Source organism: Zophobas morio, unplaced genomic scaffold (genome assembly GCF_036711695.1).
Source record: "Zophobas morio isolate AGI-343-1 ecotype UQ-CSIRO unplaced genomic scaffold, CSIRO_AGI_Zmor_V1 ptg000148l, whole genome shotgun sequence".
NCBI classification, from domain to species: Eukaryota; Metazoa; Arthropoda; class Insecta; order Coleoptera; family Tenebrionidae; genus Zophobas; species Zophobas morio.
In genome coordinates this window covers 100593-209544 of record NW_026972252.1, presented here as the reverse complement: position 1 = coordinate 209544, position 108952 = coordinate 100593, and the positions used below count along the sequence as shown (strand labels likewise).

The following is a 108952-nucleotide window of genomic DNA, read 5'->3' as shown; positions in this document are numbered from 1 at the left end:
GGGTTGGGGCACGAGTGCCCGCCAGTGTACGCACTTTAGAGAGCTACGTTGACTATCCCCGAAGGACTGGGAAGGCGGAAAATATCGCTCCAGGGCACACATTATTTAGTTTAGTGTGGCGGGAACCACCAAAGACCACTACCGGGAGACACAGTCTTCACCACAGGACCCGAGGCCGCCTGGAAAAACTGAATAGCACCACCGCCAGCCAGGCTTCCCAGTTATGAGCTCCTCGCCTAGAAAGGAGGAGCGTTTAAGTGTAAATGTTTATTAAAACAAGTTAGCTTTATATGCACACAAAAGTAAATTATGTTAGGCTAACAGTAGCAAAGAGCATAAAGTTGTTTGGAGCTCTTAGTTGATAGAAATAATCAGTCAAATCCGTGCTGAGCATCCTTTTCTTTGCGACAACAAGTATGCGACTGAGAACTTATTAAAAAAAAGCATCTTAGTTGAAATACTTATACTTTGTAAACACGTTCCCTAAAGCCAATTTAGCCCTTAGCTTAAGCATGTAAACCGTAATACGAGGCAGGGGGCCGTAGAATAGTACCCATGTTATCGGCATGTTTTAGTTTAAAAAAATCTCGACATATTAGGTAGGATTAATTGTATAACATTGTAGTTGCAGTGCACTGTAATTAACTTCCTTGGCTGCCTTTCCATATATTTTAATTAATACCCATGATTCATTTTAAAAAAAAACTTTAAGAAATATTTAAAGTTGGCAGCACTTCAAGTACACAAATACAAACTTCTACCGTTGCTAATTGGTATGGCGTACTTGTGCGACGATATTTCTAATATTTTTCATAGACGCATTCAAACTGTCGCTAGGTATAGAAAAGTTTTCAAATAAAAAAATTTACAAAACTAAAACTTGTTGCACGCAGTTATAAGACGGCCTGCCTCGCACACTTTCCCTTGTGTTAAGTACTCGGGCTCAGACCTTCCGTGGTAAAATTGTTAGGTCAACGCGATTATTATGCATCAATTAGTAATACGGTTTACTGATTAGAAGACTCTTGCAAGAGCCTTAATAAAAAATAAATACCTGCTTTTATAAATCTTTTATTGAGACCAGAATGGGTGGCCATCTTTCTGTTGACAACTTATCTGCAGAAGAAACCGAAGAGCTTTGCCAGTTAACAGGATGTCAGCTTTCTTCTCCTATTTATCTAAAATATAATAATACTTTATATATATATAACTTAAGTTTCTTCTGAGCAAATTAGGAACTTATACACCCGTTTTAAGCACTTAGATAGAGACAATTCAGGAACTATAAGCTCTGAAGAATTTATTAGTGTCCCTGAGTTGGCCATGAATCCTTTGGTTCTTACTTAAATTTTGCAACTTTATTAACTATATTTATAGTACTACATTACTGCTTACTATCAAAGATAATTTGCGTTCTTCGGGGTTTCATATACTAACTTAATAATAACAATAGTTATGTTAATTGTTAATATTGTTTTATATTTTAGATTACCAGGATAATTGCTTTGTTTGACGAAAATTTTACAGACCATATTAATTTTCGCGATTTCTGTTTTACTCTTTCCGTGTTTCGTCCTAGCGGGAATCGAGAAGCTAAGCTACGAGCTGCCTTTCAAATTTACGATCTGGACAATGATGGGTTTATAGGTAGAGAAGAGGTATTTTCCCCCCTTAATACTAACTATACATGATCACGCTCTTCTTTTCAAGCTTTATGAAGTAGTAAAGTTAATGACTGGCAGTTATATAGACGACAAGCAGTTGTGGAAAATAGTTGATAAAACGATTGAAGAGGTATCACAAAGTTACTCTAATATATATAATTTATAGGCTCATTCATCACAATCTCATTCATCACAATCTGTGTTGATACTCTTTTTCATTTTTTTATTTATTATAAATAATGAACTAACTTTTGCTTTAGGCAGATACTATCGACCGGGATGGGAAAATCTCACTGGAAGAGTTTAGTTTGGTTTGAATGTAGAAAAATATTATATTCTTATATACGACTAACTTTGTCTTCTGAGTAGGTTTTAAAGAATACTGACTTACACAAGCGATTATCAGTGAACTTTTAAGTTGTTGAAGTTTATGTTTTGTTTTATTAATAATTTTTTAATTGAAGGGTTAGTTAAAAAGAGACCTTCTTTTACGCGTATATTATATTGCTTTATAAAGTTGTAGATATTTTTTTATGGCCTACAAAAATATTCGCACTTTTTGTTGTAGTATTACTTGTACAAGCTCAAGTGCAAATAAATACTTTATTTTTATAAAGAATACTCATTTTTTTAATTTCGGTAAATTTCTCTAAACCTATACTCCGCCAGAGTCTACAAGCACTCTACGAACTTACTAGAGTCATAAGGGCCGTGAAGATATCGTTATTTCATGCTCTAGTGTTGTAGCTAAAGCTTATAAGTCGTCGCTTGTTAGATACTAAATATATAAAGCGAGTGAAAAGTTTAGTACTTATTGTCTATTAAAGTATGACAATCGTATATATTATTTACTGCTAAACATAATACTTGTATTTCTAGTAATAAATAATTGCAATTAAGTGAACTAAATGCTCTTACCATCTTGGTTTATTGTGTTATAGAGAAAAGTGGTCATTAGTTGGATTTTAAATAAATTTGTAATACTGAACTAGGGGGCACTACATTTTTTCTATCGGATTATGTTATTCAAAAGCAAAACTGGGAATAAGATCACTTTATTCTTTTGGAAAAGAATGATTCAGTACGCCTGAATCATAGCACACAAGTTGTGCTATATTTTATAGAATATTTTAAAAGCGGAGCCAAAATTAACAGCAATTATTGCCCGGACGAACAAAAAAAAGATGCATCCATAGTTAGATTTCATTAACTCGTTATGAGCACAAGATTGACATTTATTATTACAGCGAAACCTCGCTGAATATAATAGTTAAAATGTTAAAAAACATAACTTGCCTATTTTTTCGCTATTAAAAATTGTTATTGCGTAACGAAGATCGTAGCTGAAAAAATTTAAATCATAAAACTTCGATTTATTTATTATATCTTTTTTATTATAAATCTATTCCACCATGTAGAAATAGTATATTTAGTAACCAGGAGAAAGACATTAGAAATATGAATATACATAGTTTGAAATTTTTTAACTGAAAATCCTCTGACATAATAGAAAGATACCACAACAAAAACAGAATAAAATTAACAAGGGTAAAAAATTCAAACAGCTATAAAGTAACGTGCACAATAATTAACAGTAAGAGGCTTAAACTAGCGGGTACACCAACTATTATGTCTCCTGGCTAACTTTATTAAGTGGGAGATGCATATCTCCCCTTACTGTTGCTTGTTTATGGGTTTCCGTAGTAGGCTTCTTATTACCCATCCCTTTCTACAGAAAACTTTATGTATAACTTGATGGCATTCTTTTGCAAGGAGTTGGGGACCCGTTAACTATAATGGAAATGACGTTGCATATAGCCAAAGCCTTAACCCAGAAGTTATAAAGCAGGTACTTTGTTAAGAAATGAAAAAAAAAGGAAAGAAAGATTTTTTGTATTTAGCGAAAAATCAAAGATTGTTTAAGAGAAAGATATATTTTACAAAGCTCAACTTATCACTTCAAATTTATTTATAATTCTCAAGTTTAACCGCTCTACGCCGCACCCTCATTCTGTAAAGTTAGTTGATTACAACTGTTTAAGTGAAGCAGGTTTATTTTAATATAAATATCCTGTTTGCTCATATTGTATGAGGGCATCTAGATGCTAACAAAATTCCGGAAGTCGAAGTTTAGTTGGACACAAAAAAATTCAAATCTCCCGTGGATGAGGTTTCTAGATAAATGCATTATTAAAAGAAATTAATTAAAGCTTACATTAATCAAATTTCTCCATACTCAGGCGAAAAGCCTTTATCATGACGCTACTAGAATGCGTAGAGGTTTAGTAGAACTTAGGAGGCTTGAATAACAGTGTAAAGTTGAATAGGTATCTAAAACAAGGGTTAAAACTTATTCAGGAGTATTTTAGTTCTTTAAAAAGATATTATTTGGGTTCATTTTGAAGTTTAGTAAGATTATATGTTTTAGCACGGAAGACCGACTTATGCTAAGCAAAGTTAAGTTTTTTGGATTGTTCAACTCGTCTAAAAAGCTAAAAAACCTGTTGCAGACAAAATGTCTGCTACGAGAGCTAAATTACATTTTTGATTATAACCTTCCTAAAGGAAACCAAATACTTATTAGAAAGTACGTAAAAGTACTTTTGCGGTACTTTTGAACAAGTATTTATGAAAAAAGTAAGGCTAAAGGAAATGAAGAGGTTACTTTCGGACTAGCCAGCCGAAATGGGGATGTATGGCTACACGTGGCGGAAACTTCTGATCGTTTATACAATTTACTTTATAGGAAGCAAATATTCAAATCTTCTCTAGTAAGTAAGAGTTTTTACTTTTTGTTAATAGACTTTGCCGCATTGCTTTTACTAACTACTCCTAATCTCTTTTATTACTCAGTGCAGAGAGCACGTGCTAGTTAAGCCGGGAGTCGCCGAGGGCAAAGCCCTCCACAAGGAAATCCCTCCAAGGAGCCCTCAATCTGGCCGACTACTGCAGTCATGGAAATGCTCAAAGTAAAGTTCCGGTGATGGTAACCCTCCCTAAGCAGCTCATGAAACTCCCAAAAGGCTCGCCGGAGGCCGTCTCGGTTATGAAGCGGCAGAGCACGCTCCTCGACTGCTCTGCAAACGCCCTTCTGGCAGACACACAACAACAATAATAATAAATCTGTTACATAGTAGCTTTTATTAATTAAAGTTTCTTATGCATAGGCTCCCACAACGCCGTATAGCTTAGCCTTGATGGTTCCCTCCAGCAAAACTTGTGTGTGCTCGTAAAACTTTTGCCTGCTCAAGCCCCTGATAGATGAGCAATTCGCCGCCAAAAACTTTTCGGGGAGTAAGATATGTGAGCCGCAGAAAACTACCAAGAGGATTAGATAATATACGCATACGTCCTCCCTCTAACAGTTTTCGCAAGAAGATTCTTTGCTTTGTAGGACACCTGGAATAAAACTGGTTTGCACAAGATTATTTTTTTACGGTAGGTTTACTTCTGCGTAATTGGGCAGCGTTGATATAACCATCTGCAACTTTATTATTACAAACCATTTGACTTGATTTGGAAAGATAAAGAAGTTAACGCCAAAAGTCATTAACCCGACTTCGTTGAGACTGTCACAAGCGAACTCATTAAAACGTCTGGCAGAGGAATGTACACAGGATTTCGTTCCTGTACACAAGCGAGGACATTAGGCAACAAATCACGTGGCTGAATGCAAGAAGGGCACGATTATAGGCAGTCAAATTTTAGCTGCTTTAGAGCATAAACTGTGGCTTTCGCTGTTCCACCAGCGCCTACAGCAAGCGCCGTATTTATGGTGCTTGGCAGCTTCAGTGTGCTTTTTTTAGCGGCGCGTTTCAGACAACGAACGATTCCCAGCCAGTCTTAGTGGATAATATGACGCTAAAGTGCACAAAAGAAGAAAACGCCCTCAAATACCAGCGTTGTCTCCAATAAGATGTCCACTTTCCGCCCTAATACTCGTGTTAATAACACCAATCTCTAGCGCTTCGGGTGTCAGTTTGTCCACAATTTGTACAGCTTTTTCCTTTAAGGGGATGGTGATGTAGCAACCCCAAACGGTAGTCGGCTTGTGCTTAAGCTCTTCAGCAATCGCCTTAAATATTGTGGATGGAGGAGACCAGGAGAAACCTCTATTAGACAAGCACACTTGGGTATTGTCCGTTTCGTGGATGGTGTACGAACGCGGCAGCATTAAAAAGAAATGGCTGGGCACATCGCTCCTAATCCTTAATATTAATACCACTCAACTCCTCAAAGATGGAGTCGTATATCAGAGGCGAGAGAGACGAAGCTAGCTGGTTTGACCGGAGAGACAGTACTCCTTATTTGCAAATTGTGTGATCAATGGCGAGTGTGTTGATGAAAAATAATCCACAAACGAAACCTGCTGAGCAGCCCAATAGAGGGGCAAATCGTGATCTGCTTGACCATTAGTTAACCCGGAAAGTTCGGAAACCTGGACATAAAGAAAACACCGCTTATACGATGGCCCCTATTCTATACACAACCACGTGGCAAATCATGGGGCTGCGGTTGGATGGCGGGGTTCATAAGGATGTTGAGGACGCGCGAAAGGGGCGCCCTTTCGCCGGCAGCAATTGAGATAACGGGTACGCTTTAATGACAGAACGTTGCAAGTTGGCGCAGCCAAAAAACTTTGGTTAACCACTGAATTGAAGAAAAGAGAAGAGTAGATTGTAAAAAGGTAACATCTTCCATGTTCTCTGCTGAACAACCTCTTTGAAGACATCCACTTACCACTGCCCATGATATAAACAGAATTTAGTGGCGCGCTCCCACTAAATGTCTCGCTGACTTCTAGTGAAAAATGTAAATCAATGAAAACAACCCCTTAGACGAAAAGCACGTCTCTTCTCGCATGATTAGATTGCATTATAGACGAGGACTTCTCTTCCGTGATTATTCGGACATTGGAGGCGTCAGAGTGCGTAACCTCCATATCAATGTATTCGTAGTCGAGCCCAGCAGAAGAAGTGCGAGCTGCTCTTCTTCGCATCCAAAAAATATATCGCCTATACAACTGAACGACGAATAGAAAACCAACGAACGAAAATCGTGACCTTGAGTGCGCACCGTGAAAATGATGAGGATTCCATAGTCACGCTGAATTCGAGCTACTTGCTGGTAAATAAAGTTTTCCTTAAAAAACGAGAGAACAGTCACTCAGGCGTGCAAAACAATCAGCGTCTTGTTTATAAACTACCCGCCGGTCCACTTTTTATTTCCCGGCATTGTGCTTAAGGTACCCCCTATGGCTGTGCGGACGGTGCATTATAATAAGTAAAAGTTCTTTAAATACTGTGGGGTCCTCCAGTAGATCACACGCAGCCCCATATAATCGGCTCCCACGCAAATTTCTGTAAGTTTTTCCTTGAAACACTCGGGTTTGGAAAAGAACAGAACACAAAGAAGCTGTGAAGTTATATTTACGGAAAAAAGGACAGGAGAATAACGAAAGCTTTATCTTGCAGGTGAAGGTTTAGGCGGCTTCAAGTTATCATTAGCGATGCGGCGGCAATATGAACACGAACTCGCCTCTTGCTTCGTCCCACTCTTCTTCTCCTCGGCAAATGGGAAAGAAAAACGTGCGGTAGTTCGAGTACCATTCTGACCAATCAAAGAATAACAAAGGCTAGACCTGGTGCTAAAACGAGCAGTCTACTCTTCTTCTTGGCATAGACGACGCGCAAGTCTTCCTCCAAATTCGGTCGCTTGCCATCCACATCTAACGCATAAGCAAAGTTGCGTTTTAGAGAGTCCTTTAAAGACTTTTTGGGTTTTCGAGTGGAAAAGGGGACTACGAAGTTTGATTTAGTCGAAGCAAGTTTTAGTGCACTGCCACGTGGTTACACTTATAATTTTGAAACGATACAGGATAAAGTTTTAGTGGCGAGAAGTCGATTAGATGGCATTAAATGATAGCAAAACTTGATGGTGAGACCTGAAGAAGTTGCGAGGCCCTCTCCATCCCGCTGAAGCTCGATGACAAAGTTGTGCGCCTTCAGCAACGACCGCGCGCTCTCTGTGACATAATGTGCCCAAAAGGTACACGCTTCCAGAATCAACATATACACGGCAAAAGCGCACTGCTTTCCACAAGCCCTTCTTCAGCAACTATCACATGGTCGTATTGGCAGCCCTGATCGGAAGTTATAATTTTAACCCAATGAAGCTCCAAGCTCCGGAAGGGGGGAAACCACGCCTAACCCTCATGGCTGCCTGGTCGATCTTCTCTTCTATGACAGAGTCCAAGTCGGCCAGTGAAAAGCCAAAATCTTTCGCAAGCGTTGAACCGAGTTGGTTCTTCCCAGCGCCTCGGATGCCAATAAGGAAAAGGGAAAGACCGCTTCTGGCCTTGAAAAATATAATACGTGTTAACCCTATTCTTAAGCGCGTGTAAAGCTTACTCGTAGACAAGTAGCAAGTAGCAAGTCGAAAGGCGGAGACCGCTAGACCGACATTTAAAAATGTCTGTAAGGCATGTTATTTGCACGCCGTACAGCCCTTGCCGGTAGAATATGACAACACCTGCAAATGGTTTCAGAATTCCGGTGAGGTCTTGCCTACGCATGCTTTGCCGTTGAGGATCACGCCCTCCACCAAGCAGCCCAAAACGGCAAAACTAATGCAAGCAAATCTTAGAATATGAAGCGTGGCAGTTGACCACGCAATCTATTACAGTCATTTATCCTCGAGAGTAAAGAAACGACGATAATAAACCCTTTAATTCTTCGTGGTTTCTGCCTGTAATTTCAAGACCATCCGGAAGTTCTTACGCGTGAACGCCAAGCTAGATTGTGTGTGGTTGGCCAGAGTGCGAAAAGGGAACTGCGGAGAGTGCACCATTCGAAGTTCTTCTGGCATGATGGCGATTCTGTTGTTCTTCTTGACTCTTTAGATATTCCACCAATAGAATAACTATGGCTCTGTTAACCTGAGTGGTTATGCTGTGCAACGCAGAGGCCCTTTTAGCAACAGCGCAAAGAACGGCCGCAGTCATAAAAAGGGCCTCTGAGAGTACATGGCGGGACAGGAGTGGACCCTATAAAAAGAAAAGACAGAGAAAACCTGACGGTTGTACTTCGATCCGTTTGTCCTACTCTACAGCCCATTAACTGGAGGAGATAACCAAACGCGGTATCTTAGCCGCTCGACTTAAAAAACACACGAGTTGTGCCGCACTAACGGCTACCTCTTTTGTAAATTTTTCCGGCAGAGATCGGAGACAGTAACCCAGTCGCACGAAGTAACCGCAATGGTCATGTGTTATGTCGCCGAGGGCGTATCTCCCGTAGAAGATGCGGTATAGGAAGAAGGGGACCAGAGAAGAGCAAAGAGCTAATAACCTTCCACTATAAAGACGGGCAGGTTCAAGTAAGGTCACTAGAAAACACATTGCTGGAGAGCATAGTCTTCACTACGCAGTTAAAACCGTGCATCACTTGGAGAGTCAAATCGATGTAGGACTGCGAAACACGCTGAGGAGCATAGAGCAGTTCAAACATAAGAGCTGGTTGGAGCCGCATTAATAACCTTCGAAGAGGAAAACAAGAAAGCAAAAGAGAAGAAAAACTGGCTACTGAAGTCGGAACGGATTTCAACGGTAACTAAAAGCCAAAAGTGAGAGGACTAATTTGATGCAGAAAAAAGCATAAAATACCGCCTTTGAATCCGACCTCGCAATACAGTTATATAGGCAGTGCGCCGAATTGTTCGATGTATTCCATTCTGGCGCCTGTGCTCTGCAGGGCATCCGCTAAAGACCCAGTGGGCCTTCATATCAAGCAGCCATCGGGTTTGCCGAAGCGTTGCAGGACGTCTACTAAAGTACCTTTCTTTCATGTGGGAGCGCCCCGTTCTGATGACTTCGCACTCGTCTTCGATCAACGTGGCCAATAAGGCTATAAAGCGTGCGGGGTCCCCGAGCTTCTCACAGAAATATCTCGTGAATCGCTGAGGTGTTTGGAGCTGATGAAAACGGAAAAGAAGAAGGTACAGGATTTAGGAGGGCTCATCTGCCCGTTAACGCCATGCACAGCCATGGAGCAGTCATCTGCTTAAGCTCTAGTGATCCTCACGTCCAGGGCTTGCAGTGCTTGTTGCATGACCTCTAAACAGAAGTTTAAGCCTTACAACCAACACGACCAATATATGCAAGACCTGCGTGTCGTCGTCATGGAGTAAGCCCTTCACTGTGCAGGGACAGTTTCGGAGGACAGCCAGGCAAAGAGCCTGGTTCGTGATGAACTTGGAGCTAGGCACCGCAACAGTCCCGTGGATGGTTAAAGTAGGGAATGGCACTACTTAATAATGCGTAAGTAAACTGAAGTGAAAGTAAGAAAAAGGCAGCAAGTTCTGTGAGACAATAATATAACTTTGAGCCTTCTTGAGAATACGGAACCTTCTTTAGGCTTCCCCTCCACAAGACTAGACAATGCCACCTCAATGAGGGTACCGTCTACCACGTGCAGGAAAGGCGATGCAACATCGCCGATACTTTTGATGATAATCAGCCGCAGGTCAGTAGTTGTGTTTTTCTTATCGATTCTCTAGTACCGCATGATGTCAGCGCCATTCACGCTCGTCGGTATTGCAGTCTTCATTGCAAAAGGTAAAGAAGCCTTAAAGGAACGTGCAAAATTCAGTTCACTCACCCTCAAACCACACAAACTTAAGCACAAGGACAGGCGGTTCACGGTTTCTTGACAGCAATAGCGAAGGGGCCGTGGATTTTCAGCTTCTTTGAACACTCCTGGAGTGGATGAGTTTTTCAGGCGATGTAGCCAGTGGCCACAATCTTACCATTAGCCACCGCCTCTCCCCGAAGTAGGCGAATGGGCGCGAGGGTTTCAAGAGCGTGCCCCACACTGTGCCGCCTGTCTTTTATGTCCTCAGTAACAATCTATAGTCAAAAAATGTGAGATTCATGGAGAGGCTGCGGTTCTAGAAGAGCATTGCCGCCTTTCTTTTTTTGCTCGACGTTACAATGTGCAGAAGAACTTTCGTATCACGTTGAAAAACCTGCTTCGCGTGAGATTCCAAGTAGGCAAATTCTTTGGAGTCAAGCACAACCGCCAGTTTGATGGTATTGACATCAGCTTAAAAGAACTTTAAGAAAAAGATGATGCATGGTTACCTCACTCATACCGTTAGAGATATGTCTTTTAGATAAACTATTTAAACATAAAAGATCAACATAAACGTGAGTTGGCTGGTGTAATGCACTAACTAGATTTTTCCCGTAAGGCGTGTCGATCCCCGTTTTACCTCATTCGGAAATCCCACAATACCGAAGGGATACCCTGCTAACAGTCTAAAGGGCACTGCCATTGGAAGAATCAACCATAGCTAGAGCGTGGTTGGAACCTGAACCTTAACGAATGCCCCGCACGTACGTCGCGGCTACAAAGCCGATGAGATCGCCTATCACTCCCCCACCAAACGCTATCAGGATAGCATCCTTTAGGCAGCCTATAAGGTAAGTATAAGGATCTTAATCAAGAACAAAAAAATTAAAGAATTCAAGTCACAAAATTATATTTAAAGTAACCTTCCTTAGCTAGCCAGTCTTCTCTATCTGCCTTTGAACTCTTGCTCTTACTTTCCTCCTGTTAGAAACAGGAAAGCTTAAAAAATAAAAGATAAAACTACTTCTTATAATAAATTTACCCCCTTTTCTACTACTTTAAGTAAAAGACGAGGATTAAAACTTTTAATACTTGTTCTAACTCTTGTAACTATAATAATTCAACGTTTCCATCAGTTAACAGGGTATAAAATGAAGCAGAAAGTTGCTTATTAAAATCTTCAACTATAGCCAAAGTTATCCCCTATAAATATAAATATTCCTTCCAAATTATTAAGTAATAAAATATATTACAAGAAAAAAAAACTGCAGTTAATTTTGAGATAAATAATTTTTTAGCTAAATTTAATATAACGTAATGGAAACATACCAAGCCCACAAAATGTTTTTCTCCCCAAAGATTGTAATTTTATCAATTTCACTAGCCTCTAACAGTAAACTAAGTCCTGTCTTCTACGAGATTCAATATTGGCTTGTATATACAAAATGAAATAAAGCTAAAGCATCACCATTTGATAAATTCTTATCAGTCACGCAGTTTTAAAGTCCAAACATAACAGGCCATTGGGTGGAATGCTCGAGTGGAATTCGCGGATCTGCCAGGTTAGTATCGTAGAGAAAATGATTATATTTTTAATATATTGTGATAAAAGAAACTGTATTGACAGGTTACTTGGAAATAACTATTTAGTTCAGCTATTTGCTAGTAGAGAAGCATGGTAGTCGCGTTTTGACAAAGTTAGCATGATGGTTTTTTAAAGTGTAATTTTAACATGGTAAAAGCAAAAAGTTCTATCGAATCTTTCGTTTTTCCACATCAATTTCGAGTTAATGGGCGTTTATTAACTATAACCTAGAGATCAGTAAGTTCGGAGAGCTGCCAGCAAAGGTTCTTAGCTTGCGTACGTTTCACTTCATCCGATTCCCTTAAAATAAAAACGGAGCTATGCTTAAAGATGTATACGCACATTCTCTATGAAGAATTTAGCTTCAGTAACTTTGTGGCTTGCCTTCGAGACAGTACTCGATAAAGTACCAACTCCTCTGCCTTATACCACCTCCCTGTAACCTTTAACTAGAGTATATCAGAACATACTAGGGCGAGCTCACATATGCGACCATGAAAAGCGAAAAAAGAGATTTGCATAGGTTAGAAACCCAATATACGAAGCTCTTAACCGCTTGGCTACAACGGCAACATTCATTCCGTATGTGAATTTACGTATATAACCTGTGAGGGTCTTTCCACATGCTGCCAATACGACGATTTGCATGCAGTTGAAGTCACTAACACCACTGCGCCAACATCTCCAGTGCCGACTGCTAGTAACCTTTTAAGAGTTACTATCATCCCAACAAAGGAAACAAAGAATCGCCCCACACCTTGGCGAAATAACTTACGACTACTGTAAAGTTATTTTGTCAATATATTAGTTTTAAAAACTTCGTAGTCAGTACTCTTTCGCGGTGGCGCTATGAAGTGTGCGTTCACACTACAATAACATACACGTTTGCTGCCTGCGAGTTGAAACAACCAGAAGAAATTTGACTGGACACCGTTTTATACGCACTTCCACACTTTCTACTTTACTTTACATCTAACAGACCAAGTGTGTAAATCATACCAAGATTGAGAGTTGGCGCCCGAGCTCAGGTAAAGAGCACTGACGCAAACTCAAGGCCGTGGGTTCGGTTCCTAACTGACACAACTCTCTCTCGATCTTTGACGGGGTTTGTACTAAATCTCGCCCGCATCTAAATAAATTAGCTTTAAATTTGTAGAGGGCCACTCTTAAGGAAATAGTTTCTGTATTTTTTAGAATGCTGGCCGGGGATAGCTGTGCCTTCAGTATATAATGTTTTTACTTTAGGTAGTAAAACAAGGAAAACACATTCCAAAATAGTAATATAATGGAATAAATAAAAATTCTAATTTTTTTTTTAAATTAAAATATGTATACATATATTTCGTACGTGAAGCATTGCAGCCTTTCTTTAAAACTACAACGGGTCTCAGTAAATAGTTTGAAGATAAAAACTTTTTTTTTAACAGTAGAATAAAACGCAGCTGGTAGTTGATGTGTACCTGTGATTGTTTAAGATTATTATTAAAAAACTAGTTATTTAAGGGACAACATTATTTTTCTATACCGAATTTCAATTCGGCTAAAAACAAAATGGGTGAATATTTTATTATTAAACTACGGCCTATACTCACGGCAAAAAGAAAATTTACTTAAGTTATTGATCTCCTAACTATTAACTTTAAATTATTTTTATCGTTCCTAACTTTTGACAGTAAAAGGATAAAAAATCGTACTGTGTAAGCTCTGCTAAATAGAACGATTGTCTCTCAATTCTTTATAAAAACTTAAAAACACAAATTTGTAAGACTAAATAAGGGCAATAAACATCGCTTGCAGTCTCTTATAGATGCTCTATCACTTTTTAGAAAAACGTAAAGTATGTACCAAAAACTTCGTAGACAGCATTTTATTTATTTGTTAATAAACGAGCTGAATTGCAGGCGATGCGAGATATAAACAAGCGTGTCTTTCCCCCGCAAGGTAAATTAAACTTATATTATTCGGAACTATTAGTACTATACGAAGCCTAAAATCGCTGACTCCCTGTATGTTTTCAGTGCGGTTAATCCCCAAAAACTTGAGGGTTGTACTAAATCAAAATAAGTTTCTAACAGTAACTAAAAAAAATTTCCTTCCAAAGTATCTACAAACAAACGATTTGAAAAGATATAAAAAAGGACTAATTCGTATGAGGTATACTGTTATTTGTTAGAAAGATATATAGCAAACTTTAACCAAAAACACAACTACCATTTAACGCGTCCTAAAATTAATGAATATCTAAAAGTTAAAGCAGTGACGAAAATGGAAATAAAAAGATAAAATCAAAAATTGAGATAATTTATTTTTATTGAAACCTCAAAGAGACCTAAAAGGGCAGCTGAAGTACTATTTAAACGAGAAAAGAAAGAGCCACAACCACTTTCATTTACTTTGCACTGTTTTCTAGTGCGCCAGTTTCCTCCTTTTTATTAGTATTCTTCTCTTCTTCTGCCTGAACGCTTCGAGAGTATTTTACACGACTCTTTTCGTGGGATCTATCCTTGGAAGTACTGTGCCTACGTTTCCTTTCTCTCTTTGAATCCTTCTCTCTTTCTCTTTCTCTTTTCTTCTTCGACTTTTCACTACTCCGCGTTCGCTCCCGCTCTCTGCGCCTCTCTTTGTCCCTCCCTCTCTCGTTTTTTTTGGATTTTCTATCTCGACTACGCGTTCTGCTTCTTTTTCTTATACTGTGGCGATCCCTGTCTTTTTCCTTGTCACGAGATCTTCGCCGACTTCGACTTCGACTTCGTGAAATATTTCTTTTAGGTATTTCTTTTTCTTTTGGTTCAGCTACAAATAACGCTGAAATTAATAATGAAGGAAAAAAACTCTACAACATAAACCTCCAAAGATTTTCGAGAACTGCGCATCTAAAGCTTGTATGCCCTTTAAAGCTTGTTGAATCTCTCTTCGTTCAACAGCCTTGGACTTTGCTGGTTTCACAATGGGGTGATTCGAAGGGCACACCCTAAGAAGAGATTATAAAAATGCTATAACAATAAGTTTTAGTCATTTTGATTAAAAACTTTATTGGGCGGTCCTTAAAAATCGCGCCGTTCTTTTGAAGTGCGATATCGGCGGCTGCTTGCGTTTCAAATTCAATGAAAGCAAATCGTGTAGGCTGAGAATCGTCTCCTGCCATGCGAAGGTACGTAACAGTGCCGCAGACCTCGAAAAACTTCAACACCTCTTCGGCTCTAGTCTGCACGAGAATAATAAAGTTTATTATGTAACAAAAGCCCTTAAAAAAAAACCTTCGAATCGAGATTACCAACATATCGAGTCCTCATTATCTCCTCCAACTTGGAATGGTCCAGCACGGAAGATTCCTGCAAAAAAGGGATATAAAAGAAGAAACAATAGCCATTTTAAATAGGTTCTCCAAATTATAGAAAAAGAACCTCATGCTTTTGATAAGTAGAGTAAAAAAAAAGGAACAAAAAGAAATCTCTTACGTGATGGAATTAAAATATTACTAAGAAAGATCATGAAAAGATTCGTCATCTCAGAAATTCTTATTGTGTGACTAAAATATTAATAATACCGACGAACATCAGTAAAAATATTTTTAATCGGAAATGAATACAGCAAGACGCCACTCTTGAGGACAACAGTCCAGAGTTAAAACAATATAGGTAGTTACGGCTAAAGAAAGAACCGAAACAGAGGCGGGAGACAAGATGGTAGGTAAGGCCACAGGTCTGCTTATAGGAGAAATAAGGGGAAAAGGCGTATTCGCTGTTTGTAAAATAATTATTCAATGTAAAAACTTAAAAAAAAAATTATATTATGATAAAATGTTATATACTGCTATAACCAATAATTGGAACAGTACTAGAGGCGGTTTTGGGAACGGCAGCGACAATGGCAGCTACGCTGGGGTCTGTCATTAAAGGCGCTTTAGAAGGTTCCCCAGGAAAGCAGTTTACGGGAGTAACAAATATATTTCTGTCAACCCTAAAAATAAAGTTAAGTCTGTATAGAGGTAGGTAACCTGACGAATAAACAAAGAAAGGCTTCAAAAAGAGAATAAGATAACAAACCAGTAGTTATTAGTAAGATGTAAAGCTAAAGCTGCATCGGCCGGTTCATAAAATTCTATAAATACAACACTGGGGGCTGGCGCTACGGCGGCCCTAGCATAAACGCTTATAATCTATAGTACTCCCACTATAAAAAATAAATGAATACTCCGTTAATTTCTGTATAATTCTTTTTATCTCTCCAATAAAGGAAAAAAAAGTCTTTACCTCTTCAATACTACACTGAGGGGTAACATTAGAAACCTAAGTATAAAAATTAGAAGAGTTTAAGGTAAATAGTGAATCGACTTACTTGAATAATGCAGGAAACCTCCAAACTTGCTACTGAAATAGACAAGTCCTCTTTTTTTACATTTTCTGTATCTATACAGGAGCTCATTAAAGCAAAAAAGCAGCGCCTTGCTTTTGTAAAAAGCAACTTAGCATAGCAAAAGCACGAGAGAGTGGTAAACACAACGCGTGATTGTGCAGATTAGCAAAATTAAACGACCACCGCCTCCTTCTTACCTTTTTAGCAAAGCTATATGGCAAGTTTGTTTCGATAGTGACTCCCCACTGGCTGTTTTTTCATATTTTGTAATTCTAACCAGACCTCCCTTTTATTAGAGATCCCCGATGCGTTCATTTAGAAAAGCAGAAAGTCTAGTTTTTTTTTTTTACTAAAGATTTATTTTTTTAGCATTCTTCTTTACAATTTCACTTAAAGTAAAATGTCCCGGCCGTTAACGGCATCTCAAAAACGTTTTTTTATGCAGCTGCAACGGGAAGTACACAACTTAAAGAGCGTACTTTCTATCTTTTATTTTAGTTGATATATTAAGATTAATATAAACGGTGATTTTATATTGTATTAACCTGTTATGTTTACTTATTAAAGGGTTTATTAAAAATTTCACAACAAATAGAACTTGGTGGAAAAACCTTCGAGCAGCTTGAATTAAGGTTTTATCTAAAAACTTTATATTAGAATTTATTTATTAAAAGTTAGTTTTTTTAAGGCTCAGAGCAGGTGAGAACTCTAGAGAAATATTTACTAAACGCGAGTTATTAAGAGAAGAAAATAAAAGGCTAAATGCACAAAAAATGGAATTTGAAAAGAAATTAGCTTTTATTAACAAGCAATATGTTTATTATCAGCAACAAATTCAGCAAGCGCAAGCGCAAGCTCAATTTCAACAACAAAAAATGTTGCAGAAGCAACAACAGATGCTTCAACTTCAGATGCATAAACAAGTCGCTTCCGAGCAGCACCAACTGCAGCTACTCTTGCAGCAAGAACAACTGCAACAGCGACAGAAAATGTATCAACAACAACAGCAGCAGCAGCAACAAATTTTATATCCTTCACAAGTACAGCAACTCACTAAAGGTCAGCTGGTCCCTCAACTTGCTTCGCCAACGCCCTCCACCACTGTACCAGCGTCGCCCTCTTTTTCCTTTCCAGCGGCGGCTACTTTACAGTTTCAAGCGCCCAACGTCCAGAATGAATCATTTATAAACACCAGTGAGTTATTAGGTGGTCAAGCACATCTTTCGTCGTCTTTTCATCTTTTACAGCCCAATATTCTTTCTCCGTTCCTTTCCAATTTCTCAGCAGCGACCTCCCCTTCTTTCTCTGAGGGTAAACCTGCCGCCAACGTTTTAGGACATCTTGATTTTGGTGGTAACGTAAACTTAGATGAACTAGAGAACGCTTTGTTAAACAACAATTTAGGAGAAATTAGACCTGTAGATCTGAAAAATACAGTGGATAATAATGTTGCTACAAACAAAAACATTACCGCTGTATCCACCACTTCTAGTAGTGACATAGTTATTACCAACTTTGCTGCACATGATAATATTAGTAGTAGCAATTCCAGCAATAATGTTAATTTAAGCAAAAGCGGTATTTTAAATATGAGTTTTCTAAGCAATCCCACCTCTCAAAACCTTAATGTGAAGCAATCTCCCGCTGAAGCTAGCAATCTCAACGAATTTAAGAGCTCGGATGTAAGAACGACAAATATTAAAAAAGGTACTATAAGTACTATGGATAAACAAGACAATATTCAATATAACAGTAAACAAGTCCATAAAACTCATAAGCATAACAATAACAGTCACAGTAACAGTACTAAAAGTCAGCTTCGCTCCGAGGTAGACACTACCCCTCTAAACAAGACGCAGTCGAAACTTCCCGAGAGAAAGAGAAAACAAACTTTCCAGTCCCAAACGGATTCAAAGAGGTTGTCAATTGGGACAAGTACTACTGGTAACTTTCATGATACTAATAGTACTAAATTCACCTAGAGAGCCAAGCATTATAAGCAATGCCAGCCCAGACAGCACTACTTTTGCTGGAAGTTCTAAGCTTGGCACTGAAAGTTCTAAACCTTCGGAGAGTAGTAACTTTTTAGGCACCGATCCCGTAACTACCAGTGGATTTTTGCATAATATGACAGGAATTGTCCATGGTTCTCCTACTTTCTTGTTTTTTCTTTATAGAGAATTAACGTCCATTTATTAGGAAGTGAACAAAAAAGCGGGACTGCCAACACCTCTTTCATGTCGGGCGTGCAAACTTGCTTCACTGAGCTTTCTCCTCTTGAAGAAAGTCCTCAACCACCAACGGCAACACTGCCTTCTACAAGTTTGTCTGGGATTTCGACACCACAAACAACTCAGGACAGCTTATCAACCCAAAGTAGATCAGAGAATTACACCACCGCTAATTTGCATGCTTCCTCCAAAGATAACGATAATAAAGGGTCTCATAATGCTTTTAAAAGATCCACTACACCGGTTCTTTTTCCGAGAAGCAGAGGACGCCCGGGGAATCTGATTGTATTACCTTTTGCCTCGTTATTAAATTTACACAGTCATATATAATATAGAACAAAGATAGCTTCTCTAAGCTGAAGATGAAAAAGGAGAAATCTTTATTATCTCCTGCAGCGCCGGTGTCTTCCAACATTGTTGCACCAGTTATTACTCCTTCAACTAATTTAGAGCCCATGAGGAGTATATACACGAGTTCTAATTTCGAAACTTTGGTATGTATGTTACTCTTCGCTGTAAATCAGAAATAAGCGTTAGGAATCTTGCCACTATTGAATTTTTTGGTTTTAGCATAGCAATTTCTTATTAGGAATCAAAATCATTTTTGTATTTATTTGCACGCGGTGTTTATTATTGTTAATTGAATAATTGTTAGACGCCCCGCCCTTTAATCGTTCCGGAAATCAAACAACCGAAATCTTCCTACTTGCATTCTCTAAATTTTTCTGATAATACAGTAAAACAAAAAGAACAGCTTTTGTTGGATAAGAAATTGCTAAATGACTTAATATTGCAAATTGATCCTCGCCTAAAATTAGACGAGGACATTGAAGACGTTCTACTCTATATAATTATAATTTAACTTAACGCCTATAAATAATTGTTAGCTGCTTTTGGAATTTGCGGAGGAGTTTGTCAGCGATGCCGTCCGTTTTTCCTGTCAGTTGTCTAAACATCGGAATTCTCAGGCATTGGAAGCCAAAGACATTCAACTTTATTTGGGTGCATTTAGTCTATGTACTTTAATAGTTTTGGGAAGGTGTATTTAGTTTATCACTAGAGCGCCAGTGGAACATGAGCATTCCTGGCTTTGCGGAGTTTAGAAGCACAGACGTTTCGAAAAAAACGGACGCTCACGTGGAACGCGTAGCACTTATACAAAAGTCGCTTTCTTTGCACAATACGGAAGTTTAATTTCGCAAGTAAATAAACGAACTGGCACTGCTTTTTTAGAGTGGACAGTGGATTAAAAAAAAAAAAAGGAAAGTCGTGATAGATTGGTGCTCAACACCGTCACTTTTATTAATAGTTCTACTGCAAGGGGGGGTTGTGGGTCTCAGATTGGTGTATTTCTGCCAACGGGTACAGGCAGAAGTTGTAGGGCGCTATATTTTTGCATTCATCAGTTCTTTGTAATGGATTTTTTTTCATGATGCGGACCGAATTGCTTAAACGTGGCTATTCTTATTAGCGGTGCGTATGTTGCGGGTCCCCTCCACATAGAGCTGGACATCTTTGAGTTCTAAAGTTTTGGACTGCCTATGGCTTGCGAGTGCGCAGGAGCACCGAGTCAACTCTTCTATGAGATAGTCGGTGTAATCCAGTAGCATCTACTTGAAAAAATAAAAAAATTAAATTTACTTAAAATTTCCCATATTTGTTTTTACTTAAGTTACTTCAGTAACTTCCTCGTCTATCTTTCCCTCTGGTTTGATCCGTTTCACTAACTTGTGCAGTCCTTTTGAATCTGAAGGGTTTATATCTTGCTTTTCTTGCACAATTTTTTTTAGCATGGCACTATTGCGAGCCTACATATTAAAAGGTTTATTATATAAAGGAAAACTATATAACGTTATTAAAAGCTTTTTTGATCCAAATAAAACCAGCAGTAAGCCTCAACTGCAAGCCTTACAGAGCGCGGTTTTATAGTAGCTTATATTATTAAGTTTGCGCAGGTCATCATAAACGAGCTGACATATACGAAACTATTGGGCGGATATATGGTTTCACTGCTGCTCTAGTAACTTGCCTTTACTTAAATTTATATTTTTCTATTAGACTAACAAGCGTTCTATAGCAAAGGACATTGCCCTCATAAAAATTAGTACTTTATACAAAAGATCTCGCAAAGCTATTAATTAAAGCTTACTTAAAATAAATTGTATAAGTCAAAAACCTTTTGCACGTTTGCTAGATCCCTCCTTTCGGAATCACTTAATAAAATGCCTCTAGACGTACTCTAGGGTGGCCATTTAAATTATGGGGACATTAAAATATAAAAAACATAGTGTAAATACCGAGAAAAAAAGAAATGATAGCTGAAGATATTGAAGTTATAATATTTACTTTAAAAGTTAAACATACCAAAAGAGAAGCCAATGATTTTTCTTTAAAAGAATCTGCCTCAAAAAAAAAAAATTCTTTTACATTAAAATATTAATATTAATAGAGGTAGTATTTATTTCAACCCAACTCACTTCCATTATTTTCCTGTTCATCTGCTGTATAAGCTTCTTTATTTAAAGAAAGTTCTCTTGAAGCGCAATCTATAAGAGATTTTAAGATTTTCGACCAAAAAAAGATTTAAAATTTCATACGCATTTAGCCTAATAAAAGGTAAAATCCATATTTGTTACCTTGGCCTGCAACAAATAAGTTGCTAAAAGAGAGACGCTCTGGAAGGGATGGGTACCTATGAGAGATAATTATACTAACAATATCCTTTTTTCAAAATAAATAAGTGTTTTCTTTGATTAAATAGTAAAAAATGGATTATAAAAAACCAAACTCTGAATCGCTAAGTAAATTTTTGATATTTTCTGCATATGAACTATTACAAACTTTTGAGATGGAGCGGGCATCTTTTTGCGGACATTCAAGCTTATATAAACAGACACGAACATTTTATTGAGAAAAATATATAACAAACTTATTTATTTTAGTTAAAAAAAGTTATACCATAATTTAGATAATAAACCTACCTCCTTGAAATCGGTAGCTAAACTAAGAATTTTAGAATGCCCCGTTATGGTTTCTTTTGAGAACTCTTTTTCTAACGGTAAATAAGAGGTTTCAGGAGGTTCGTCTACTGTGGGACGTCTGCAGAAGCCATATAACAAAGCGGAATCACAATCCTGTGAACGGAAAGAAAGCTTTTTGTGCTTGGAACGGTTTGGTAATTGCGTAAATGAAATGAAAGGTGTCTTTTCCTTTGCACAACCAATTGTTCGTTGTTTATTGTTTCGTTTTAATAACAAATTACTCAATTGAATAGCTTGTATATGTTCATTGTTTCGAAAAATTGCATTTTGATCAAGACTTTCTAAAAGCAAAGGATCCTTAATTTCTTCTTTTATACCATTTATACATACGCCTTGCCCACTTTTTAAAGAAGTTCGGTCGACAGGGAGTTGAGGAGGTATCCCCCCTTGAAGATATAAAACATGGTTAGATTGAAATTCTTCTGTTAAGGGCTTACAAAAAGCATGTAACTCGTTTATATTTAATAATTTGGGGGAAATGAGCTTAGATGGAGGATCTTTCAATTTTATAAAATTCTTGAATAAGTGAAATTGTTCTTGCTTAGATTGTAGAAGTGGTACTCTTTTTAAATTTTTTTTTTTAGAAATACTCTTCTCATTTTGACGTGTTCTATAATTTTTTAACCCATCGAGCATGGTAGTATTTAAAAGGTTTTCATGTGTAAAACAGTCGTTATATAAAGTTTTCGGAATTACCTCACAATTTGCGTTAAAGCGTTGGCAACACGGATTAGATGTAAAAAATTGCGCTGGGTTAGTAAACTGAGAAGGCACATTTTTTAGTACGTTTTTGTATTGTAAAGCAGAGTTTAAAGGTAATATAGATAAGCCCGAGTTGATTTCTGTCCTAAATTTTAAAAAGTTATCTTCAGAAATGTGTGAGTCAGGATTTTTTAATCTGAAAGACCTTTTAATACTAGAGATCTTTCGGGTAATTCTGCAGTCTTCAGTTGCTTCAGTTGGAAGGGTAAATGGGTTCATGTGCAGAAAATCCGCCCAGAGAATCGTTTGTAGTTAATTGTCATCAAAGTTAATCGTGACCCGGCGCACCTATAGATCATGTACCAACACTAGCAGATAACACTGTCCAATTAATGGTTCGACCCACCAGCTATGCGGATCAAGTCAAAAGGCACCCGACGCTAGTACAAACATCCAGTCTAGCCTCAAGTTCGTTATTTAGGAAAACTTTTGAATTAATTGCATAATTGCATCAATGGTTCTGAAACAGAACTCCTGTCACTCATTAGCTAGTTCTTGCGCTCATGGCTTTTGGTAGCACATACTCACCAAGATAAAGGTAGTGTACTAACCAACGTAACATATCTCGCCGATGTCTCAATAAAGGCTCCATATATCTCCTTGATTACCTCTAAGAAGAGATAACTTCTATAGACAGCGCTAGTATTCAGCGCGTAAGCGCTCCAGGTTTAAAGCTCTAGGTTGATTAGCCTGGTCGCTTCAACCACCGAAACGCAACAAAAGTCGATCTTATTGCTACAAGTTTCTAGCTACTGGGCACGAAGGAGTCAGTCCAAGGCATGCTGATAGCCATAATTTATGCTACAAGGTAGAGGGAAGATAGCATCTGTTCAAAGACTTAAGCCACCGCCGTCTTTTTACCAGTTTTAAGAGCTATTGTTTCCAACCATGCGTTACGCCACCAAAAACTTTCCGAAGTAATACCAAACTCTGACCTAGAGCTTCACTCAGGAAGGTACCATAACCACGATTCTTTGATTTTGACTGTATTACCTAAGTCCAATTATCAACGAGGATACTAGTTATATCTCGTTTTATCGTTAAAACTATCAAGACAGAGGGCATACAATAACATTAGCCAGTACATCGCCGAATAGTAGAGGGTGGCATGACCCAATCGCAGATGAGCTGCCTTTAGATAATATTTCACCTTTGGATGAGTGCCTATTTACTACACTAGATCGAAATCAGCATGTAGCCGCCTGGAATAACAGCGACGGCAGACATCTTTTTGTGCGCTTTACGGTAGTGACGTAGGGACAAAAAGCTATCCTCGCATCCCTAAAGAATCTACAGTGCTGGACGAAAGTTGCTAGATATAACTAACAGTCAGAGTCAAACCAATTGTTTGACTAATTCTTCCCACTACGAAGTCCACCTGCATCCGTTGACATTAAAATGTTTTTTTAAAGGATCGCCGACGCGAACCTCGCCGTGATCAAAGCCCAATAAAGGTTGCTTACAAGCCCTTTGCGCAAAGGTCAAGATACAAAGATAGAAGTAGCGCACAAGGACAAGCGCAAACAAAGAAACAGAAGGTTCCCACCTCTTATACGATGCTTTAAAGTTCTTAATTGTTCAAAATGACCCCTTTATAGAGTCGAATAATGTTTCTACCCAGTAATAATTATTTATCAGGGTCATTAACCAATAATCAAAAGCATAGCAAATTTTGATAAAGCTAAAGGCCCTAGAATTAAGGTAGATTTATAAAACGGATGTAAACCATTAAAATTAGTATCTTTCCATAGTACTATGCTATAGTAGGATCCTTTAGTAGCCAGGTACATTTAGTTCGAAAGCACAAATTCGTTATTCTTTGAGAAAGCTGTAAATACTTGGATAGAGATAGTTTTACTTTGAAAAGAGTAGATCTTGAGTATGGTGCCTTCTTGAATTATGTTTATTGTTATCTCCCCGATTCAGATTTCTAAGTTAGCATTTTATTACGAAAGTTGTCATATTATTAGTATTATCGGATACCAAAAGTGAAGATAGACATTCGGTTTGAGCATATATCGCTAGAAATCAATCACAACGAACTCTACAAGTACACAGTCAGAACTTAGCTAAAATGTGTCAAAAATGGTCAAAAATTAGCTGAATGATCAAAACTGGACTATAATTGACCGAAAATGATTTAAAAAAGACCCAAAAGGAGTCATAAAAGACACAAAGTCAGTCAAAATAGCCTTAATTTAGTAAAGTCTAACAACTTACATATCACAAAAATAAGATATGCAATATAGCCTGGCACTAGTGTAAATATACATAACAGAACTGGTTTACTTGTTTTCATTTTATTATTACTTACTTTCGACTAGTGTGTCAACCCCTCTAAATAGAATAAGTTGTTGGTCAGGTTTGAACATTCTTTTTTAAGTTATGAGATAGATCTTGATAGTACTAAAGCCTACTTTTTTATATTCAGCTAGAGCCATAGGAAGACAAGAATGTTATTTTTATTTTTATTTTTATCGTGTTTATTTTTACTATGTTCAATAAGCTACCTGATTATGAAGTTCTATCGTAGTACTACTATTTACAGAGGATTGAGTTAGCATTCAACTGAACACCGCGTAAAAGAATTAAACTTACTAGTCAAATCTAATATTTTTTTTGTATAAACCTTCTATAGAAATCTACGCCCGTTGCACCCTCTAAGGAGAAGGACGCATTATTTGGTCCCACCTTTTTAACACCAAAACATTTTAGTACGCATCCAACACCACTCACAGTGCTCTAATTGACTGAAATAGCGTAGCACTAAAGAACATAAAGTGCAACTCAGTTAGAACTCAAATTTAGTAGAAAGAGTTAAATACCTGAGCTAGAGGGCCGATCTTGTTTTATTGTATAAGGAGTTTTATATTTCATTGCTGTCAAAGTGTCTTCAAGCTTCCAAGGCCTAGATTGTCTCTATTTAAGTATTATGACAAATAAGCATAATGGTAAAATTTTTAATGTAAAAGCAAGGTAGCAGTCTACATCAAGAGCAATTTCTTCGAACCAATAAGGTATAAAGTCAGCTACCTTATTAAACTATAAACCATTTAGCAAATACTTGCTTCTTGCCAGTGATTTCGAGTACAAGGTTTTAGAGATAACTACAAAATTATTATAACAGTGCATAGTAATAATAAGCTACCATAGTTAAAATAGGCAGCACTGTAGTAGTTTTCAACAGGAACGAGCGAACAGATCGCCATCGAGTTCATAACAACAGGTCAAGCTAACCTCTCTATTCCTATTATAATGTTCTACTTTGGTAGAACAAAAATAACTAAATAGCACTCTAGAAATGATAGCCAACTAGTTCGCACTCCAAAGTAGAATGAAAAAGAAGAAAAGTATTTAGACTTTACTACAAAAATCCATGGCATGTGTAACTCTAGTCCACTTTAAAAACCTAGCGCCTATATATTTCGAGATAAATATTTTGATTTATTTTAACTTGCAATATGTGGTTAAACTTAAAGTTTTTGCTGTATTTCAAATTTAAACAGGTTTTGTCCTTTGCATAAAATAATTTAAACCCATTACTAATAGTTTTAAACCGTCAAAAACTTAAGTTCTCAAAAAAACCTGTATTAATATAAAAAAGCTTAAAAGTGTGTGGCAAAATAATTTATAACAATATTTCTAATTAGAATAGCGCAGCCGCATGAAAAACTAAAGTTGTCTCCTGTATTTATAAAGCGTCTTTCTATCGACGTTTAAAAGTAAAACGTGGTATATGCCCTTAGTGAAGATATTAAGTATTAGGTGTTTATAATAAAAAACTTCAATAAATGTGTGAAAATTCTCGATTTTATATTTTTCTCAAAGTTTAGGCTGGTAATAAACCCTTATAATTACCGTACACCGACCAAGTTCTAGTAAAACTGACTAGTATTAAAGGAAAGATAACGGTGGTCTTCGTTAAATACATCTAGTAATTTGGTAAACCATTTACTAAAACTAAGCCAATTAAGTTAATCCACCTAGTTTAAAAAGATTGTCAATTGATTAAAAAAGTTCGAATCCAGTGTGATTTTTTCATTGAACTATTGGCCTTGCCTTAAACATTATATAGAAGAGAAAAAAAAAAAGCTTTTTTTTAATTAAATTGTTTGTACTATACTCGAGTAATGAAACCGTCGGGTGAGTGGGTTGTTGTAAGTATTTTTATATAAGTTTCGAACATTCAATATTTTGTTTAAACATTATATTACTGACTCGTAATAATGCAAGTGAAAAGTTTATGTTTATCTATCCATAAAAGTGAACGTATAACCATAAGCCATACCCGTAATAAAATATAACTAAACGGTTTTTAATCCTCACATTTTCTTTGTTGTGCCTTGCGAGGTGTCTACCAACCGTCCAAAGGTAGATTCAACAAGGTGGCTAAACCACCTACTGTACTCTTTTTATAAGATAGTTTTGCATCAAATTAAAATATATGCTTTAAAAGACTCGAAAATACCTTCACTAGAGAAATAAAGAATTAAACGAATTGATTAAGTGAGCACTAAAAGAACGCTTGAGAAAAGAATGCTGTGTTAGGGAAGGACTGGAAATTATGGGATTCATCGCAATACTTTGCAAAGTGGATTACATAAAGAACTAAACTTTATCAGAAAGAAAGAAATGTAACTCAGACCTTGATGTAGAAATGGAATAAATCGAAACAAGAATATTCCAAAACAAATATTCGGTTAAGCAAGTATTTTCGAAACATGAGCAAGCAGAACTCGCGGAGGCCCCGCTAGTGGGACAGTTTTAACCGAATGTCACACTTGTTTGTAAGCGAGAAATTACAACGTTAATCATGTTGTTTTACATAGTAACTAGTTCCACCTTAGATAAAGTCTATAATTCATGATATGTGAAAATAAACAAAAAAAATTTGATTTATAACATTTATAGATAAAAAAGGTTAATTTTGATTATATATACAATACAAGTATTAAACTTATTGTCCCCTACAGGTCATGAAAATGCCAAGTTATATTTAAATTACAGAATAAATAAAAGCTAATTGCTGGAGTCCCCTAAGACCCTTTCTTTTTTCTACTTTCTTCCCCTCTGCCTTTATAATATTCCCACTTCTACTAATGACTTTACTGCTCAATACGCGGACGACAAGTCAATATACTGCAGCCTAAAATCAGTTTCTTTAGCGAGAAAGCACCTTTAACTGTTTGTTAAAATTTTAAAGTGTTTGAAAATTGGCAAGTTACAATTATTGCTGCAAAAGTAAAGCTCTTCTTTTGTCAAGAAAAAGAGTAAAAAGACCCCTTAACCATCATATTAAGTCACAAACGGAAATCCCCCCCCACCATCCCCCAGAAGCCTCAGACGCTATATTTGATACTACACTTAATAGACATCCCCACATCACCTATGTTGCTAATAAAGCGAAGGTTTAAGAAATGCCTTTACCCCCTTTAATATACAAAAAGTCTAGTTAGACGGATGCTCCCTTGCGCGTCAACTGCGTGGGCCGTCTACAAAACTCACAAACAATTTTCTTCGTATGCTAGCCGGGGATGTCTTGTTTCGTCCGCAACTTAACTTACACGGGTGTTGTAAAATTAAGTCTCAAAAAAGTCCTGTCCAAGCAGCAAACAGAATTTTAAAGATACATCGGTAACCATTCTTGGAGACTTCAAACTCTAATAAATTGCTAGGATGCAATTTTTAGGTTAGAAGACTGAAAAGTAATTAATTAATGCCATTTGATCTAAAAAATGTATGATTATTAAACAAGCGGGCCATATACATGTACATCTACACAATAAAGATTTATGGGATTTTCTACTATTTCGCGCCTCTCTGCTTTGTAGATGAACATTTTAGTCTGAAGGGCTTAGTAATTGATTAAATCTCAATCCAAAACAACAACCAAACAATATAAACTCAATTAGTGATCTAAAGGGTTACTAATAGCATGAAGTATAATTTATCAAAACAGATGGTTTTTTAAATTTCAGTACCCATCTTAATAACTTCTATAAAGCTGTAAGCTCACGATAATTACTACACCTAATGCAAACGGTCCAAAAGTTTTCTCTTGGTAACCCATAATTTTAATAGCAATATTATTACAATACTATGTAGTTAAACTAATAAAACAAATATGCTAATAATTAATAATAACTACAGGGAAATTTACAATTTATATTACAAAATAATAAGCGAATAGTTACTCTTAAATCCATCTGAAATTTATAATGCAACATGTTAGGGTTTTTAAACCTTTACTGACCGGTATCTAAACCTTTAAACCCTTTAAAAATTTATTGTAAACAAGTGTATATATATATATAGAGAGAGAGAGAGAGAGAGAAATGTACAGATTAGACTATAACAAAAAAGGCACAAAATAAATTAACACGGCTGCCCATTTTTTTTTGTAAACCTTCATTATATACTAACAACTAAGCAATGAAATATTCAATAGCAATCATAAAAATGCCTAAAAATGGTAATTTTCGTTAAAACATGGACTGGGATCTTTTCCTCAACACAATTATGTGGACTAGTAACCCAACCACTTGCGGGTGGGATATGAATAAGCAGTCCATCAAAATTTGTATGAATGTTTATAAAAAAAGTATATTAAAGCAAGGATTAATTAATTAATAAGTTTCTGTCTGTATTTATGCCTTTACAAAAGGTCGAAATGTGCATCCAAATATGTAAAGTAAATTTAATTGAACCAGATTAGATTTTACGTTGTTTATTTTGTATCCTATTGATAAGGTAGGTCAAATTAAATTTTTGTTTTTAATTATCTCTTTCTTCTGTTTTTATTAGTTGTTCCTCAGGTTTCTGATTGGATTAATCACGGATAATTTTTCCTGTGAAAAAATTGAGGGTTAGTGTTTGTGTTTTTGCTTTGTTTTCTGTGATTTGTTTGTTGTATTTGTACTTTTGTATTTTATGGTTGTGTACTTTATACTTAATGTGTTATAAAGTATGTTTTTGTAATCTATGTTTATCTTTGTCCATTTGTGTTTTGTGTTTATCATATTTTTTGCTTTTGTATCTTGTGATTATTATGTCTTAGGTGTTGTGTTACAGACTTAGATTCCTTTGGTCTCCACTGTGACGTGTCATTTCATAAAATAAAACAGTCAATGACTACAACTCTTAATTTTGCTTTCTTTTAGTAGCTCTTTCAAGATATTAGTACCAGGCTCTAGCTTTTCTGTTCTTAAGTATAAATATAATTATTACTTGAATTTTTACATTAACATTTTTTTAATTTTAGGCTTTATTTTTTTGACTATTTTTTTTTAATACAGTACATTATATCTATTGTCCATTTTACTAAAGCATTGTCTTATGTTATAGACTGATTTTAAAAATATTATATTATAAGCCTTGAAACTTTCCCTTAGGCAGTTGAAAACCTTTAATATATATTCTTAGCAAAGTTAAGTATATACTTGAAAAAATAATTAATACAGGAACTTAGTAACATATAGGCCTATTTAGTGGGAAAAAAAGTCCAATTACAACTTGCGATGAACATCCTTTTTCTCACTTAAAAGAAATAACTGGCCCTGCACCAACGAGTTTGTTAAAAGCGGACGTGCATTGAACAATATTACACTAGGAATTTCCAGCCTTTAATTTCAAGTAAGTCTAAAATATTTAAAGTGAATAAACTTTTATTTTAACTCACCCTTTTAAAAAAATTAATTTCTAGTATTTAGAGGAACCATTACTACGAATTATACACAAAAATTCAACTATAAACTTTTAGTACCAGCAGTTTTTCCATATTCATAAGAATATAGATCATACTGTAACTTAACATTTTACAATAAGGGACAGATTTAATATTATTACAACTTTTTAAAAATACTCACACTTCATTAAGAACAAAACTTTTGTAATGAATAGAAAACACAAACACTAAGATAAATACTGTTAACATCATCTGAATAAATGGTTTATATTTAATTAGTTTATGGAAACGCTATTTGTAACTCTTGGTTTAATAAACTGTTAAAAAAACGTAACCAAAGTGGGCATGCCAGAGTATTATATATGGAAAAGTCTTGCTATTAAGAAAAAAAGTAAAGAAATGCCAGTAAATACTTGTAATATAAAATTTACAATGCAGCTTTTTCTCAGACAGGAGTATCTATGACACTTACATCCGTACAATAAGACGCGAATTTGTAATTCCACGGGAACGTTACAAACAAGGGAACAGTTATATAGGCCTTAAATACATTATTCTTAGTATAAATCCATTAAAGCTATCTTCTTAGGGTATAGGAACCAACTTCATAATGAAGAAACAAAAAATTAGCAAAGTGTGTCCAAACTATGTTTGGACAACCTCCTATGGGTTAATACTTTTCAGTTCTAATGGGAGACATTCAGCAATAAAAAACACCTTTCACCACAATTTCCCAATAACGCAATTCAATTTTCCAGTAGAAGATGCTTGTTATATTTAGTAAATAATGGCCAGCTGTTTTTATGCAGTTTGGTCTACCCTATAGCTAATGAAATGAATCTATAAAAGATGGGGCTTTCACCTTTGAAGGCCAATAACCAAACGACTTCAAATAAGATTGATGGATTAGCTACTCGAATATTTAATTGCAAGCCTCTGAGTTGCAAAGTTGTTTATTAAAATTATACATGTAAATTAAAATTTTAGAACAGAGCTTGAGAGAATGTGCCAATCGTCAAATCAGAGAACTCGATGAGTGGTGAACGCAATACTTCCTAGCTAACAAAGTAATAGATTTAGAAATACAATATTTAACGAGAAACTTTTTTTTACCCACAAATGGAAATATCTCACTTATTTAATAAGACGTAGATTGTAGGTTCCTGTGCTACTGCTTACAGTTCATCATTCGTTAAACTTTGAGGTAACATACATAAAAACTGAAAAAAAAAACATACGAAATTATTCATAAAAATACAGAGTGCTAATGCAGATAAAGGGAAAAAAAAAACGAGGTAGTTTATACTACCATTAAGTTGGTCAGTAAATAAGAACAAGTTAGATTCTGAAGGGTAAAGTAATAAAATATGCCGATCTAACCTAGAAAGGGCAGCAATGGTTTGCCAGTCTTTGGGGAAAATTATAAACCAACAAAGATTTGCCATAAAATAAGCAAGGTTAAATTTCACGCATATAATGGTGAAGAAAAATCATAAATTTAAAACGGGAAGTAGAAAATGGGCGCCATACAGTTATAGAGAAGTTAAAACAATAAAAAAAACACATGAGAATTGCAAAAGAGGCTTGGTTTTAACAATGAAGTAAAAAGTTGGACATTAAAATTGAATTTCAAAAGTAAAGAAGGTAATACAAGTAGAAAATTAATCTTTAACTATATGTGAAATCTGGCTTCCCCTGAGCTACCAAATTAATTATCTTCAAATGAATGGAACGTCCGCGCTCTGATAATAATGCCACTTTCTTAAAGTCTAGTCATTAAATCCACTGAGGACGAAAACACTCTTAGAAATTACCTCGGTTCTTACATACAATAAAACTAAAGTATTTCCGATAAATAGCAAGAAATGAGAGCTACTAGAGAGTACTTAATACCTTATTATAATCATTATAATGTTTAAAGGTCATTCTAAAAGAAGTCTCGTCTATGATAAAATCAAATCTGTGACCGGGAAAACGCGTATGAAGGCCACTGGAAAGTACGAAAACAAGCTTCAAATTGCCAGGTTTACTAAAAAAGTCATTTAAAGTTAGTTTTACCCATCCTTAATAACATAAATAATTAGCCGATAAAATTGAGCGTTACAACCTCACTTTTGCACACTAACAAAATCTAAACCGAAAAACGAGTTAAACTTAAATAAATAGATGCAAACTAAAAACAATATGCCCCGTGCTCTATGTATAGTCTTTCTTCAACTATTTTCAAGAACTAAGTCAATCATTTTGAATTTTTCAGCCAACGGAATTGTGCGAAGTTTAACAAAATTTAGTAATCTGTGTTTCCTTTTTTTGTTAATATACAGGAGGGAGTGTTTATGCTTCTGTTTTGTTATCACATAGTTGTTAAAATGCTTTTTAAACAAAAAATAAAAAAACCCATATATTTAAACACCAATTACAGAAGCTGCAACAGCTTTTACTCATAATATAGCACTGGATGTTGCCATGTACATATTAAAAGATTCTGCTAAAATGTTCAATAGATATTATTTATTTATGCCATTTGAAAAGTATGGCCTACCAGCAATGTTTCTTGCCGAAATGACTTTGACGGCAAAATTCACACAGTTATGGAGATGTCAAGCTTAAACCTTGTTTATAGTAAATTCGGTGTTTTCTAACTCGACCGAGCGCCAGAAATACCAGTCTTTTAAATATATGTATATATTTACACAACCCCCCTTCTTATTTTCGTGTCATGACTTAAAATATTATTAAATAATTTCGTACCTTTTAAATAGATGTTTATTTTTGGCTTGTATTTATTTCACAGGCATGGAGTTTCGAGAACTATAAATAGATATATATAAAAGGGGAGTCAAAGGACCAAAAGAAGACTGGCAATTTGTTTAACAAATTTTAACTCCCCGAGAGCCTTGCCACTTCAAATTTAGAGCGGGTAAATATAGTATTAAAAAAAAACCGACCAACGTGTGTTAGCTCGCTTCCAATTTGCAAAACCCTCGGTCGAGTAACCCTCACATGGCATACATCTGGTACAGTTTAAGATGTACTCCTGCTGGAGTCTCCAACACCCAGCAAAAAAGAAATAAGATTTTTTTATTAAATTTAAGCGTAATTGGTAATAATGAATAAAAATGAATGAACTTAATGATTTCATGTGAAAAGTAGAAGAGTTTGTGACCTTTATAGTCTAAAGATGGTTTCCTCTCTTCTCAAGAGCAACAATCATATTTTGGCTTGATGGAAATTCTAACATTCTGGTTTGATTGCGTATTCGGATTGTTAACACATTCCATGATTTCATTATGTGAAAGACACAAGAGATTGTGTTTGCTCTCGTCTATTGAGATCTGCTTAACTTTGTTTTAAGGTGTGTATGCATAACTTAGCTCGTTTAATTTGTTTAAAAGTAGAAGTACCCGAAAAAGGCATAGATTTTTAGCATGCAAATAAGTGGAGGGCCTATTAAAAACCTCGACTTCCCACAAGAACACGTAATATATTAGCTCACGTGACATTAGGATTAAATTTTTGAAATTGCTCCTCTCTATCTTTTTGGTGGTAACGGGCGAGATGGTTCAGATTTCTCTATATTTTGTTGCTTATTTGTGGTGTTTGTTTTACTTATGAATTACTTTAATGTCTAGGCGGACCTTTTAAAGCCTAAGAAGAAAACTTTAAAACGCTTTACTTATCGTGGCGTTGAGATAGAAAAATTACTGGATATGAACATGAAAGAATTTTCTCGTCTTGCCACGGCTCGCATTCGACGTCGCATTAAACGAGGAGGCCTAAGAAAACGCCGTCAAGCTCGCTTACTTGAACGCCTTAGAAAAGCAAAGAAGCTGGTTACCGAAGCGGATCCGAAACCTCCGATTGTGAAAACGCACTTACGCAACATGGTTATTATTCCTGAAATGATTGGATCCATCTGTGGTGTTTATAATGGAAAGACCTTTAATCAAGTAGAAATTAAAGTAAGTTAAATATACTTATTATTACTTTAATTTGTTGTCTATTGGAAAGATCTATTTTTTTGAATTTCTTTTTTGCAGCCTGAAATGGTGGGAATGTACTTGGGTGAGTTTTCTATTACTTATAAGCCCGTTAACCATCAAAAGAAAGGTTTAGGTTCAACCAAGGCTCGTTTTATTCCGATGAAATAATTCTTTATTATGTTTTATAACTTTTGTAAATAATAAAATTATTGAAGAGTTGTTTTATGTATTAATTCTTTTTCTGCTTCGTTACGCTGTTAAAATAATTATCTATTAAATTTTTTTATATTTTTGTTTTCTCTCTTTGGATTATAAAGTTGCTGTGGCTTTAGTAGCGTATTAATGATATTATTAGCTGCTGGATACGTTATTTTTTTTACATTTTTTACTTTTACAATAGTCCTGAGTCCATTTTGATTTTTTCGGGATCGCTTTTTTGCCAGCTACACAACTACTTGTGTTGTTATACTTAATTTATTCTTATTTTGATACATTTGCACAAAGGAACAAGAAAGAAGCGCAGCAGTTTAGTACAACTAATACCTAGAAGTCGCAAAGTCGACTTAATATGCCGTTTAGAAGATCTTTTTACTATTTGTTACCACTTTTATTGTAGGCAGGAGGAGTAGAACTTCCTTATAATTACTATGAGATACGGAGTCTGCGCAATCAACGAATTTACGTTCAGTAAAGTTCACTTTTTAGGAGGTCTTTTGGAGTCAAGCGGGTTATGTTATATAAATTAAAAGAAATTACGTATTACCGCCAAAGTTTCAAAAAGTTCATATTTTAAATTTTTTTATTATTAAATAATTTTAAGGTCACTCAGTCCCTTTTTAGGTAGAGCTTTATAAATTTTTTCAGCCGGGCGCGTTGTTATATTTAAAAGTTCAGTAGGTTTGTGTTGGAAAAGGGATCCTAAATAAGTAGCATTTAAGTTGACTATTAGCAATGAAATTAAAGTCGAGTATCACAAACCTACTCTTTCGAGTGAGGGCGCAATCCGCCGACTTTGTAGAGTTATTCATATAACCTCAATTTTTTTATAAGCCCTTGCGGTTACAGGTATCTAACCACCCAAACATAGCAACAAACCGCTCATAATGATATGCTGGGCTAGAAAGATGTACGCTTTCTTTTACATTAAAGGAATAATTCTTAGAATTTTTTAGCTCAGAGTTTTTTGTGTATACACTGGGTTTATTAGATTGCACTATTGTTTTATTAGATATCGCTGAGCATTTGGGCATAAAAAGTTGCTTTACTACACTTGGTTTGTAAAGATTGCCAAGAAATTTTATTACACTTAAACTGTTTATTTTAGGCGTCTCTCCGTTTTCTATCTAGATCAACCATAACTTGGGATTTTGATAGGTTTGGTTTTCTAATTTTTATTGAATAATCAGTTTTCGGTATTCTGATTTAGCTTTAAGAGTAATTTCTTAAGTATTCACTCCCCAGTCTACAAGGATTTTTATAATTTTTTGTACTTAATTCTCCCATAATACTGCCGTCAAACTTTTAATTTGGTTTCCTATTAACTTTTCTGATGCGTTTAACCAGATTTTTAGGGTTATTACTACCAAAAAAGTGTGTGCTATTATTATTGCTATTCCTAATACCAGTACTTCTTTAATCACTATTAATATTATTGTTACTAGTAATTAACTAACCCTATCACTGCTATTATTATTATTTTTACCGCTGTTATTAGATTAGTTGCTATTAGTTCTATATTTGACGACAAAGTTAGTTTCTAACTTATTAAATATCTCGTAGTCGTCCTTTGCGTATTCTTGACAAGATGGTAAACATGCTATAAGGGTATGCTCCAACTCTTCAAGTCTTAACCTTTTATCAGCGTAGTCAGATCTAGGTGTAGTAATCTTTAGTTAGTTTGCTCAATCATTAAAGCGGATCCATTATAAAGTAAATTAATTTGACTTTTATTTTCCAATGAAGTTTTATTTCTTACACCATTACCTTGTATATCGTTTTCTTCGATATCTAAATTTCTTTTTGTCTTTTTTTATTGAAAGAACTTTATGAACAGAAACTTTTCGTGACCTAGAATTTTCTTTTTTATTTTTGCTAAAATTAGTAGTTAAAAAATGATACTGCTTTTACAATTTTTTTTTAAGTAAAGGATGGAGCATAACAACACCACGAATTAAAGAGCAATTTACGGGCATCGCACAAGACTGTCACTTGCTTGTGTTATAGTTAAAATTGTGTAAAGGGGTAACAAGTTGTGTAGCAGATTTTATGATATGAGTAACTCCGAAGGGCCCCCTTTCTGGGTGGGGGGAGCTCACAGTCGGGGATGCCTGGCTGGCAGCAACACTGGCCGGTGCCCCCCGGAGGCCTCGGTTTTGGGCCTAAGGCCGCCTCTCCCGGTGGTGCAGTTTTCCACCGCATTAGGCCTGGTGGGCCCTCGTGCCCTAACCCCTGCAAAAAGGGGGATTCAGATTTAAGCGACTTGAGGTCTGAAGAAGGCCGATTGTAGTACGCCAGTGATAAAGAAAAAGAAAAATACGAGTGACTTCTAGTAGTCGACCTTCTAATTTACTTAATGGTAGCTTAAATTTATTAAAAAGACCTGTTATATTATGATTTCAGTTTAATTTTTGTTTAAAGGTAACCAGCTGAGTCTGTTTGGCCGAGGTTACAGTAATTTACACTAATTAAAGTTAATAGTCGTTGATTAACTTAACCATAACTACCATTCAGGTTAAATGAAAAAAAAAATTTACTAAAGAGATATTGCTTACAATAGAACGCATTTACCCGTCTAAATACACTTATTATTTTTTAGTAAAGTAGAGCTTTTAAATTGTTGTGAACAAAATTTGTAAAGTTAAACTTTAGTGGTAATGTATTGGCTGTTTAAATCTGAAGAGAAAGAGTTCAGTGTCGAGGATTTCTTCAAAGAGCCTGACTTAACTACAGAATGGGACGGAATTAGAAATTACCAAGCGAGAAATTACTTAAAAAAGGATGTGAGGAAAGGTTATAAGTTAACAGCTTTTATATAACATATATAACCTATATCACAATTTTTATTTCAACTTTATGTATTTATAAAATTATTGCTGTTAATGTTAACAGTATTTTTTAAATTCTTTTGTTCTAAAAATATTAAAAATTAAACTATTTTTTAGGCGACCTTGGCTTTTTTTATCATAGTAACTGTAGAATGCCTGCTATTGTTGGTATCGTTGAAGTTGTTGCAGCAGCCTATCCCGATCATTCACAGTTTAAACCTGATAGCCGTTATTATGATCCAAAAAGTTTAGCAAGTTATTTGTTTAAGCTAGTTAAGTAGTTAATAAAAACTGTTTTAGGCAATCGAGCAAATCCTCGTTGGTTCTCCATAAAAATCAAACTTTTAAAAAAGCTAAATAAAGCAATTCCACTAGCAACTTTGAAAAGTTATTCTAACGCTGAACTAAAAAATATGGCTCTTTTTAAAAGGCACACCATATTGATTACCTATTAACCATTAGATTTTTTATATAAAACTGTATAAAGTGCTAGGCTTTCTGTTCAACCCGTTGCTCCTGCCGAGTGGGAATTTATAAGAACGCTGTTTGAAGAAAGTAAATAAAATAAAAAATTGCTGAGTAAGTAAGAAGTTATATTTAATAGAGGTGTAGAGTTTTCCGGTGCTCTATATCTTTTACTTTAATGTTAAACGAAATTCATAGCCAGTAAAGCTACGCTTATGTTATCTATCGTAATCTAAGTTTTTCATTTATAACTTCGGGCAATGCCAGGACAGTTCTTAGCAAAGTGTTTCTCTGAACCGCAATTGTAGCACACAGGAACCTCCTGTTTGCGTTTATCCATCTATAAAACAATATTAGTCTACTGCTATTCTTATTGAATAATAAAATCTAACGTCTCTTCTATGTGTGTAACTCTTCGACTTTCTAAACTGCTCGAACAAGTCGTCGTCAGGCTCTTTCGCCTTAACAACGCCGATCCCTAAAAATAAAAACACAAAGCGGCTCTGCTGTGCAGTGGCTACTAGAGTAAAGAAAGTGTATTGAACCAGAAAACTTGTTTGCTTTGTTTCTCACTTCCGCCGAGGGAACAGGCTCCGCCCTGCCAGTGCCTTTAGCGCCGATGCCTTTGCCTACGCCCGACCACCCCATCTTCTGCAGCATCTGGAATCCAACATTGCTACCATCCAACGGCTTCTCGGGGCATCTTTTGACGCATGATTATACTTACATAAAATAAAAAAACCGTCAAAAAAAAACCTCTCAATATCGGGGTGACTCAACCCCGGAAATTCTGGGTCTAGAGAACCTTCCCTAGAAAGGCTACGCCTGCGCCTCGGAGAGCGCGAATAAGATCTCGATCTCGATCTAAGCGAATCTTTCGATAATCGTTGCGCGGAAGAAGGGAAATGAAAAAGGCTACCTGGAAGAGAGCGACTGAGATCGAGAACGAGAACTCTGAAGAGTTAAGATAAAGGAGATTTATAGGATGCAAAAAGAAAACTTACTAGCCTGAAAATATAAATAAAAAAGGAACTCACCGAATATGAAGCGGAACGAGATCGCGAACGCGAATGAGAGCGGGAGTAACTTCGGGAGGGCGACTGTGAATAGGTACGAGAGGACGACCGGGAGCGGGATCGCGAGCTCGGTGCAATAAAGTAGGTCAACTGCCAAGTATATAGTAATAGCCGGTATACCTCGAGTAAGAGCGGGAGCGGGAGCGGGAGCGTCTACTCTGGCGGGCGCGCGGTCTAGTGATTTGGCTGGCTGATATACTATTTTACGGCTCAGAATATAAAAACTCGGAAGCACCTTAGCCAGGCGGTGGTATCCAATGAAGCGTTGTGCTTCTCTAGAGTGTGGGGCACCCAGCCCTCGTGGTTTCTCCCTACAAGGAAGCACTCGGAGCTTACGACTTTAGTGCCTAGACGAGCCCAAGGTGGCAACCTTCCATCTGGTCCAGCGACTCCAGAAAACGGCTCACCGTGTCGTACAAACGCTGAGGAATCCGGTAGAGATCTGCAAAGTCGCCGCTCAAGTAGCTGGGGAGAATTGGGGCGTACTTGTCGGCCCTCAACTATTAATGCAACCGCCGCTGTGCTCAGTAACGACAAACAACGAGGGGTGGCAATGAACTTTTACCGTCAGGAGGCAGTCAAACATCGACGCCGCAGACAACTCGTAATATGGAATTCTACTTCTTGTCATCTTCGTAATATATCAATGGAAAGTCAATAGAGCAAAACGAGGTTAAAAAACGGAACGCACAACGCTCTCCGGTAAGGCGGCAATGAACTGGTCTGCAATAAGTTCGAATTTAGTAAAAGGGCCGTATGCAATCACAAACCATCGTACTTTCATTGGGTTCCTTTTCAATAAGTTTTTTTAAATTGCTCAACGTTTCACTGTTAAATAGATTTTCTTTTCCCCAACTTTCTATTAGCTTGACAATCGGAAAGCACATATTATTATAAAGGAGAGCAGATAAACATTCTGGTCTATTCATGCTACGCTTTCCAGCTAAAGATTATAATAACAGTTGCACACCTGCATCAGACACTGAAAAAGGGGAAGCGGATAAGACTCTCGAACGGAGACGAATATAGAGGCTAAAGAGTCTAAAAGAGAATTGATTAAATTTGTTCTGTGGTTTTCAACGCTAAAAAAACAGAAGTCAATAAATGAGAGCATTATCGGATTATGAAATCAACCCTGCCCTCAAAATGGCTTCTATAACAAAAGTAAAGCTTATAACTTTGGTGAAACTTTCATTATTCGCACAACACTTTGCAACAAGGTGGCAAAAATGGTTGCCAAGTTCCACTGTCTACGAGTTGGTATGAAGAGTATCTCTGATCAAGAAATGATGATAAGCAAACTACAAACTCTTAAGTAGTTATCTCCGCAATTTTCAAGGGCCCAATCGGTGCACTGCTCGATTTTATGTTTGTTCTCTTCAAAAGACACGTTATCGACCATCGTCTCCAAGACGAGGTCGAGGAGATGGAAGTCCATTGGCGGGGGATGTTGCTCTTGCGGTGGGCGCTGCCACGGGGGGAGGGGGCCTGCAGATTCAAATAAGAGTTATTTTTAAGCGTTACGCTTTATCAGGTCATGCCGGCTTCAAAACCTGGCCAAGGATTAGCTGGTTGATTCTGAGGCTGCCAGGGAGGAGGTTGGGGGTTCCACGGCGGAATGGCAGGTGGTTGCCACGCTGGTCCTGAGAAAAGGTTAAATCATGAAGGCTGAACACGATAAGTCAGAGGTATATATACTATTATGTAAGGGCAACGGCTGCTCCCACTGAGGAGGCGGCCGATCCCACGGGACTTGTTGCTGCGGGGGATACTGAAGCGATTCCCAAGGTTGACCGTTGTCAGGGGGAGGCGGAGGAGGCGGAGGCGAGTCCCCCTCCCTACACTTTTCTTTTTCAGCCGACTCCCAAGGCGGTGGATGAAAAGAATCTGGAGCGGCTCGCTCAAGCGGCATGGACGGCGCGTTCAAAGACTGAGAGGGCCAAGGTTGTGGAGAACTGCTTAGTGGGCCAGAGGGCTGGTAGGGAAAGCGAGGCCCCGAGATACAGAGCGGTTGCTGAGCTGGAAAGACCCACGGCGGAGCCCACGGCTGGGAAGCTACCGGGTACTGCTGGCGGAACTCCGGTGCCGCATTCATACCTTTAAAAATAACTTAAAAATTAATAAAATAATTAAAGCCAATATACCCAGATTGGCTGCTTCTATCCCAATGCAGTGGTAGTAGTAATCTTTATACTCAAATAGTTGTATAAGTTAAATATAGGCGACAGATTACCGCAATAAAGGTGAAAAAATTATTAAAATACAATAACTTAGTATAAATAAAAGCTAAATGTAAGGTTTAATACGCTACAGTGAGGCAGGAAAACTTCTTAAAACTCAATAACTGTTTAAAAGGTTTCGAGGTAAATAAGTAATTACTTCGCCCGTAAATAAAAAAGAAAATTTGGGATTATTTTTCTGTTTTTCACGCGTGAGGTTTTCAAAGCTATAACCGTTCTTAGCGACAAACTTAGCAAGCCCTGAAATCACTTTCTCCGTTTCTTAAAAGGTTCCATATTAAAATAAAAGCATAACAAATAATTTAAGGTCTACTAGTAACCTTCCGGAGGAACTTTTATGTTAGGTGGGAAGAAAGAAGCACAAGTTTGCTAAATAAGGGCTAATATAAAAAACTAAGTTTAAAAAAATTTATAATAATTCACCTTGTTAGTTATTTCGAGTGTCATTATCAGTAAAAAACTGTATCTTCGACAATCATTTAATTGGAACGTTAAAAGGTTATTAATCTTTTAAACAAACAAAATTTATTGTCACCTTGCAAAAAGGTAATTATTTACAAAATAAGATATTCTTTATATTATGCCCACAACTACAAAGTTATTTAGCTAAGTTTACTTCAAAGAGAAACTGCCGAGGAAAGGCAAAAAGCCTTTCAAGACAGTCAAGTGGTTGGTGGAAAACTAAACAGGGATATCATGCGTTAGAGTTTCCCTAGTAAACTTCCTCGTAGGGGATCTTTATCTTTAAATATATTTTGCTATTAAGCGTAGTTAAAACTGACTCACCTCGGGTATACGATGAAATGTCCTGTTGATAGAACTATTCTTGTTATAGATTTGACACCAACTGCAGCAAATTTGAGCTCGGAAGTTACACCGGGTACTTTAATATGTTCGTAACAGTCCTAGAAAATGTTTAATTTTAATAATATACCCACTTAGTTATAAAATTTAAGTTTTAAGTTGATTCTAGTAGGGTGCAATAATCAATAAATATTATCTACCCTCTCTATATAATTTTTAAATTTTATTTTTACTTAGTGTTGGCCAGTTAACCTACCTACTAAATACTTCGATTTCAAGATTTTAATATCTTTTCAGTGGTTTGAACTCTACTAAAAAAATAAATAAACCAGTATTGGCCCACAATAAATTTCTCGGCCCCAGTTTTTCATTTCAGAAAAGCCTTTCTACCTTTATTATAGAAGCAGTTATAGAATATGCAAGGATAGTTCTTGATCTTTTTGCTACTAAGGATACTAAAGTTTTTATTTAATGCTGTGTGTTTGTCTTTTTTTTTTATTTGTGGACTTCAGGTTCGGGTGCTGGCAGTTGGTGAATTTGGTTATTGTTATTTGAATGGTTGGGAAGATGAACAGCAGGATATTAAGCCAGTATGCCTTCCAGTAAAATAAACTTGTGTTGAATTTATTTAACTTTTTGTTTAAATTTACCATATTAAATATAAATTATTTATTATTATTGTTACTGTCGTAAGATTATAGACACACTTTCGTGCTTAAACCCCCCAAAAACCTACCAGAATTCTGACTTAATCGCATTTGGGGATAGCAGTGAATTTATCTCAAATGATTTGGACGAACTTCGGAATGAGGTTATACTTAATTTATATCTAATTCTAATTCTATTAGAAATTCTTTTTTTTTACCTTTTTTTTTATGTCAGTAGCACTTGTACTAAAAATACTTATAATAAAATAAAGTTTGTAATATATATAATCTTAACTGTTTTATAAAATTCGTCTTCTTCGAAATAATGGCTTAACTTGCAAAAAAAAACCAAAAAAAAAAGTAAAAATATAATAAACATTATATTACTTATTAAAAAAAAAGCCTCCTTCAATTTATTTAAAACGGAATTTGAACAAAACTTTAAACAACAAAAGGATAACAAAAGGATTTTTGAAAGCTATATTTTTATTATAAAAAAGCATATACATAAATTTTTTTATTAATTTTATATTAAATATGCTTGTGACTCGTGTTTTTAGTTTAAATCATACAAGAACGAATAATAATAGTATCAATAATCTTCTTTTTATGTTATTAATTTTGCATACTTTTTTTTAAAATTTGTAACGTTTTTTTAGTTTAAAAATTAGCTACTTTTCCCTTTATTAAGGATTCAGACTTCCGTATTAGAATTGTTTACTTTATTTCTCGGACGCTTACATTTTTGGAAAGCCTCAACTCTTCAAAACATTATCAGTTACCCAATTATGCACCTTAACTTAACTTTTATTCAATTTTAATTTTTTTTAAAAAAATTACGTATTTCTTAATAAGTTTGCTTTAAAGGAAATACGGACTCTTTTGAAACTAAAATATACAAATTTTAATAACTAACTATTTGCAGAGTTGGTAGCGTGGATTTACGATCTTCCTTTATCAAGCGGTTACTGCGCACTTCTAATAAAATGTTTGACGCCATTTTATTATTTTTAATAAATTTACAATCAAAATCATCACTATATCTTTGTAACTCTCTAACTCGTTCAGAAATTTTAGCCATTAAATTCACAAAATTATTTAATTTAATATATGTATTTTTATTAAATTTCTTGATCAAAGCAGGGCTAATAATTTTCGCCATCTCGAACTTTGTGTGGTTAATGTCTTGCCTGATAAAGGACTTTTCCCTTCCAGCGAAAAGTACAACGAGGCTGCTCCTTTTAAAGATGTTTTGTTTATATATATTCTCCTCTTTACTTTTTTCATACACGCCCTTTTTGTGTTATGAATTACTTGTCTCTTGTTAAGTTCTTTACGAACTTTAATTTTTTTTGTAATCCTATACAAAAAGATAACCGAATGCTTCTCGACGTGTTCGTATACATTCTTCTGCCACGTGTTGCTCCACTCTGTTACTCGGTTTCTTGCATCTTTGCGTGCACAAATAAAAAAGAAATGTACTAATTATTTTCTTCCTAGTTTAGTGCAGCTTCATTACTCGTTAAAAAGGTTGAAAATCGCTGGGATTCCCATGAAGGTTAATTTTTTTTTAAAGGTAGGTTCCTGAGTAATACAGAATATTTTATTCAGAGTACTTCTTTGGAGCATTGCGTTTCGTTGTACGACGTTGTTATCTTGCTCCAAGCTGATGCTCTCGATTGCTTTTTTCGCGGTGGCTATTGACTATTGGCCCTCTGAATTTGATTTTTATTTGCTCATTTTTTCGTGTTTGGCAGAACCACTCGTGCATTGGTCCGAAGAGGAATGTCTAATGACGGACAAGACTGTCTTTTGGCCGGACAAACGCTCGTCCAAACTTCACGGAGGTATGTAGATCTTTACTCCCTCTTTCCCACGTGGAGCGCTGGTTCACCTACAGGCTGCTAGACGCGCTGTGCGTGCGCCAAGTGCGACGGGCCACTTCGCTTAAAGTGACATCGGGGCCCTCCTCTTGCATGCTCAAGCACATATTTTTCGGTTAGAAAAGACTGCGCTTTGTTTTTTTTTCTAATTTTTGTCGCAGGTAGACTAGTTGTATTGCACTCTGAAGATCGCATCCCCGCATTCGTTTTCAAAGCAGCTGAGGGTCGCTATTTCTTATATATACACACCCATATATACAACTTTGCCGGTAGGTGTGCTTTACTTGCACGAGTTGTACAGCCCAGAATTTCTGCATGCTTTTCCCGGGTTGGCACTTGGCGCTGAGCTCGAGGGCTGTCCATCTGTTGACTATATTGAGGCGAGCGCCCTCTCTTTCTTATTTGCGTTGATAAACTTTCTGGTGAGTAGGATTTTTTGGATATCATGAGAAGCTGTGACTTAACAAGCATTTTGGAATTGGACGGCGACCGGTGCGCGATTTGGCTTTGCCTCTTATTTTCATACTCATTTTGATATATTTGTCAAATTAGGAAAGGAGAAATTAATTTGCAATTTGTAAGAGAAAGTCTTTATTTAAAAACACTTTTTTATTCACTACAAAGTAAGACCCGCGCTCTATTCGACCCTTCTTTGGTAAACATTCACTTTTAATTATTACAATTTCTTATTTAATACTATTAGCCCAAAGTCACTTCTTATGTCAAGAATCCTCTCTTGGAAATTTTGTCAAAAAAAAAACTTTCACTCTCCAACGTCAACACTGCAATACAGGCACCCTTAATTATTTATAATATATTTAACAACTTGAATTCAGCCTTTTTAGATTTTTTTAAGCGTGCTTGAAATACGCGAAGAAAGTCGTTGGGAGCTGTTGGCGGAAATTCCAGAATCCCTACGAACATCAAAGCATGCTGAACTCTTGCAGGATCTTTGGGACTTGTGTAACCTGTTTGGCTCAGTAAGTAGAGGACATCAGCTGGTATGGCTGTCTGTTTACTGTTAATTTTCTAACTTTCTTAATTTCTTAATTTCTTAATTTGCTACTTAAACAGGCGTTATATATCTGATGCTTATCTTAAGTTTACTTTTTATATCTTTTCCACAGATCGAATTGACCTATAAAAACATTTTCACCAGCTTTAAAGCTTCCCATGCCGACCAAAAAGGTTTTCACCCGGAGTTCTTTGTTTAGCAACTTTTTTCCCAAGCTCTTCCTGCAGAAAAAGTATATATCGATGATCAGTATCTCCTCGGCGAACTTGAGCGTTTAAGGCGGTTGCCAGTAGACGCCCAGTTATACTCTACCGCTTTGCTTGTTAATTATCTTTCAGAACTTTCATTCTGCGATGCAGGATGGGCGTGTTGTCCAAGCCGAGTAAAGGCCAAAAGGACTTTTCTGGTAAGAAGGACGTACCCCGAAGTGCGCTGGATAAGTGGACTCGTGACGCCGAAAAAATCATTTACGCCAGACTTGTAGGAAGGGAGTTTGAGGGTGGATCCTCAAGCGGTTATGTTCTTTACCAGGTGAGGCAGCGTATCCAATTTCTAGCGTTTGACTACGGCGCAGTTAAAAGTTTAATAGGGTTTGGGACAGGAAACTTCTTAGTTCCGGCAAGTAATTGGAGAATTTCGATTCAAAACCGCGATTACTACCACTATTTAAAACAGAATAAAGACTTTTCCTATTGTTTTTATACAGTCGCTGCTTATTAGTAACATAGCAATGGGGCAGTCTCCTCGCCTACTTTGGAAAAAATTTTGCTCGAGTACGATCTTATCATGAGCAAAGTTAATTTAGTTGTTTCGTTAAGGTTAAGTTTAGTAGACGTTCTTAAGTTAAATTGTTTTATACTGCGTGGTTATAAACAATGCAAAGTTACTAATAAAGTTTGTATTATATGTGAAGTCTTTAGAAAACTTCAAAGTTCTAAAGTTAGGTAAGAACTTTGTATTAAAACTTTAATATTTTGGTGGAACGTTACAAGTAATGCACACTCGTGGGCAAACGTAGTGAGATTACAATATACCACAATTAAGTATTTTATTAAATGTTACCGAAACCTTAACCACAAAAACACTTGCACTGGGGCAACGAAGGATACGCTTTAATAAGTTTGCCAATATAAGTAGGTGTTAATAAAAAATAAGTGTACTAAAAAAAACAAAATTTTCCAAGCTTAAAAATAGCGAGTTTAGCATAAATATAACGAGTCAGTATTAGAGGAAGAATAAAACAACGATAGTGCAAAGGAGCTTTACCAAAAAAAAGATTGAAAAACAAATAAATGTGATTTATTAAAAAAGGTTGGGATGTCATAACTATATAACTATTTTAAAAAGAAATAGTGTACGTCAAAGCTAAAAATTAACGTATTTTAAACGACTGATTAACCAAACGAAAGTGCTCAGACTGTCATAACAGTATTCCAAAATGCAGTAGAAGCGCAGAAGTTACCTGCACACTTCGCAGGCATCGAAAGTTAGCTGGTAGAGGCACCAAAAGCTCTCGCTTCTGTTGACCTATGGACTTTCGACATCTAAAACATTGGTTCCTTAAAGCTAGTTTGGATGCAGACATTTAAAAAATGAATCATCTTTTTGAATTGAGGGGCCAGATGGTCTTCCATGTCCATTAAAACACTGTCTCAGTATATATGACGAGACCCCCTGTCTTTGCAGCTGTGCTGGGCTTGAACCTGTTTGTCTAACTTTACTAAACTTGAGTTAGTAAGGTTCTTTCTACACTTTTAGGTAACCCGCTCTTTATTTTAGCTTTTTTTACAATTTTTATTTATTCACAACCTAAATTCATTTGATACTGCTCTTTATAAATTTTTTGTAGTCGTGATGTCTGTGGTAGCGCTCTCACATAAAAGAAGTTATGACTCTTTTTTTGATGGTTTATCTAGCTCTCCTACTGTAAGTAGTTGTCGCATTCAAAAGAGATGCAGACTTGCAGTTTCCCCACAAAAAATTCTCTGCAATGACACCAGAAGGCATTTAAGTGCACTTGACGATCAGCAACTAACACGCACCTTTAGCCGTTTTCCTCGATATAGTACTTTTTTTTTCGTGTTTATGTGTATGGTTAAATATTATTATCTTTAATTTATTTATTTTAAAAGTGTTGTGTGATATTATGTTTCTTGAGTTAGGTTTTAAAAATCTTTTTCATTCGTAGGCTAAAGGCTTAATTAGGTTAATTTTAAATAGGTCTTGACGATTATGAAGCTTCCCCCAATAAAGAAAAAATTAGGGAAAATGAAGAAAGCGACCAGTTATCGAATTTGACTAGTCGCGAAAATAGCAGTGAAGCTAATTTTACGAATTGTAATGGCACTCTTGTAGACAATAAAAGTGGTATCAAATCCCGAGTGAACGAAACTTCCTTATTTAGCCAGAGTGGCAAGGTCCATCCTTGCAGTTCTTTAAACACAAACTTCAAAACGGCGCCATTTATTCGCCGAGCAAGCCTTAAAGACGACCCACAACTTCTGTTTACCCTCGACCAAGTTAAGAGTATTATAACAAAAGCGCTAGAAGAGAAAGAAAAAAGCTTAAGAGAAGAATATGAGCTTCGTCTTCAGGAACTACTTATGGAACAGTACCAGGCTTTCGTCCGTCATACTGAAGAATTGATTCATCAAAAGTTATCGAAGAGCACCTTTGACTGTACTTCCTTATTTCTTGCTCTTTTCTTTATACATTAGAGATACACGTCCTTGAAGGCTTTCTCTGTTATAACAGTGATGGTTCATCTATTTTTGTTATATAAGAGCTGTACATATAGTTTTAATACCTTCAAGTTTGCTTAAGTTTTTAAACTTATGTATATTGTAGATATGTGCTGATGTTACCTTTCAGGACAATGACAAGTGCTTTGACAAATATATAATAAATAGCTGCACCCTTTTTGTTGTATTTTTTGGAGACTTTTTTTTTTCGTGACTTACAACTTATTTTTATATTTTTTTTTTGGAATTCCCCAGTCCTAAACGTGCATGAGATATTGCCTTTCATTTTTTACTTTTAAGGCAGATGTAACTCGCTTTATAGTAGTCGGCCGGCTATATTAGTCATATATGCATATCGTTTGTTTTTGTAACACTCACAGGGTATGTAGACAAGAATGAAACTTATCATGGTCTTTACTTATCGTAACTCTGCAATAGTAATAAATTTTCTTAAAAGCAATTAAGTCGCTTATAGTTCCTTGGTTGTTGTAGTTATTATATGAATGAAGTTGCAAAGACTGAGACTAGGAGGCTCATACAACGCGAAAGTTAGGCTTTTCCTGTTTAATCTGTTGGTATATATGCGTTAACCTTAACTACCTATTATAATTTATTTTGGTTGTCTCTGCTAGTAATATAAAAAAAATAAAAAATACGATAGCAAAATTACTTTCTACTTATTAGGACTATTCTTTATTTAGCTTGCACGAAAAGTAAGTATTATATTTGATGATAGATACAGTAATTGGGAGCTATTAGTACTAAGAAAGGGTCCGTCTAGTTTTATTAGAATTTAACATTGAAGTGGGTTTAACGCAAAGTACTGTATTAAACACGGAACGTGTACTATATTGGAAATATATTCATTTATATTAAATTCACGTTAAGGGACGCCTTTAACCCCTTCGCAGCCCCTAAAACCATATTTTTGCTAAAAAAAACAATTTCCAGATAAAAAGTTATTTTAAACAGGCTATTGCCTTAAAAGATGCTTAGTTGGCTTTAAATATCTGTAATACATATACTATATAATAACTGCAATTTTAAGGTAACAAGGACAACCGTTTTTAACTTATAAAAAAAGGAAATGGTTGTTTCCACCAACAAAAGTGCAGTGTAAAACAGCCGAGTGGTAATTGCATTAGACTACCTTGTGGCGTCTCACTCCCCTTGTCATGTTAACTTCGATTTTATTGCTTTAAAAAGGTTAACTCTACTTTAGTATGTAACAATTTTAAGATATATATAAATAGAATTGTAATTAAAAACATCAAAAATTGACTTGTCCTTTTTTCTTTCATAGCTCAGTAGAATTTTTGTAAAGATATTATACGCTCTTCAGCGTTAATTCTTTTCAAACAACTGAATTTAAGGGCCTCCGATCAAACAAATCTTCCGAAGATTATCTACTTTAAATACTATGTAATTATATACTATTAGATAGTTACATAAATCTCTTATTCTTTTAAAACAAGTCTTTCAGTTTCTCCTTAATTTTATAAATTTTCTGGTCCACGCATCCACTGCGGGCGTACAACACAAGTCGCGAGGTCTAAGGGTAAATTATTATTTAATAAGCCCCGGGAAACCTCATTCGCACTTGAGTATGGACGCACCCCCCTCGAAGGTAAAATCGTGGGTTTACAAAGAAAGCGCTCCACCTCTGGGCCACCCAGTGTAGCTAATTTTTTTTGTTACTAACCCTGCAGTACGTGTTCCCTTAAAAATAGGCTTTTTCATATCATTTTTGCCCATCAGTTTGAAGGCTATCTCTGGCTTAAAAAAAACAACTGGCCTTAATTAATGCCCAAGTTTCTATTTTACTAACTTTTTCTTTGTTAATTTCTAATTAAATAATAGTAAGAATTAATGTTGCTTTTTTTAGTTTTCCAAACTTTTTTGTTTAATTTTGCTGTAGACTTATCTTAAGAGCGTTAACAGTGATTTTATTTCATCGTTTTAATGGAATAGGTACTATTGTGATTACTGCGACGCAGTTTTACAGCATGATTCGGAGTCTGGCAGAAGGACCCATAATCAAGGTAGAAAGCACAAAGAAAATGTAAGGCAGTGGTACACTAACTGGGTAATGGAGAATCCTGAGGAAGCTATGAGTATCTTAATTTTTATTTTTATATCCTCGTGCTGTTTTATTCTTTTCGACTACTAGAGTACGGAGCTATGCCTCATCTTTTTCCTGGGATAATGCCCACCCCTCTCCCGGGTTTACCTGGACTTCCGATACCAGGCTTGATGCCCGGCCCTCTTCCTGGTCTCTTGCCCGGTCCTATGCCCGTTCCCTTCCTCGGACCGCCCGGTTTTCCGCTCCCGTCTGGCCCATTCCCTGGAGTTGCTGGAGGCCCTCCACCTCCCTTTAATCCAATGGGGCCTCCGGGACGACCTCCTATAAATGGTCCTCCGGGCAGCCCGTTCCCTCCTGTGAGTGCAAGTACTTTGGGGGGGTTGATCTCTTCCACTCCCGCAGGCAATAACCCTATTGACCAGCAAGGCAACTTGTATTCAGCGCCTTCTGGGCTTATTGGCCCCGGTGGTATTTATTAATTAAGACTTTTTCTTCGTTTAGTTTGCTTTTTCCTTCTTGTGCAGGCCCCACTCAGGCCGATGCGTCTCAAGCCCCACCTGGTATGGAACAAAATCAATTTAGAATTGGACAGGGACCACCGCGGGCACCGCCTCCGGGCGTGCGTCCACCTTCTAGCTTGAACTTGGAAGCCTCCGGGATGCAGGGCTCTTCCGGACTGCCCCATCCTCTCGGTACTCCACATCTTTGAGGACACGGTTTTACCCATTATGAGTTATTATGCTTTACAAAAGGGCAGCCCATTTTTGTGCCAAACTCTAATTTTGGCCCCGGTGCTCCGGGATACCAGCCTTAAATAACTTTTTAATATGTATTTGGCTTTTAATTCGTAGTCTTTGTTAAGTTAATCCATTTCCTTTTATGCTTCGGACCAGTTGCTTCAACGTTCGTAATTTATCTTACTGAGAATTATATAGTAATGGCAATATTTTCAGCCTAACGGCCAAGTCTTTGCTACAAGTTATTGTGTAGAATTTTTAAAAATTTCCACGGAAAATAATATTATTTTAAAATACTTTTTATACTTGTTCCAGTTTTTTTAATTATTGATTACCTTAATTTACTTGCTACCTTTTGATTTTATTTAAATTAAAAAAATACTTATAGCGGGTGTCGCTTTCGGAAACATTTTTCTTGTCGGTCTTTAACTTTATGACTCCGTTTTCCACTCTCTGTATAGTTCTCTCTGTATCTCCCCTCCTCGGTATAGCAATTATTTTGCCAGATTTATACAGCAGCACTAAAGTAAGCGTTGGTAAGTAACTAAGATGACTAGTCTTTAGGTTTTTTATAACTCAGTCCAAACCTATACCTTATTATTTTTTTTCTTTTAATGTGGAAGCCCACAGCACTCTAGTTCGAGATTTCATTGCAGGCTCGGCTAAGGAAGCTCTTCCTTTAAGCTTTAACTGCTTACTACTTTTTTTTACACAAGATATCAATTATTGTACCGGCCAATTTCTTGTACCGGAAAAACAATAAAACTTATTAAAAGAAATAATATTGGAGAGCACTGGTCGTTAGTGACGTATTTTAACGCTCGAAAGAGGAAGCACTTCTTTGGCAACTGCAGTGTTAACTACTGTGTTTATTTGTTACTTGTCATAGCTTCGTTGGTTGTGGGTATTTTTATATTAAGTTTAAGTGTAACTTTCAAAAAGAAAAAAAATAAGGCGTGGCATGTTACTAAATGTTTTTTGATCTTACACGTTAATATTGTACATATTAAATGAGAGTTTAAAACAATGACCAAATTACTAAAAAAAATAGTCGCTATTTAGTTAGCACACCCGTTATATTCTGTTTAATAACCTTAAACATTTCGGAATCTTTCTTGAACTTACGCTTGTAAAAATTTCGTTAGTCAAAGAAAGGTACACCACACCCCACGTCTGTAAAAGTTAAAAACAGGGGCTTTTCCATTACGTCCACTGGAAAAATTTGCATTAACACACGAAGCGCCTTTAACTTGAAGACAAAACAAATTTTGCGCTTTTTAAGTGGAAACTCGGAACTTCATCTTGATAAAACTTACTAGAGTTGTTTTTCTCGCCGTTAAAAAGCCATTGACCGTGTATGGCCCGAAGGTCTTCTATTTAAACTACGCCACTAGCACTCCGTTAGCTTTCTACAACATACTCTTGTCGTTTCTTACGTGGACGCGCCTTTCGAGCGAGAATGGGCACTCCACTGCTCATCGCACTGTATATGCGAGATCTTCCGATCCCTGCGAATTTTCATACTTGCATAGCACTCTACGCCGATGACACCGCAGTCTATGCACCTTCAAAGTAGCCCTCATTATTGCGAAAGCTACTCGAAAACCCTTGCTGGCAGGTGCTGGCAAGGGAGGTAACCATGAATCTATAAAAAGGAATTTTCAATTCGAAAAGATGCTCTGCGTTACTTTCGCTTGTAATTTACGAAATTTTTAAGATTTTACGGAGCTCCCAGGCCGAATACTTAGGCATCGTCATTGGTAGGCGACTAGCGTTAACACAGAATTCGTTGCGACCAAGGTTAAAGCAGTAATTAACGCACTTGGCCCGCTGCTCTGCGCGAAAAACGCAATAAACTGCTCCTCTATAAAGAGTGTGTGCGTCCTAAAAATGTCTTTGCCTCTGTTCCGTTGCTTAGACCTGAAAAACTATCGACGGTTCACTCCTGCAACTAATGACCAGCGTACATTATTTCATGCGCAATGCTAAATTGCACCCCGACCTGTCTGGGACGACTTTTTAATACGCAAATATTTCTTTTCTTAGGTACTTACATACGAACCCTGGGCAAACGCATGCTATCGACGGCTTCGCGAAGCGCTTTAAGCGCACACTTGTTTGTAAACTCTACCCATAATAAATCTGTATATATAATATGCTGAGAAAGCTTACACATAATAAATACGAACTAAGCAAAGTAATCTAAGTTACTAGCAAAACTAAGCAATCTGCGCTCGTTTTTATTAGGCATTGCACATGTTGATAATAAAAATTAAGGTTCAGTTCCATACGTCACTCTTACTCCTAGTGCAGTGTGATATAATTGAAGTTTAAGTAATACCTTTTTTCCAAGCATCACTGAAATATGAAGTTATTAAACCTGTGTTACTAGTGTGTAATAAGTCCTTGGCTAAGAATATACAGCTTAATTGTACTATGAAGAACTCTTTTACAGAACGAAATTCGTATAACAGATATTGAGTTCCCAAGACACCGGCATCCGACACTGAAGAATTAAGAAGTGACAAACTTGCGCACTGATAGGTCTGGTAGGAAACCGCACTGTTGGAGAAGGTTTTGACTATGGATGCCAAGACTAGATTTTCACGATATTCTTTATCCTAAAACTGCCATTAAAAACTGGTTAAAAGCTGTTCAGGCCAAAGCAATCGGGCGGGTTGTTTATATTAAGCGTCGTAAGATGCTAAACGGTAGTTAATACGTACATTATATATTGAATTCCTGAACTGTTAACGAATTGGAATTCTTTAAGTAAAAACCTACAACTCGCAAAAGGGTTAAAAAATTTATAGGAAGGGCTCCTGATATTGGTATCTCATCAACGACAAAGTTTTTTATTAAAGGCTACACAGGAGCTTTTCCTCGCAGACGACGAGGATAAATTTTGTCTTTTATCTATGGTATCTACGGAAGTTTCGTTTAGGATGCACACTCAAAAAGGGCAGACCGCCTTACAAACAATCAGCTCGGTATAGCGGACACTGTTAAGTAAAATATATTATTATAATATTAAGACTATAACTATTTAGTTAGAGAATTATCCTTTCACGTTTTATATAACCCTTATATTCGAAACCCTCTTATTACAATAGTACAACAGCAAATAGGATCCTTAAATTAATTAATTAATACTTAGGTTAAAGTTATGAGAATTTTCTCAACTTCTTATTGCGAAACTTCTAAATAAAGTTGGAGAATTTTTTATCTTTTATAATTTATCTTTATAAAAAAGAATAATGGAAATTTTTAATACGACAGATATTTGTTTTTATTGCCAATGCAGTTCAAAAGCGCATTATTACAGTAAGGAGGGAAGTACAAAAGATGTTTGTTGTTTATTGCAACTTCTAAGAGTAGTAATTATAAAAGAAGCCCCGTTAAAAAAATATCCAGCCACCGAAGTTTATTAATATAGTTCTTTCAATAGGATTTCTTTAAGTCTCGTTCGTTGTAGTCTCCTCATCTTCGTCGTATTCAAAGGGCTGCGGCGGTTCGGGTTCGTCTTTTTCATCCTCTTGTTTTTCTTAGAAAACCGATTTCATTAAATACGTTTTTTAAGAAAAATGGTAACTACCAAATTGAGGAGCAGAAAACTCGACGAATTCGGCGGGCGCATCCGGAGTGGTGTCCTCCAACAAAACGATGCCGCCGAGCTCCCGGATTGGTCGGTACCTCGAGTCGGGGGGGAGCACAACATACTTCAACTGCTCTGGGGCCACTGCCGCCGGATTGGAAAGTAATTCGTATGTTAACTCCGCCGGCGCTTCCTTCTCTGTCGCCTTCTCCCCTTTGCTTTCCTTGAAAAGGAGATAATATATATTAAAGTGGGGAAAGCAGGAGAAAACAAAAGACCTTCGGTTCCTCCATCTCGGAAAGCGCCTCCTTTTCAGTTTCCAATTCTTTACTATCCACGTGCATCTTGTGCTCCTCGACGTCGGAGGGCGGGGCCTCCTTGTCGAGATCTCTTCGCTCGCGCTTCTTTAAAAATCTCTCCGTGAAGGAAAGTATAGCGCTCGAGAAGCGGGAACGCGGGGCCTCATGGGGTTTCTGAATGGCAGAGGGATAGGCAAACCAGGCCGGCTTGCAGTTCGACTTGAACTCTAAAGCCGGCATCTTTTATAGAGATTGTGAGTGAAAAACGCCCCTTAACAGCATGCAAGATATCCCCCTTACCTTGAGCTCTTTATTCAAGCCAATAAGCGCGGTCGAAGTGAAGGCCAGCGAAAGAAAGTTTGCCAAGGGGAACCAATACCAAAACTGCTGGAAAAGAAGTAGACCAACGGCGGTTTTCATGGAGGTGTGGCCCGTCCGAGACTCCAACGAGATCGTAACGTTCCGGCCACCTAATAAAAGCATTAAAATACGTGTACAGCTCATAAACAATAGGAATCCACCGGCATCGATGATGCCTTGGCCGAGGATTCCGCCCATTTTGGCAAGAGGGCCTTCGTGCTTGTCGTTTATCACTTTTTCAAAAAGTCTAAATGACAACAAGCAGAAGTCAGCGGGGCAAAGCTAGAAGGTTACAAGTTACTTTCTAATAACGCCAGCCTTTTTAACACGAGCCTCTGATTGCCGTATAAGAACGATTCCCAGAGCAATTAGGGCCCCTTTTAGATACCAGATACAAAAATATATTTCTCGTGCGCTTTTACGACCCTAGCTAATAGCAAGGGACCTTGTCTAACAAACTCCACTGCGTCACTAGTCATGGGTTCAAGTAAAGTAACGGCTTCTCGCAGACCCGTCCCAGCGCAGGACACCCCTAAGGCCATGGCGGCTCCTGGTAAAAGGATTTTTTAGTAGATACACTGTGAACTGGTTGCTTCATACCGTATCGCACGTGAGGGTTGTAGCTCTCCGCTAATAAGGAAACGAGGGAAGGGCATTGCTCGGGAGTTCGGAATAATAAGAAGCCCAAAGAAGAGACAGCTGTGCGACGAACGTCATCGCTAACATCGCTAACAGCATAATGAAGAAGCCTCAGGATGGCCTTCTTGTTTCCCGTTCCCACGTAAGACATTGCAATGGTGTGCATCCCTTCGACGCAGAGATCACAACTAAAGCATATAAGAACGGAGGGCCAAAAGTACCGCTCATGCGTATGACAGAGTCCTTGTCCTTGCAGAGTTCAGAGATAAGAGGATCCGCCTCTTCTTCTCGTCCATACATCAGAAAAGCAATGCCAAGCGCGATCCCTGTTGGTGGGAAAATAAAAAATAATAACGATAAGATGATAGAATTTAGCACGACCTCTGATAATTTTTTCATGTTGCGTCACTCGTGCATATTGAAGCATTTGGTCGACGCACTCGGCCTCTGCTGTTCCTAAAAGAACCAAGCCCATCCCAATGGCCGCTGCTTCGCCAGCGATGGCGCTATCGGTCTAGTACAATATTGTTTACTACCTAACAGTAAGCATGACAACAGCGTGCCTGTAGTATTCTGTAGAGTTCAGCGTATACTTCCTTGTCGCTGGTGGCAATCATGGCGGCGCCCACGCCCAGGCTGGCACCGTGTAAAACCTCGACCACCGACGACTCCTTCAAGTACTCCAACAAGTCGCTAATGCGAGGGAGTGTCAGCAAGAAGCTCTACAAAAAAAGGGCAGAAAGAAGGACACCCGCGAACATCATCGCCGTGGTTGGCGTGGATAAGACCATAGGCAAACAGCGAGCCGCCTTCGGTATAGATGCTCGAGGTATTGCCACGGGGCAAATAAGAAGATAATATATTTCGGGAATTTCTGATTTGCCCTCGGTGGATGACTCCTAATTGACCAATAGAAATTTTGTTTCACAAACTTATTAGACAAGTGACCGAGCGTGGCAGTAGCGCTAAACTTTGCCCAATTCTGAGCGCGCCCGAGCCACTCCAGATTCTCTTGTAGAAACTTGTGGTCGGTCGTTCCCGCTTGCATGTAAGCGTGCGCGAGGACGATTGCATTGTGGCAGACGGCGCTTATACCGCAGGACTGCTGCAAGAAGAGCAGTGGCGAAGTTTCAAGAAGACTCAAGCAAGTGATAAATAAGAGTACTTTATAGTTATACAAAATGAGCAAGTCCGTCTTATTGTTCCGAAAAAGAAATTCTCGATGAATATTTATGGTAACTTTACCAGACAAAATAGAAAGCGCTCTATCCAAATTTTCTTTAAAAGTCTGAAATGCAATAATAATTACAACAAATAAAAGGTAACGTTGTTGAGGACGTCAAAAAAATAAACTACAGCGTTTTCTTGGGGCTCTTTTTGCAATGAAACCGATAACGCGCTGATGAAATGCTGCGAAGCGCTTTCGTAGATGTCCAGGCACAGCTGGAAGGCAAGAAGAAGACTCTTCTGTACAAAATTTATTATTGTTGCAACCTCTACTTGGTTACTAAAGTATTATATATGCACAACTACAAAACTTTTATAGTTCAACGTGTAAAAAATATATAACTTCGTCGGCTATAAGCAACCGGCCAATCATGGAGGCTGTTTGAAGTGTATCGTCCAAATGAATTAAGCAGTGACAAATATTCACGTAGTCCGGATGCTCCAAGCTCATAAATAATTTTACGAGAATCTCCAAAACCTACAATAAAAATAAGGAGCTGTAATTAGAAAAAACTCAACAAAATTAACAGCCCCCATTAGTTAAACGAGAATTTTATACGTCATGTGTGAGCGCTTAGGTTAAAGTAGCGACTAACTAAAATTAGTAAAATCTAGTGAGAAAGAACCGATTGAGTTCAAAAACTTTATACGTAAACCATTGGAATTATAATATTAATCTTAATAGAAACTAATGCAGGTAACTAATCTTAAAAATTACAACGAAAAGTAAAATAAACGTGAGAAATTACTTAAGAGGGTGAACTATTAATAAATAAATAATACAAGATTAACTCGGCGTAATAAAAACAAAAAGTTAATAACTGCTCATTAAATAACTCTAACGGTGTTCTTTATACCAAAAATTTAGTTTATGTAAAGAATAATAAATTAAACTTAAATAAAACTAACTGTATTTCTGAAGTTTCTGCTCTGTATGAAATTCATGCAGACGAATAGTGAATATTTGAGCAACTCATGCTGATTTCTCGAGGAAACGATAGCGCGCTCAAATATGTCTGTTCGTCTACTTTCCAAGGCGATCCCAATTACCTGGTTACACGAAAGAAAAAGTGTTAAAAAGTCGCAAGCATTAACCAAAAAAAATTAACTCACGGATTACTACTTACTAACTTAGAAAATTTAAAATAACAAAACTTTAAATATTATATATAATATTAGTGACAGAAAAAAATAATAAAATTTCTTTAAAAAAACATCAACATAAATTATTTTATAAAATATACTATATAGTAAAAGACCAACGAAACAACTTTTTAAAATACCCTTGCAATTATAAAAAAACTATGTTTTCGTTAAATAGTAATATTATTAAAAAAATCGAATTTAGAAATAACTGGTAGTATAGTTGAAAAATTACGTGTCTAAACTGTCCATTATTTAAACTTTTTTCAAATATGAGATCCACGATTTGCTCTAATCTGGAATTAACAGTGAACTCTAAATCTTGGGGTGGTTCGCAGCGAAGGATAACATATTGCTGTATAGCTTTAGCTAAATATAATAAGTAAATATAAAATTAAGAAGATTTCTATTATTAATGTTTACATATCATTGTCCCGGTATATTGAGAATCTTCGTTGACGTTGAAAGTTTCGCCAGAGAGTAAAACATATTTTAGAGAATCCTTATAATTTCCCAAGTGATAGTAGATTTTAGACACGAGTAAAGCGGCTAACCGACGTTCACTAAATGAAGAATCTTCGCATAGAGGTTTTCTAAATGGAAAAAAGCTTTAAAATCCCTTTGTAAAATAACTTTCAATAAATAAAAAAAAAAAGGAGGGGGGAGAACGCACATCTTTTCCAAGTAATCCGCAATTTCAGCCCAGTTATCTTCCACCAAAAGGTCAAGCTTTTGTAAGGCGTAGTTTTTAAGGTATACATCTCTTTCATCCAAGAGTGAAAGAACACAACCTATTTATATTTTTAAAAAAATAAGTCAATTATATTACTTAATAAAAATTTTTTAGTCCAGCAGGTAAGGTGAAAGCTAGATAAACAGTAACATTAAACGATTAGCAGTAAAATGAAAGGAAAGCGCTTTGTAAGTAATAAAAACCTGCTGATAAAACTTGAACCGACATCTTCTGGGAGCGTACCGGAAGATGGTGTAACGTGAAGGCCCTCCAAAATGTAAATCTGTGTAAAAACACCGTTCCCTCTCCCTCGAGGGGGCGAGGGAGTTGAAACTATACTACATTCCTCCGTAAAAACCAGTTTAGAGATGCTCAAAAGCTATAATACGTTTAACATTTGGTCTAATGCAAGTAATCTGGATTAATCCGAAGTTTCTGACAGAAAACTAGTACCAGGAAGAGCCGATTACAAATAAAGTTAAATAAGTATTCGCAATTTTTATGTGATATAGGCTTAAAAATATACTTTTTTGCTGTTTAGTTAACTTAGAAGATTATATTTTAACTATATAAATATATAAAAAATTTAAGTTAATTTTTTTGATAAGATGAAATATATTTTTTTTATTTACTCCAAAAATTTGTAATTCAAAAAAGAGGTGCAATTTATATTTTTCTCTTCGAAATCTTATAGTACATTTACAAAAAAAGAAGCTATTTAAATTTTAAAGAGGACAGATTTTTTTTGATTAAAGTGAGTAGTTAATATCTTAAAGGCCGACAACTGTCAATCTCCTTTCTTTTTAAATACAGCATAAAATCAAATTTTGAATTTGAAATAGAGCATACACGGCCTGTTTGGTAAAGCTCTTTATAAGAAAGTGAAGGGTTGAGAAATATTACAAGTTTCAACTCTTTGGGTATATCGGAGATTATTATTTATTTGCATCTAGTAATCGTTTTGACATACTTCAATCGTTTCACTTAGAGTTTAAATCGATTTGTCTGTATTCCCGAATTGCAGGGAGGGTTAAGGAGGGCGGCCGCCTTCACACAATTAACCCTAGGGTACTAAATATACGCGTAACCCCAGGTATTTTTTAGGATTCACGATTTAATTCGGTATTACTCCCAAGGTTATGTTCTACAAGGGCTATCTGTCAGTCTTCTTTAACGCTCATTGCAGTTAGCCATATGTTGCTGTTAGGATGACGGGTAAATAAAATAAGGTTTTCTGTAATAAATAAAATTAATATTGTTTATGTTTTTGAAGTTAAAATGGAAAAAATAATTCACAATTAATAATCCTCGACCTTGCAAACGCATAAGGAAGTCATTGAGGCCAACAGACCCTGACTAAGGATAAGTTTGTGATTTTATGCCTTTTTTTTACTTTTGACGTCTTTTTGTATAATTTAGGTTTTACGAGATTGGTTGGAAGAAGAGAAAAATAATGACTACATTTTTGAAATAATTACCTTGTGCGAGCCCGTACCCTTTATATGATAAGCGCTGAACTTTACGTTGTAAAAGAAGCTCCTTCTAAGGCTTTAAATTGCACAACTTTACAACATAGTTTCGGTCTATTCATGGCACTACCAAAAATATAGTTATAAATAGCTGGTTATCTCTATCTCATAAACCGGAACATTTAAAAAACTAAAAGCTTAAGATTATTGGAACCTTAAAAAAAAATTAAAAGGGAAAAGCCTTTTTCCTAATATTGGTTCGCCATTTTTTCATTTCAGTTTAGCTTTGATCACAACAGAACTGCTTTTTTTTTACCCTAAAAAAGTCCAAGTCAGTAATATTACTTTTTACAATTCGTTTTTAATAAAAGTACTGGCGAAATTCGATTTATTAAATTTCTATAACTCTACTTCAAGATGGAGTTGTTACTTCTGACTGGATGCTACATATTCTCTTTACCGCAAAACTCGTAGACGGCCATTTAGGTTTACTTATGGCATACTTGACCAAGCAGGTGTCAAAAAAATTAAGAGGATGGCACAGAAAAATATCTTTTTGAGTTTTGACTGCATTTAGCAAAACCTCAAATGGATAGAAGTTATAAAACCACTAACAAAGGAGATAAATCTGTAATTTAAAAAATTTAGTACAAGAGCCCAGAAAAGGATACAATATACCCCGGCGGAAAATACCCAATCACATAAAACTAAAAAAGCAACAAGCTATGCTTTATATAAACTATCTTCAGATCGAAAAACAAGGCTGCTGTATTAAGTATTCAGCACCTGTGTGCAATGAGCACAGATACCGTATTTGCCAAAAAAACAGCATCTAAAGTGTGTGTTGTTTTTGACGAAGTTTACTAAAGAAGATTGCAGAAAAATTGCATATTATCAGCGTAACTTGCAACCCCACTAAGTGTAAAGGAATAGGCCGTTTGCTTTGGTGGTCCGAGGTTAAAGATCTGTAGCGCATGAAGACAGCAATGTTAACTACTAAGCGCCCATTATTTATTATACTTTTCTTTTTTTCTCCCGAATATATATAATTATAAAAGCTGGTAGTGTTATAAAGCCGTTACAGAATTGCTTTCTATAAAACATCAGATAATGTTTAGGTCGTTATATTTAGGAAATGTGCATGGAGGTATTCAATGTATTAGTTATTAAATAGTTAGGCTGTTCTTCATATTAACTAAAACGTTAAACGGCCGTTGTTTAAGGTATGCAAAAGTAGTTCGGTCTCACATCTATGGTGCAATTGAGTTTTCGCAAAAACCAAGATGCGTCAGTGAACATTCTAAAGGGGCATTTTAAATGTGTAAACGCACAAAGCCGAGCAGGGGGCAAATGCTACAGATGCGTAATTCATACAAAACTTAATAATAACTTTTATACATAAGGAACCTATTTTTAGAGTTCAAGTGATTTCAATTGGTATAAGGGAAGATAAAGCAAAAGTTGAATTTTTAGATACTTAATTTGAAGTTCCTAATAAATTCCAGGGGTCGTCAAGGTATTTAATCTATTGTACTAGGGAATGGGAGTTCACAAGAGCGTTAAAGGTTTAATTATTTTCTTTATTATCTAAGGATGAGCATAGCCGGGCGTTTGATGTTGTTTTCCACGCAGAAAACCAGATTTCAAGTAAAGATAGGTCTGCACTTATTTAGTGGTCAATGCTAGTTATTTTTTATTAGAAGATATGAGCAGAGCCGTCAGCGTCTAGATTAGAGAGGCTATTGGAAAAAAAGTGAGTGTATCCTATGTATATAAATTAAATAATAAAGGTGAAAATAGAGTACTCCGAGGGAGAGCTTATAGGATTTTGGGGGTGCACAAGTTTCTCCTGTACGTACAATGATCTATTATCAAATAAATACAAACGCGGGTAAGATTTTCGGTAACTTGCGGTTAATCAGTTTATAATAAAGTTTTTCTTGTTAGACTCTACCAAAGTTTTACCTATATCTAATAAAAACTTTATTATTGATCTTATGTAATTAAAGGCCTCTATTTATCCACAATACTTAATGTATTCTGTGTTTTAAAACCATTTTGATATGAGGGAACTGCAATTACGGATTTTTGTAAACCTGAGTGTATTATAGCTTCAGTAATTTTGGCAACACAGAAAAGTAAACTACTTAGTCGATAATCTTTGGCATAACCTCTAGTATCATTACTTTTTGAGTAAGAATAACTTCTGACTGATTCCATCATGTGGAATAGTAACCCTGGTAGATAAAAGAATAAATTAGCCTAAAAGGTACACCATGGTTGCTGCTATAAAAAGGTTTTTAAGCATGAGATATAACATCGGAGCTTGTACTTTTAAATATTCATTTTATAATTACAGTTTGAAATAACATCCTTTCTATTAGTAAATACATATGGAGGAAGGTAGTGCATCTTCACAAAAGTTAGATAATATTTGATAATGTACGTAGTATTTTTTTGTAGAGGTCATGCACTAAGAGGATAAAAAACTTTGTGAGAATAGTGGCTTTTTGTTAGGGATTAATGACTTATTTCTAATTATTAATAATAGGTATAATAATACCCCTTGGTCCCTAGCCCATATTCCAAAGGTTGTTATAAAAAGCATTCAGACCACGCTAATCGTAGAAAGCTACCTTATTTCTTGGAGCTCCTCTATTTATATATTTCTTTTAATCATCTACGTTTACTAAAGAGTTCTTTGAGTGAGAGGGAATAATACCTTCGACGTTAATAACAATTTTTAAGTAGTAAATGAATTTACTATGCCAATTTCGGTGTTTTAAAAAAAAGCAGAGACATCAATTTAGAGGAACAAGAAGGTGATGGGAAAGGACGGTAAATTATTAACTACTGTTTTTGTAGGCATTTAATTGGTTACCTTTAGACCCCTCTCTGTGTTTTTGTTATTATACATGCCGTATTTAGACTCGTTTAGTAATTGGAGAGTATGTATAAATTGTTATTAAGGGTATTTCCAGGTGGGGTCTTCTGACTTTAAGTTTAGTTTTTAAGTAAATTTTATGGGATCCAACCGTTAAGTTTTAAAAAGATTATTACAGTTTATCACTTTTCTATTGCTGCCCGGCTACAAAGTAAAAGGGGATCTTTTAACCAAAAAAAAAATTAATAAAGTAATTAGATGAAGAAGAAGAACAGATGTGGAAGTTTTTAGTAAAATAACCTGAGTGCTCGAAATACATCTAATAATATAGATATTCCATCTTCTCTTTTACAATGCAATTTACAAATATCTTCTGCGTATGGGTGGCATCCAATGCGTTTTAGGAATGCGCATCATTAATAAGCTTGACCTCGAGTTGTACGAGAACAAAGTAATTGTAAAGGTTGTTTTGAGGGAGTACTAAATTTGATGAGCGAATCTAAAGTCGCAGTAGCTTGTTTTGCCCCGTCTGCAGTGCTGTCACTGTGGAAGGTGCATCGAAGGGTTCCGCAGAAGAAGCGTAGACCAACACACTTTCTGTGCATAGTAGCGGTAGAGCGTTGCGTTACGGCCTTGATTGACTTTGGCCATTTTTATTTGTTGGACACCCACTTTAAAGGGGGTAATAAAATTATAAAATAACCCCTTAACTTCTCAAATGATTGTCATTTTCATACCTCACTATTTAATTATAATTTTAGTAATCAACTTTTCTGATGAATGGCGGACTTGAACCGGAGAGCATTGTACTCTTCTATCTGTTGGATATGCTACCACCCAAAAGGTGGTACCTACCTTGTTGGGGTTAACTCTAAGGAAGCACGTGTTTTTCGGTTAGGCGCGCCAACGTTTAATCCCTAAGCTTATTATGATATTGTTGTAAAACGTTTTGTGGCAAGGAAACATTTTAAGCTAGAGTATATCTCTAGGTAATCAGCACATGTGACATGATTGCAAGGTTTTCAGCCGTTGGTACCCTAAACCTGCGCTTTCTTAGGTTAAAAAAGGTGTTACCAATTTTTACTTATAGGCACCTTTGGTTTAAGAAGGACCTTAAACGAGATAATAAAGGAAATTTAATATTGTTAAGGTAGACAATTTCTCTGGTAAGCTATTATGCCAAATTTGATTAAATGCTTTTTTTCACTGTTAAAAAATAGAGCGCGCTCATTACTATAGGTTACCTTTGGAAGTGGGCTTTACAAATCTTGGAACTCTCAAATTTGAAATAAAAAAACAATTAAGTTTACATCAGAAAGTTTTTATTGCCTCTCGAGTATTAGCATCTCAGCAATCTTTTCGAAGCAAAAAATAAGTGAAATAAGGCGGAAATTCTAATGATTAGATGGAGGTTCAATATAAAAAAAATAGAGAATACTGTCAATTAAAATCTCTAAATAGTGAAGTGCTAATTTGCAAGTGTTCCCTTTGCTTTCTATAATTTTATATATATATTTTTTAAGATCATAACGATAACGTCAATTTTACAGTTTACAGTACATATGTAACTTTTGATTTTAACTGTACCAATAAAACGCAAAAGGCAGGCGACTACAACGTGGTCTTTATTAAAAATTACACTTACATCGAAATAATAATAACTACAGAGAAATAATAATTAGAAAATAAACCTATCAAATATTTAAAATATTTTTCAAAAAACGCATTCTTAAACAGTTTGACAGGTTTTGGAACAAATATTATTGTGTACAATTATGGTATGGTAAATTATTTCCTGACATTCTCTTCTAAACAGAACCAAATTAAACATTATTATAATCTTAAATTAATATAAACAAAAATACATAAACGGAGATGCATTTTTCAACCTTGTGCAAAAGTGAATAAATGGCTTGATTGCCCATAATAAAACAACTCCTGTCCTTTATTTCCTCGCCTCCTCCGGTGTTAGTGTTATTAATCTTGACTTATAGACTATCCTAAAGCAGTGCACGATAACTCTTATAAACTCCTTGGTCCTAAATTATCGGATTCCGCGATATACTTTACAGAGATAACATCTACTTATTAACGCTTATTTAAAAGTTTTTCTGTCAAAAGTGGCCAAATTAAAAAAGACAAACTCGATTGTTCAATTAAACCGTGCTATACAACACATTAAGTACAAAATTTTTTGAACCATTCATATTTTTACTAGTCCTGTATAAAAGGCCATTAAGGATATATAATACTATTTTTTTGAAATAAAAATTACAGGTTTGCGCTCGCTTTCAGTGTTACATTAATTACCAAATATTAAGAAAACTAAAGTCCTTAGCTGCTAACCTGAACAAATTTCACAAGTATGTTTTACAGTAAGCTTCTATTTTTATAGTTGTGGGCTCTACGTGACACCTTTGTGGTCAAACTTATATTATTTTGGCACAAACTTTAATGAGAAAAGATTTTAGTACTGGAGCTTCTGCCTTGCTCCCCCAATAATTTTATTGGTCTAAGTATTATTGCAATAAAATTTTTTATTAACACTTAATTTTAATTTGCAAAAATAAATCGTTTTTATAAAAAATTTTGGTGACATATTTACTTCAGAAGCTTTCATATGGGAAGAGGATTTAAGATGAGAATAATATTTTCTATGAATAGTTGTGTTATACAGGACTTCTGTTTTATCCTTTTAATTTTTTTTTATTATTTTCTTTTTGTACCAATTTTGTGGGTAAAATAATTAAATTGAAACCCCTACGTAGTTCAACGTTTCAACTCTTTACACTTTTAAAAAATCTTACCTTTGTAAGTCCTTAAGTTATGTTCTGTTATTTTCATCACTTTAAACAGTGGACTGTAGTACATTATTTGGTGTTTTTTACAACGAGCAACGCATATTACGGACGCTCCTTTTTATAATTTTGTCATATAGCTATAATATAAGTTCGAGTTAAAATTATTTGGTATTCTAATTCCTTTTATTTTGAAGTTTAAGTTTACATAATACTTTAGCATACTGTGCTAGGAAACACTTAACATTTTCTCGCTCTGCAGGTTTAACTAGACTCAATACGCATCTGTTTGGTTTAAGGCAAGTACTGATACATAAATATTTCTTTGTTTTTAAATTTAAGGACATGACTTATAGGGCAATATTCTGTCCTGGAAAAAAAAAATTATTTTTATTTGAGGCCTGTTTTTATATTTGCTATCCAATTTTCTTAAATATAATATTGTTTTATCTGTTAACAACTGTATGGTTTCTGAAAATATTTTTAGACGAGCGACCAAACTTTCCATTTGTTTTATGACTGCTTCTTGCAGCAATTTTCTTTTGTACTGAATGTTATTAAAATCGAGCTCTACTTTTTGTTGGCATAATTTTTTCTTTAAAATAATGTTATCGATTTTTTTTATAGTTTTCGCGCCATTACGGTTTTTTGCTTAATATAAAGAATGCCCCGTCCACATTTTTAGGCTCATTTTGGCTTTCATATTTAGACCGTTTTCACTTTCTTCTACGTCTAATGGATTTCATACCTGAATTTCCTTCGGACGTCGACAAAACGTTAGGTTCCTCTTCACTTTTTAAGAAGTTGCCTGGGCCATATTAATAGCACTAAATATAACGTTTACAGAAAGTATTTTTAACATTGATCCCAGAAAGTCTAGGTATTAGTTAAAGCTTTACCCTTTGAAGCAATGCTAATAGTTAACCTTTGTTTTAGGGACTTACATTTGGGGCACAGTGTTTCCTTTATCCACGAGTTTCTTTATTTTCTACTATATTATAGTTACCTCTCTGACTATGTATAGAAGACCTAATAACTCTTGCATTCCCCCTTCAAACTGGCAGCATTGCGAGTCAAGAAAATTAAGATCCTTGGATGAAATCCGTACGTTTAGCCTTTTCTCTTTGTTTTTATGACTTTGAAAAATCTCTTTCCTCTCAAACTTAATTAGCCAAAAATTATCGTTACATTTTCGAATTTGCTTATTTTAATAAAGTTCAAAGCCAGTGCTTGGATGAGGTATTTTAAAAGCTTAGTGTAAACTTTTCTTTCCTACATATTCCAACATAACCAAATTATAAAAAGGTTTTTTTTTCCGAAGTAAACTTTGTCTTGTCGGCTCCTACTGGTTGACTTATCTAATTAAAACGAGGATCACTGCAATTATCTTAACTTTTTGAAAATATATAATTTTTTATACGCAAAAGGGTCTGGCAAAACTGTGGTGTTTGAATTAGCAATCGTACGAGAACTATTATCCTTGAACGACCTCTCTTCTGAAGCTTTTATGGTTTAAATATTTTTATTATTTCTTGTATATTTTTAGCAGAGCAGCTCGCTTTACAGGTCTATGTTTCGCCATTGAAGGCATTATGCTCGCAAAAGCTTTTAGAATGGGCTAAAAAGTTTGCTAGGTTGGGTATAAGATGCGCTGCGATAACAGGTTCAACTCTTACCTACACCCATTCGTGGATACAAATATAATGTTCTTCAAAATTAAAATTAAAGGGGATACGCTTGATGAAGACTTGGAAAAGGTACTTAAATGTATGTATGTGGTGACTTTTAACCTTTTTTCAAGAGTATAGTATGGTCTTATAAATTATATAGCCTATCAACCCCTATTTTATTTATCTTTTCGGTCTTTTTCACTAATAAAGGTAGAAACTTCTAATATTATCCTTACGACTCCTGAGAAGTGGGACAGCGTAACTCGGCGTTGGGTATCGTTGTAACTTTTCTTTTATAAATAAGTGGTTTGACTTAGACAAAAGTTTCAATATTTCTAAGCTTTAATATCTAATTCACACGCTCTTACAGTCCTATTATCCGAGCTTGAAAAAGACTATAAATCTTCTAATGCTGGGTTCGTCAATTTTTTAAGCACCCCTTTCCATGATATGAAAAAAAACTTATTACTATAGATGAAGTCCATCTGCTCAACGAAAGACCCAGAGGGGCTACTTTAGAGGCTCTTGTTAGTCGTATGAAAGCTTTAAGTACAGCACAATAATCCACCAAAAATCTTGTGTTCTATTTAACTCTCCTTTTTTTTTCTATCTGGAGGCCCCAACGCGAGGTTTATTGCAGCATCAGCGACTATACCCAACATTGAAGGTATGACACTTTCTTACAAGTTTGAGGTTGAACTGGCATGTACCGTTTACAGACCTGGCCAACTGGTTAACTACTTCACGAAGAGCAACTTATAAAACGTTTGTACCCCGTATAGTCACTTTTAACAAATAAATCTATCAAATAAAGAGAAACAGTTTATTTTTAATCCAACCAACTTTAAATCATAGTAATATACTAACTCTTTCTTAGCTTAGATGCCTCGTACCGCCCAGTTCATTTAAGTAATATGTATACCTTTTTGGAGCAATTATTATTACTCGAAATTTACGTACTTCTAGAACAAGTGGTTTTGGGTTTTCCTGAAGCCCCTAATCCTTACCTTTTTGATACAAGGCTGGTATGAATTTTAGTTATATGTGCCTTACTTCCATATTATTTAGATCGTTTTTTATTAGAATTATAAGCTTTTAGACTTGATTGACCAATATAGCTGCGGCAGGCCATGTTTAGTGGTACCCTTGCTCTTTGCTACTATTCGACCTGTACCTTCCTTCCCCTCCTTTTTTTAAGTTTTGCAGTACGCGGAAGGGGACCCAACAGGCAGCGCAAGAAGTTTTCAATATGCTCACTCTAAGAAGGAGAACATTACATAACTCGTCAACTCCTAAAACTTAGTATATTATTTAATGGACTTCCCTCTGCTGCAGAACCAGTTGCAGCTAGTGCTTGTGTTTCCTTTAAAGAAATTATTGTTCTATTAAATTCTTGAACGCTCTAATATTTTAAGATAATTTTATCTTGTGGCGAATTCCAATTTACTTACACAGTAACTATAATTTTTTTTTCAAAGTATAGAAACGGAGATGTTGAAGTTGTCCGACAAAACACTTAAAGGTTATATTTTGGTTAGGGACTATTTAACTACTAAAAGTTTAATTTTTCATTTATTAAAACAGAATATATTAAAGCGGGTATCGCATTCCACAACGCTGGTGTTTCTAATAGGTAACTACTGTACACCTGTTAATTTTGTTTCAAAATAAAGTTGTATAAATATATTTATTTTTAGCTCTTAAGTAAAACATCGTCTCTAAAGTTAACTATAGTTAATTTTTTTAATAAAGCTGCTAATTTCTTTATAACGAGATATTGCTGTAGACTTCCTTTATATTATTTTCTTTATATAAACTAGAGACAGAAGTATTATAGAAAATTTATTTATCAAATCATATCTACCAGTTATATTTTCCACTTCAACTTTGGCTATAGGCGTAAGTATTTATAATTATTTAATTTTTTATAAACACTTATGGTGATTTTCATTTTGAAAGGTTAATCTTCCTGCACATTTAGGTAATTTAAAAAAATTTATCAAAATGCATGGCCCTATTTATTTTATTTAAATAGTTATTATTAAGTCTACCCAATATTATGAGCGGCAAAAATTTGTAGAATATAGTGAAACCCAAATATTGCAAATGATTGGTCGGGCTGGAAGACCCCAAGTCTAAATGATTCATTTTTTTTTCATATACTTTATAATCGTTATCTTTACTTTTAATATCATTCAAGTTGCTGTTCTAACAGTTTGACAAAACGGCAACTGCCATAATTTTGACAACAAATACCACAAAGGCAAACTACGAAAACTTGTTATCAAACGCACAACCCATTGAAAGCAGGTTGACTTGTTTGTTCAATTACTATTATATCTGTTTTTAAAAACTTGGAGAAGATTGTTAGAAAATCTTAGTGAGCACTTGAACACTGAAATAGTTTTGGGATTAATTTGCAGTCTGGATTCGGTGTTGCATAGTTATCTTTTTGTTAATATATTATTTAAACAATTAATGTCTAGGCACTACTTTGGTTAAAATCGACTTTTTTGTATCAAAGAATACAAAGCTCGCCGCAGGTAGTGTGCTACAAATAAATTCTTTCGTTCTTATCTTTATTTTTACCCTTATTACTGGTATTGAAGTTTCAGGCACCCCTTTAACTTGCGTTTTTATTTTCGCATCTCTGTATATATTTTACATTGTTTGACTTTTATATTGGGGTGTAAAAAGCATATTTGTTATCTTTGCTGCTTGTTTTTAATTCTTCAATACGTCTTCTGTAATTGTTACTTAATCTATTTGCCAGTTATATTAGAAATTTACCTAAAAGGCATTCCTTTCACTAACACTGGGTACTTGTGTACGGCGGCTTACGAGTTTATAATATATAATATAAAATTCTTATTAACTCTTGGCTAGCGAGGTATCACTGCCTGTTTGGCGATATTTTATCCAATGAGAAGCGCCCTTATCGCATTAACTTTTCCCTAATTTTCGTACATGGTCTTTTAATAAACTGTAACTATATTTATAGGCTTATGGCTTATCAAGCAACCTTACTTCTGCTGAAATAGATAAACAATTACTGGAAGGTTTCATATACTACATCCACGCGCAAACATCCCTATTTATTTTATTTTTATATAAGGAACATGTATGAAGGCAATTAATAGCTTGATCTCGAGTGGTTTAGTTAACTTTGAGGAAAACTCTTTATCACTTATACCCACTGGTTAGCTTTGCTATAACTAATATAGTGTTTATTTACTTTACAATAAAAAGAACCAGGAAGGTTGATGGCTAAATATTGTCTGTGTTGCGAAACTCTCTCTAAGCTCTTAAAGATTGGTGCGGAGTGTGACCTAAAAAACATGGTAAAAATAAAAAGGCGAGGGGTGAAATCTTTTTAACTAAATTCATTATTTCTTGAGATTGAAGTTTTCTGTGACTGCAGAGAACTTCTTGATGAGATTAGCTTACGTACTAAAGAAAAAAGCATTTTAAATGCGTTAAATAATTCTAAAACTTTACCTTTAAGGTATAATGAAAATCGGTGGTATATTTTTAAAGTTAATAAAACTTCCTATATTGTAGGTTTAAAATAAAAGGTAAAATAAAAACTGTTTCGCAAAAAATCAATTGCCTTTTGCAAGTACTCTTGAATATAACTTGTCTCTATCATATAATTTTACAATACGACGCGCATATGAAGGCCACTCTGGGATCCGTTCAGATTAGTGATTATGGGCTCATGCAAGATTCACAGAGAGCCATGAATGTTGCACAGAGGATATCAAGATGTGAGCATTTATCTGTTTTTCTTATATAATTAATCTGTAAGTGTTATAGGTTTACATGATATAATTTATTTACAATGCTCTGACCCCAAGACTTTAGTTACCGCCTCAGTACTGTAAGTAACCAGCCTTAGTGTTAACACTATAATAATAATTTGGTGGTTAGATTACAAACTTTTCGAGCTCAGATGTGGTTCGATTCGAAATATCTAGCAAGACAATTGGATAAAATAGGTTTTTAAAAGTGTGGGCGCGGTATTTTCTTTAACTACTGTAAGCCGGAAAGGCCTTCAAAGAGATTTCTTATCAGTTTAAATGAAGTTGCCGAGGCGTTGTCTAACAGTATCTTTATTAAAGGGCCGTCATTAGCTACAACTTTTGTATCAGCGGGGTTGCACTCCCTTAGTGCTATAGAAAACGTGGACCCCCAGAGAGTAGAACTGGTTTACTCTAATAAATTGTGACTTCTACTCTGTGTGATCAACTTGACGTACTTTAATAGTTTCCTGCTCAGGGCTAGTGTGTTCTGTTTTCCTTTAAATCAGACTTTAGAAATTACTTGTTTACATTCTGATATTTAATTAATTAAATAAAAACCTTTTATACAGTTAACCGGAAGAAAACCACCTTTTGGTAAAAATGTTTTGCAACAACTTGCTCTTTTCCCTAAATTTATCTTATCTTTCGAGGTTCCACTTTTTGCAAGATTTTATGCTTCTTCGTAATATTATCTTCTAGATAGTTCAAGACTCTAAAATATCCGTTCAGCTTTCATTAAAAAATTTTAACGAACGTATTCTCCATAAGTTAACCCTATAATTTCTTTTTCTTTTATGGCTGAGCATAACTTTTGAATAAGTATTTTTCATTTTTTTTTTCTTGCCTATAAATTTCTATTTATCTCACAATATAAGTTGAGAAACAATCTAAGGTTTCTAAATCCAACAAATTGAATGTTTCCATGGTAATAAGCAACGAATTTGGCGCTTTACTTTTCAAAAAACGCTTTTTGTAAGTTTTCGGCGCACTGAATATACTACAATTTCTGCGACTAACCACCTTTGAAGTCACTACTTCAGTAGGAATCCTACTTTTACAAAAGTTTTGACGTCTTCACTGAAAATAATTGTTGTTTTAATTCACGAAAACATTGGTTACTATATTCAATTATGTATTTTGAACTGAACGTTACCAAGTGTTCATTTTTTAGCGGGCCTAGACTTTGTGAAGGTCTTCGATCCCGTTACAAGGACAGTCAATGATAGCTCAATAAGTGGTATTGCTAAAAAAAACGTTATACTGTATGCCACTTAAGCAGCTTAAGTAGATAATGTACTCCGAAAGACAGATAAATCAGATAATTCCATAAAAACTCTAAAAAAGGTAAAACCTTGCAAGAGTTTAAATGCATCACATTTTTCACTAAAAATTTCAGAAAAACAAGTTACCCAAGGTAAAACATTATATACAAGTCCTAAGCTTTTCTTTTTTTGTATAAATGCTTTTAAAAAGTATGATTTAATAACCTCTTGAAAAATTATTACGGGCAACCATGTAAAAAGCTTTTTATTGCTTCGTTTGCCAGAAAAGAGAGGCTCCGAAACAGCGCTTCACAATTTAAAAGTTATAAAAAGTACAGAAAATGTTCCCTCTCATAGAGGAATACAATTATTAAAGGTCCACATGTTTCTAGAAAATTTTTTAGTACTCTATAATATATCAGTAAATTTCCCCTTTATGAACTTATAAATTGATATATAAACACCAAAAGCTATTCATATTTAATATACGTATATATGTGTGTATGTATATTAAATATTAATGTTTAAAAACAAAGCGTAGGCATTTTTCTTTAGTGTCAATAAAGTGATGTTTAAAAGGGTCAGTAACTAAAGGATGTTATTTGAAGGATGCAAGCTAACTTTGTTTTATCTCAACCTACTAAAGTTCTTATAACTTTTAATTGACATTTTTTGTAATAGTAAGGAAACAAAGTTTTAATATTAGCTTTTAAAAACTATCATATTAGTGATGCTCACTGATCCTTAACTGAATAGGTCGCTCCATGTAAACGGTCTCGCGAGGATATATCACCTGTTCAAAAACATAGCAGCCCCCATTCAGAATTTATCTTAAGGGAAAGGTCGAGCGTGTTAAAGTTATATATATATATGTGTGTGTATATACATATATAGTTAACTGACCTTTTCAGAAGCGACCCTTTCAAGTTTGTTTTTAAAAATATTTTAATTTGAAAGAGTTTTGAGGTGCTCTCGGTACATTTTTACTATATAATATTAATAAAAGAATATGTCAAGGCTATACCAATGTTAGCTTCCTTCCCGAACCGTGAAAAATACTTTATATGTAGGTTAGAGGTATTTATAAAACAAAGATCTAGTTTTGAGGGACACTTGGGAGTATAATTATTCAAAGAGGATTTTTTTACCATAAATGTTTGTAATGAAAGTAATTAAAAATTGAAATACGTAAAGTTTAAATAAATGGTTTATTAACTTTAAAAATTTGGTGTGCAATCAAAGATTTTCTGGTCAGTTCAAGCTAAGAAATCTCTCACCTCCCCTCATTCTACCCGTTGTCCGCCTAGTTTCACAACCTTTTTAAACCGCTGGTTTACGTATCCAAATAGACAAATTGTATTTTTTCCCCAAGAGAAGTTAGGTTCGGTGTAAAATACACATATATGAACTGCTCTATTGTTATTTAAAGCAAAAGCACGCATATTCGCTATGTTATGTGGGCCACTGTTCCACCTTTGTTGCTTTACGAATCTTTATATTCAACTTGAACCAGACAACATAGGTATTCTCAGCGCATACCACATCGTTTTGTGCTTTTTAATTTTACACTTTATAAGTAATGAGTAAATTTTCCCATAAAAATAAGGTCGAGAGAAAAAGATAAAATTACTCAAATAAAATGGTTCATCCAAAAAGTAGGATGCTTACTAACTGAAAGATTATATAATAAGGGGTGTTATATATTTAATTATAAATTCTGGCGAGCGATCAGACATCTCTGGTTAAAAAAAGGAGGCATAGTTGGTAATAAAAAAGCATGTGAAGGCGGAGGGCAGTTTTTTTAAACGAATTGAGTTTTAGTATGTTAAAGTATCAGGATAAAAAATCACAGTTTACTGTAGATCATATCGTCTTGTATTAAAATTTACTAAATTTTCCAGTATTCAGAAAACTTTTCCAGATATATGACAATATCTTCCTATTTTTAAAATTTAAAAGCGTAGGATCATCTGTAAATATATTGAGAGAAGTATTTGAGAAAAGTGGGCTGCAATTTAACAACATCTTTTTTTAAATTAACTTTCAATAAAACGATATTATATGAAAAAATAGGAGGTGTGCCCCTCACCTTTTACCTAACACTAATCAAAAAAATTAAGTAAAAGGTAAAAGTGAGGTGTGTATGTAATATAGAAACTCTTAAAAAAATGAATAGTTAAATTTTATAATTTACTTAACTATCCCTATTTTAGTATTACATAAATAAATTCGCTGTTTTTTTTATAACAAGTAGGTTTGAACATGTCTTTGTTCCCTAAAAAGGCTCAACTGCTGTGAGATCTTCCACCACGCCAATAGGTGAACGTCTACCTTAAGGGGCCATGAAAATGAAAACTATTCATTTTTGGGTATTAAACATTAACTGCCGAGCGACTACTGGCGGGTCATCTTAAGAACCTCAATCGAACTGATGCTAAACTATCTTTAAGACACAAAATAGAGGACTGCTTTTCGGCACTTCGTCAAACAAATAAGAGATCGTTGTCAGCCACTTAATAACGTCGTTATAATAACTGTAAGCAACGAAGTTAAGGCGGCGAACTTTGCCGGCCAGCTCGCTGCTGAGTGCGTTCCTCCAACTTGTGCTACCGTTAGGGATGAAGGCAGAGTCTTTAACCATTGGCGAAGGACCTATTAAACCGAGCACAGCTGATGCAATCGCTGCTATATTCTCTTCATTTCCGTGACGGAAAGCATGAGCCCCTGATAGTATCACTAACAAGATTCTAAAAAATAACCCCCGTGGAGATTAACCACCTTTCCTTTTTTGCAACTCCTGCGATATCGCTGGTTCCTTTCCATTACGATAGGAAACGGCCACTTCTTTGGTGCTACCTGAGACTACGTGGGCTTCACGGATCCTAACAAATATCGTTATGATCCTAACAAATATCGTTATATTAATTCTAACATAGGCAATACTGTGAAGCCTGTTTAATTACGTTAACTGGGTAACAGTAGAAATAACAAAGAGGCGCTTCCAGAATTCCAATTTAAATTTTGAAGGGGCGCTCAACGACAGAATAAATTTTGCGCTTTTTAAGTGGAAACTCGGAACTTCATCTTGATAAAACTTACTAGAGTTGTTTTTCTCGCCGTTAAAAAGCCATTGACCGTGTATGGCCCGAAGGTCTTCTATTTAAACTACGCCACTAGCACTCCGTTAGCTTTCTACAACATACTCTTGTCGTTTCTTACGTGGACGCGCCTTTCGAGCGAGAATGGGCACTCCACTGCTCATCGCACTGTATATGCGAGATCTTCCGATCCCTGCAAATTTTCATACTTGCATAGCACTCTACGCCGATGACACCGCAGTCTATGCACCTTCAAAGAAGCCCTCATTATTGCGAAAGCTACTCGAAAACCCTTGCTGGCAGGTGCTGGCAAGGGAGGTGACCATGAATCTATAAAAAGGAATTTTCAATTCGAAAAGATGCTCTGCGTTACTTTCGCTTGTAATTTACGAAATTTTTAAGATTTTACGGAGCTCCCAGGCCGAATACTTAGGCATCGTCATTGGTAGGCGACTAGCGTTAACACAGAATTCGTTGCGACCAAGGTTAAAGCAGTAATTAACGCACTTGGTCCTCTGCTCTGCGCGAAAAACGCAATAAACTGCTCCTCTATAAAGAGTGTGTGCGTCCTATTACGGCGTACACACCTGTGGCTTAATCTACAAAAACCATTGACGATTACAATCCTGCAAATGCAAACTAAGCAAGCTTCTGCAACTAATGACCGGTACATTTTAATATCATGCGCAATGACACGTTGCGGGACAACTTAGGGCCTGGGACAAATTAAACTTTTTTTGCCTGCGCTTTCCCAATAGTGGTCACTTGATACCTATTAGGAAGAAAGAGTGGTGTTTTTTAATTAATTATTGTTGGTTTAGGGTGCAAAAGAATTTTGCGTTGCGATAAGACCAAGGATTTTTCATAGTTAACACTCGTTGGCAAATTAACTTCTAGAGGCCTCACTAGACCTGTTAACAAAAATTTGTCTTTCTTTAGTTTTAGTACGATATAAGCACGAAGTCTTCCGTTCCATTAATACTCATTACTAAAGCTAAATTAAATTTAATCAGACGCTAGGCCATAATCTGCTGGCATTCTCAACAATTACAGAAACTTACTTAATTGCGACAATGGTTTATTGATATCACTCGCCCAACTTGCTACTATATACAACATATATCCTTCAATCGAAAAAACTCGAGCTCTCTTTTCATGAAAACTGTATAAAACTGTTTTTGAACTGCAAAAAATAATGAACAGTGTTTAAAAATAAAGCTCCCAGGAAGAGCAAGCGAATTTATATGTTTTTGGACGGAAATCTCTAATTACTTGTCTGTTCTTCATGCATAAATTATTCACCATTTTTAAAAGAGAAAACGATTCTGTACAACACTATAACAAACATGAACCCCTAGATTACAACTATATTTTTGATTTCCTTTCTACAAGCCGAAATAAGAAAACAAATACAAGCGAACAACTATAATACTACATTGTTTGCTTTAAATACAAAAAACTGGCAACCCTCAGATAATAAATCACAATTTCAGCAAATAGTTGTTACACCTACATACAAAGGTTGTGGAAAATCATGAAAGAAAACCTTGCCCTTTTCTTAATAGCAGATGCACCTTCTACAATAAAAAGGATCATATCGTAAAGATATTTTTATGCAAACTTACAATCTAATTGTCGGCTCCCTAGCCTATTTGCTTAACATTAATGGTAAATTTTACTTAAATAATAAAAGAAGAAAAATTAATAATAAATACGATAAAGGAGAATACAAACGCTTCTCACAACTGACTATTTAAAAAGATAAGTTAACTGACAACCCAAATTACAAATAAAACTCAATTCCAGTGGAAAAATTAGGCAATTATGGGTATACCTCCACATATGAGTTAATAAAGTATATATTAAAAAGAATAAGACATCTGTTGCCCATTGCTTACTAAAAAACGGAATAAATAAGCTAAACCTGAGTAACTCATATAATACATAAGTATTTAATATTTTCCAGGGTAACAAAATACCTGAAGAACACTACAATAATGAACAAACGATTTTTAAATAGCTGAAAAAAGTCGTACCTAACGTTAAACCTTTTGCTACTGATAACTATGAAATATGCACAATATCTAAAGTAAAAAGAAAGTAAAAATAAGCCAGAAACATCACCTTCGTAAACCTGGTCAACTACTCTATGTGTATACTTTATGATGGGATATAACTTCTTTCAATGGTTGTTAATATATATAGTCATAGGTACTAAAGTAAAATCTAAACATCTCTTTGCCTTAATTTCTAAAACAAGGAAGATATAAAACTATAAACTGTTGAACTGTTTAAAAAACCACAAAAAGCATATTAATAACAGGAAACTAAATAGTACAACTCTCACTGCTTGCATAAACGAGGAAGTAAGAACTGATAAAGGTAGTAGACACGGTAATAAAACACTAAAAAGCGAATTAAAACGTGAAGGAATCCTACTTACCACCGTAGCTGACCTCGGTATATGCTGAGCAAACGTTGTATATAAAACTACAGGCTGCCTCTTGAAGCAATCATGTTTACCTTCCAACTATTGGAGTGAAGCTATCAGGGATACTGTCTTTATATAACAATATTTCAAAAACAATAACACTTTACACCTACCGAGTTATATGGCCTTAAAACTACCAACCTTTAATAATTTATTCCCTTAATTCGCTAACTTTACTTTTGTAACCCAGGTCACAAAACGAAATCTCAGGAAGGAGCAATGGTGGGAACCTATTTTATAAACCAACAATTCAACGACTAATGGATATATTATCCCAAAACCTAGTACCAAAATTCGGTCGAGGGATACAAAACAATCAGCCCCGAACAAAAATCATTGGACCCAAACGTTATAGGAGTCGGGACTCCGAAACAATGGGAAACTAAAATAGATAGAAGCATTATTAAAAGTCTCCTCGTGAAGCTGCATACATTTAGTACACTATAATAACACCACAGCCATAGAAAATTTCTAAAAAGAAATTCTTTTTGATAAATCTGTTAATCATGGCACATTTAAAACATGTGAAATGTAGCCAGGGCAAAGACGAGTTTATAACATTCAACGAAAATTTAACGCACCTTACTAAAACAAGTTATATTAATATCCAACCAATAATGATGATCTATCCAGATATTTTAGATTATTAAATGTTATAACTAACTTCAAATATAAACAATGATCGCTATGGTTTGTCTAATTATGTTATCCTTCTATTTCGTTACTTTTGTTTCAGTTTATTATTATTATTTCGACTATATTCTTAACGTATCTATATCAATATATTTTTTAATGTTTTCTCTAGTTTTAATACCTGTGTTCTACCCTATACCTCAGAGCGCAATGTTTTGCCGTAAATAACAACTAGACCGCTCTTAACATAATGGAACTATGTCCCATGATTCTAATTTACTATAGCGCCTGTGGGAAGATGCTTTATTGTACGGTGGATAATTTAGATATGATTTTGGTAGGAGTTCAGACGCCCTCGCTAAACTTAGGAAATTTACAGCTCACTGTATTGTATGTAAAGAATTAAAAGTTAAGTGTTTTTCTGGGATTCTTCTATCTGCCTTCTTATCACACTTGGTGCGTAAATTTCTATAATGTAACATCTTGTTTATTCTCTTAATATAAATATCGAAGTCTTTTTTTTTATTGTAGATTAGTTGCTATCAGTTTTTTTAAAGTAACATGTTCATTTATTTATTTTTGTTGGTTTCAACGTTAATAATTCATCAATTTTTAAGCTGTAGACAATAGTTTCAATGTACTTTTTTAGTTTATTTTTGTATATTTATTAGCCTAAAATACTATCCTTATACTAAAATTGGTAAAAACCGAGCTTATAATTAAAAAGAATAGGTAAGGGGGTCCTAACAAATTTTATTTAAAATATACCCCAAATAAAGTTGCCTGTAAAGGTCATACATATATTGAGTAAAAGAATTCGTCGGTGGTAATAAATTAAATGATAATTTTTGAAAAAAAAAAAAAAAAAAGAAGGCTGCACGACTAATTGTTAACGTAAATAAGGAGAAAAAACGTTAAGAGTTTCTTAGCTGAAATAATTTTTATTATATTAGACCCACTATCAGAAGTTCCAGTAAAAGCCAAGCCAAGTAGAGAGGCGAAGGTGTAATAGCCGACCTGTACAACAGTGAACGTGGTAAGACATATCATATGAAGAATTCCCGCCAATGCCGACCAAATAACGGATGGCGTAACGCGGTTTAAACCATTTTAAGGCAGTTTTACATAGCAGATGTAATATTAAAAGGGTTCTGCGCTAGCGACGAAGCACGTGGTTACGAGCTTCTTTAGTCCCGATTACATGAAAAAGAATAATTTTACTAGGTCTATCTTTTGCTAGCTAAACTAAGGTAGTTGGTACTGTTAGTATTAATAACGTAAGAATTGGAATCGGAATAGCCAATAGACGGCTCCTCGTTTCAATAACAAAAGAAAAAACCTACAGAGAGCACAAGCCGTGCAAAAGCTATAAACTATCGTTTGCATACGTTTAATTAATTTATAAATCACCTTTACAACACTGTAATCATACTCAAAAAAAATTCTATTGATAACAAGAGCAATATTTTATATGAACAAAGTGTAACTACAGATCTCTGAGAATAAAGAGCATCTCGTCTATTTTCAATAAGGAAGCGTGAATTTTTTTAATGCTCTCTTGTAGTTTACTTAAAGCCTTTATGTCTGTCTCCGAAATTCTATTAATATTGTAACAAAATAATATTTCAACGAAGAGGAAAATTCTTTACCTTTCAGAACTTGACGGCGCTGTATATAACAGAGACGCCTTGAGACCCAACTCTTTTCCTTCAAGCTTGCATATGAAGTAACAATAAAGATACAAAATTACCATGAGCGAAGTATTTACCAGAATAAAATTTATATATGAAAAATTTTTATTAAATTAAGGGAAACAAGAATTATATAAACAGAACTATATAAAATTTTTGTAAACCAAAATAATTATCCCAAGAAAAACTTTTTACCTTTTCCAGTAACGTATTAGCCTTTTTTACTTCGCACAACTTTCTATTAATCAAGTTTGCGCATGTTTTATGTAATAAATGAACTATATTGGACACAGCACGTGGTAAATCGAACGAGTAAAGAGCAAGGGAACTCGAAAAATCATAAACTTTGGGAATTTCCTTATAAAAATTTACAAAACAAGCGAAGTTGAACTAAATAAAAAGGAACTTGAGAAAAGAGAAAGCCATCTTCGTACAGCTTTGAGAGAGACGAACAAGTTTCTTGCAAAGGGAGAACACAGTAGTGGGAAACCTACAAAAAAACACTAAACATAATGAAAAAAAATAATGAAAAGCTACGCAACACCTCCTGCTGCTCTAAACTAGAATACTTTTTCAAGCATCTAAAAATACGAGCGGATGCGGATCCTAAGGCATATTAGTACAGCGAGACCGCGCCACAGTAGAGCAAAACATGAAAACCGTATTTCTCCAGCACTGTAGACTCCACGAGTTGAAGTTGAAGACAGCGTTTCGCTTTGGCATAGTCTTTATGAAAAAATATGTTATTGAGAATACGACAATGTATACCTGAAACTTAAAAAAAATGTTATCAAAACAGTTCAACAAGAGTGTACTAGTGATGGCCTATTAACGAGCCTCAGAGTTTTAAAAGAAATACTAAGCCTATATATTCCTCCTTGACTTTCGTCACACTTTTCTATTAGGTCCGTTCCCTCCGAACAAAACGCTTCTAAGTATTCCTGAACCACAACGTAAGCGAGGAAATGCGTATACATAATACAAAACGAACGCTCAGCTCGGTGGAAGTGATCTCGAAAGAAATGTCTTTCAAAGTCTCGCATAAAGAATATAAGGAGACAGGTTTGTTATCATTGAGCTGCGAAAATTTTAAATAAAAGTTAAGGAGAATAGTTCTTACTCCCTAATAATCTCTGGAAAGCAAATTTTACCAGAGTCACCAAGTATATAAAAGCTCTTGCGTAGTTACGTAAAAAAAAGCACTATGCGGTGAAAAAGCAATTGTTGCAGACACTTCCAGACAATAAAAATGAAATTCCACTTTATATACCAAGACAACCCAAACCAAGAAAGAGCGACAAAGTTAAGTCGAAACATTTAGTGGTAAACCTCAGATGTTATCGCGCACCGTAAAAATTCTCTGCAGATGTTTCCAGCGCGTTCGTCCAAAAGCACAGAAACTCTGTGTGCTATAAACTTTCATAAAAGTGTATGAATATCCCCACTAATATAAGGACCACAATTTTATATAACAAATAAGTTCTTAACGTAAATACCAGTACGCGCTAATATATATAAAATATGTCTTATAAAGTATAAATCGTAGTATAAATAACAATATAAAGCATAAAGTTTTAATTAGAAGAGTTTGCCTTATTTCGAAAGTGCACGTGAAACGCTGCTGTATGAAGACGCCAAAGCTCAGAATCGGTCTATTGTTAAAAAAAGCGGTTCAACTTATCTAAAGTTAGATAAGTTACTTCAGATGTCTATACAACAACTGCACTTACGTGGTTATTTAACATTTCCTTTAATTTATTTATAAACTGGAAAAACTGAAACCTAATTAAGCTCACAACATTAACTAATACACTTTACTTACGTTATTGGTAGCCTTCCCTAAATCGAAAGAGCCCGAATCTTCGGCTTTAACAGAAATGATAAGTTTATTAGTCACCAAACTTTCAAAAGAACTTAGAATAAACATCGGCTTGACTATAAGTTTAATCCAACTGATATTTAAAGTGAAATAGAACTTATCTTAAAACCTTTATATAAGACACAAGTGGAATCCACTACAGATTTTTTAGAGGCCCTTCCCTGCTGAATTATATAATGAAGTAGAGATTCTTCCTAGTTTTACAAAATAACTTTTCAAAAGTAAATTAAAGTAGTTTATATGTAGACCTTATCTCCATAAGTACAGCTAACATATTCTAGATACCAAGCATAGCGAAGACGTAATAATATTTCAGATATCAAAACTTCATAGATTACAAAAGTTTGTAAATGAAACTGAACTACATTCTAAATAGATAAGGTAGGATAAGAAAATACCGAAAACTTTTAAATAATTTTATCACATGTTGAATCAAAGTAATAAGTGCATCCTGGACTATCTTTTTATGAAGCTTTGTATCTTCGCAAATACTAGGTAAAGTTTGATTATTTTTAACAATCAAGGAACTTCCAACAATCTTCAAAAATTAAGCAAAATGTGGGATTAGAAAGATCAAAAGCACAAAATATTGAAGGCTAAATTAAAAAATTGAAAGCATTCTTAAGAACAAAATTTACTTGAGCGGTACTACCAAAATGGTCACGTAATAACTCCTTAGCCATAAGGTGCTCACCCGAGAGCATAACGATATCACTGGGACTGATATGAACTTGCTTTGATCGCCACAAGTTATACTTGGGCCGAGAAGGATTTCCTCGCGCCGTCAACTCACCAATAGTCAAAAGTAGTCTTGCTTTCTTTGTCGTTAAAGTCGTTAAATAAAACTTTTGGTAGCTCCCTGCTCACAAGTCAATACAAATTTAAAAGTCAATCTTTAATTAAAATCATGTCCTTTAACCACCCACTCCCCCCAACATTTTTTTTTAGCACTAGCATACTACGGCCGGTCTTCTTCAGACCTTAAGAGGCTTAACATGAATTCCCTCTTCTGATGTGGTTGGGACACTAGTGCCCACTAGTATATACGCTTTTTAGAGAGCTATTATGGCTCTCCCGAAAGACTGAAAAAGCGGGAAATATCGGGAAATATCGGGCCCGGACTCCCACCATTATTTGGTCTAGTGCGGTGGAGAACCTTTAAAAACTACCACCGGAGGGGCAGCCCTAGGCACGAGTCTCGAGCCCAACTGAAGACATTGACTAACACTACTGCCAGCCAGGCTTCCCCGATATGAGCTCCTCACCCAGGAGGGAGGAGCCCCTTCCTTTTTTTTAAAAATTACTACTTCCGTCTATAGCATGAGGAATCGAGGGCTGCATGTGCATATGTAAGTGCAGCCCAACATGTGCTGTTACAATTTTTATTATTCTCCATTTCTTGTTTTCTGTAAGGTTGGTTAGGTGCTCCTAGAGAGTCAAAAATCATCAAATAATTTCTGCAGTACTTTTATTTCTTCTACCCCTTAAATGTATTACGTTAAATCTTTAGTATATGTTACTATTTTAATATATAACGTATCGTTTTATATTTATTCACGAGAACTTCCGGCTTATTAAATCAACACAAATATAGCCTGCTACTAAAAAACTTTTATAAGAGGAACTAGGAAAACTTAAATTATTATAAGTTTACAATTATTTTTTTACCCAATTTCAAGCTTCCGATGCTTATTACCTTTTAAAGGGGGGGCATACAGAAATAATTATAATATTGATCCAATAAAAAAAACCGAATATTAAGCAGACAACAACAATTTAAAAGGGAAATAAGCATAATCTTAATATAGAGCAGGTCTTAAACAAGCATCTTCCTTTCTTTATTTTCATAATATTCTCCCCTTTTTTTACTATACTTTTTATTTTATCTGCATTTGACCAAAAACACCTCAGCTCGGACAAGCTGAAAAATCAAATCACCAGGAGCTTGTTAGTACTGCGAGGGGTGTCCATGCGGGGCGAAAATGCGACTACTCCAGCTATAAAAGTTCCAAGTCTTCTGTTCATTGACTCAATCAAGCACCGTAGAAAGTCATTTACTAATCACAAAATAATTTATCTTTAACCTAACCTTTGTAACTTAATAAAGTTGTAGTAGACGCTGTACTGTTTGTAAAGGTTGGTAGAGGGAGGGGTTATTTATAATTTAATTAGAGAAATTGTGCCAACTGTAATAGGCCAGCGCTTGGCTAACGCAACCTTTAGCTTAGAGCACCTTTGCAGGCGTGTTCAAGATTAGCCTTACACCAAAATTCACTGGGATAAACTGTATGTTTTCTTTCTTTTTCTATTTAAATCGCTCCTTAAGTCCTTTGAGGTTCAAGCCAGGCTACTATAAAAGTGCTTACCCTCTCTTCCATAGCATTTGTAAATTTTTCTTGTCAAGCGACAACCCCCCCCTCCCCACTTTGAGGTTACCTTTCAGATGTTTTCAGCAGGTATACAGTTCCACTCCAATGTCTTCCTCTATGTTTCTTAATCGACTGCTATACCCTAATGTTACTTCTAGTCTCATCGAAGTAGCTCACGCCCTCCTTAACAGTCATTCAGTCACCCTAATTTTTTTACTTCTCGGTTCCTTCAACCCATATATGTAAATGTTCTGCGGTGGAGAAGAGCTGCTTTAAGATTTGGATAACTCAGTTAGACACTATAGGAGCAGGGTAGAAGCTAAAAAACATTAAAATTATATGTAATTGTGAATATTCTTGACATTTTTCGAAAAATTATATATTAATGTATAAAAGCGATACAAACCTAAAATAAAGTCAACCCCTACTCTTTATTTCTTTGTTACATTCAGTTACAGGGACATTATTGCAACTAACAAAAAACCGAAAAGAGGGCACACCTGTAAGCCTTTAAGTGAAAAACCTATGACTTTGAGTTTGCAGGTACTCAAAAACTCTCAATAGCGACAAGACAATAATATTTAAACGTTATCAACTGCAAAATATTAATTCGTGTAGATTTTACAATCTATTCCCTAACAGACAAGCAAGCCAAGGTATATTTTGGCAAGTTCGCCATAACCGAAGACTTAAAAAGGAAATCAGTTACTCAACTTTAAAAATTCAAGCAACAATTTCATAATTAATAGATACTTTCACCAAGAAACTAGTTTCATCGCTTACAAAAGGAGTTAGAGTTTAGAATAGCACAGGATTTGGGGTTATTTTTCAACAACTAACAAAATAGTAGTTCGTAACCCAATTAGTCGCCAACACATGGCTAGCAAACTAAGTATATAAACCCTAGATAATATGGCAGGACTAACTAGAACAATAAAACTGAGAACTCACTAGTGTGACGAAGCACTAACGAGCACAGTCTTTGGTATACAAATATAATAAAACTTTAATTAATTAAAAACATTTAATGGTATAGTTCTTTCCATGCCTACCAAAGAGGGAAAATATTATAAAATTATAGAATTTTGTAGCAAAAGGTGTATACATACTTGATCAGTTAGAAGAACAAGTTGTAGACATAGCTCAGCATTATAAACTATAAGTTGTGATTTCTGATGACTTCAACATATTAATACAAAGTGAAGTCGACGTTAAAATAAGAATAAAACTAGTGTCAGTAAACAGAAAATACAAAAACCAAAATAAGCTTTATTGCTACCTACACTAAATAAACAAAGAACTACCTCATTCAAACCGAAAAAAAACTAATCAACAATGGCCGTTGAGCGCCGATAAAAAAATTGTTCATTAAAAACAAGTTCACTGTAAGAGTTTGTCTAACACCGAAATTATAATTATATCATTGTCTACTTCGTTTCATGGATTATTGCCGTGGTTGCGTGTGATGTAGATACTTTCCTTGAATTTTTCTTGTAGGATAAAGGTTTCTGTTTCCATTTCAAATGATTAAGTTAAACAATAAAGCTAAAGCGTTCTATGATTTTCACTACAAAAAAGCTGTAAGTTGGTATGACATGGTATGAAGACGCCTTTTAGCTTTTAAGACTGCTCAAACATTTCACAGATGGGCTCTCAGCAAAAAAGACAAAATAATTTATGAAAATTAGCAGCCGTCCAGTCATAGTCCACTATAGGGGCTAAACCAATCATGATATTTATGGAAGTAAGAATTTTTTAACACGAATGCGACTTGGCTTATATATAATTATTATGGACATTTGTGTAGATATAAGGCCTTGAACTTTTAAATAATTTCTGTTAAAAGCCCTTCCACTTTTCGAAGTTGACATTGTAGAGAAAGGACACTTTGAAAAGTGAAGTGTTTTGCCTTTATATATATGTAGACACAGCTTAATGGAAAAAACGATGGGATCCAATAAATAAAGAATTAAATCTAATTAATTATAATATTGTCATAATACTATAAAAAATTTCAATATATTGCTTATTATTATTTTAAAAAAATGCATTCTTACAGGCGGTACTTCGGCGTTTAAAAACTTTTTGTTCCCCTACTGTATTATTAATGATATTGCACGCCTTTACATGAGTTTAAAGCTAACTCCTCAGCGCCGACAACCGAAGCTAGGTTAGCAAATTTTCGACATTACTCTGCTTGATAATAGCTGAAAGCATAGTTTAGTGCTGCGCTGCCATAGTTGGCTCCTTTTAAAAAATTCGAAAGGCGTTCAGAGCAGAAAACATGAACTACAGGAGTTAACGCTGCATGAAAGAATCTATTTGCATCTAAGTGAGGCACATCTTTTCTATAACATCACATTGGTAAAGAGATTACGTGATACAGCTATTCTAGTAAAACAACTCGTTCATCTAAATACCAATTCTTTACTTGCTCGAAAATCAGGAGGACGGCCGTTGGGTTTCCTTAGCTTAGCCAGTCAAGGGACTGTAGCTAATTGCAGCTTATAAGCCCTTAACAACCCTTGAGAACCACAAATTTGATGTTCTAAGCAACCTTCGGCTCTGTCTGAGTGATGGTCTTAATGGGAGGGATTAGCTTGAAACAGACGGTTGCTTTAAAAGATCTTTATTTCCCGAGGGCAATTTACGGGCTCTGCAAATTGTTGTTTGTATCTATAAGATTTTAATGGTATTTAACAGATCGAGTAGGATTTAACAGGCCCTTTGTGAAGACCTTCTTGCCTTACCTACATTACTTACCGTTGCCAAAATTAAAAATTATGACCATGGCTTACACTTCAAACTACGGCAGTGAAGACAATACTTTTCCATCTGCCTGCCTGAGGAGCTAAAAACACTATCTAGTTAATATTGCTCAACAAGTGACAAAGCGTTACAGTGTGCTGGATAGAAACTGGCACTAAACAGCAACTCTCGCGCATCAAAAAAATGCTGTTAGAACTCCCCAACCAATGCTGGAAATTAAGCCACATGACAAAAATTCAACGAAAGCTGTGCTTCCTTTCGCAAGTAAATTTTTTAAAAATACCAGACCGCAGTCATTTACCATTGTCCCCTCTGCGAGATAGCGATATTGAGTCCATAATAGACTTTAAGATCTACGTCCAAAATCCGTAAATAGTGTTTTTAATGCAATGCCGTTTCCCTCTTCAAGTTCCTTTTAGTTTACGCAAATTATTTACCCGCATGCGAGTTCATTTACAATGTGCTTAGGGCTTAATCATGCTTCAAAAACGAGGGTGGTGTAAGAGTAATTTGATAGAAAAAATTTACTTCCATTCAAACAAAATTTTCTTTACACGAGCCTAAGTGAGATGGTTGCGTTTAAATATGTTCTATGAATTAAAAAAATTTATATTTAAACGTTAAAACTAGAATAAAAACCGGGGTTACGCGTAACCCCATACACTTTCCACGATTTAAGTTCGCGTAGGCTGCAATCTATGTGCTTTCGTGTAAGCTTATTTTATTTTCCTGTCACATCTAAATATTTTAACTCTCCACCTTTGTAATAAATTTAGTTCAGCCGTAAAAGTTAACGTGGCAATTATAAAAAGTGCCTGGGTTTTTGAACCCCCCATTAGTATTTTAGGGTGTTAAAAATTACACATACATCTAAACAATAATAAACCACACAAAAATAATAATTAAAAAAAATAAGCCAAATAAAAATTTCATAAACTAATTTTCATAAAATAAACGCATTCTTAAATAGTTTGACAGAGGCTATGCTAAACGAATATTATTATATACAGTTACAATAAATTATCGTCTCTGTCTTTATCTTTTAAACGGAACAAATTAAACATTATTCAAGAATCTTAAATTTAATCCAAACAAATATACATAAACGAAAATGCTTTTGTAAACTTTTGGAAAGGTACATTAACGGAGTTAGATGATAACTACCCATAGAACAATAATTGCTATCACATAATCCTTATTGTGATGATTAATTTCGTGTCCAGAGTATATTTTACTCGTGGAGCTCAATAAAAATTTAGCTCGTTTTGCTTCTTCCTCTTGCTCACGTATATTTTTTCTTAATTTTATTTTGAGGTGGTTTAGTTGATGTATCTTTAAATTACTTGACAGATGGCCTAATTGCCCATAATAAAGTAATTCTCGCCTTTTTGTTCTAACCTTCTTAGTTGTTAATGCTACCCTAGGGCCAAAAATAAACACGGACTAAGCGAATTAAAATTTAATTTTTTATTAAAGCTGACGGCATTTGTGACCTAGGGATTTAGAGAAGAGTTCGGGTGTATCCTTTTTTTCTATCTTTTATCTTTACATTCGATATTTATTGCTATATATACATATACAATTTATATTTTAACTCCTTGGTGAAATTTTGCGTTTTTAATTTTTTTTAAGATTGTGAAGGGCTCCTTGTAGGTGGTAGTACTTACTAAAAAAAAAAAAGCAATTTTCGCTCCAGTTTACCGAGTACCCAGCAAAGTCATAAAAAATAATAGAACGTAACCTAACTATGACGCCGGCAATTCTTTTACTGCCTGTGTCAACCACCATTTTTACTATACTAAATTGACTTTTGTTGGAGATGTAAATAAAAATTGTATTTGCTCTTTTGTGTTTAGGGTTTCAAAAATGTTCAATAATTGTGTCTTTATATTTATATTATATTTCTTCGGTATACGCCTACGTCCTTGAGTTTAGATAATGCTTTTTCTAAAACTAAAAGCAATGTAGAACAAAGACTAAATAGGGGGTTCATAGGCAAAATAATTTATTTAGTAGGTTTTAAGCGAAGTGACTGAACAAAATTGCGTCGTAAACTCAAATGTAGTTGCTGGTTTATCTTAATAAAACAATTTAATACCAAATTGTTTTTTAAGACAGCATGTGCCGTTAAAGACTGCAATAAATCAGTCATTAGTTATACGAAACGCTCTCTATGTATATGCACAAAACAGTGAATCATTGTTTCATCTGTTAGCTCTTCTTTGTATTCAATTCCTTCTTTCATGTATTTTGCTTACTAATATATTTGAAAACATCTGAAACGATGAAAAGGTAAGGTTCTGTAAATAAACTTGAAGATTACATTTTGTTTAGTAATTAAACTCAATCGCGCGGTTTTTAAAAAAAAACTTCTTTTAATAGCTTCTGTGGTTTATCTCAGAGCTAGTAACTATAAAATTGAGCATGTTCAATTTGTACAGGCGTAAGGTTAAGCTGGTTAATACTGCATTTCTTCATTTATAACCCTTTGGTTCATATTGACTATATAAATTCGTAGTAGTCGAATTTATGTTTTTTTGAGCAGGAAATGGTAAATTATTATGAGTTGTGGAAAAGAAAATTACAAATTTTGTTATTTTGCCTAATGATAAGTAGTCGTGTACAAATTTTACCACCGTTAGCCAGACGGGAGACTGCTTTGAAGGAATTAGGACTAGCGAAAACAATATTTAACACCATATTCTAATTTAACGAGGGTTGGAGGCAACTTAACACGAGCAGCTGTTGCGTTCTTTTGTTCTGGCTCTTAACTAAATTCGATGGTTGTCAGAAGCTAGAAAAAAAGTTGAAATATGGTCATGTCGGCCGTTAAAAGTTCGTTGCAATTATTTAGGCAAATGTACAGAGAGTGCTGCAAATTTTCCAGTTATAACTTTAGGTACATTCCCATCCTTTTAGAAGGAGGTAGTATTGCTCAGTATTTTATTTTATTGTTTATTGTCCCGCTTAGAGAATATTCGAAACGAAAAGTGCGTTATCTCTGGGAAAAAAATAAGAATGCTACCGGTGAAGAGGTTCTTAATCTCTTTAATCTTAATCGTTGTAACCTTAAGTTTTTTTGGTGGTAACGGAGAAGCTCATTGAACTTTTGAAGGTCGCAAGTAAAGAGTTTAAGAGCTTAAAACGCCAAGTTATTGTTAATTCACTCTACCCCACTGAAAGCAGATAGGGACTTGGCAATAAATAAATATTTTGCTTTATTAATAGAAGAGCTATCTTTATTATTTTACTACAATTTTTAGGGCGTTAAAGTGATTGGTTACTTAAATCCGTTTACTATATAAAGTTTCAAAAAGGAGCAAGGCCTTAAATCTGTAGTACAAGTGATTCGGGACTTACGACGAGTAGTCGAAGTGGAAGTTTATTATTGACGAGGAAAATTTAAAAAAAATCAACCTTATAGGATTACTAGTATTCTAGACTTGCTTTCACAAGTCATTAGCGATGACTTTAGATTTTTGGTCAATATCTTTTTTTAGATCAACTTTCAACTTTTTTTGAGAGCTTCCTTCAACAGTCGACGAAGATTTAAAGTTCCAGTCCCTGTTAACACATTTAAAAAACTTTGTTAATCGGGAAAAGGGGCTCTAAACCTCAAGCCTCGCTCGGTTATTTTGTATAAACAATAATTTTTAGTAAGAAAGGGACATTTTTCCAGCGTTGCTTGAAAACTATCTAGTAGTAAATAAAACAAAATATCTTAAAAATAATGAAAAGGAAGCATCTTAGTAGGCGTTGGTAGGATATTTTCTAGCCGTTACTACGGTAGCAACAAGTATACATAACACTTGCCTCCGTCCATCAGAGAGCTAAATCTTTGCAAGCTGAACAAGCAACTTTAATGTTTTATGCTACTTAACTAAAACTTTAACCGAACACCTGATCTGCACCGAGCTTGTGTGGCACCACATGTCTCCCAGCGCTGGTGTTAATCCCTCGCGGGAACGATCTGAAGTTCGAACTAAAGGACATAAGAAATTGGAACGTGCACTAAAGCATAAACTCTAAAACAGCAACCGTTGGTGGTAACGTGGTTTACGACGACCACTGCCAATTCGTACTGGTGAGCCAAATTCGCGAGATCGAGAGCAAGTCTTCCCAGCCTAGAAAGTATAATATCTCAACTTTGAGGTATTTATCAACAACTGCGTTTTTGGTATAACCGAGAGTTGCGCAAGTTCATGGCATCGGGAGGGCTACAACGAAAATGAAAGGCTATACTATCTATTACTATCAGCCTGCCAGCGTGATTATAAAAGTATGATACGATTTAGTTAAGAAATAGCTAAACATAAGAAACAAAAGTGAAAGCAGATATGGTTTTGCAAAAGATAAAATCGCAGCAAAGCCTTAAGGTAAGTTTATGGGTTTAAACTTTGTAGTAGGGATCTGGTCGCACAGTATTTTGATTTTAGCAACGACTTCCAAGAGATCTTTGGAAGAAAGGATGCGATAAAAGTGAATCCTGCTCAAGGCTTTCTCCAGAGTATACGTAGTCCAAGATGACTCGTCCGAAAGTTTACCGCGCGAATAAAGCAATTCGACTTTCATATGCTCAAACTGCTCAGCGACTCTATAAGGATAAGGAAACCACATATAGTTGGCCAAATAAGGAAAATGATGGGCAGTCAGATAGCGACACCGTCCAAATACTAAGACGGTATATACTTAGTAACTTGTCAGGCTTGGTTTGCAACCTCAACTTTAAACAATGCGCTTGTCTAAAACAGAAGTGTTGAAAAGGGCAAACCTGCTTACGACAAAGCTCCCTTCCGTGTCCACGAAAATTGCTTCTCCGCCAATCCCACCGAGCTCTGTAGGAATACTCACGCTCAAACAGAGTTGTTTAGCTACGAGAAAATATATAGTAAGAAAGTTTAAGATAGAAGGTAAAGAAAATACATGCATTAACTTTGTAAAGAGCATATAAGAGCTTTTAAAGAAAATTATAACTTGAACAAAAACTAAAAATTAAATAATGATCATCTTATACATAAGAAGAAAAAGGATTGTCTATTAGAAAGAGGATAGAAGGTAGGCTATACAAAAGAGCAAAAAATTACTAGTTTGACACAAGTTTTAATATAAATTCTTAATAACTTTTGTAGGCAAAAACCTAACTGGGTTTTCCCAGTGCCCGGCGCCCCATAGATTTCCGTTACACATCCTCTTGGAACGCCTGATATATACTAGAATTAGGGTCGATAATAAAATTGCTACTAGAAGACTTAAATAGTAAGTATAGTAGATGTAAACGTAAATGTTCGAAAGCTACCTCCTAAAAGTTCGTTGGAACCCTCGATATGAAAATAAAGAATTCTAAAGGGATGGAAGAAAAAGCGTTAAAAGCGCAACTTAAATCTAAAATATATGTTAGTGGAAAATACCTATCTAATCCCGAAATAAAGGTTGAAATTGGTTTTAAAGATTTCTCTTTCTTTTTAAGATGGGACAGTGTATATAAACGACAAGTAACTAATAAATTAATAAGAAACTATAACACAAATAAAAGAAAAAAAGGTACTTCTCTTGTTAAAAGTTTCTCTAAGAAAATATTCTTTCAATTCTGATAGAATGGACTTAGCTTTAGTTAAAGGACATTTCAGTAACTTGGAAAAAAGTTCTAGATCTTGTAATCTCAAAATCTCCTCAGCAAATCTAAAACCAACTAAGTGTCCACTTATTAGTCTGCCAAAAGTCAACCAATTCATTATAGTACCGCTTAGAAGTAAAAATCGGTCTTCGTCGCTTAAAGGGATGGTTTGGATACCATGAAACATAGATACACTATTGAAACTAGCTGCTGGAGTTCATGAAAAGAAGTTTTTAAGTAGTCTTATTAGCGAATGTCGCTAATATTATTGCAAGAATTTAAGTTAACTCAAAAGGATAAAAGTACCATGGTCAATATAGGTTTAATAATGAAAGCTTTAACAATGAAAGTGCTTAGGTACCTAATCCCCGTGACTCAAGGAAAGGAGGGGGACAACGAGCTGCGATTTAAAAAAGTAATGAGTGATCATGTAGTAACGGACTCGTAAACCGGTGCGCGTGACATAGAAAAGCAACTTGTGGTTTTATATATGTGACAGAGTGAATGTACTATTAACTATTTTTGCGATAAGTCGAGTGCAGCTTAGTCTTGATTTAGGCGCAATTTAAGCGTCCATACGTCTCAGGAGGAGCATCATGAATGTTCCGAATTTCCTAGGGGAAAGTGAGGCGTGGTCATACTTTTGGTCACCCACCGAAGACTAATTAAGATTTTGAAGATTTGACTTCTCAGATCGGACACGTTGAAACGCATTTCGCCAGTGCACTTTCCCTCAGTAAATGTAGATTTATGATGACGAGGTTATATAATCTTCATTTAGACCGAAAAAAAGAGTCGCATTTTAAACGTTTACCGTCTTTCCCTTTTTTTAACGTTTTTTTATATAATTATATAAGCTTGTAGTTTTTCTATAACCGCTCTGGTACACACATTTCTAAGTTTAAATAAAAAAGTTATTAGGCCGTCTTTAGCTTAGGAGTTGGGTGGGGATGTAGTACAAAATTGTTTGGATAAAAACATTTCGTAAATGTTTGTTAAGGTAAAGAAAAATGATTTGATCTCACTTCACGATGCAATTAAAAGTTTCGAAAAAATCAAGGTGCCACACTCCAAGGAGGTTGTTTAAAGGAATCTGGACTCTGTCAATATGAAAAGCTGAGCGGAAAGACCACGCGACGGTTGGGCAACTCGTTATTTTAAGTAATTGGCTTCTCTTAAGTATATGAGGGTGTAAGAAAGAAGTTAAATTCCTAATTTTTTTTAAAATATTCTATGTAAGGTTTCCAGTTATATCTGGAGCCAATAATAACGTCAAGGTATTTTGTCTATGTGCATAAGGGATGAATTTTTTGCGATAGCGTTAAAACTTTAATTATTCCCTGCTTTCCTTCTCTTGAGTAGAGCTTGTAAGACATTTTAGTCCGCACCACCCAATGTAGGTGGTTTTGATTTTACAATAGATGGCAAGCTATCAGGTTTTGGAATTAAGGAAACTTTGTTGATAGGAGAAAAAATATACAGCATATATATAGGAAAATAATAAAGTTGACAATAATGTGCCCTGAGTGACAAGAGCTCTAAGGAACTGAGAGCAGACAAGTTTTTCTTATGTTCGTGAAACAGATGACCCGTTAAAAAGAATGAATGCAACACATTTTTGCAACTCGTGTATAATCTAATTTTTACGTAAGTCCTTCGTGGCAGGCTATATCACAAACTATCCCGATATTATAAGAAACTATGACTATAAGCTTTTTGTAATTAAAGGCTTTAGTGCTATTCTCCACAATTCCTTAAAATTTACTGTGTATCTGAGTGCCCTATTTAATAACCAAATTGCTGTGAGGGAAGAAGATTGTAAAATTTGAAGCTAGAGAAGATTACGGTTTCAATAATTTCATAAACACAAGAAAGTTAACTAATCGGTCGATAGTCTTTAGAATAGCTGCTGGTACGGTTACTTTTTTATATAAGAACAACTTCAGGTTAAATTCAATATGTGGGAAGTAACATTGTAGAAAATAGGAAAAGTACACAATTTGCCGCTGGTTAAAGATATTTAAGCATTAATTCGATATACCACCAGGGCACCTACTTTTTTTAATATTAAATCTATTGATTTCAGTCAGAGACTTCCTTTTCAATCGTAAACACTTGAAAATTATATTTGGTTATATACGTAGTATTTTTTCTTTTTACTAAGAATAGCATAGAGCGGACACTGAGGAGATGTAAATATATTGACCTTTTCTCGATTGAAAGAATTATTTCTCCCTTATTGGTAGTAAAGAGGTATATCAATTACTCTTGCGAGTTTTTAAAAGTTTTGGCAGTTATCTATGTTAAGTTATCGGATGACATACGCAAAGCTTGTTACAAAAGGCATTTAGTTCACACTTAATCGCATTACTTATTTTGTTAAAGGCTAACTTATTACAATGAGCATGTCTTTTCTAATATTTTTTTAATTACCTACGTTTACTAACACCTCAAGGTGAGTAAACGTATTTGAAGTTTAAAACAATTTTATGAGTATTTAATAAATTTTTAAAGTTAAATTACCGTGTTCTTCAAATAAAAAGAACAGCGAATCATTTTTAAAGGAAAAGGAAGGATTACAAACGGTAAAAAAAATTATTTACTACTGTGTTCTTAAAAAGATTCCCTTTAGACTACTCTCTTTGTTGGCCGACTTAAATCTCTACTTAACAATACTATGGATCATAGTCTGTTGATAATTTATAGTTGCATACAGGAACCAATATGATCTTTAGTAAAGCTATGTCAAATATATTAAGGTAGCCTCTAGTTGAGCGATATGTAGTTTTAAAGAGGGCAGAATAGAAACCCTATTATTTTTTACCCAGCGTTCTAAAAACTTGCCATTCGGATTGTCACATCTGCCGTACCACGAAGAGTGTTGGTTTTTAGGTTTTCACAAACAATTACTAGAATAGGATCGTAGAAGATTTTTTTTAATCTCCCTTCAATAGCCCCATTCTGGGCAACTTATAACAGGAAATTATATTTACTGACCAAGTTTTCTGATGTGATGCACACACTGTAGCCTTTATTAAGTAGTGCTTTATATGTCGCTTAATAGGGATAAGTAAGCTTCCATCTCCTATGTTTTTTTTACGGTATTGTTAATATGTAAGTAGTTTGGTGAATTAATCTTTTTGTTGTGTTCAAGTGGGACACCTGATATTAAAGTAAGGTCGAGATTCATCCTTTTGGTCAAATTCTAGAGCTCCCATTTTTTATCCAGTATACCATTGGAACTCCAAAGACGCTCCAATTAAAGGGTGCTATTCGTTTAATGATGAAATCATTGAGACGAGTTGAAAGTTGAGTAAGTTTGGTAGTTATTTCTTGAACCAACCCCCAGGAGATACCACGTTTTCACGTGTCAGAGTATATAGAGATAGTAGTACAGCTAAGGCTTCTAAACGGCCCGATTTTAGGGTAATACAAACCTCTAAAGTTTGCAGAGTGCTCATTTAGGCAGTTGATAAACTTCGGTTTATCATCTCTAGGCTTAGGGCAGGATTTAAAATCTCTGTTTAGCGCACATTTAGCACATTTATATCGCGAATGGAGAATTTTTGTGTTGTCTACATAATTGGCAGCGAAGCACTACCCCAATTCTTCTTTTTTTTTTTTAAGGCTCAGAGAAACGAAGTCATCACGTGTTTTTCGACTTTAAATATAGTACTTCCGTGCTCAGATATGACGAGGGGCAAAGGGGTTCTGTGTAATCATACCCTAATTCTAATAACCTTAGTGGGGTGAAAATCCTGATTTTTTAGGTCTAATTAATAAACTCTGCTTCATTTTAAAGAAAGTAATACCGCAAAAACAACCTTGAGCCCTTCTTGGAAGGGTGGCAATTAGTGTAATACTTAAAATTATATAAATCTAAAAAAAAATTGAACGTTGAGGTCTTCCTCACCAGGTGTATAAATATTCTAATCCACGCTTCCATTTCAGTACCTGAAAGATCTCTATGAAGTAATTATTTTAATTTAGTACAGTTTGCTCCACCGTTCTTATAGCGTACGGTAACGGGCGATATACTAATTTATATTTGTATATTAGATATGTTATTAGCGATATACTATTAGTAGTGGTAAGGTCATTATTATCATTAAAACTATCATTTTTGCTACCTTTATTAGTAGTATTATCTCAGTCTAAATCTCTTCTTAAATTTATAGCAGTTGTCAGATATTGAGAATACTATTTTTTTTATACAAATTTTTTACTATATTATGGTTAACTTTTTTAATAGAAATAACATATGACTTGTTATATCGCTATCCTCTAATATGTCTATTATATACGCTTCTGGTTCCATTATTTGGAGAGCGAAATATGGGTTAGATTTGGACTCAATAGCTTTCTTTCATCTAGGAAAATTTTCGAAAATCTTTTTCTTCTAAAAATGACCGTACTCCCATAGTTTAAACTTTTAGCTACTTTTAAGTGTTCTGCATTCGAGGTTAACAAAGTGGCAGTAAGTTCTTTTGGACGCTATTTGTAGAATTGGGACGCATGAGTGTAAAAGAGAATAAGTAATGGTATTTTGATTATATTAATATAAAAAACTATTAATAATAATAAAAAATAGATAAATATATAAATAAACTTTAGTAATATCATGAAGAAGAATATTTACCAAGGTAGTCAAATATAAACATGCCAAAAAAAAATAAGATTTTAAAGAGAAGTCTGGTGAAAACTGTTAAAAATACATTTTTTGTAGAGAAAAAAAAATGGGTAAAAAAAATTTTTAATTTTAATTATAAAAATAATAAGGAAACGAATAAAGGCAGTAGCCAATCGACTAGTCAACAGGGGCAGTAGCACCAAGGGGGGTCCCTATACATCACGGTTCCATATTGTAAACAGCCTTTTTTAGTCCAACTTATAAATAATCATTTCCTGAAAATAAAAGTGATTTCCGAGAGATGCGATTTGAACTATGTGCGTAAGTTTAAAATTTCAGTTCCATAAATGTAAATAGTGTCACTTAACATCCTGCGCGTGGGCAGTAATTACATTGTTACTTTCACAAAAATAACTACAGGCGCACAGGGACATCCACAAATTGTCTTACTTCTCCACTTTTTTTAAGTCTTGTAAGGATATTTAGCGCCACACAAGGGGTTAGGGCACAAGTGTTCACCAGTGCTACCCTCCCGAAGAAAGTAAAGTTTCATGACTGCCCCTGGACAGTGAGGTGTTGCAGAGGCGTAGAGCCTAAAAGGATAGAAACCCTCCAGAGTCACCACCAGGAGAGGTGGCCCTAGACCGAGACCCCCTTGAGACATCGGCCAGCACCACGGCTATACATTGCGTCCGAGGCTATCAAGTTCCCATCTAAGGCAGGGAGCCTTATCCTACTTTATACAATATCTATATAATTAGTTATCCAAAATTATTAATGCTAGTATTCCATAGCTCACTATCGATAAAATTTAATATTTACCTATAAATTTCATGTTTTAGATTAGTTCCTCTAAATTAGCGTTAGGTTCACCAAATAAATTAATTTTTATTAGTTTTATTTCTCTTTTTTGGTCGTGTTGTTCTTACGGGTTTATAGATTTGAGAACTGCTTATTAAAAAACGAAATTGGGTATAATATATTATCCTTTAATTTACCTTTATATTATAAATAAAAAAGGATATATGATAATAAGCTTTGTGGAAGTTTAAAGGGATTGTGAAGTTAATAGCTTTCAACCGTCTTAGGGGCAAAACGCCCCTTGTCAAATTATTAACACCTAAGATAAACAAAGAGCGTGGATAGGTCACCTCTTATGTCCTTATTTTATATCATTAATTGGTCTTGTGTCCTCAAGTATTCTCACATGATCTCTAAAGGTAACCCCCTCCCCTTAAGCACTTTCACTAAAAAAAATTGCACGCTTCCAATATGTTAGACTTTTTAGGCTTAAAAGTCTTATTCATATTGAAAGAAAGAGCTGATAATATAACAACTCTTCTATACTGGAGCCCTGAACGATCTTGAATTAATGATCTCTTCCAGCGTATTCATTCTTCCAAGGTAGTAGCACTCCAAAATCCTTAAAAACTTCCCCTGACCAGTTCTTTCCCTATATAAATTAACATTTTTCTTAATAGTTTACTCAACTAATTTACATATACATGATTCAATAGTTTAAAATTTATTACAGACTACTTAATCTTTATTAATATTAAGTTTTTTTTAACTTTTTAAGGGTTTGAACCCGTTCTTGCACTCACTCTCTACATGTTCATAAGCTTTTTTCTAAACAATAAAAGTTAAGTTATACAAAGAACTATAATTGCTTTCACCAACTATGCCTTACTATAATGTAAGCAACAGAAATATATGTAGGTGTTTTTCAGCTTAGCGATTATGGTAGTTACTCTTTTCTGATTTTTAACTCATCAGTATTGCCAAACGATAGAACTGTTCCCTGCACTCTGCGTTTTAGCATAGTCCAGGGTGGTAAAAGAGTATTTTTTGTTTAAAAAGAAAAAGGCATATTATTTTACAATGCACTGCTTTAATAAATATCTTATTATCGTAGTCATCAGGTATATGCTGTAACTCGTTCTTGGTGACTCTTTCTAATTTTGGTTTAAGCACAACCACGTGCCCATGGCTTTAAATAATTGCAAAGGTCCCACTTCTAGCAGATCTTTTAACATTGTATAACTTTTCGCTTAAGCTTTACCTTAATCACAAGTGAATTTACATTGGACTAACCCCATCTTTTTCTATACCACTGATTACCGACTTTTCTATAAAATTCTAACTGTTAAAGCTTTTATAGGTTTGCTCATCTCATTACTTCCGAGCTCATCAACTTTTCTTTTCCTTGTCGAAATTTCTCTTATCTTTCTGTCAATATCGTTGTGTTCTTTACCCTGCAGTTTATCTCTTTTTGACGGGAAGTGAACTCATTCTCCATAGAGAACATTTTTGGTTTGGAATACTTAATGATCTCCTTATAATGACTCTTCCCAAGTAAAACGTCTAATCCCCTATCGTACTTTTAACTTAAACTTTATCAAATAAGTGCTTTGACACTTTAAATAACACTGTGTAGATGTATAGAAAGTCATCAAATACGCTTTATGTCTTTTTTAATATACAATAAGTGATAGATATTCTTTCACTTTACTATAACATATATAACTCTCAAAATTCAGCCCACAAAGAGAAAAGTATTCTGATTTAAAAACCTCCATAGAAAACACTATCTTAATCTCTATCAAATATATGAACACTATTTACTAAAGTTACATTATCACTTTTTATAGGACTTGGGGTAATTATTTTTATTAAAAAACTCTTCACAAGTATTATTAATTTTTTTAATTTTATCATCCTATCTAATTGCTAACTAATAATAACATTCGCTAACCTACTTACGTTATTATAATTACACTTTATTAAAATTCTTTTCAAACTTCAATTTTGCGTTTTTTTTATAACTTCTAACTTCAAGCAACTAACCCTCCTTGTAAAAGTGTCTCTCGGGTAAATAAAAGTGAAATATTTGATCTTTCAGACTGATAGTGCCGAGAACTAGTAGATTTCAGACAACGAAAAAGTACAGTATAGGAAGGTTAGGAGGAAAGAGAAACTGACAATTATCTAATAACCTTTGCCACCTCAAACCCAAAGCAAACAAATACAGCGAGTAACTATAGCAGTGCACACAGAAAACCATATTGAAAAATGGCAAAACGCACATATTTTCCCGAACTCTTGTAGCCCAGAAAGAATAACCACTTAAATGGCGGTAATCTTCGATGAAACGGCTAGAGGGGCTAGTTAAAGTTAAAGAATACTTGTGCTAAACTTATTTCGAGAAGTAGGCTGTGGTAAGTTAATAACCTTGTCATCAGAGATAGCTCTCAAATAGAGCTTCTTAAGCATAAAATTAAATATACCATTGGAGCCCGTAGCTTTTTTTGCATTTAGCAATTAGACTAAAGTTTTATACCGCACTGATGGTGGTTTATTGTCCTAGATTATCTATCCTTACACACCTTACCATCCTTATTGAGGTTTGGAATATTTTCTTTGGTCATTACATCTTTGAATAAGCTTGTAGATTGTTTTTTCATTTTATGGTGTATTTGTCTGCTTACAATGATATAGTAACAACGATAACAACAGTTTTAGTGCTTAAAATAAAAGTAATACCTGTGTTAATAACAATTATGATACTAATAAATACAAAATAATGGATTGATCCTCAAACAATTAAAATAAAGAGAAGAGATGATATTGTTAACTTGATTGAACTCGATAACATCAGAATTTCCGGTGCTAAACGCGTGGTACATGGCATAATTATCATTAATAACTTTTGCAGGTTCACCGCTGTCTTGGACCGAGACCACTTTTATAATATATCATAATAAAATGAAGATATGAAATTAAACATATTTTTTTTTTAAGAAGACATTTTTATTGACCTGTTCACGATCTGTACCTATCTTCTTTACAAAAGTATATAATTACTTCCACATATGAGCCACTAGTGAATGCACGCAACATACTTATATATACTGGTAAATAACACTCTTCAGTTCATGTACTCAACCAGAGAGTAGCTACCTCTCTTCTTAGATACGGTTCCAACACTAATAAGATCAAAAACCTGCATTCCTACCGAATTGTATTGTTTTTTTAATTACTAGTCGGTGAAATTCTTTTGTGTCCAACTGGCTGGGTTCAAAACCCTACTAACGGCTCCGAAAAGGAGCATAGTGTTATTAACCTTACACATCAACAAGACAGTCCTACCGCATGCCTTGTTCCAACTCTACTCGTGCTGAACGGCAGATTATCATGTTAACTTAGCAGGTCTCGCCAAGGGTGTGAAGGTCAACAATTTCTACCTTATTTGTGTATCAGAATAATTAACATCAATAGGCAACTTAGTATACTCTACGTAAGCTTCATTACCTAAGTTAAAAAAAGAGGTCACTTCGCTTTCAATAGTCAGAACACTATAAAAACCAGTCTCTTCAAACTCTGAGTTTAGTCAGTAAGCAGGTACAGGGGAGCAAGAAGAAAGTGTGTACTTAAGAGAGTATCAAAACACTAATAACACAGGGCGAGATAGAACTGCCGGTTGATCTTGCAAAATAACTTTCCTCTATGATTTGACTCCGATTCGGCAGTTTATGATGTATTGATTCTTATTCTCGATGCTTACGAACGCTAGGCGGTTCCAGAGGGATGAATTAACGACCGTGCAAGACGGTCCTGAGCGCTCAGCATCTTTAATAGATTTTCGTCCTTCTTTAAACAGCCGAGTCCACCTTATAACCGTTGCATATGATGAAGCTCATTATATATAAAACAGTGGCCAACTCGCACGTTTACCCCTTACAAAGTACTTTATCAAAGCAAGATATTTAAATTTCTAAAGTGACAAGGAGACTTGTTGTTTGTTTGACGTTTACTCAGTAACTGTTACATCAACCTTAAGTATATTTGACATCAGTTATTAACAGTATGGTGAGTATTTTTTTTAAATACCCCCTTTTAGATGAGACTTACTTTCCGCCGGACAGCCCTCGTATGGTTAGTGAGTTCGTGCTGCATATATTTTATAAATTGAAGATGAGTAACTGGTCGATGTTACTGTTACTGTCCCTCATTTATGCAAAAGGGAAGTATTTCTTACACGATTAAAGCTTTAACAGAATTAGAACCGGAAGAGTTAGCACTTTTGTACGAGGAAACTGAGAAATTTTTGGGAGATAATGACCCGAAATTGGAAAGTGATGGTTTTTAAAATACATGTGGTAAGGCAGATGAGTTTTTTGGGATCATTTTGCCTATAAATGGCTACGAACTTGTGAACTAGGATGAAGCTGAAGAACAATTTAGGAAGAGAAAAACATTATTTAAGAAATAAATGTCAGTGGTATAATTCGCCGTTTGTGTCTACAACAACCAGAGTCCTTCAAAAAATATAGTACTATATTTGCCAGGAACCAAACCCAATGCATGGGGCGCAGATATCGAACTATTTTTGTGAAGACTTTTTTGGCCAAGAAATAATAACATAAGTAGCTGGTCACACCGATGAGGGAGTGCGAGGTTAAGCAGTTTGGAATTCCCATTTATAGAGGGACTATGTCAGAAAAGTTGCACACTTTTCTTACAAATTTTCTTCATTTTGACAACAAAGATACTCGACCTGAAGAAAAAGAAAAGAAAAGTTATCCCAATTCAATATATATTTCGAAATTTGACGAAAATTGTAGTAACTATTATACATAAGTAAACGCGTTAGAGTGGATGAACTAATGCTAGTTTTAAAGGGAGATGCCCGTTTAAGGTTTACATTCCAACAAGCCGATATATATGGTTATATAGTAGTGTTATGCGAAAAATCGTATATGCCATCGACAATTTCATATAAAGACAAAGAAGAACAACCCTCTACAGATCTAATACCAATGCAATATGTCCTCAAATTATGTGAATCGTTATATGGTACGAACAGAAATGTAACAGTAATTTTAACTGGTTCTGTTCTTCCATAGTGGACGCCATAGAAAAAATAAACCGGGTTTTCCCCCAAACTTCTGGAAAACGACCTCGAGTGCATGCCATAAACCGAATACGAGTATATGGATTACTAGCGTTTACCATTTAATTAATTATTAGCTATTTAAATCGAGTATTACCCTGCTACTAATGTCTACAGTACTCCCAAAGCTGTCATGTCACTCATTAACCGAAAAGACGATATAGTTCGCTAAACTTTAAATTTAATACAGTTCTATTCACGCAGTCAGGACGGCCAGGCGACTGTATAAAGTTTTCATTGCTTCTTTTTATGCACTATGCAATACCCAATTTTTTTTTTTTATTTAAATGCTCTTAAAAGTTTTTTATTTTGGCTAATTTTTAATTTCGCTTCTCTTCTTAATTTAATTTATTTAACTGTAAACATAAGACAATACGAGCAAAAGTATCGCATCTCCTTTACTACATTTCTGCACTATTTTTATTTAGGGGTGTAGCCGGAGTGGTAATCTGAGCAGTTACTATTAGAATTTATGAGGGCGAAATTTAATACGCGGCCAGCAAAGAACGAAAAAAAGAGTCACGTCGGTGGGAATCAAACCCAAGAGCTAGAGTATGCGAGTCAGTGCTCTTAACCGCTGAGCGACGACTACTCTCGATGTAGATATGATGGTCTTAAGTATTTATGCTGTCAGGTCACTGCTCCCTTAAAGCTAGATAAAATTTCTTACCAATAAAAAGGATATTATGGTTAGCACCAACTTATTAGGCAAGACGGTGCAATCAGTGCTGTTTACACCTAAAAGTTAAGTAGAATTATTATTCCTAAAATGTTTTTTGGTAGCGAGACTGTCTTCAGTGGCTACTGCCTGATTTGGTTAGGACCTAAACGCAGAACCTCTTCAATAAAAAAAGAATCTGATTCGATTTTTAATTAGTCTAGGGATGTTAGAGGCAAAAAAGTTTAGTTTGCTTGTTTTTCTCAAGTTTACTTAAACACATACTCGTGCCAAAGTAAAATTAAAATTCCCCATTTTGTTTTTACGGCCAGGTACATATGGTTAGTTTCTTCTGGGAATTTAATATTAAACAAAGTAAACAAAATGTGCAAGTGTGTTCAGAGCTTTTGCCAGCATGTTTAAGTATCTACATGAATGCCTGTTGCGCTGTCCGCCTTATACCTTTATTTCAAAGATAGAAAGGTTTTAGACGATTATCTTTACGAGCTTTTAAGGTTTAGTATATTAAAAAATGTTTATTTTATGGAAGTTAACGGGCTAAGTTGTCTGTAAAGCAAATTGTTAGTTTTATATTTATAATATAAGAACTCGAAAAAACTTATAATTATAACTATGTATTATCTAAAAAAAAATGGTTGTTTATTTTGATAAGTTGCAGGCAAAAAACACGCCTATATTCTTTGCCTACTTACTTTTAACTTTTTTAGATTTATCCCCGTGCTAAAATTGTATCGATTAAAAGAACCTGCTTGTTTTGTTGTGAGTGTAATTTTTGCTTTGTACCTTTTAATATGCCTTATGAAACATAAAGAATAAAGTTCCAGTTAACTCAGGTGCAAGAATTATTTATTTAAAGCATACTTATTATCTAAAAAGAATAACATAAAAAATTGTAAAATTAGATTATACTTAAATTTTATTGATAATTATTTTTACAGTGTAATTGTGCTATGGGGATAGCTGTTTTATAAACTGTTTCTACATTTTTACAATTTCGCTTCATATCTTTTTTGGTACGTCTTATGAAACCTATATTAAAATTTTTAAGTTAACCCAAAAGCTGACTATTCTAAGGCAATATTTATCAAAAAAATTGTAATAAGGAAAACTTGTAGATATAGACTTCAAAAGAGATCGGCAACCACAATAAAAATAAGTGTACTATAAAAGTTACTTATATCCTCCGTGATTTCTGATTCTCTCAGTCTGTATATAATAAAAGGCCACTCAACTAAAATGGCATTTGAAGATAAAGTTAGCAAGCCACGAATAAACCAAAAAAGCACCATTTAATTTTGTTTGTTTCCTAAACTTTCGAACGGGCTGTTTCTTTTGAGAGCACGGAAACAAACCAACTTGCTGTTGGCTAAAAGTTCCAAGAATCTCTAAGTTATCTACTTGACGGAGCAAATAATCCATAATAAATTCGTACAACTTTTTTTTCTTGCCCTCAAATAAAAAGTTAACTTAAAAAGCGCTAAAAAAATGAAGTATTCAAATAAATATAAGAACTTCAAATTCCTTATAAGCTAGGCGCTTTTCAAAATAACACTGATTATTATAATTTTCAATTTGAAACTTTCTTAACTGCTCGGCTATCTTAAGTTTAATAGATCTTTTCTCAGAAAGAGTACTAAGTGATCTCTCTAACAAATGGTTTTTAGCTGCGATGGGATATTGAAGACAGATAAAAGATTAATGCAATTTTAAATAAAGTAGGCAAATAAAATAAAAAATAAAGGCTTCTCTAAATATATAAGTGATACAATTAGAACGTAAAACAGGCAAAATAAGTCAAAGTGAGATTTTAAACGTTATACCCCCTATAACTAAAGATAGCAGATATTTCACAAATATTTCTCTATGTACAAAATATCTAAGCATAACTTTAAAAATAAATCTTTCGTAGGGTACAAAGCAAAACGTAGTTTTACTGATAGCATAACAAATAAAACATGACATTAACGCATAAAAATAAAGACTTTCTTTTTCTAAGTGACTTATGGCTTCATTTATTTCATTCATCCTATGTTCGTAGTATCTATAATTAGAAGAGAGTAAGTTAAGAAACTTAAGTTACCAAGAAGGAATACTTATTTTTTAATATGGAAAACTCAATTTCCAGTTTTTTCATACAAGATTCTAAGTGCGCTCTCTCACTTTCACTCTCTTAGATAAAGATAACCAAACACTTAATTTACTAGTTCTTGTCAGATCGAATACCTACTCCTGAACTTGTTTTCTTATTGATATCACCTAAGGCCAGTTCATGACCAGCTATCATAATCCATAAAATTGCGAAAATATAGAAATTTCAAGGAAAAGGGGGGGGATACGGCACCCAATGTATTGGACCTCAACTTAGAACTATGACCTTCACATGTCGTTGCAGGGATGTTAACAACTATGGGTTGCACGCATGTAGTTCAATTTTAAAGCCTCCTAAAACCAATATAGTAAACTGTTTAAGCGTGTTTTTTGTCAAAATGTCAAGATTAAACTACCCTTTATTATTTTTGAAATAAACGTGGGTTCAAGCTTATAAAAAATTAATATCTTCCCACCTACCTAGCTTGTATATGACAACGAAATGTAGCATGGGTGTTAGAACACGCGCTAAATAAGCAATTTACCCGTTAAAATAATTATATGGTGCACGTATTCTGACGGAAAATAATTTCAGTTTTTTTGGTAAGTATTAAATGTTTGCACCGTTTATAAGTTCAGTAGACGAGCAATCTGACTTCAACTTCCAGTTCCGCAGATTAAATCTATAGTCAATATTCCTTCGTTAATTAATCTTTTAAGCATAAGTTTTATATACGTTATTTATATAGCATGGACACGCTGTAATAAAAATTAAAATAAAAATAAGTATGAACTTAATTATAATTTCATCGCCCATTTCAGACAGGGCTGGAAGCTGGTCCGACCACAAAAAAAATTTTGAAAAGAAAGAATCTATCACAAACGTTAAAGAAAATGATTAGCTATCTTTATATGATAAAGTTCGAAGCGAAAATAATTTTATTTGAATTGAAATGTTTAGCCTGATTGTAACAGGTTAAATACGTAATACCATCATACCAGGTTCGAGAGTTGTCGTCGTAGCTCAGTGGTTAAGAGCATTGACGCGCATGCTTGAGGTTGTGGGTTTCATTCCAACCGACGCGACTCTCTTTTTTAGTCTTCGATGGTCGCGTATTTAACCTGTTATACTAAATTAAAGTTTTCGTCCGTAAATGTATATACGGCAAAAAGCGCTGTGCTATGCAAGTGTCATTTGCCTTTGTAGCTGCCCATTTTTAGTAAAAAATACTATCAAGACATAACCAAATGAATAATAAAGCATTATCCTCAAAATATTCTTTGATCTAAGCTAATTCATTTGACGGGCGAATACTATTTGGAATTTTAAATTTTATTTATTTTTCAAATTACATCTTGTAAAAGTAAGCTATAAATTTCTAGCGTTAATAATTATACCTTACAAAACTTTGTTTCTAGGTTTTATCTTATTAAATAAATATATAGATATATAACTTTATTAACAAAGATTAGAGAGAGTATCCAGATTTCTTTTCTTTCTCTTTTTTTATATATACATTTTTAAATTTATTATCTTTTTTTCCTTTGAGCTCTTATTCACTTTTTTTTAATTCTTTTTACTCATCCCATTATTATTTATTCAACTGTTGTAATTTCTTTTTAATTTTATATCTTGTTGAGTACGAATATTTTTACCCCGATTTTATTAATCTAGCACTAATAGTCTTTTCCATGCGCGTTAAAGACGGTGACTCGAAATGTAAGGAGCATTATATACAAAAGCACAAACGCTGATATACATAAAATACAGTAACATAAACCCAAAGTACAAAATACTAAACATTACATAAATACACGGACACAAAACAACCTCAATATAAAAATATTAAATCGAAAGTAAACCAATCATTAAGTAAGAATGTTAAGTGATTTCGATATCATTACCTGATAGTTTTAAGAACTAGTAGTCTACTATGAAAAAATATTTATATAATATTTGAAGTCTGAGGACTAAATGAAACTGTGATAATTGTTTGACAATCTTTAACTCTTCTGAGAGCCTTGCCACTTCAAACTAGGAGCAGGTAATACATTACCATAAAAATAACAGGTCAACACGTGCCAACTCGCTTACAGTTTGCAAAACCCTCGGGCGAGTAATCCACATTACCTACGATAATGAAAACAGCCTATCAAGCTATACTTTTAAAAGAACCAATGAAAATTTACAATTTTATCATCGTAAAAATTTTCTTCAAAAATGAATTTAATCTATCTTTTTGTTCAATATTATTTTAGAAATCTAATAGATTTTATATTTAAAATTACATCCAATTAAAAAGAAGCGATATATTTCTAGCAACAATAATCTTATCTTACTGAATCTTAATTCTAGATTATATCTTAACTAAATACATATATATATATATTAAACTTTGTTGAATAAAGATCGAGAGGAAATTCTAGAGTTCCTTTCTCTCTTTTTTTTATATTTTTACTATTTTGTGTGTTTATTATTTTTTATAGTATTTAACTTTACTCATG

At 35.0% G+C, this 108952-nt stretch overlaps 14 protein-coding genes and 2 long non-coding RNA genes across 24 annotated transcripts; 10 read left to right on the top strand and 6 right to left on the bottom strand.

Moving 5' to 3' along the window:
• The first annotated feature begins 979 nt into the window (after positions 1 to 979).
• Positions 980 to 2175, top strand: LOC135145448 (calcineurin subunit B-like). Its single transcript, XM_064077559.1, has 6 exons — positions 980 to 1155; positions 1217 to 1335; positions 1488 to 1658; positions 1711 to 1794; positions 1925 to 1975; positions 2034 to 2175. Exons 1-6 carry the CDS (start codon positions 1086 to 1088, stop codon positions 2079 to 2081), a joined length of 543 nt encoding a protein of 180 aa, XP_063933629.1. The 5' UTR covers positions 980 to 1085; the 3' UTR covers positions 2082 to 2175.
• An 11996-nt stretch (positions 2176 to 14171) lies between these two features.
• LOC135145431 (splicing regulatory glutamine/lysine-rich protein 1-like) lies at positions 14172 to 16368 on the bottom strand. Its single transcript, XM_064077530.1, has 9 exons — positions 16218 to 16368; positions 16074 to 16168; positions 15926 to 16018; positions 15700 to 15839; positions 15541 to 15620; positions 15137 to 15211; positions 14909 to 15084; positions 14726 to 14850; positions 14172 to 14672 (listed from the first exon to the last, which is right to left on the bottom strand). Exons 1-9 carry the CDS (start codon positions 16302 to 16304, stop codon positions 14269 to 14271), a joined length of 1275 nt encoding a protein of 424 aa, XP_063933600.1. The 5' UTR covers positions 16305 to 16368; the 3' UTR covers positions 14172 to 14268.
• Positions 16369 to 16621: 253 nt separating this feature from the next.
• LOC135145421 (putative mediator of RNA polymerase II transcription subunit 26) lies at positions 16622 to 19777 on the top strand. Of its 2 annotated transcripts, none has more exons than XM_064077515.1 (9): positions 16622 to 16710; positions 16803 to 16867; positions 16924 to 18153; positions 18218 to 18381; positions 18435 to 18751; positions 18802 to 18960; positions 19122 to 19301; positions 19354 to 19468; positions 19527 to 19777. In XM_064077515.1, the coding sequence occupies exons 1-9, from the start codon at positions 16636 to 16638 to the stop codon at positions 19658 to 19660; spliced, it is 2439 nt and encodes an 812-aa protein (XP_063933585.1). In that variant the 5' UTR covers positions 16622 to 16635; the 3' UTR covers positions 19661 to 19777. The 2 variants fall into 2 exon arrangements, with proteins under 2 accessions (XP_063933585.1, XP_063933586.1); XM_064077516.1 differs by having other exon boundaries at positions 19516 to 19599.
• Positions 19778 to 19914: 137 nt separating this feature from the next.
• On the bottom strand, positions 19915 to 20841 carry LOC135145422 (transcription initiation factor TFIID subunit 12-like). The gene is made up of 4 exons (XM_064077517.1): positions 20831 to 20841; positions 20643 to 20705; positions 20143 to 20274; positions 19915 to 20076 (listed from the first exon to the last, which is right to left on the bottom strand). The coding sequence occupies exons 3-4, from the start codon at positions 20257 to 20259 to the stop codon at positions 19915 to 19917; spliced, it is 279 nt and encodes a 92-aa protein (XP_063933587.1). The 5' UTR covers positions 20260 to 20274; positions 20643 to 20705; positions 20831 to 20841.
• Positions 20842 to 33495: 12654 nt separating this feature from the next.
• On the top strand, positions 33496 to 34119 carry LOC135145424 (small ribosomal subunit protein uS19-like). Its single transcript, XM_064077520.1, has 3 exons — positions 33496 to 33514; positions 33586 to 33915; positions 33994 to 34119. Exons 1-3 carry the CDS (start codon positions 33512 to 33514, stop codon positions 34102 to 34104), a joined length of 444 nt encoding a protein of 147 aa, XP_063933590.1. The 5' UTR covers positions 33496 to 33511; the 3' UTR covers positions 34105 to 34119.
• Positions 34120 to 36609: 2490 nt separating this feature from the next.
• LOC135145450 (uncharacterized) lies at positions 36610 to 37400 on the top strand. The gene is made up of 3 exons (XR_010283453.1): positions 36610 to 36945; positions 37098 to 37226; positions 37281 to 37400. It is a non-coding gene; the product is annotated as an uncharacterized LOC135145450 (long non-coding RNA).
• A 194-nt stretch (positions 37401 to 37594) lies between these two features.
• On the bottom strand, positions 37595 to 41239 carry LOC135145413 (calcium homeostasis endoplasmic reticulum protein-like). Its single transcript, XM_064077508.1, has 21 exons — positions 41185 to 41239; positions 41082 to 41130; positions 40901 to 41022; positions 40666 to 40714; positions 40220 to 40618; positions 40075 to 40164; positions 39831 to 40009; positions 39656 to 39771; positions 39492 to 39603; positions 39300 to 39387; positions 39213 to 39244; positions 39087 to 39152; positions 38892 to 39021; positions 38757 to 38832; positions 38642 to 38695; positions 38483 to 38588; positions 38365 to 38399; positions 38202 to 38309; positions 37991 to 38148; positions 37838 to 37923; positions 37595 to 37785 (listed from the first exon to the last, which is right to left on the bottom strand). The coding sequence occupies exons 1-21, from the start codon at positions 41206 to 41208 to the stop codon at positions 37687 to 37689; spliced, it is 2178 nt and encodes a 725-aa protein (XP_063933578.1). The 5' UTR covers positions 41209 to 41239; the 3' UTR covers positions 37595 to 37686.
• Positions 41240 to 41968: 729 nt separating this feature from the next.
• LOC135145442 (uncharacterized) lies at positions 41969 to 44873 on the top strand. Its single transcript, XM_064077554.1, has 15 exons — positions 41969 to 42025; positions 42078 to 42155; positions 42260 to 42376; positions 42904 to 42989; positions 43138 to 43200; positions 43356 to 43461; positions 43585 to 43652; positions 43713 to 43770; positions 43824 to 43905; positions 43970 to 44059; positions 44121 to 44210; positions 44257 to 44319; positions 44369 to 44587; positions 44648 to 44750; positions 44806 to 44873. Coding segments are annotated over exons 5-13 (735 nt in total). The 5' UTR covers positions 41969 to 42025; positions 42078 to 42155; positions 42260 to 42376; positions 42904 to 42989; positions 43138 to 43198; the 3' UTR covers positions 44545 to 44587; positions 44648 to 44750; positions 44806 to 44873.
• A 1883-nt stretch (positions 44874 to 46756) lies between these two features.
• Positions 46757 to 48027, top strand: LOC135145443 (uncharacterized). The gene is made up of 4 exons (XM_064077555.1): positions 46757 to 46868; positions 46960 to 47175; positions 47331 to 47789; positions 47958 to 48027. The coding sequence occupies exons 2-4, from the start codon at positions 46965 to 46967 to the stop codon at positions 47966 to 47968; spliced, it is 681 nt and encodes a 226-aa protein (XP_063933625.1). The 5' UTR covers positions 46757 to 46868; positions 46960 to 46964; the 3' UTR covers positions 47969 to 48027.
• Positions 48028 to 49556: 1529 nt separating this feature from the next.
• LOC135145444 (U1 small nuclear ribonucleoprotein C-like) lies at positions 49557 to 50935 on the top strand. Its single transcript, XM_064077556.1, has 6 exons — positions 49557 to 49662; positions 49823 to 49965; positions 50022 to 50402; positions 50459 to 50626; positions 50687 to 50763; positions 50828 to 50935. The coding sequence occupies exons 1-5, from the start codon at positions 49655 to 49657 to the stop codon at positions 50746 to 50748; spliced, it is 762 nt and encodes a 253-aa protein (XP_063933626.1). The 5' UTR covers positions 49557 to 49654; the 3' UTR covers positions 50749 to 50763; positions 50828 to 50935.
• Positions 50936 to 54036: 3101 nt separating this feature from the next.
• On the bottom strand, positions 54037 to 58910 carry LOC135145427 (26S proteasome non-ATPase regulatory subunit 1-like). Its single transcript, XM_064077526.1, has 21 exons — positions 58871 to 58910; positions 58608 to 58725; positions 58358 to 58527; positions 58170 to 58303; positions 57701 to 57841; positions 57135 to 57269; positions 56921 to 57031; positions 56730 to 56852; positions 56513 to 56669; positions 56316 to 56463; positions 56128 to 56257; positions 55946 to 56078; positions 55786 to 55890; positions 55526 to 55732; positions 55371 to 55475; positions 55227 to 55302; positions 55087 to 55172; positions 54866 to 55035; positions 54545 to 54805; positions 54267 to 54489; positions 54037 to 54215 (listed from the first exon to the last, which is right to left on the bottom strand). Exons 1-21 carry the CDS (start codon positions 58893 to 58895, stop codon positions 54127 to 54129), a joined length of 2847 nt encoding a protein of 948 aa, XP_063933596.1. The 5' UTR covers positions 58896 to 58910; the 3' UTR covers positions 54037 to 54126.
• A 7623-nt stretch (positions 58911 to 66533) lies between these two features.
• On the top strand, positions 66534 to 74870 carry LOC135145425 (probable ATP-dependent DNA helicase HFM1). Of its 5 annotated transcripts, none has more exons than XM_064077522.1 (38): positions 66534 to 66599; positions 66665 to 66698; positions 66755 to 66793; positions 66846 to 66922; positions 66990 to 67057; positions 67124 to 67166; positions 67246 to 67328; positions 67385 to 67481; positions 67547 to 67575; positions 67699 to 67761; positions 67859 to 67904; positions 67963 to 68037; positions 68105 to 68155; positions 68208 to 68253; positions 68366 to 68397; positions 68455 to 68513; positions 68572 to 68628; positions 68687 to 68790; positions 68967 to 69010; positions 69073 to 69121; positions 69309 to 69387; positions 69448 to 69469; positions 69524 to 69621; positions 69704 to 69798; positions 69852 to 69921; positions 69975 to 70031; positions 70490 to 70547; positions 70604 to 70687; positions 70738 to 70829; positions 70887 to 70993; positions 71050 to 71107; positions 71168 to 71255; positions 71305 to 71368; positions 71419 to 71486; positions 71610 to 71695; positions 71861 to 71941; positions 71991 to 72045; positions 74808 to 74870. In XM_064077522.1, exons 1-38 carry the CDS (start codon positions 66554 to 66556, stop codon positions 74849 to 74851), a joined length of 2448 nt encoding a protein of 815 aa, XP_063933592.1. In that variant the 5' UTR covers positions 66534 to 66553; the 3' UTR covers positions 74852 to 74870. The 5 variants fall into 5 exon arrangements, 4 of the variants coding, with proteins under 4 accessions (XP_063933592.1, XP_063933593.1, XP_063933591.1 ...); XM_064077523.1 differs by having other exon boundaries at positions 66843 to 66922; positions 70604 to 70642; positions 70744 to 70829; XM_064077521.1 differs by having other exon boundaries at positions 66843 to 66922.
• On the top strand, positions 72202 to 73208 carry LOC135145451 (uncharacterized). The gene is made up of 6 exons (XM_064077561.1): positions 72202 to 72263; positions 72320 to 72405; positions 72463 to 72528; positions 72580 to 72705; positions 72838 to 72885; positions 73162 to 73208. The coding sequence occupies exons 1-6, from the start codon at positions 72214 to 72216 to the stop codon at positions 73206 to 73208; spliced, it is 423 nt and encodes a 140-aa protein (XP_063933631.1). The 5' UTR covers positions 72202 to 72213.
• Positions 74871 to 80238: 5368 nt separating the features above from the next.
• On the bottom strand, positions 80239 to 84370 carry LOC135145412 (DNA-directed RNA polymerase III subunit RPC3-like). Its single transcript, XM_064077507.1, has 17 exons — positions 84284 to 84370; positions 83653 to 83773; positions 82984 to 83204; positions 82770 to 82883; positions 82594 to 82713; positions 82455 to 82539; positions 82289 to 82401; positions 82059 to 82118; positions 81796 to 81882; positions 81458 to 81544; positions 81326 to 81407; positions 81127 to 81192; positions 81011 to 81072; positions 80873 to 80956; positions 80662 to 80823; positions 80425 to 80489; positions 80239 to 80373 (listed from the first exon to the last, which is right to left on the bottom strand). The coding sequence occupies exons 1-17, from the start codon at positions 84368 to 84370 to the stop codon at positions 80262 to 80264; spliced, it is 1728 nt and encodes a 575-aa protein (XP_063933577.1). The 3' UTR covers positions 80239 to 80261.
• A 5923-nt stretch (positions 84371 to 90293) lies between these two features.
• LOC135145406 (uncharacterized) lies at positions 90294 to 90671 on the top strand. Its single transcript, XR_010283443.1, has 3 exons — positions 90294 to 90382; positions 90455 to 90518; positions 90581 to 90671. It is a non-coding gene; the product is annotated as an uncharacterized LOC135145406 (long non-coding RNA).
• A 77-nt stretch (positions 90672 to 90748) lies between these two features.
• LOC135145435 (DNA repair protein RAD51 homolog 3-like) lies at positions 90749 to 93533 on the bottom strand. 4 transcript variants are annotated; one of them, XM_064077545.1, is made up of 15 exons: positions 93459 to 93533; positions 93224 to 93304; positions 93029 to 93172; positions 92892 to 92979; positions 92780 to 92823; positions 92621 to 92683; positions 92255 to 92354; positions 91880 to 92077; positions 91668 to 91742; positions 91522 to 91607; positions 91384 to 91465; positions 91293 to 91328; positions 91098 to 91175; positions 90901 to 91047; positions 90749 to 90838 (listed from the first exon to the last, which is right to left on the bottom strand). In XM_064077545.1, exons 2-14 carry the CDS (start codon positions 93282 to 93284, stop codon positions 90933 to 90935), a joined length of 1170 nt encoding a protein of 389 aa, XP_063933615.1. In that variant the 5' UTR covers positions 93285 to 93304; positions 93459 to 93533; the 3' UTR covers positions 90749 to 90838; positions 90901 to 90932. The 4 variants fall into 4 exon arrangements, with proteins under 4 accessions (XP_063933615.1, XP_063933613.1, XP_063933614.1 ...); XM_064077543.1 differs by having other exon boundaries at positions 93224 to 93356; positions 93459 to 93524; XM_064077544.1 differs by having other exon boundaries at positions 93224 to 93307; positions 93459 to 93522.
• Positions 93534 to 108952: the final 15419 nt, after the last annotated feature.

What these genes read in the sequence shown, in the direction of transcription:
- LOC135145444 (XM_064077556.1), top strand. An exon ending in TGGGCTTATTGGCCCCGGTG is followed by an intron (nt 50,403 to 50,458) that starts GTATTTATTAAT and finishes CTTCTTGTGCAG; the next exon opens with GCCCCACTCAGGCCGATGCG. An exon ending in CGGACTGCCCCATCCTCTCG is followed by an intron (nt 50,627 to 50,686) that starts GTACTCCACATC and finishes GCTTTACAAAAG; the next exon opens with GGCAGCCCATTTTTGTGCCA.
- LOC135145422 (XM_064077517.1), bottom strand. Translation starts at nt 20,259, where the DNA reads ATGCTAAAAAAAATTGTGCAAGAAAAGCAAGATATAAACCCTTCAGAT. An exon ending in TAGACGAGGAAGTTACTGAA is followed by an intron (nt 20,077 to 20,142) that starts GTAACTTAAGTA and finishes TTTTTCAAGTAG; the next exon opens with ATGCTACTGGATTACACCGA.
- LOC135145424 (XM_064077520.1), top strand. An exon ending in TTAATCAAGTAGAAATTAAA is followed by an intron (nt 33,916 to 33,993) that starts GTAAGTTAAATA and finishes TCTTTTTTGCAG; the next exon opens with CCTGAAATGGTGGGAATGTA.
- LOC135145421 (XM_064077515.1), top strand. Translation starts at nt 16,636, where the DNA reads ATGTCCCGGCCGTTAACGGCATCTCAAAAACGTTTTTTTATGCAGCTG. An exon ending in GTTCTAATTTCGAAACTTTG is followed by an intron (nt 18,961 to 19,121) that starts GTATGTATGTTA and finishes AATAATTGTTAG; the next exon opens with ACGCCCCGCCCTTTAATCGT. An exon ending in AGACATTCAACTTTATTTGG is followed by an intron (nt 19,469 to 19,526) that starts GTGCATTTAGTC and finishes GTTTATCACTAG; the next exon opens with AGCGCCAGTGGAACATGAGC.
- LOC135145412 (XM_064077507.1), bottom strand. Translation starts at nt 84,370, where the DNA reads ATGAACAGAAGACTTGGAACTTTTATAGCTGGAGTAGTCGCATTTTCG. An exon ending in CTAGTTTAGAGCAGCAGGAG is followed by an intron (nt 80,957 to 81,010) that starts GTGTTGCGTAGC and finishes GTTTTTTTGTAG; the next exon opens with GTTTCCCACTACTGTGTTCT. An exon ending in ATGGCTTTCTCTTTTCTCAA is followed by an intron (nt 80,824 to 80,872) that starts GTTCCTTTTTAT and finishes AATTTTTATAAG; the next exon opens with GAAATTCCCAAAGTTTATGA.
- LOC135145435 (XM_064077545.1), bottom strand. Translation starts at nt 93,284, where the DNA reads ATGTTTCATGGTATCCAAACCATCCCTTTAAGCGACGAAGACCGATTT. An exon ending in GGGAGCTTTGTCGTAAGCAG is followed by an intron (nt 92,078 to 92,254) that starts GTTTGCCCTTTT and finishes TTATCCTTATAG; the next exon opens with AGTCGCTGAGCAGTTTGAGC. An exon ending in GACCAGATCCCTACTACAAA is followed by an intron (nt 91,743 to 91,879) that starts GTTTAAACCCAT and finishes TCACGCTGGCAG; the next exon opens with GCTGATAGTAATAGATAGTA.
- LOC135145431 (XM_064077530.1), bottom strand. Translation starts at nt 16,304, where the DNA reads ATGAGCTCCTGTATAGATACAGAAAATGTAAAAAAAGAGGACTTGTCT. An exon ending in AGGTTTCCTGCATTATTCAA is followed by an intron (nt 16,169 to 16,217) that starts GTAAGTCGATTC and finishes TTTTATACTTAG; the next exon opens with GTTTCTAATGTTACCCCTCA. An exon ending in TAGTACTGTTCCAATTATTG is followed by an intron (nt 15,621 to 15,699) that starts GTTATAGCAGTA and finishes TTTTACAAACAG; the next exon opens with CGAATACGCCTTTTCCCCTT.
- LOC135145443 (XM_064077555.1), top strand. Translation starts at nt 46,965, where the DNA reads ATGTCTGTGGTAGCGCTCTCACATAAAAGAAGTTATGACTCTTTTTTT. An exon ending in TAGCCGTTTTCCTCGATATA is followed by an intron (nt 47,176 to 47,330) that starts GTACTTTTTTTT and finishes AATTTTAAATAG; the next exon opens with GTCTTGACGATTATGAAGCT.
- LOC135145413 (XM_064077508.1), bottom strand. Translation starts at nt 41,208, where the DNA reads ATGACACTCGAAATAACTAACAAG. An exon ending in ACCAGCTAATCCTTGGCCAG is followed by an intron (nt 40,010 to 40,074) that starts GTTTTGAAGCCG and finishes TTGAATCTGCAG; the next exon opens with GCCCCCTCCCCCCGTGGCAG. An exon ending in CTCGTTCCGCTTCATATTCG is followed by an intron (nt 38,400 to 38,482) that starts GTGAGTTCCTTT and finishes TTAACTCTTCAG; the next exon opens with AGTTCTCGTTCTCGATCTCA.
- LOC135145427 (XM_064077526.1), bottom strand. Translation starts at nt 58,895, where the DNA reads ATGTCGGTTCAAGTTTTATCAGCAG. An exon ending in GGTTGCTTATAGCCGACGAA is followed by an intron (nt 57,032 to 57,134) that starts GTTATATATTTT and finishes AATTTTGTACAG; the next exon opens with AAGAGTCTTCTTCTTGCCTT. An exon ending in GCTTGAATAAAGAGCTCAAG is followed by an intron (nt 54,806 to 54,865) that starts GTAAGGGGGATA and finishes TCTCTATAAAAG; the next exon opens with ATGCCGGCTTTAGAGTTCAA.
- LOC135145448 (XM_064077559.1), top strand. Translation starts at nt 1,086, where the DNA reads ATGGGTGGCCATCTTTCTGTTGACAACTTATCTGCAGAAGAAACCGAA. An exon ending in AGTTGGCCATGAATCCTTTG is followed by an intron (nt 1,336 to 1,487) that starts GTTCTTACTTAA and finishes TTTATATTTTAG; the next exon opens with ATTACCAGGATAATTGCTTT. An exon ending in TTGATAAAACGATTGAAGAG is followed by an intron (nt 1,795 to 1,924) that starts GTATCACAAAGT and finishes CTTTTGCTTTAG; the next exon opens with GCAGATACTATCGACCGGGA.
- LOC135145451 (XM_064077561.1), top strand. Translation starts at nt 72,214, where the DNA reads ATGGTAATAAGCAACGAATTTGGCGCTTTACTTTTCAAAAAACGCTTT. An exon ending in CTTTTCAAAAAACGCTTTTT is followed by an intron (nt 72,264 to 72,319) that starts GTAAGTTTTCGG and finishes CCACCTTTGAAG; the next exon opens with TCACTACTTCAGTAGGAATC. An exon ending in CAATTTAAAAGTTATAAAAA is followed by an intron (nt 72,886 to 73,161) that starts GTACAGAAAATG and finishes TGTTATTTGAAG; the next exon opens with GATGCAAGCTAACTTTGTTT.
- LOC135145425 (XM_064077521.1), top strand. Translation starts at nt 66,554, where the DNA reads ATGGATTTCATACCTGAATTTCCTTCGGACGTCGACAAAACGTTAG. An exon ending in AAGATGCGCTGCGATAACAG is followed by an intron (nt 67,482 to 67,546) that starts GTTCAACTCTTA and finishes TTAAAATTAAAG; the next exon opens with GGGATACGCTTGATGAAGAC. An exon ending in TAGTCGTATGAAAGCTTTAA is followed by an intron (nt 68,038 to 68,104) that starts GTACAGCACAAT and finishes TTCTATCTGGAG; the next exon opens with GCCCCAACGCGAGGTTTATT.
- LOC135145442 (XM_064077554.1), top strand. An exon ending in TCTCGATTGCTTTTTTCGCG is followed by an intron (nt 43,906 to 43,969) that starts GTGGCTATTGAC and finishes CGTGTTTGGCAG; the next exon opens with AACCACTCGTGCATTGGTCC. An exon ending in CGTTTTCAAAGCAGCTGAGG is followed by an intron (nt 44,320 to 44,368) that starts GTCGCTATTTCT and finishes CTTTGCCGGTAG; the next exon opens with GTGTGCTTTACTTGCACGAG.